Source organism: Fringilla coelebs (assembly GCF_963513975.1).
Source record: "Fringilla coelebs genome assembly, chromosome: 12".
Taxonomy (NCBI): Eukaryota; Metazoa; Chordata; class Aves; order Passeriformes; family Fringillidae; genus Fringilla; species Fringilla coelebs.
In genome coordinates, this window is record NC_140038.1 from 3,959,674 (window position 1) to 4,098,739 (window position 139,066).

Below are 139,066 nucleotides of genomic sequence, written 5' to 3' on the forward strand. Positions count from 1 at the left end.
ATTTCATCTGCTCAAAAAACCTGACTCGGGCCTGCAGCACAGGAAGGACGTCACTGGGGCAGGAGGGATGGCAGGGATGGGGAAAGGCAGAGGGACAGGGGGACAGCACCAGGCCAGCTGAGAGGCTGGCTCACAGGGAGCTCTGCTTGCAGCCAGGGCTGCAGGAAGGGCTGCAGGAAGGGCTGCACTCCCCGGGCTCTGCTCCTCCCTGGCAGCAGCAGAAGGGCTGCCCTGCTCGGGTACCGTGGCAGGGGGTTTGCTCAGAGCCCCAGATCCCCACATTGACTGCCCCACCTGCACACAGCCCTGCAGAGCTCCCTGAGGCACCCTGCTATGGGAACATGGGACCCCAACACACCCAGGGCCCGTGTCACCCCTCAGGGACACCCAGGACTCCAGGGGTGAGGTGGCACCAGCCAGAAGCAAGCACTGATGGGGCCAGAACCGTGGAGAGGAGCAGGAGAAGCTCAGGAGCCTCCCCTGAGGACATGGGGACACAGCAGGAAGGGACATGAGCAGATTGCCATGGGAGGACAGGGCCAGGCACCCCCCGGCTCTCAGGATTGTCAAAACACGGAGATGTGGGTGGGAAGAGCCCTGGTGGCCCCTGGTTCCAACAGAACCACGGTTCCAGCAGGACCAGGGTTCCAACAGAACCACGGTTCCAGCAGGACCAGGGTTCCAACAGAACCACGGTTCCAGCAGGACCAGGGTTCCAACAGAACCAGGGCTCCAGCAGGACCAGGGTTCCAGCAGGACCAGGGTTCCAGCAGGACCAGGGTTCCAGCAGGACCAGGGCTCCAGAACCAGGGTTCCAAGAGAACCAGGGCTCCAGAACCAGGGTTCCAACAGAACCAGGGCTCCAGCAGGACCAGGGCTCCAGAACCAAGATTCCAGCAGAACCAGGGCTCCAGCAGAACCAAGGCTCCAGCAGGACCAGGGCTCCAGCAGGACCAGGGCTCCAGCAGGACCAGGGCTCCAGAACCAGAGTTCCCAGCAGAACCAGAGTTCCCAGCAGAACCAGAGTTCCAGAACCAGCATTCCAGCAGAACCAGGGTTCCAGCAGAACCAGGGCTCCAGCAGAACCAAGGTTCCAGCAGAACCAAGGTTCCAGCAGAACCAGGGTTCCAGAACCAGGATTCCCAACAGGACCAGGGTTCCAGAACCAGGATTCCCAACAGGACCAGGGCTCCAGCAGGACCAGGGTTCCAGCAGGACCAGGGCTCCAGAACCAGGGTTCCAGCAGGACCAGGGCTCCAGAACCAGGGTTCCAGCAGGACCAGGGCTCCCAGGAGAACCAGGGCTCCAGCAGAACCAGGGCTCCAGCAGAACCAGGCCTCCAGAACCAGCATTCCAGCAGAACCAGGGCTCCAGGAGGACCATGGCTCCAGACCCAGAGTTCCCTGCAGAACCATGGCTCCAGGAGAACCAAGGCTCCAGAACCAGGGTTCCCAGCCCCAGTCCTGGCCCTTTCCCTGCCCTGGTGACGTCCTGGCCAGGAGCTGTGGCCCCAGAGCCATCCCTGATTGAGAAACGCCAGGTGTGCCCCCCTTCCATGGGAACACCACACACCCTGCGAGGAGGAGGAGGAGGAGGAACCAAAGAGCAAAAGGGAGGAAGGAAAGGGGTGGGGGGGAACAAAGCCAAAAAAAGGCCGGCCAAAGAGACGATGAAGGAAAACTCGCTGGCATGGAAAGGTTTCACCACCACCACCACCACCACCATCATCATCATCATCATCCTCCAGGTGCTGTGCAGCCACGAGAGCAGGTTCCTTGAGGTGAGGTATGTGTGCACTCCTGGGCAGCGCCCGTCAGAGGGACCAGCTGGTGGAGGGCTCTGCGCCGGGCGTGCCCCGCGATGAGGTAGGGCTGGGGGAGCAGTGGGAGCTGCTGGAGCTGCTGCTGGAGCTGCTGGAGCTGCTGCTGCTGCACGAGCTCTGCGTGCCCGAGCTGGCCAGGAGCTGCACCACGGGCTTCTGGGCAAACAGCACCCCTGTGGGCACAGACAGCGTCAGGGTGGGCACAGGGGAGGCTTTCCCTGCACCAGGATCCCATCCCAGCACAGACAGGGTCAGGATGGCAAAGGGGAGGCTTTCCCTGCACCAGGATCCCATCCCAGCACAGACAGGGTCAGGCTGGTAAAGGGAAGGCTTTCCCAGCCCCAGGATCCCATCCCATCCCAGACAGGGTCAGGCTGGGCACAGGGGAGGCTTTCCCAGCCCCAGGATCACATCCCATCTCAGAGAGGGTTGGGTTGGCACAGGGAAGGCTTTCCCAGCCCCAGGATCCCATCCCATCCCAGTCAGGGTCAGGATGGGCAAAGGGAAGGATTTCCCAGCCCCAGGTTCCCATCCCATCCCAGACAGGGTCAGGCTGGCACAGGGAAGGATTTCCCAGCCCCAGGATCCCATCCCATCCCAGCACTGAGAGGGTTGTAGTGGCAAAGGGGAGGCTTTCCCAGCCCCAGGACCCCATCCCATCCCAGACAGGGTCAGGCTGGGCACAGGGGAGGCTTTCCCAGCCCCAGGACCCCATCCCATCCTAGACAGGGTCAGGCTGGGCTCAGGGAAGGATTTCCCAGCCCCAGGATCACATCCAATCTCAGAGAGGGTTGGGATGGCATAGGGAAGGCTTTTCCAGGCCCAGGATCACATCCCATCTCAGAGAGGGTTGGGATGGCACAGGGAAGGCTTTTCCAGCCCCAGGATCCCATCCCATCCCATCCCAGTCAGGGTCAGGATGGGCACAGGGAAGGCTCTCCCAGCCCCAGGATCCCATCCCATCCCAGCACTGAGAGGGTTGTAGTGGCAAAGGGGAGGCTTTCCCAGCCCCAGGATCCCATCCCATCCCAGACAGGGTCAGGCTGGGCACAGGGAAGGCTTTCCCAGCCCCAGGATCCCATCCCAGACAGGGTCAGGCTGGGCACAGGGAAGGCTCTCCCAGCCCCAGGATCCCATCCCAGCACACAGAGGGTCAGGCTGGGCAAAGGGGAGGCTCTCCCAGCCCCAGGATCCCATCCCATCCCATCCCATCCCAGACAGGGTCAGGCTGGCACAGGGAAGGCTCTCCCAGCCCCAGGATCCCATCCCATCCCATCCCATCCCATCCCATCCCATCCCATCCCATCCCATCCCATCCCATCCCAGACAGGGTCAGGCTGGCACAGGGAAGGCTTTCCCAGCCCCAGGATTCCATCCCATCCCATCCCAGACAGGGTCAGGCTGGGCACAGGGGAGGCTTTCCCAGCCCCAGGATCACATCCCATCTCAGAGAGGGTTGGGTTGGCACAGGGAAGGCTCTCCCAGCCCCAGGATCCCATCCCATCCCATCCCATCCCATCCCAGACAGGGTCAGGCTGGGCACAGGGAAGGCTTTCCCAGCCCCAGGATCCCATCCCATCCCAGACAGGGTCAGGCTGGGCACAGGGAAGGCTTTCCCAGCCCCAGGATCCTATCCCAGCACAGACAGGGTCAGGCTGGGCACAGGGAAGGCTTTCCCAGCCCCAGGATCCCACCCCAGCTGGAGTGGCTGGTTTGGCTCCTGTGCTCAGCAGGGAAGGGATGCCTGGAGCTGCAGCCTGCACAGGGATGCTGACCCTAAAGAAAACAGATCCCAAATGGGTTCTGCTTTCCAGGAGAAGCAGCTCCCATTTGGGTTAGGGTCAGGCAGAGCCAGGCTTCCCACTTTGGATGTGCCCAAGGATGCACAGGCAAGGTCGGCAGAAGGGAACTGCTCCAGGGAACAATTCCTGCTGGGAGAGCTGTCCCTGGGCTGTCCCGTTCCTGGGAGGGCTGTCCCTGCGCTGTCCCGTTCCCAAGAGGGCTGTCCCGTTCCCAGGAGGGCTGTCCCTGGGCTGTCCCATTCCCGGGAGGGCTGTCCCGTTCCCAGGAGGGCTGTCCCTGGGCGGTCCCGTTCCCGGGAGGGCTGTCCCTGGGCTGTCCCGTTCCCAGGAGGGCTGTCCCTGGGCGGTCCCGTTCCCGGGAGGGCTGTCCCTGGGCTGTCCCGTTCCCAGGAGGGCTGTCCCTGGGCGGTCCCGTTCCCGGGAGGGCTGTCCCTGGGCTGTCCCCGCGCTGTCCCGTTCCAGCAGGGCTCTCACCAGCGTAGGTGGTGCCGTTGATCTCCACGGACATGTTGATGCTGCCGATGCCGTTCGGGGACAGGTTCAGCGCCGCCGAGTCGGCCTTGTCTTGTCCCAGGGAGGGAGGGAAGGAGGGGGCACAGTCAGAGAGCACCGACCCCATCCCCTGCACCCTTTATCCCTGCTTTGGGGGGGATGTCCCCACAGAATGCCCACGTTCCCGGCAGTGCCCGAGGCCAGGCTGGACGGGGCTGTGTCCCTGTCCCTGGCTTTGAGGTCCCTTCCAACCCAAACCATTCCAGGAGAAGGTGAAAGGCCTTGGTGAGGCTGGGAGCCCGCTGGCATTGGGAAATGGCTCCCCGAGGGCCATTCCTGTCCCAGGGAAGGGCTGGGAGCACAGGGATAAGCCCGGATTTAACTCCCAGCTGGATTTTGCTGTGCTCGGACTGCAGCGGCTCCAGCGGCCACTGGAGGGAGGGAAGAGCCAGGAACGCTCCATGAAAATCAGGATTTTCCCCAGCCTGGGCAAGGACGGGCAGCTGAACATGGAACTCTTCCAGCTGAGCCTGGATTTTGGGATTGCCCCTCCACGGAGGGCAGCAAGGCAAAAAAATAAAAACCCGCTAAAAAAACTGCACACTGAACTTAAATATTGTTACCAAGCCGTGCTGAGCTTATCAAAGCCAGCTCTCAGAGCAGCTCCCAAAGCTCCACCTGGTTTTTAGGGTGCAGTGGGGAAAAGGAGGGCATGGAAAACGAGAGAGGCCCTACAAAGGTGGGAATCCCTTCCCTGAATCCTCAGCCTGTTCCTGTTTGTAGGGACTGCGATGGTTCCCAGCGTTTGGACTGAGGAAGTTCAGGGTGAAAGCAGAAGTGAGGCGAGGGAATGAACACTCCTGGGTAAAATTTGTATTCTCTATCACTGGCTCTTGTGGTTTTGATGTGGAATTTGGTTGGATGCAGAGCTGCCAGGAACTGGGAGCACTGACAATCACAGAAATCAGGATGAATTGTTTAAATCCAGGCTGGGGAAGAAGCCCAGAAACAATCACATTTTTAAAAGTAATACAATCTAAAAAAGAAACAAGTTCTAAAAGAAAGAGCTGCTGCTTTGGAGGAACCCACTTTGACCTTTCCCACCCATATTTGTGGCCAAGCACCTCAAATCAGTACTGCTGGAGCAAGAACAGCTCTTCCCTTGCTTCCAAACCGTGCCACACTTGACCAGCTTGAAGCTTTGGGAATGTGACAAAGCTCACAGGATTCACAGGGTGATTGGGTTGGAAGAGACCTTCAAGATCATCGAGTCCAGCCCAGCCCCAACACCTCAACAGAACCCAGTGCCACACCCAGGCTGTGTTAAACACACCCAGGGATGGGGACTGCACCTCCTCTCTGGGCAGAACATTCCAGAACTTTATCACTCTTTCCTGATACCCAACCTAAATTTCCCTTGGTGCAGGTGAGACTGTGTGCTCTGGTTCTGTCAGTGCTGCCTGCAGAGAGAGAGCCCGACCCCAGCTGAGCACAGGCACCTTTCAGGGAGTTTAGAGAGTGATGAGAGCACCCCTGAGTCTCCTTTTCTCCTGAATCTGGGCTGGATTCGGATGAGCTGGAAATAAACCCAGCAGGAAAACCCAACACCTCAACACCTCCACGACGACAAAGGTGGAAGTGAGGCGACCCAGAGGTGACTCAGGGGTGACCCAGCCGTGTGTGTGTGACACTCCAGGCGGGGACCTCTCCCTCCCTGAGGAGCTCAGCCTCACCTTTCCCGTTGATTTTGATCTTCATGGGGAGCTGGCGGGCCATGCTGAAGAGGTTGCGCTGCAGCGCCTGCTGCACCAGCCGCTGCTCCTCCTCCGACATGCGCGGCACCTTCTTCTCCGGGGGCTCTCCCGCCTCCAGCCGCTCCCTCAGCTGCTCCAGCGTGGCCGTCCTGGCCGCCACCGCGGCCTGCTGGCCACCCAGCGCCACCGGCACGGCCACGCGGCTCGGCATGGACACCGTCAGGGGCACGCCGTCACCTGGGCACACAGGGACACTCAGACGGGGGACACTGCCTGAGGGGGCACTCAGCTGGGGGACACTGCCAGGAGGGGTCACTCACCAAGGGGACACTGCCAGGAGGGGTCACTCACCAAGGGGACACTGCCAGGAGGGGTCACTCACCAAGGGGACACTGCCAGCACCCTGCTCCCATAGTGCCAGGCCATGCAGTGTGGAATGGACACGGTCAGGAGGGGTCACTCAGCCAGAGGACACTGCCTGAGGGGTCACTCAGCCAGGGGACATTGCCTGAAGGGGTCACTCGGCCAGGGGACATTGCCAGGAGGGGTCACTCAGCCAGGGGACACTGCCAGGAGGGGTCACTCAGCCAGGGGACATTGCCAGGAGGGGTCACTCAGCCGGGGGACATTGCCTGAAGGGGTCACTCAGCCAGAGGACACTGCCAGAGGGGTCACTCACCAAGGGGATATTGCCAGGAGGGGTCACTGAGCCGGGGGACACTGCCAGGAGAGGTCACTCAGCCGGGGGACACTGCCAGGAGGGGTCACTCACCAAGGGGACACTGCCAGGAGGGGTCACTCAGCCGGGGGACACTGCCAGGAGGGGTCACTCAGCCGGGGGACACTGCCAGGAGGGGTCACTCAGGCAGGGGACACTGCCAGGAGGGGTTACTCAGCCGGGGGACATTGGCAGGAGGGGTCACTCAGCAGGGGGACACTTCCAGGAGGGGTCACTCAGGCAGGGGACACTGCCAGGAGGGGTCACTCAGCTGGGGGACACTCCCTGAGGGTGTCCCTCATCCAGGGGACACTCCCTGAGGGGGTCCCTCAGCCAGGGGACACTCCCTGAGGGGGGTCCCTCCTCCGTGGCACACTCCCTGAGGGGGTCCCTCCTCCAGGCCACACTCCCTGAGGGTGTCCCTCAGCCAGGGGACATTGGCAGGACGGTCCCTCAGCCAGGGGACACTCCCTGAAGGGTTCCCTCATCCCGGCCACACTCCCTGAGGCTGTCCCTCCTCCGGGCGCCATGCCCTCAGCCCACCGCCCGCTCCCGGCTGACCTTTCCTGAGGGCCGGCGAGAGGCGGGGGCTGCCGGGGGCGCTGCCGGGCGCCACGCCGATGACGGGGAAGCGGATCTTGGGCGGGGACAGCAGCGAGGGCGGCCCCGGCGGCGACGGCGAGTAGCTGAAGAGCGAGGAGCTGTAGCTGGGCCGCCGGCCCTCACGCCGGTTGCCGTCGATGGCGGCCTGCAGCTCGGCCGGGGAGCTCAGGGACTTCTTCTCGCACTCGTAGGCGTAGAGGTACTTCATGTACCTGGAGGGGGACACGGACAGGGTGGCATGGGGACGGGGGACACGTCCTGAGGGGCATGGTGGGTGTGGAAGTGTGGGTTGGTATGGATGGGCTGAGAGTTTGTAGGGAAATGCGCCATGAGATATTGCTGATCGCAAAAGGGGGGAGAGGCAGGCGGAACCCCCTCACAAGTAGAATATCATCTATAAACCATCCAGAATCCCCTCACAACTGGAATACTATCTATAAACCATCCAGAATTACCTCATAATTGAAATATCAGCTATAAACCATCCAGAATTCCCTCACAACTGGAATATCCTCAAAGGATCAGCCAGAATCCCCTCACAAATGAAATATCCTCTATAAACCATCCAGAATCCCCTCACAACTGGAATATCAGCTATAAACCATCCAGAATTCTCTCACACATGAAAAATCCTCAAAGGATCAGCCAGAATCCCCTCACAACTGGAATATCAGCTATAAACCATCCAGAATTACCTCACAACTGAAATACTATCTATAAACCATCCAGAATAACCTCACAATTGAAATATCAGCTATAAATCATCCAGAATTCCCTCACAATTGAAATATCAGCTATAAATCATCCAGAATTCCCTCTGGATATATTTTTTAATAGATATGAAATATTAATATATTTATAAATATAATATTCTTCATTTAAATAAAATAAAATTTAAAAATTTTTAAATAAAATATTATTTTATGTAATAAATAGAAATAGGTACTTTTATATTTATAATCTATTTATATGTATTTATATATTTATATAATTATTTATTTATATAAATTTTAAATATAAATATATTATAATATAGTATGATATATCATATTATACCATATTATACATAATATAATATAATATAATATAACATAATATTATATTATAATATAGTATAACATATTATACCATATTATATTATACATAATAAATATAATGTAATGTAATGTAATGTAATATTACATTACATTATATTACATTACATTATATTACATTACATTATATTACATTACATTATATTACATTACATTATATTACATTACATTACATTACATTACATTACATTATATTATATTATATTATATTATATTATACCATATTATATTATAGTATAGTACAATATACCATATTATATTATACATAATAAATATAATATAATGTAATGTAATGTAATATAAAAAATCTATTTATATATCTATTTATATATTATCTATATGTTTAAAATATGTATATATTATTTATATATTTATTATACATACATATTTATACAAAATATTACTGTATTTCTAGAGATATGATTAGTTTTCCATTTCAATCTGTACATATTTCCATTTATGACAGTTCCCCCCTCCTGCCCGGACTCACTGTGTGCGCAGGGTGAAGGCGGCGCTGGTGATGGAGGTGGGCAGGTTAAGGCCTTTGGTGATCTCCCTCCAGATCTTCTTGTTGATGATCTCCACCAGCCCGCCCTTCTCCGTCACCAGCTTGTAGAGCATGTACAGATCCAGGATCTGCTTGGCCATGATAGGGATCCTGTTGATGGGAGTTCCTGCAAGGAAGGAAGAACATGGACACGATGAGGGCAGGGGCAGCTCAGGGGGAAATCCAGCTCTCTGTCCTAACAGGAATAGATTCAGGATCTGCTTGGCCATGATGGGGATCCTGTTGATGGGAGTTCCTGCAAAGAAGGGACACGGACAGGATGAGGGCACGGGCAGCGCGGGGGGATCCAGCTCTGTCTGCCCCAACAGGATCTGCTTGGCCATGATGGGGATCCTGTTGATGGGAGTTCCTGCAAGGAAGGAACATGAACACGATGAGGGAACAGGCATCTTGGGGGGATCCAGCTCTGTCTGCCCTAACAGGATCTGCTTGGCCATGATGGGAGTTCCTGGAAAGAAGGAACATGGACAGGATGAGGGCAGGGGCATCTTGGGGGGATCCAGCTCTCTGTCCTAACAGGAAGAGATCCAGGATCTGCTTGGCCATGATGGGGATCCTGTTGATGGGAGTTCCTGCAAAAAGGAGCAGGGACAGCATGAGGGCACGGGCAGATTGGGTGGATCCAGCTCTCTGTCCTAACAGGAGCACATCCAGGATCTGCTTGGCCATGATGGGGATCCTGGAAAGAAGGGACACAGACAGGATGAGGGCACGGGCAGACTGGGGGAAATCCAGTTGTCTGCCCCAAGAGCAGCAGATCCAGGATCTGCTTGGCCATGATGGGGATCCTGTTGATGGGAGTTCCTACAAGGAAGGGACACAGGGAGGATGAGGGCATGGGCAGCTTGGGGGGATCCAGCTCTGTCTGCCCCAACAGGATCTGCTTGGCCATGATGGGGATCCTGTTGATGGGAGTTCCTACAAGGAAGGGACACAGGGAGGATGAGGGCATGGGCAGCTTGGGGGGATCCAGCTCTGTCTGCCCCAACAGGATCTGCTTGGCCATGATGGGGATCCTGTTGATGGGAGTTCCTGCAAAAAGGAGCAGGGACAGCATGAGGGCACGGGCTCATGGGTGGATTGGGTGGATCCAGCTCTCTGTCCTAACAGGAGCACATCCAGGATCTGCTTGGCCATGATGGGGATCCTGTTGATGGGAGTTCCTGGAAAAAGGAGCACTGAGAGGATGAGGGCACAGGAAGCTCAGGGGATCCAGCTCTCTGCCCAAACAGGAGCAGATCCAGGATCTGCTTGGCCACGATGGGAGCTCCTGGAAAAAGGAGCACAGAGAAGATGAGGGCATGGGCAGCTCAGGGGGATTCAGCTCTGTCTGTCCCAAGAGGAGCAGATCCAAGACCTGCATGGCCATGATGGGGATTCTGCTGCTAGGAGTTCCAGGAAAAAGGAGCACTGAGAGGTTGAGGATATGGGCAGCTCAGGGGGATCCAGCTCTCTGTCCTAACAGGAAGAGATCCAGGATCTGCTTGGCCATGATGGGGATCCTGCTGATGGGAGTTCCTGGAAAATGGAGCAGGAGAGGATGAGAGTATGGGCAGATTGGGGGGATCCAGCTCTCTCTGCCCTAACAGGAAGAGATCCAGGTTCTGCTTGGCTGTGATGGGAGTTCCTGGAAAAAGGAGCAGGGACCAGATGAGGGCATGGGCAGCTCAGGGGGAAATCCAGCTCTGTCTGCCCCAAGAGGAGCAGATCCAGGTTCTGCTTGGCCATGATGGGGGTTCCTGGAAAAAGGAACACTGAGAGGATGAGGGTATGGGCAGCTCAGGGGGAAATCCAGCTCTGTCTGCCCTAACAGGAAGAGATCCAGAATCTGCTTGGCCATGATGGAGATTCTCCTGATGGGGATCCTGGAAAAAGGAGCACTGAGAGGATGAGGGCACAGGAAGCTTAGGGGATGCAGCTCTGTCTGCTCCAAGAGCAGCAGATCCAGCATCTGCCTGGCCATGATGGGAGTTCCTGGAAAAAGGAGCATGGACAGGATGAGGGCAGCTCAGGGGGATCCAGCTCTCTCTGCCCTAACAGGAAATTCAGGGAATTTGCAGCCTGGCTCGTGGTCTTTCCATGGAAAACCCTTTCCTGTGGGTAAAGGGAATTAGCAGGGCAATAAAAACCTGCAGCTCCTGGAATAGAAAGAGGGGAAGTTGGGACTATTGAACGGGTTTTATGAGCTCAGGGTTAAAATCCTTGGATAAAAACACTCCCTCAGGATGTGCTGTTTGCCTGGGAAAAACAGCAGGACCAAGGGAATCAGCACTGCAAAACATCTCTCCCCCACAGAATTCCACCCTCCCTCACACGTCCAACATCTGGAACAACCTGGAGATGTCCCTGTGGTATCTTCTGAAAAATCCCTTTGCCAGGATTTCTTCTCCTGGGAGGCTGAGAAGCCTCAGAGAGGAATGAAAACAACAATTATCTGATTGCTTCTCCCTGTTTTGCCTCTTTGGAATGTGCTCTGGAGATCGTTTACCCACTGGTGGTTATTTGATTGGCTCCATGTGAATTGTTTTTAATTAATGACCAATCACAGCCAGCTGGGTCAGACTGAGGAGTCAGCCATGAGATTTTCATTATCATTCTTGTTAAACCTTCTGTCTATATCCTTTCTCTTTAGTATAGTTTCAGTATAGCATTCTTTAATATAATATATCATAAAATAATAAATCAGCCCTCTGAGAACATGGAGCCAGACTCATCTCTTCACTTCATCCTGGGGACCCCTGCAAATACCAGATGGAGAGGTAAATAAATCCTGCTCCTCCACAGGGCTTCCAGCCTCCCAAACAATTCCCTGAGGAGGCCACAGCAGCTCTGAGCATCCCAAATCCAGGTCCTGCTCCATCCTTCCCACTTGGAACTGTGAATTTTGGGTCAACATGGAAGAAAATCTGATTTTTAACCTCCCCCTTCGGCAGCTCCTGGAAGTGCCAACGCCCAGACCGAGGAGATTGAGGCAGGGAGAGGAAGAAGGAATAATAAAAAGCTCAAGTGGCCGAGCTTTTATTTGCCCTGGGGAGCTCAGTCCTGGATCAAAGGGCCGCCCAGCCCATCCTGTCCCCACAATGGGCAGCCCCAGCCTGGCAGGAAGGCTGGGAGGGGACAATTGTGGAGTCCCCAGTCCCCAGGGGAGGCTGGTGCCACTGCTGGCAGCCCTCACCCCCCCTTTATGGCCCAATAAATGACTTTATTCCGTGCCATGAAAGGAGCCCTGCAGATGTCCTTGTCAGACATCCAAGGGGGATTTTTCTTTTTCCCCCCCTCTCTTTTCTTTGGGAATCCCACGAGGCAATTCCCACAGGTTAACGAGATGCTGGATAAAACAGCCCAATTTTGCAGCAGCTCCAAAGGGCTGAAACCCCACAGATCCAAAGTGTTTTTCAATTTATATCAATCCCAGCCTGTTCCCCTGTCCAAGGAGCAGATCCCACAACCCCTCCCCACATTTCAGGGGCCACAGGGAGCACAGAGGGGATTCCAAACCCTCCAAACTCCCCCCCAAAACCCTCAATTTCCTCTGTTTTTTCCTCAATATCCATTTTGTCAATATCCCCACATTTCAGGGCCACAGGGAGCACAGAGGGGATTCCAAACCCTCCAAACTCCCCCCCAAAATCCTCAATTTCCTCTGTTTTTTCCTCAATATCCATTTTGTCAATATCCCCACATTTCAGGGCCACAGGGAGCACAGAGGGGATTCCAAACCCTCCAAACTCCCCCCCAAAACCCTCAATTTCCTCTGTTTTTTCCTCAATATCCATTTTGTCAATATCCCCACATTTCAGGGCCACAGAGAGCACAGAGGGGATTCCAAACCCTCCAAACTCCCCCCCAAAAATCCCCAATTTCCTCTGTTTTTTCCTCAATATCCATTTTGTCTGGGGGTGAGAGCAGCCCTGGGAATCGGGGTGTGATCAGGTTACCTCCTCCAGCTGTCACTGAGTCACACCCACAGGGAAAACAGGGAAATATTTCCTTCCACAGCCTCCTGGACAGCCCAAAATTCCCTTTTTTTCATTCTTCAGCCACAGCAGCACAGCCTTTGCTGGGCTGGGGGGGGATGCAGCCCCTCTCACCCCATTTTTCCCAATCCAATTAAAGGAATGGCATTGATTTGTCCAGCAGGGGATTTCATCCAGATGGAGAGTGAAAGGGAAGGGCTGTGGAGGAAGCTCTCAGCCACTCAGAAAATATTAACAAATATCTGGTCTTTAATACCCAGCCTTTCCCCAAAAAACACTTCTACCCTTCTCCAGAGTTATTTTATATAAAGGAGCTGCAATAATTCCATCACCTCAGCACCCCCTGAGCACCTTCCCTCCCTCTGCTGTACTTCAAACAGGACCAAAAATCCCAGAAATTCATTTATAAACCCAGCTAAATTGAGATTTAGATGGAAACACACATTTATAAACTCTATCACACACAGAATATGAATTTATCCACTGAGATAAAACCTCGAGTTTGGTTTCCTCTCCAAAATAAAATTTCTTTGTGAAGCTGAGAATCTTTACAGCAGGGACAGAACTGTCCCAGGAGCTGCAATAATTTCAGCACCCCCTGAGCACCTTCCCTCCCTCAGCTGTGCTTCAAACAGGAGCAAAAATCCCAAAATTTCATTTATAAATTCAGCTAAACAGGGATTTATACAGAAACACTCAGCTAAATGTGTTTACACACAGAATATAAATTCATCCACTGAGAGAAAACCTCGAGGTTGCTTCCCCTCCCAGAATAAAGCCCTCTTTAGTTGAGTTTATAAATGTGTGTTTCTGTATAAATCCCTGTTTAGCTGAATTTATAAATGAAATTTTGGGGCACTTTGGTCCTGTTTAAAGCAAAGCTGAGGGGAAGAAGTTTTCCTGGGGGAAAATTTCAGCAGCTCCTGGGAGCAGTTCTGTCCCTGCTGTAAAATTTCTCAGCTGCACAAAGGAATTTTATTTTGGGGTGAAAAAGGTTTTGATCACTGGATAAATTTATATTCTGTGTGTTGCTAAATGCGAGTTTCTGTATAAATCCCTGTTTAGCTGAATTTATAAATGAAATTTTGGGGCACTTTGGTTCTGTTTAAAGCAAAGCTGTGCTGGGGGTGCTGAGGAATTATTGCAAAAACCAGGTTTGGTTTTCCCATGCAAAATAAAATTTATTTGTGCAGCTAAGAAACTTCACAGGGACGGAACCGCTCCTGGGAGCTCGAATAATTCCATCTTCCCCTGCAATAATTCCATTTCCCCTGCAATAATTCCATTTTCCCCTGCAATAATTCCATTTTCCCTGCAGTAATCCCAGTTCCCACGTGCTCCCCCGGCACTGCCCTGCAGAGGGCGAGTCCCGGTGAATTCCCGGAGTTTTCCAGAGGGACTCGGTGTCCCCTCCTCCCCGCGGCCGGCCCGGGGAGGGTGATAAAGGAAGGGTTTTATTGGCAAAGTCGCAGCGCTGCCACAGGAAAGGCTGAAGGGCAGAGCCCAGCCGGGCAGGGCTGTCAGGGCTGTGATGGATTACTGTCATCTGGCAGCGCCAGGATTAATGAGCCCGGGGCCAGGGGGCAGAATTCCAGAGGGAAAGGTCAGAGCCGGGGCCACGGCACAAGACTTGTTGCCTTTTGATGGTAAACTCGTTTTACTGTACTTGCAAGGCTCCTGCCCCCAGACACAGGAAGATCCTCCTCTCCCAGTTTCCTCAGAAAATAACTTCTCCTGCCTCTCAGCAGAACCCCAGCTCCATCACTGGGCTCATCCCAGCTCCATCACTGGGCTCATCCCAGCCCCATCACTGGGCTCATCCCAGCTCCATCACTGGGCTCATCCCAACTCCATCCCTTGGCTCACCCCAGTTCTGTAATTTGGCTCATCCCAGCCCCACAACCTGGCTCATCCCAGCCCCATCACTGGGCTAATCCCAGCCCCATCACCTGGCTCTTCCCAGTTCTGTAATTTGGCTCATCCCAGCCCCATCACTGGGCTCATCCCAGCCCCATCACTTGGATTCCCAACTCCATAACTTGGCTCATCCCAGCCCCATCCCTGGGCTCACCCCAGCTCCATAATTTTGCTCATCTCAACCCTGTCTCTTGGCTCACCCCAGCCCCATAACTTTGCACATCCCAGCTCCATAACTTGGCTTCCCAGCCCCATCCCTTGGCTCATCTCAACTCCATATCTTGGCTCATCCCAGCCCTATCACTTGACTTCCCAACTCCATAACTTTGCTCACCCCAGCCCCATCACTGGGCTCACCCCAGCTCCATAATTTGGCTCATCTCAACCCTGTCTCTTGGCTCACCCCAGCCCCATAACCTGGCTCATCCCAGCCCCATAACCTGGCTCATCCCAGCCCCATCACTGGGCTCATCCCAGCTCCATCACTTGGCTCATCCCAACTCCATAACTTGATTCATCCCAGCTCCATCATTTGGCTCATCCCAACTCCATAACTTGGTTCATCCCAGCCCCATCACCGGGCTTGTCCCAGCTCCATAATTTAGCTCATCTCAACCCCATCCCTTGGCTCATCCCAACTCCATCCCTTGGCTCATCCCAGCCCCATATCTTGGCTTCCCAACTCCATAATTTGGCTCATCCCAACTCCATAACTTGGCTCATCCCAGCCCCATCCCTTGGCTCATCCCAGTTCTGTAATTTGGCTCATCTCAACTCCATAACCTGGCTCATCCCAGCCTCATCACTTGTTTCATCCCAGCCCCACAATTTGGCTTCCCAACACCATAACGTGGCTCATCTCAGCCCCATCCCTTGGCTCATCTCAGCCCCATCCCTTGGCTCATCCCAGATCCATCCCTTGGCTCATCCCAGCCCCATCACCGGGCTCACCCCAGCTTCATAATTTGGCTCATCTCAACCCTGTCTCTTGGCTCATCCCAGCCCCATCCCTTGGTCCATCCCAGCTCTGTAATTTGGCTCATCCCAGCCCCATCATTGGGCTCATCCCAGCTCCATAATCTGGCTTCTCAACTCCCTGTCTTGGCTCATCCCAGCTCCATCACTGGGCTCATCCCAACCCCATAACCTGGCTCATCCCAGCTCTGTAATTTGGCTCATCCCAGCTCCATCCCTTGGCTCAACCCAGCTCCATAATTTGGCTTCCCAACTCCCTATCTTGGCTCATCCCAGCTCCATCACTGGGCTCATCCCAGTCCCATCCCTTGGCTCATCCCAGCTCTGTAATTTGGCTCATCCCAGCTCCATCACGTGGTTCATGCCAGCCCCATATCTTGGCTCATCCCAGCCCCACCACTTGGCTCATCCCAGCTCCATAATCTGGCTTCTCAACTCCCTATCTTGGCTCATCCCAGCTCCATCACTGGGCTCATCCCAGCCCCATAAGCTGGCTCATCCCAGCTCTGTAATTTGGCTCATCCCAACCCCATCACTTGGTCTGTTCCAGCCCCATCCCTTGGCTCATCCCAGCTCCATAATTTGGCTTCCCAACTCCCTGTCTTGGCTCATCCCACTCCATCACTGGGCTCATCCCAGTCCCATCCCTTGGCTCATCCCAGTTCTGTAATTTGGCTCATCCCAGCTCTGTAATTTGGCTCATCCCAGCCCCATCCCTTGGCTCATCCCAGCTCTGTAATTTGGCTCATCCCAGCCCCATCACTCGGCTCATCCCAGCCAAATGAGGGGCAAAAGGAGCCTGTTCCCCTGGGAAAGGGAGGATGCAGAGTTGATAAATGTGGAAAGGGAAAGCAGAAAGGCAGCCACAATCCAGGTTTCTGGGATAAAGGGTCTCCCAGAGGAAGGCCGTAAACACCTGTGGCCTTGGAGGGAATGTCTCCCACAGGATTCACAGGATTGGGTTGGAAGAAACCTTCAAGATCATCAATCCAACCCAGCCCAACACCTCACCTAAAACCTGACACCCAGAGCCACATCCAGGCTCTGTTAAACACACCCAGGGATGGGGACTGCACCACTTCCCTGGGCAGAACATTCCAGAACTTTATCAACCTTTAAAAAACCTTTTTCCTAATATCCAACCTAAATTTCTCCTGAAAAGCTTTTTCCCCTCCCTAACCCCTCAAACTGCAGCAGATGCATCAGATTTGGTCCCTACAATGAGCAGAAATTCAGGATGTCTTTAGCAAAATAATTTTGTGTTACCCTAAAAATGACATCTAGAAACTGATGACAGTTTCTTAATTAGGCCTTATTGATTAGCAACTGTTAAGAGAGAAATGTGGGACAGAGTGGGGGTGCACCCACAGGTGCCCAGATCACCCAAAGCTTCTTTAAAACAGGAGCAACCATCAGAGGGGTTAAACAGCAACTGGGGAAATAGAAAATCTGGAAGAAAAAGGAGCTGCCTTGAAGAGAACTATAAAAATGCACAATTGCTGATTAACAGTGTGGATTTCTGGAATTAAGGGTTTCCCAGAGGAAGGCCATAAACAGCAACTGGGGAATTAGAAAATCTGGAAGAAAAAGGAGGTGCCTTGAACAGAACTTTTAAAAAAGCACAATTGGTGATGAGCTCAGTGTCATCAGTAAATCAACACAGTCTCCCTGCTCCAGGAATGGCTGGGGACACACCTGGGAATCACCTGGGTGAGGGGGTTTGGCTGAGGGATGAACTGGGACCATCCTCTCCCTCCCAGCCAGGGCTTTGTTCTCCTCCTCTCCACCCTCAGCAGACCTGGCAGCCAGAGCTCACAGGAGGTGCAGAATGAGGAAAACTGCCCCAAAAGTAGGTTTGAGGTGAATTTCAGGGGTTCCCTTGGCCTCCAAGCCACAGATTCCCTTCCACACAGGGATTTCCAGCAGCCTAAGCCACGACTTGTCCTGCACAAAGAGCATTTAATCACACCCAGCTCTGCTTTTTCATCACCTCCCACCCACCCTATCCAATTTCCTGGCACAAGTGTCCATTTTACAGCAAGGAACAAAGGAGGTGAGAATCCCCAGGGTTTGTTCAGCACAGAGATGTTGAAATCCCACCGAAATGGGATTTTTTTCACTCCCACTGCAGTGAAAAATAGGCAGGGAAAAGACATTTTTAAACCACAGGTAAATAAAAAGCTGCTCTTCCCACTCTAAATATGTTCAGGGGAGATGCTGGATCAGGCAGCCAGAAGGAACAGGTTTTTCCCCAGGAAATTGGGGAAGTCCACAGTGATTTAAAATAAACACTGAGCCAAATCTCAAGAAAAACAGAATTTCTGGTTTCATCTTCGAAGGGAGGCACAGGAATTCCGTGGGGTGTGGGAACTCCCAGCTGAACAGAGGGAAAATTCATTTTACAGCAGCAAATCAACTCCAGCCCTGAGCTGTCTCAGCTCCTGCTTTGCTCAAATCCCTCTCCAAGGAGAAATCCTGCCTGGTTCAGCCTGAGATTTATGGGGAGTGGGTCTGCAGAGCTGGCAGGAAAAGGAACAGGGAACCCATGGGAGCTGCAAACCCTGAGATGGAGATCCCATGGAGAGCTGAAAACACTGATCCCATGGGAGCTGCAATCCCTGATCCCATGGGAGCTGCAATCCCTGATCCTGGGGATCCCATGGAGAGCTGCAATCCCTGATCCTGGGGATCCATGGAGAGCTGCAATCCCTGATCCTGCCCTGATCCCATGGAGAGCTGCAATCCCTGATCCTGGGATCCCATGGGAGCTGCAATCCCTGATCCTGCCCTGATCCCATGGGAGCTGCAATCCCTGATCCTGGGGATCCCATGGACAGCTGCAATCCCTGATCCTGGGATCCCATGGGAGCTGCAATCCCTGATCCTGCCCTGATCCCATGGAGAGCTGCAATCCCTGATCCTGGGGATCCCATGAGAGCTGCAATCCCTGATCCTGGGGATCCCATGGAGAGCTGCAATCCCTGATCCCATGGGAGCTGCAATCCCTGATCCTGGGGATCCCAAGGGAGCTGCAATCCCTGATCCTGCCCTGATCCCATGGGAGCTGCAATCCCTGATCCTGGGGATCCCATGGAGAGCTGCAATCCCTGATCCTGCCCTGATCCCATGGGAGCTGCAATCCCTGATCCTGCCCTGATCCCATGGGAGCTGCAATCCCTGATCCTGGGATCCCATGGGAGCTGCAATCCCTGATCCTGGGATCCATGGAGAGCTGCAATCCCTGATCCTGGGGATCCCATGGAGAGCTGCAATCCCTGATCCTGGGGATCCATGGAGAGCTGCAATCCCTGAGATGGAGATCCCATGGAGACAGATTTGGGCTTTTTGGCAACCAGGCAGCTCTGCAGTTTGGGATTGGGATTTTAAAAACACTTTGCCCTCAGGAGAAAAGCTGGATTTGGGTTTTTTGGGAAGCAGGCAGCTCTTCAGCCCTGGATTGGGATTTTATAAACACTCTGCTCTGTGCCACTGACCCCTCAGGGGCCACCAGAGCCCCCCTGGGCCACTGACAGCCTTGGAGGGACAAGAGGGCACCCCAAACATTCAGAGGGGCTCCATGTTCCCCCAATTAAACACATTTCAATTATCCCCAGTCTGCTCTGAGAACTGAATTGGGATCCCTGGGAATTCCAGGAAAAGGTTCCTGGGCATGGACAACAGCAGCACTACATCAGAAAGTGAAGGTGAATTTAATTCAAATTAATTAATTGAAATTAATGTAATAATTTAATTTTAAAAATAAATTTAAATTAATTAAAATTTAATTTAATTTAATTTAATTTAATTTAATTTAATTTACAGGGCAGATCTTCCCTACTGCTGTCCTCAAATGCCAAGGGAAGGGCCCCAAACTGCAGGATTTGTTTCTGCAGCCTGAGGAGGGGAGAATTCTGGCCCTGGGATGCCAGGGAAGGTCACTCACCCCTCTTCTGCATGAAGATGAAGAGGTCATCCAGGAACTCCTTCCTCTCGGGGTCACTGTCCAGCTCGTACAGCTGGGGGACAGAGCACAGTGAGGGCACAGCTCCCAGCACACAGAACGTTCCAGAACCCTGGCTGCTTCCAGGGGGAGGGACACGGAGCCCCAGGGATGGGATGGGAGTGCCAGGGATGGGAAAGAAAAATGAGAATGATCCCCAGAAACTGAATGGATTCCCAGAGCTGGAAAAGATCCCCAGGAATGGAAAAGATTCACAGGAATAGAATGGATCCACAGAAGTAAAAGAAAAATGAAAATGATCCCCAGAAATGGAGAAGATTCCCAGGAATGGAATGGATCCCCAGAGCTGGAAAAGAAAAATGAAAAAGAAAAAGATCCCCAGAAACTGAATGGATTCCCAGAGCTGGAAAAGATCCCCAGGAATGGAAAGGATTCCCAGGAATGGAAGGGATCCCCAGAAACAGAATGGATTCCCAGGAATGGAGAAGATTCCCAGAGCTGGAATGGATCCCCAGGAATGGAATGGATTCAAATGGAATGGATCCCCAGAAATGGAAAAGATTCCCAGGAATGGAATGGATTCCCAGAGCTGGAAAATAAAAATTAAATGATCCCCAGAAATGGAATGGATTCCCAGAGCTGGAATGGATCCCCAGGAATGGAAAGGATCCCCAGGAATGGAAAGGATCCCCAGAGCTGGAAAAGAAAAATGAAAATGATCCCCAGAAATGGAGAAGATTTCCAGAGATGGAATGGATCCCCAGAGCTGGAAAAGATCTCCAGAAATGGAATGGATCCCCAGAAACAGAATAGATTCCCAGGAATGGAATGGATCCCCAGAGATGGGAAAGAAAAATGAAAATGAAATAGATCCCCAGAAACTGAAAGGATTCCCAGAAATGGAAAAGATCCCCAGAGCTGGAAAAGATCCCCAGAAATGGAATGGATTCCCAGAGCTGGAAAAGAAAAATGAAAATGATCCCCAGAAATGGAATGGATCCACAGGAATGGAATGGATCCCCTGAGATGAAATGGCATCCCCAGAGCTGGAATGGATCCCCAGAGCTGGAGAAGAAAAGTGAAAATGAAATAGATCCCCAGAAAGGGAATGGGTGCCCAGAGCTGGAAAATGGGATGGGATTCCCAGGGATGGAAAAGAAAAATTAAAATGAAAAAGATCCCCAGAAACTGAATAGATTCCCAGAGCTGGAAAAGAGAAATGAAAATGAAAAAGATCCCCAGAAACTGAATGGATTCCCAGAGCTGGAAAAGATCCCCAGGAATGGAATGGATTGAAATGGAATGGAAAGGATCCCCAGAAGTAAAATGGATTCCCAGAAATAGAATGGATTCCCAGAAATGGAAAAGGATGGAAAAAAAGGAAAAGAAAAATGAAAATTTTCTTTTCCAGAGATGGAAAAGAAAAATAAAAAAGATCCCCAGGAATGGAATGGATCCCCAGGAATGGAAAGGATGCCCAGAGCTGGGAAAGAAAAATGAAAATGATCCCCAGAAATGGAGAAGATTCCCAGAGCTGGAATGGATCCCCAGAGCTGGGAAAGAGAAATGAAAATGGAATAGATCCCCAGAAAGGGAATGGGTGCCCAGAAATGGAAAATGGGATGGGATTCCCAGGGATGGAAAAGAAAGATTAAAATGGAAAAGATTCCCAGGAATGGAAAAGATTCCCAGGAACGGAAAGGATTCCCAGAGCTGGAATAGATCCCCAGGAATGGAAAAGATTCCCAGGAATGGAAAGGATCCACAGAGATGGAAGGGATCCACAGAAGTAAAATGGATTCCCAGAAACAGAATGGATCCCCTGGAATGGAAAAGATCCCCAGAGCTGGAATGGATCCCCAGAGATGGAGAAGAAAAGTGAAAATGAAACAGATCCCCAGAAAGGGAATGGGTGCCCAGAAATGGAAAATGGGATGGTATTCCCAGGGATGGAAAAGAAAGACTAAAATGAAAAAGATCCCCAGAAATAGAATGGATTCCCAGAGCTGGAAAAGATCCCCAGGAATGAAAAGAATTCCCAGGAATGGAAAGGATTCCCAGAGATGGAAAAGAAAAATGAAAATGAAAAATATTGCCAGAAAGAGAATGGTTTCCCAGAAATGGAATGGATCCCCCAAAATGGAAAGGATGCCCAGGAATGGGATGGATCCCCAGAAATGGAAAAGATCCCCAGGAATGGAAAGGATTCCCAGAAGTAAAATGGATTCTCAGAAACAGAATGGATTCCCAGGAATGGAATGGCTTGAAATGGAATGGATCCCCAGAGATGGAAAAGAAAAATGAAAATGAAAAAGATGCCCAGAAACTGAATGGATCCCCAGAGCTGGAAAAGATCCCCAGGAATAGAATGGATCCACAGAGATGGAAAGAATCTCCAGAGCTGTAAAAGAAAAATGAAAATGATCCCCAGAAATGGAGAAGATTCCCAGAGATGGAAAAGAGAAATGAAAATGAAATAGATCCCCAGAAATGGAATGGGTGCCCAGAAATGGAAAATGAGATGGGATCCCCAGGGATGGAAAAGAAAAATGAAAATGAAAAAGATGCCCAGAAATGGGATGGATTCCAGACATGGAATGGGATCCCCAGAAATTGAAATGGCTCCCAGAAATGGAATGGAGAGAAGTGGAATGGATCCCAGGAAATAAAATGGATCCCCAGAGGTGCAAAAGGAAAAATGAAAAAGATGCCCAGAAATAGAATGGATCCCCAGAGCTGCAAAAGATCCCCAGGAATTGAAAACATCCCCAAAAATGGAATAAATGCCCAGAGCTGGAATGAACCAAAAGCCTTCAGAAATGCCAGAAAGCAGCCCAGGGAATAATTTTTTAATTTACTATTTATATCTTATTATTTATAAAGATTTGATATTTATATTACATAGAATAAATATTTATAAAATAGAAAAGTTTCTATTAGATTTCTAGAAATATCAATATTTATAAAATAGACATATTTATAAAACAAATTTTATATTGCAGTTCTATAAATATGAATATTTTATAAAAGCTAAATATTTATAAAATAAAACTATTTATTAATATTTATTATTTCTAATTTGGGCTTGAAACAGCCCAATCATTAAAATGAAGTTCCCTGGGCAGTGTATCCCAAAAGAGAGGAGGATTTTGGGGCTGGATTCCTGCCTTAGTTTCAAGTGAGAAATATTCTCCCAGCTGGAGAAAAAACTGGATGAAATCTTTTAAACACCCAAATTTTGATTGTTCATTCTTATTTTGATCAGAATTCAATATTTGAACCCAGCACGAGGCAACAAACCAGCCCCAAACTGCAGAACAAAGGAGATTTCCCAGGAATTCCCTGCCAGGGATCAGGGGGAGATTCCCCAAATTCCCCAAGTTCCCCAAATTCCCCAAATTGCCAAAGTTCCCCAAGCTCCCCAAATTTCCCAAGCTCCCCAAATTGCCCAAGTTCTCCAAATTCCCAAAGTTCCCCCAAATTTCCCAAATTCCCCCCAATTCCCAAATTCCCCCATATTGACCAAGTTCCCCCAAATTGCCCAAGTTGCCCAAATTTCCCAAACTGCCTAAATTCTCCAAATTTCTCAAGTCCCCCAAGTTCCCCAAATTTCCCAAACTGCCCAAATTTCCCAAGTTCCCCAAATTGCCCAAATCCCTCAAGCCCCCCAAATTCCCCAAGTTCTCCAAATTTCCCAAGTACCCCAAATTTCCCAAGTTCCCCAAATTTCCCAAGTTCTCCAAATTTCCCAAGAACCCCAAATTCTCCAAGTTCCCCCAAATTTCCCAAGTTCCCCCCAATGCCCAAAGTTCCCCCCAATGCCCAAAGTTCCCCCAAATTGCCCAAGTACCCCAAATCCCCCAAATTCCCCAAGTTCCCCAAATCCCCCAAACTGCCCAAATCCCCCAAATTCCCCAGGTTCCCCAAATTTACCAAATTTCCCAAGTTCCCCAAATTTCCCAAACTGCCCAAATCCCCCAAATCCCCCAGGTTCCCCAAATTTCCCAAACTGCCCAAGTTGCCCAAATTCCCCAAGTTCTCCAAATTTCCCAAACTGCCCAAATCCCCCAAGTTCCCCCAAATCCCCCAAGATGCCCAAATTCCCCAAGTTCCCTCAAATCCCCCAAATTGCCCAAGTTCCCCAAATTCCCTAAACTGCCCAAATCCCCCAAACTGCCCAAATTTCCCAAGTTCCCCTAAAATTCCCTAAGTTCACCAAATTGTCCAAGTTCCCCTAGTTCTCCAAATTTCCCAAATTCTCCAAATTGCCCAAGTTCCCCCAGATCCCCAAATTTCCCAAGTTCCCCAAAATCCCCCAAGTTCCCCTAAATCCTCCAAGTCCCTCAAATCCCCCAAACTCCCCAAGCTCCCCCAAATCCCCCAAATTTCCCCCAGTTCCCCGAGCTCCCCGGCCGTACCTTGGCGAAGTCCCGGGAGATTTCCCTTCCCCGGCCGCCGTCGCCTTCCTCGCTCCAGCTGCCGCCGTTCTGGGGAGGGAAAACAGCTCGGGGTGGAGGCACAGCTCCAGGGGCGAGGGGTTTAGGGGGTTTTGGGGTTTTTTAGGGGTTTTTGGGGTTTTTAGGGGTTTGAGGGGTTTTTATGGGTTTGAGGTTTGAGGGGTTTTTAGGGGTTTGAGGGGTTTTTAGAGGTTTTAGGTGTTTGAGGGTTTTTTAGGGGTTTTAGGGGTTTGAGGGGTTTTTAGGGGTTTGAGGGTTTTTAGGGGTTTGAGGGGTTTTAGGATTGTTTAGGAGTTTTAGGGTTGTTTAGGGGTTTTTAGGGGTCTTAAGGTTTTTAGGGGTTTGAGGGGTTTTAAGGGGTTTGAGGGGTTTTGGGGTTGTTTAGGGGTTTTAGGGGTTTGAGCAGTTTTTAGGGGTTTTAGGATTGTTTAGGGGTTTAGGGTTGATTAGGGGTTTTTAGGAGTCTTAGGGTTTTTAGGGGTTTGAGGGGTTTTTAGGATTTTAGGGGTTTGAGGGGTTTTAAGGGGTTTTAGGGGTCTTAGGGTTTTTAGGGTTCTTAGAGGTTTTAGGGGCTTGGTGTTTTAGGGGTTTTTAGGGGTTTGAGGGGTTTTTAGGGGTTTTAGGGGTTTTTGGGGTTTGAGGGTTTTGTAGGGGTTTTAGGGGTTTGAGGGGTTTTTAGGGGTTTTTGGGGTTTGAGGGTTTTGTAGGGGTTTGAAGGTTTTTTAGGGGTTTTAGGAGTTTTTAGGGGTTTTGGGGTTTGAGGGTTTTTTAGGGGTTTGAGGGGTTTGGGGTTTTTAGGGGTTTTAGGGGTTTGTAGGGCTTTTAGGGGTTTTAGGATTGTTTAGGAGTTTTAGGGTTGTTTAGGGGTTTTTAGGGGTTTGAGGGGTTTTAGGTTGTTTAGGGGTTTTAGGGGTCTTGGGGTTTTTAGGGGTTTTAGGGTTCTTAGAAGTTTTAGGGGCTTGGTGTTTGAGGGGTTTTTAGGGGTTTGAGGGTTTTTTAGGGGTTTTAGGGGTTTTTAGGGGTTTTAGGGGTTTTTAGGGATTTTTAGGGGTTTGAGGGTTTTGTAGGGGTTTGAGGGTTTTGTAGGGGCTTTAGGGGTTTTTAGGGGTTTTAGGGGTTTTTAGGGGTTTTAGGGGTTTGAGGGGTTTTTAGGGGTTTTTGGGGTTTGAGGGGTTTTTAGGGGTTTTAGGGGTTTGAGGATTGTTTAGGGGTTTTAGGGATGTTTAGGGGTTTTCAGGGGTCTTAGGGTTTTTAGGGGTTTGAGGGGTTTTTAGGATTTTAGGGGTTTGAGGGGTTTTGGGGTTGTTTAGGGCTTTGGGGTTGTTTTGGGGTTTTAGGGGGTTTTGGGTTGTTTAGGGGTTTTAGGGGTTTTTGGGTTGTTTAGGGGTTTTAGGGTTCTTAGAGGTTTTAGGGGCTTGGCGTTTGAGAGGTTTTTAGGGGTTTGGGGTTTGAGGGGTTTTTATGGGTTTTTAGGGGTTTGAGGGGTTTTTAGGGGTTTGAGAGGTTTTTAGGGGTTTGAGGGTTTTGTAGGGGTTTGAGGGGTTTTTAGGGGTTTTAGGATTGTTTAGGAGTTTTAGGGGTGTTTAGGGGTTTTTAGGGGTCTTAAGGTTTAAATTAAAATAAAAAGCGAAACTAAAATGAAAAAATCTTCTAAAACTTAGGGGTGAATTGGAATCTATGAGTGTGTGAAATAAAGACATATTTTATTATTTTATTGTTGAATAAAATAAAGATATAAATCCAGGCACCCTGAGAACAACAACTCCAAAAAGTCCCAATCCAGGGTGGGCTAAAGAAGGGAAAAGCCAAATCAACCTGAACAAACCCATGGAGAGAAAAGGTCCCAGCACCCCAAAAGGAACCCCTCGGAATTGTGGAGAAATAAATTCTGAATTCTGAAATAACCCAGCACCTCCAGCTGGATAGAAGGCCAGGATGACCCTGAGCTAAATCAAAGTACCCTGAGAACACCAATTCACTCTGTGAAATCCCAGTCCAGTGTGTGCTGGAAAAAGAAGAGCAAAATCCACCCAGACAAACTCATGGGGAAAAAAGGCCCCAGGACCCCAAAAGCAACCCCAGGGAATTGTGGAGAAATGAATTCTGAATTCTGAAATAAATCAGCAGCTCCAGCTGGGAAAGCCAGGATGACCCTGAGATAAATCCAGGCACCCCAAGAACAACAACTCCACCAAGTCCTGATCTATCATGTGCTGGAAAAGGGAAGAGCCAAATCCACCTGGACAAACCCATGGGGAGAAAAGGTCCCAGCACCCCAAAGCAGCCCCTGGGAATTGTGGAGGAGCTCCCAGCATCTGAAATAACCCAGCAGCTCCAGCTGGATGGAAGGCCAGGATGACCCTGAGATAAATCCAGGCACCCTGAGAACAACAACTCCACCAAGTCCTGGTCCAGGGTGGGCTGGAGAAGGGAAGAGCAAAATCCACCTGGACAAACTCATGGGGAGAAAAGGTCCCAGGACACCAAAAGCAGCCCCTGGGAATTGTGGAGAAATGAATTCTGAAGTAACCAGCAGCTCCAGCTGGATGGAAAGGCAGAATGACCCTGAGATTAATCCAGACACCCTGAGAACAACTCCACGACGTCCCGATCTAGCACGGGCTGGAAAAGGGAAGAGCCAAATCAATGTGGACAAACCCATGGACAGAAAAGGCCCCAGCACCCCAAAAGCAGCCCCTGGGAATTCTGGAGGAGCTGCAGCACCCCAAACCCCCAGCACCACCCAGCTGTGAGGCTCCCACTGAAGGAGGAGGATGCACAGCTCATGCCCAGCTCCCTAATGCCCACTGATTGGGTTTGAGGCACTAATTGCTGCTGCAGAGTCAATTACCCAGCCACCCCCAGGAGCCATTCCAGGGGGATTGCTGCCACTGCTGCTGTGTCAGCTGTTTGTGGCACAGGATCAATTCCAGGAGGATCCATCCCCATGTCCTCTCTCTGTCTCTCTCTCCAGCAGGGATTAACCCACAGATTTTTGGCTCGTTATGGAAGCATCCAGCTGCTCCTCAAACTGTTCAGTGGGATCAAACCCAGCATCAGCCAGAGCAGGCAGGAGAAAAGGATTTCCCAGGCTGGATTTGTGCAGGTTCAGCTCTCTGACCCTTCCCTGGATATAAATCCAGAGGCAGGCTTTGCTTCCAGAGGGAATTCTGTCATGCTGAGAGTTTATTCCACTCCATTTGAGGGATAAAAAGGAGAGGGATTAAAGGAGGCAATTCCCTCCCACCAGTGGGGTTGAACTTGGGATAATTCCCAGGAATAAAACTTTGGAGAAGTTCAACAGGACACATTTGGGTTGTTTTCTAGGAAATTAAAATAAAAAAGGGTGATTAGAGCAGAATGAATCCATCCCATTTTCCACAGCTCCACCCTGGGTCTGGAGGGCACCTCCAGGGAAAAGGAGCTCAGGGCAGCTGAGGGCACCAGGCTTGGGCCATATGGCCACCAAAGCAGCAGGGATGGCTGTCACTTGCTGTCACCTGCTGTCACCTGAGCTGGGCCAGCTGCTGCACCTCCTCCTGCTGCTCTGGGGAGGCTCTGGGGACATTTCCCATTGCCAGGGGACACAGAGAGGGCTCCTCAGGGAGCTCTCCCTGTGCCACCAGAGCCTTTCCTGTGCCACTGACACCTCAGAGAGCCCTTCCTGTGCCACCAGAGCCATTCCTGTGCCACCAGAGCCCTCCCTGTGCCACTGACACCTCAGAGAGCCATCCCTGTGCCACCAGAGCCATTCCTGTGCCACTGACACCTCAGGGGCCACCAGAGCCCTCCCTGTGCCACCAGAGCCCTCCCTGTGCCACTGACACCTCAGCGAGCCATCCCTGTGCCACCACAGCCATCCATGGGCCACCAACACCTCTGGGACCACCACAGCCCCTCCCTGTGGCACTGACACCTCAGAGAGCCATCCCTGTGCCACCAGAGCCATTCCTGTGCCACCAGAGCCATCCCTGTGCCACTGACACCTCAGAGAGCCTTCCCTGTGCCACCAGAGCCCTCCCTGTGCCACCAGAGCCATCCCTGTGCCACTGACACCTCAGAGAGCCCTTCCTGTGCCACCAGAGCCATCCCTGTGCCACCAGATCCATTCCTGTGCCACCAGAGCCTTTCCTGTGCCACTGACACCTTGGGGGCCACCAGGGCCCTCCCTGTGCCACCAGAGCCATTCCTGTGGCACTGACACCTCAGAGAGCCATCCCTGTGCCACCAGAGCCTTCCCTGGGCCACCAGAGCCTTCCCTGTGCCTCTGACAACTCAGAGAGCCATCCTTGTGCCACCAGAGCCATCCTTGTGCCACCAGAGCCATCCCTGTGCCACTGACACCTCAGAGAGCCATCCCTGAGCCACCAGAGCCTTCCCTGGGCCATCAGAGCCATCCCTGTGCCACTGACACCTCAGAGAGCCATCCCTGTGCCACCAGAGCCATTCCTGTGCCACCAGAGCCCCTCCCTGTGCTACCAACATCTCAGGGGCCATCAGAGCCCTCCCTGTGCCACCAGAGCCTTCCCTGCGCCACTGACACCTCAGAGAGCCATCCCTGTGCCACCAGAGCCATCCCTGTGCCACTGACACCTCAGAGAGCCATCCCTGTGCCACCAGAGCCCCCCCTGTGTCACTGACACCTCAGAGAGCCATCCCTGTGCCACCAGAGCCATCCCTGTGCCACTGACACCCCAGAGAGCCATCCCTGTGCCACCAGAGCCATTCCTGTGCCACTGACACCTCAGGGGCCACCAGAGCCCTCCCTGTGCCACCAGAGCCCTCCCTGTGCTACTGACACCTCAGAGAGCCCTTCCTGTGTCATTGACACTGCAGAGAGCCATCCCTGTGCCACCAGAGCCATCCCTGTGCCACCAGAGCCCTGCCTGTGCCACTGACACCTCAGCGAGCCATCCCTGTGCCACTACAGCCATCCATGGGCCACCAACACCTCTGGGACCACCACAGCCCCTCCCTGTGGCACTGACACCTCAGAGAGCCATCCTTGTGCCACCAGAGCCTTTCCTGTGCCACTGACACCTTGGGGGCCACCACATCCCTCCCTGTGGCACTGACACCTCAGAGAGCCCTTCCTGTGCCACCAGAGCCCCCCGTGTGGCACTGACACCTTGGGGGCCACCACAGCCCCCCCTGTGCCACCAGAGCCATCCCTGTGCCACCAGAGCCATCCCTGTGCCACTGACACCTCAGAGAGCCCTTCCTGTGCCACCACAGCCATTCCTGTGCCACTGACACCTCAGAGAGCCTTCCCTGTGCCACCAGAGCCCTCCCTGTGCCACCAGAGCCCTCCCTGTGCTACTGACACCTCAGAGAGCCCTTCCTGTGTCATTGACACTGCAGAGAGCCATCCCTGTGCCACCAGAGCCATCCCTGTGCCACCAGAGCCCTGCCTGTGCCACTGACACCTCAGCGAGCCATCCCTGTGCCACTACAGCCATCCATGGGCCACCAACACCTCTGGGACCACCACAGCCCCTCCCTGTGGCACTGACACCTCAGAGAGCCATCCTTGTGCCACCAGAGCCTTTCCTGTGCCACTGACACCTTGGGGGCCACCACATCCCTCCCTGTGGCACTGACACCTCAGAGAGCCCTTCCTGTGCCACCAGAGCCCCCCGTGTGGCACTGACACCTTGGGGGCCACCACAGCCCCCCCTGTGCCACCAGAGCCATCCCTGTGCCACCAGAGCCATCCCTGTGCCACTGACACCTCAGAGAGCCCTTCCTGTGCCACCACAGCCATTCCTGTGCCACTGACACCTCAGAGAGCCTTCCCTGTGCCACCAGATCCATTCCTGTGCCACCAGAGCCATCCCTGTGCCACTGACAACTCAGAGAGCCATCCCTGTGCCACCAGAGCCTTTCCTGTGCCACTGACACCTTGGGGGCCACCAGGGCCCTCCCTGTGCCACCAGAGCCATTCCTGTGGCACTGACACCTCAGAGAGCCATCCCTGTGCCACCAGAGCCTTCCCTGGGCCACCAGAGCCTTCCCTGTGCCTCTGACAACTCAGAGAGCCATCCCTGTGCCACCAGAGCCATCCTTGTGCCACCAGAGCCATCCCTGTGCCACCAGAGCCATCCCTGTGCCACTGACACCTCAGAGAGCCATCCCTGTGCCACCAGAGCCTTCCCTGGGCCATCAGAGCCATCCCTGTGCCACTGACACCTCAGAGAGCCATCCCTGTGCCACCAGATCCATCCCTGTGCCACCAGAGCCATCCCTGTGCCATCAACACCTCAGGGGCCACCAGAGACCCCTCTGTGCCACCAGAGCCCTCCCTGAGCCACCAACACCCCAAGCCCCCCCAGCTGCCCCCTCCCCCCTGCCAGGCACAGCCCCAACTCCAGGATCCCACCCTGGGGCCCCTCCCCAGCCCTGGAACACCTGAGCAGAGCCAAGGCCAGGTGAGCACAGCACCTCTGCCCGCCCAGAGTTAACCCCTGAGCTGCCACGGCGCCAAACACTCCCCATCCTCTGCAGGACAAAAAAGCTTCCAGAGCAGGGGAGCAAAAACTCCTCCTGGGAAAGCCAGGCTCAGCCTGCACCTCCAGGGGTTTTAAAGGGGTTTTGCAGGGTTTTTAAAGGGGTTTTAAAGAGTTTTTTTAGGTTTTTTAGCCAGGAATCTGCTGCAGCACCCACCTGGGGGATCAGCCCTCCCCTGCCCCCGTGGGTGGAGTCAATGAAAAGGGATCTGTGCAGCAATTTCAGGATTACCAGAGAACCCACAGCAATTCCTTTTGTGGGCAGAGTTAAACCTCTAGGAAGTGAAACAGATGCTCAGAGAAAGAAAACTCTTGTAGAGCAAAGGCTGATAAGATCAGGGCTGCTGCCCCCAGCTGCAAGTTCTCAGGCAGGGAGAGCCAGGGGGTAATTACTGCCCACAGCAGCTCCTGGAATGGCAACCAAGCCCTGCTAATAACAGAGCTTCAAAGCAGCCCCTGAAAACATCTGAGTGATCCCAGGAATGGCAGGCAGGATGGGGAAGGGCTGAGCTTTCACCATTAATTGCTTTTTTTTTTTTTTTTTTAAATGGAGTTCCTTTCACAAACAGGAAGGTGCTGCCTCATCCTTGAGGAAAAGCTGGGCTCTCTGAATTCCTGCTGTTCCCAAAGAGCCAGAGGAGCCAGGATTGATCTGGGGTGAGAAGAGGGATCCTCAGTGATCCTCACTGATTGATCCCAGAGTGAGAAAAGCACAAGTGCAGGGGGATGGAAGATTCCAGCTGCTGGCAGCAATCCTACAGGAAATGTGGCACTGCAGAGACCCCACAGGGATCTGTCTGCCTCCCTTCCCTGCCTCGGGATCCTCAATCACCCCTGGGCTCTGCAGGGGAGGAGCTGGGGGGCCCCTGAATTCCCATTTCCCTTTCCTTGGGAATCCTCTCAATTTCCATTTTCCTTTCCTTTCCTTGGGGATCCTCTGAATTCCCATTTCCCTTCCCTTGGAAATCCTCTGAATTTCCATTTCCCTTTCCTTGGGAATCCTCTGAATTCCCATTTGCTTTTCCTTGGGGATCCTCTCAATTTCCATTTTCCTTTTCTTTTCTTTCCTTGGGCATCCTCTGAATTCCCATTTGCCTTCCCTTTCCTTGGGAATCCTCTCAATTTCCATTTGCTTTTCCTTGGGGATCCTCTGAATTTCCATTTCCCTTTCCTTGGAAATCCTCTGAATTCCCATTTGCCTTTCCTTGGGGATCCTCTGAATTCCCATTTCCCTTTCCTTGGGGATCTTCTGAATTTTCATTTTCCTTTCCTTGGGAATTCTCTCAATTTCCATTTCCAATCCCTTCCCCTTCCTTTCCTTGGGAATCCTCTGAATTTCCATCTTCCTCTCCTTTCCTTTTCCCTTTTCTTGAGGAATCCTCTGGATTTCCTTCCTTTTTCCTTTCCTTGGAAAAGGGCAAGGAGCAGGACCTGGGCCTGAAATCTGCATTTATTGATTTATTCTCAAATTCCTCATTTCCAAGATGGAAATTTGGGATTTCTTCTCCTATTTCTGATTTCCAAACTGGAGCCTGGAAATCTGGAATTTCTTCATTCTCACATTCCTCATTTCCAAGCTGGAAATTTGGGATTTCTTCTTCTATTTCTGATTTCCAAACTGGAGCCTGGAAATCTGGAATTTCTTCATTCTCACATTCCTCATTTCCAAGCTGGAAATTTGGGATTTCTTCTTCTATTTCTGATTTCCAAACTGGAGTCTGGAAATCTGGAATTTCTTCATTCTCACATTCCTGATTTCCAAGCTGGAAATCAGGGATTTGGAGCCTGGAAATCTGGGATTTCTCCATCCCTCATTTCCTCACATTCCTTCATTTCCAAGATGGAAATTTGGGATTTCTTCTCCCATTTCTGATTTCCAAGCTGAAGCCTGGAAATCTGGGATTTATTTATTCTCACATTCCTGATGATTCCTCCTCCTGCCAACGATTTCCTGGGATGGGACTGAAGTGGTTTTGTTTTCCTGGTGGATCCCAGATTTCTCTGAGCAATCCCAGCCTCACAATTCCAAGGGATTCTTTACCCCAAAGCTTCCAGAAGAACAAGCAAGCCTTGATGGAAGGAATAAAATGATTTTTTCCTCCCCATTTCCAATGCCAGGAATGCTCCAGGAGCAGGGCACAGGACTGGTGAAAGAAGCTGAAAAATAAAAATCTAATCCAAGAATCATTTTGGAAAAAAATTGGGAGAATCTGTTTCATCCTGGATTTTCTGGATATTAAAGAGACAAAGCAAAGGAAAAAAAATGCCTGGATATTAAAGATTCCAAGGAATTAAGAACTCCCCACTCAGTTTTCTCCCTTTCCTGGTTTTATCCCCCAGCTCTGAACTGGGAATCAGCAGCTCCATCTGATCCAAATCACTCCACCTCCAAAAACCTTGGGATATCAGGGGGACCTGACCTTTTCCTGCCACTTTTTCCCATCAAAACCTTGGGATATCAGGGGGACCTGACCTTTTCCTGCCACTTTTTCCCATCAAAACCTTGGGATATCAGGGGGACCTGTCCTTTTCCTGCCACTTTTTCCCCATTCTTCTCCAGAGCTGCTCCTGCTATTCCTTTATAACTCACTCCTCAACCTGGTGTCCATGGATTCCTCCCACTCCTGCCTTTCCCTAAAATGGTTTGATTGGGATTTTTTCCTGTTTCAGGAGGTCACAGAGCAGTAAAAGTGGTTAAATTGGGATTTTTTTTTTCCTGTTTCAGGAGATCACACAGCAGCAGAAATGGTTTGATTGGGATTTTTCCTGTTTCAGGAGGTCACCAGCAGCAGAAATGGTTTGATTGGGATTTTTTCCGGTTTCAGGTCACACAGCAGCAGAAATGGTTTGACTGGGATTTTGTTCCTCTTTCAGGAGGTCACACAGCAGCAGAAATGGTTGATTGGGATTTTTTTCCTGTTTCAGGAGGTAACACAGCAGCAGAAATGGTTTGATTGGGATTTTTTCCTGTTTCAGGAGATCACACAGCAGCAGAAATGGTTTGATTGGGATTTTTCCTGCTCCAGGAGGTCTCACAGCAGCAGAAATGGTTTGATTGGGATTTTTTCCTGGGCATTTTGGGTTCCTGCATTGAAGTGGTTTCCCAAATTTCAGGAATGGGCCAAGGCACATTGTGCCAACCCCGGGGTGATGTTTTATCCCCCTTTTTTCCCCCTCTGCCTGGTTTCATGGCCAGAATGAGCAGTGAGATGTGCAGGGCTCTGCCAACAGGAGGGAGAAGCACCAGCTGGGCAAGAACAAAACCAGCCCAGAGTAAGGCAAGCAGATTTGGCTTTTTAAAGGCAGAGATCCCTGAAGACCTGAGCCCTGCTCCTTCTCCCCACCCAGAGGAAGCTGTCACACTCCCACCCAGCAAATCCTGAGGCAGTGGCCCTGAGTGACAAACCTGAGTGACATTTCAGCAACTCCCTGCCCCTTGGAGAAAAGCCAGCAGCCAGGGCTTCCCTGGGGGTTTCAGAGGCCAGAGCTGCTCCCTGAGGAGCTGGGGAGGGACAGGGAGCACTGAACCCCTCTGGCCACAAAGGAAACCCTCCCACCATCCCCTGGCTGGCTCCCAGCTCAAGGAGCAGCGATTCTGCTCTCACGGGTGGGATCAACCTCCCACGAGGCACCAACAGCGGCTCCTTGCTTCCTCTGCCCTTCCTCTCTCCTTTCCTTTGCCTTTTCTTTTTTCCTTTTCTCTCTCCTTTCCTTTGCCTTTTCTTTTTCCCTTTCCTTTCCTTTGCCTTTTCTTTTTCCCTTTCCTTTCCTTTGCCTTTTCTTTTTCCCTCTCCTCTCCTTTCCTTTCCCTTTTCTTTTTCCCTTTCCTTTCCTCTCTCCTTTCCTTTGCCTTTTCTTTTTCTCTCTCCTTTCCTTTCCCTTTTCTTTTTCCCTTTCCTTTCCTCTCTCCTTTCCTTTGCCTTTTCTTTTTCTCTCTCCTTTCCTTTGCCTTTTCTTTTTCCCTTTCCTTTTCTCTCTCCTTTCCTTTTCCCTTACCTCTTTCCTTTCTCCTTTTCCCCTTCCCTTCTCCTTTTCCCCTTCCCTTCTCCTTTTCCCTTTCCTTTTCCCCTCTCCTTTCCTTTCTTTTGCCTTTCTCCTTTTCCTTTTCCCCTTCCTCTTCTCCTTTTCTCTTTCCCCTTTTCTCTTCTCCTTTTCCTTTTCCCCTTCCTCCTTTTCCTCTTCCCCTTTCCCTTCTCCTTTTCTCTTTCCCCTTTTCTCTTCTCCTTTTCCTTTTCCCCTTCCTCCTTTTCCCCTTCCCCCTTTTCTCCTTTCCCCTTTCCTTTCTCCTTTTCCCTTCCCCTTCTCATTTTCCCCTTCCTCCTTTTCCCCTTCCCCTTTCCCTTTCCCCTTTTCTCTTCTCCTTTTCCCCTTCCCCTTTTCCCCATCCCCTTCTCCTTCTCCCCTTCCCCTTCCCGTTTTCCCCATCCCCTTCCACTTTTGCCCTTCCCCTTTCCCCTTTTCTCTTCTTTTCCCTTCCCCTTTCTCCTTTTCCCCTTCCTCCTTTTCCCCTTCCCTTCTCTCTTCTCTTTCCCCCTTTCCCTTCTCTTTTCCCTTTCCCCCTTTCCCTTCTTCTTTTCCCTTTCCCCCTTCCCCTTCTCCTTTTCCCCTTCCCCCTTCCCTTCTCTTTTCTCTTTCCCCCTTTCCCTTCTTCTTTTCCCTTTCCCCCTTCCCCTTCCCCCTACAACACAAAGTTCTCTGCCTCCCAGGATCAGGTCACACTCCCTGCACTCAAAAATCCCCAATCCCAACATCCCAAAGCTCTGACAAGCCACAACACCAGTGAGGCATTAACAGCCTGCACCTCAAATGACCAAACCACCAGATTTCCCCCCAAAATCCCACCCCACAAAGGCTCCCACAGAGCAGGGAAACCCATAAAGCCAATTTCTGCTGGGATTTCATGGCAGGAGGAAGCACAGCAGGGGAAAAAATGGGATTATTTTGGTACAAAATGGTTGGAAACAGGAGAGATTCTGCTCTAAAATAACAGAATTATGAGTGAAATTCAGATTATTTCCTGTCATTTTTGATTTAGGAGAATTTGCTGGGCTGGCCCTAAATCCAACTTTCAGCAGGGGCTGGAGGTGAGAGCAGCAATGGGGAGAAATCCTGGAAATAAACACCAAATTTGCACTTTGTGTGCCCCCAGATTGTCCAGCTTGGGGGAAAAGTGACCAAATTTGGGTCATCACACATCTCATATCCCATTTGGGGGTTTCACCCCACACCTAGCTGGGGGGAACAATGGACAGATCAACCCCAAACATGCCCTGAGCTCCTGGCACCTCCCTCATGGCACTCTGGGGGAAAAATGGGAATATTTTGGTAGAGAAATGGTTGGAAACAGGAGAGGCTCTGCAGGGACTGGGATGATTTTGGTACAAAAAGGGTTGGAAACAGGAGAGGTTCTACTGGGATGATTTTGGTAGAGAAATGGTTGGAAACAGGAGAGGTTGTGCAGGGAGTGGGATGATTTTGGTACAGAATGGTTGGAACAGGAGAGGTTCTACTGGGATGATTTTGGTACAGAATGGGTGGAAACAGGAGAGGTTCTGCAGGGAGTGGGAATATTTTGGTTAGAAATGGTTGGAAACAGGGGAGGTTGTGCAGGGACTGGGATGATTTTGGTACAGAAGGGCAGGGAACAGGAGCGGCTGTGCAGCACTGACCTGTTTGAGCTGCGGCTCGTCCAGGCGCCATCCGGGGCGCCCCGCGGGCGCTGCCGAGCGCTGGGCGGGGTCCGTGCCCGGCTCCTCCCGGCCCTGCTGGGCGCCCAGCGCGGGGCCGGCCCCGCAGCCCGCTCGGCCCTTGCCGTGGGCGCCTTTGGGAGCGCGGAAACACGGCAGGGCAGGGCAGCTCTCCCGGCCGGGCACCGCGCTGCCGTCCTCTTCATCCTCCTCCTCATCCTCCTCCTCTTCATCCTCCTCCTCCTCCTCCTCCTCAGAGTTGCTGTGCTCCAAGGCGCGGCCGGCTGCAGCGGGGGCTCTGCCCGCCGCGGGGGTGACACCGGGGGTGACAGCGGGGGACACCGCCGGGGCTCGCCCGGCTCGGGGCTGCCCGGGGAAGGGCGGCGGTGTCGGGAACGGCACCTGCGGCTCCCGGCGGCGCTCCCGGCAATCCATGAGCACCGCTGGCTGCTGCTGCTGCTGCTGTTGCTGCTGCTGCTGCTTCTGCAGCTGCTCCACCACCGCCTGCAGCTTCATCCCGCCGTGCGCATGGCTGGCGGCCCCGGCGGGAGCCGCGCAGGACGATCTGCCGGGGGGACAAACGCGGCTGGGGCAGAGCGGCCAACGCTGCCGCCGCTTGCACCTCCGGCCCGGGAACGGAGGGAGGGCACGGAGGGAGCGGGCAGCGGGAAAGGATCGGCGGGGCCGGGCCGGGATGTGCGGGGCCGCTCGGCCCGAAGGGGTCCCGGGGCTCCGCTAAAGGAGCGCTGAGCTAAAGGGGACACAGCCAGGGGAGCCTGGCCCGGCTTAGAGGGAAAAAATATAATGAAAATAATAAAAAAAAGTATTTTTCTCTGCTCTCACTTCGTGGATAAATTCCTGCCACTTCATTGAAAAAATAGAAATAAATAATAAATTGAAAAATAAATTTTTATATATATATATACACACACATCCATATATCTTTTTATCCATATAAATGATATATTTATATCTATATATATATGCGTATATGTGTATATATAGATATATATATCTATAGAGAGATGTCTGTGTGTGTGTATATATATATATCTGTAGATGTAAATCTATATCTATATGTATATATATATCTATATATGTATATCTAAATCTATCTATCTATATATATATATGTATATATATCTATCTATATCTATATCTATCTATATCTATATCTATCTATATCTATATATCTATATATCTATATCTATCTATATGTATATGTATAGACACCCATGCCAGGCTATCCCTAAATTCTTCCGTGCTCTCACTCTGTGGTTAAACCCCTGCCCCTTCACAGGAAAAAATAGAAATAAATAATAAAAAATAACTAAAAAAATAAGTTTTTTTATATATATCCATATATATTTATATCTCTCCATATACATATATTTATATCTCTGTATATCCATATATGTATTTATATCCACAGATATAAATACATATATACACAGATATATATTTATATATATTTATACATATATACACAGATATATATTTATATACATATATATTTTAAGATCCATATATATACATGTATATATATGTATATATATATATATATATATATACAGCCATGCCAGGCTATCCCTAAATTCTTCTGTGCTCTCACTCTGTGGCTAAACCCCTGTGCCTTCACAGGAAAAAATAGAAATAAATAATAAAAAATAACTTGAAAAATAAATTTTATATATATATATGTGTATGTGTATATATGTATATATATACACATATACATATATTTATATCCATATATAGCCACATATATATTTATATCCACATATATATTTATATCCATATGTATTTTTAGATCCACATGTATTTGTGTATATATATGTATATATATGTATATATAAAATATATATAAAATATAAAAATATAAATAAACAAACAAACAAATATATATATATATATATTTAGCCATGCCAGGCTATCCCTAAATTCTTCTGTCCTCTCACTCTGTGGCTAAACCCCTGCCAATTCACAGGAAAAAATAGAAATAAATAATAAAAGTAATTTAATAAATAAATTATATATCTAGATCTCCATATATATATATATATATATGTACACATCCCTATCCCTTCTTGAGGGCAAAGTGACCAAATCTGGTTCATCCCACCCCCATTTTGGGGTTTGGGGGGGTTTCACCCCACACCCAGCTGGGGGGAACAAATGACAAACCAACCCCAAACCCACCCCGAGCTCCTGGCACCTCCCTCCTGGCACTCTGGGGATAAAAAATGGGAATATTTTAGGGAAAAAAAATGGGATTGCACCTTTTGTGCCACCTTTCGTGGCCCTGCCTCACTTTCAGGGTCATTTTTGGGGATCTTTCCCCAGGTTTTGTGTCCATTTCTGACTTTCAGGGTCACTTTTGGAGTCTCTCCCTCATTTTTAGGGTTTCCCTCCCTCACTTTTTGTGTCCCTGCCTCACTCTCAGGGTCTCCCCCTGTCACTTTTGCCTTCTCTCCCTCAATTTCAGGATCTCTCCCCTGGATTTTGTGTCCCCCCCTCACTTTTTGTGTCCCTCCCTAACTTTCAGGGTCTCTTTTTGTGGCTCTGTCTCACTTTTAGTGTCATTTCTGGTGTCCCTCCCTCACTTTTATGGTTTCTCTCCCTCACTTTTTGTGTCCCTCCCTCACTCTCAGGCTCTCCCCCCGTCATTTTTGCCTTCTCTCCCTCAATTTCAGGCTCTCTCCCCTGGATTTTGCATCCCTCCCTCACTTTTAGTGTCATTTTTGGTGTCCCTCCCTCACTTTCAGGGTCACTTTTGGTCTCTTTCCCCAGGTTTTTGTGTCCCTTTTTTACATTCAGGGTCATTTTTGCTGTTCCCCCCTCATTTTTGTGCCTCTCCCTCATTTTCAGGCTCTCCCCCCCATCACTTTTGGCATCCCCCTGTCACTTTTAGGGACACTTTCGGTGTCCCTCCCCTGCTTTTTTGTCCCTGTCTCACTTCCAGGGTCTCCCCCTGTCACTTTTGCCTTCTCTCCCTCAATTCCAGGCTCTCTCCCCTGGATTTTGCATCCCTCCCTCACTTTCAGGGTCACTTTTTGTGTCCCTCCCTCACTTTCAGGGTCATTTTTGGTCTCTTTCCCCAGGTTTTTGTGTCCCTTCCTTACATTCAGGGTCATTTTTGGTGTCCCTCCCTCACTCTCAGGGTCCCTCCCTGTCATTTTTGCCTTTTCTCCCTCAATTTCAGGGTCTCTCCCCTGGATTTTGAATCCCTCCCTCACTTTCAGGGTCATTTTTGGCACCCCTGCCTCACTTTTTGTGACCCTGACTCACATTCGGGGTCATTTTTGGTGTCTTTCCCCAGGTTTTTGTGTCCCTTCCTTACATTCAGGGTCACTTTTGCCATCCTTCCCTCACTTTTTGTGTTCCTCCCTCACTTTTATGGTTTCTCTCCCTCACTTTCAGGCTCTCTCCCTGTCACTTTTGCCTTCTCTCCCTCAATTTCAGGCTCTCTCCCCTGGATTTTGCATCCCTCCCTCACTTTTAGCGTCACTTTTTGTGTCCCTCCCTCACTTTCAGGGTCATTTTTGGTCTCTTTCCCCAGGTTTTTGTGTCCCTTCCTTACATTCAGTGTCATTTTTGGTGTCCCTCCCTCACTCTCATGGTCTCCCCCTGTCACTTTTGCCTTTCCTCCCTCAATTTCAGGCTCTCCCCCCTGCATTTTGCATCCCTCCTTCACTTTTAGTGTCATTTTTGGCGTCCCTCCCTCACTTTTTGTGTCCCTCTCTCACTCTCAGGGTCTCCCCCTGTCACTTTTGCCTTCTCTCCCTCAATTTCAGGGTCTCTCCCCTGGATTTCACATCCCTCCCTCACTTTCAGGGTCACTTTTTGTGTCCCTCCCTCACTTTCAGGCTCTCTCCCCTGCATTTTGCATCCCTCCCTCACTTTTAGTGTCACTTTTTGTGCCCCCCACCCCTCACTTTCCCGTTCCCCCCCGTTTTCCCCGCACTCCGCGGGGCCCACACCGACTCTCCCACCCCCGCCGGGTTTTATTTCCTTTATCTCCCCCTTTAAAGCCGCTCCGGCGGCAAGCAGCGCTCGGGAACCGCCTGCGGAGACTCCAACCCGCACCGAGGGCCCGCTAATTAACTCATTAACGGCCTAATTAATTCACGAAGCGCCGTCCCACGGCGGGAAGCAGCGAGGGCTCCCACCCTCCCCTCAGGCGGAAATACCGAGGGGCCCGAACCGCGCCCGCCCCTCAGCACCGCGCTATCCCCGTTACCTCCCGTGGCGGGTCCCGCCGGTCCGTGCGCGGCCGCCTCAGCTCCTCCTTCCTTCCTTCCGTCCTCCCCTCCTTCTTTTCCCTTCCCTTCCTTTCCTTTCCCTTCCTTTCCTTTCCCTTCCTCCTTCCCCTCTCCCGCCCCTTCCTCGCCCGGCCGGAAGCACCGGAAGTTCCCTCACCGCTTCCGGGAACGGCCCGCGGGGAGGAGGGGAGGGAGGGAAAGTCACAGCCAATCAGAGAACGCAATGCCGGCCCGCTTCCGGTTCCGGGTGGTATAAAAAGCGCGCGCGGCGCGCGGGCCCGGCAGTCGCGGAGGAGGCGCCGCCGGGGGCTGAGGGAGCGCGTGAGGGTGAGCGGGGCGCTGCGAGCGCCCGGAGCCGGGCGGGACGGCGGGGATGGCGTTCCGGGGTCTCCCCCGTGTCTGTTTGGACCTTGAGGCGCGGCTTAGGGGTCCCTCGGTGGGAGGGTTAAGTCTCATTATGTCTGTTCGAGCTGTGAAGGTGGGTTTAGAGGGGTTCCCTGTGGCCCTTTGAGCCTTCAGCGTAGGGTTCAGGATCTCTCAGGGGGATTTAGAGGCTTCTCCGTGTGTGTTTGGGTTTTCGGGGGGGATTTTAGGGGTGTGCCTCTCGGGGAAGGACTTAGGGTCCCTTCATGTCTGTTTAGGCCCTCAGACGGTGCTTGGGGTCCCATCCGTGTCCATTGGGAGAGTTCGGGGTTCCTCAGTGTCTATTTAGGCCCTTAGGACAGGGTTAGGAGTCTCCCAATGTCTGTTTGGCCTTTCAGGGCAGGTTTAGGGGTTCCCCAATGTCTATTTGGCCTCTTAGGGTTAGGGCTCCCTCAGTGTTTATTTGGCCTCCTAGGACAGGGTTAGGGCTCCCCCTCATACCTGTTTGGGCCGTCAGGCAGAGCTGGGGCTTCCCCTCACGTCTGTCCAGGCTCTGAGTGAGGGACTTGGGATTCCCCCGTGTCTGTCTGGGCCCTGAGGGAAGGTCGGGATCCCCTGCTGTGGTCCTTGGGGTGGGATTAGGGCTTCCCCCGGGTGTGTTTGGGCTCTGGCAGGGAAGGGGGATGGTGCTCAGTGCTGGGGACCTTAATTTCCTCATGTCTGTGCTGGTGGGGAGGGGGTTCCCCTCAGATCCTTGGGAAAGGAGTGGGAATCCCAGAACGTTTTGCCTTGGAAGAACCTCAAGGATGTTTTCATTCCCACCCCCTGCCATGGACGGGGGACACCTTCCACAGCCCCTGTGCTCGTCCTCTCGGGGACCAGAGATCTTTTACCTCCCTGCCTCACCCCGCAGACCCCTCAGGGCTAAATTCCTGCAGGGAAGTGCCACCATGCTGTCTCTCTGCCCTCAGGCCGGGCGGGATGGCGGACGAGGAGATCGCTGCCCTGGTGGTGGACAACGGCTCGGGGATGTGCAAGGCGGGCTTCGCGGGGGACGACGCGCCCCGCGCCGTCTTCCCCTCCATCGTGGGGCGGCCGCGGCACCAGGGCGTCATGGTGGGCATGGGCCAGAAGGACAGCTACGTGGGCGACGAGGCGCAGAGCAAGAGGGGCATCCTCACCCTCAAGTACCCCATCGAGCACGGCATCGTCACCAACTGGGACGACATGGAGAAGATCTGGCACCACACCTTCTACAACGAGCTGCGCGTGGCGCCCGAGGAGCACCCGGTGCTGCTGACCGAGGCGCCCCTCAACCCTAAAGCCAACAGGGAGAAGATGACGCAGATCATGTTCGAGACCTTCAACACCCCGGCCATGTACGTGGCCATCCAGGCCGTGCTGTCCCTCTACGCCTCGGGCCGCACCACGGGCATCGTGATGGATTCCGGCGACGGCGTCACCCACACGGTGCCCATCTACGAGGGCTACGCCCTGCCCCACGCCATCCTGCGCCTGGACCTGGCGGGCCGCGACCTCACCGACTACCTCATGAAGATCCTCACCGAGAGGGGCTACAGCTTCACCACCACGGCCGAGCGCGAGATCGTGCGCGACATCAAGGAGAAGCTGTGCTACGTGGCGCTGGACTTCGAGCAGGAGATGGCCACGGCCGCCTCCTCCTCCTCGCTGGAGAAGAGCTACGAGCTGCCCGACGGGCAGGTCATCACCATCGGCAACGAGCGCTTCCGCTGCCCCGAGTCCATCTTCCAGCCCTCCTTCCTGGGCATGGAGTCGTGCGGCATCCACGAGACCACCTTCAACTCCATCATGAAGTGCGACGTGGACATCAGGAAGGATCTGTACGCCAACACCGTGCTCTCCGGGGGCACCACCATGTACCCCGGCATCGCCGACCGCATGCAGAAGGAGATCACCGCCCTGGCTCCCAGCACCATGAAGATCAAGGTGGGCAGGGCTCCGTGGGGGTGGTCAGGGTCACCGGGATGAGGTGGGACATGAGAGTCTGGCTGCGTGTTCTCAGAAGGCTAATTTATTATTTTATTATATTAAAAGAATGCTACACTAAAACTATGCTAAAGGAAAAGATGGGGAATCACTCCATGTTCTCAAAGGGCTGATTATATTATATATATTATTATATATTATTATATATTATATTATAAGAATGCTATACTAAAACTATACTAAAGGAAAATATGAGTAAATGCTCCATGTTCTCAGAAGGGTGATTTATTATTTTATTATCTTAAAAGAATGCTACACTAAGACTATACTAAAGGAAAAGATGGGGAATCACTCCATGTTCTCAGAGGGCTGATTTATTATTATATGATATTATAAGAATGCTATACTAAAACTATACTAAAGGAAAATATGAGTAAATGCTCCATGTTCTCAGAAGGGTGATTTATTATTTTATTATCTTAAAAGAATGCTACACTAAGACTATACTAAAGGAAAAGATGGGGAATCACTCCATGTCCTCAGAAGGCTGATTTATTATTTTATTAGATTATATTAAAAGAAAACTATGCTAAAGAAAAAGATGAGGAATCTGACTCCACATTCTCAGAAGGCTGATTTATTATTATATTGTATTGAAAGAATGCTACACTAAAACTATACTAAAGGAAAAGATGGGGAATCACTCCATGTTCTCAGAGGGCTGATTATATGATATATATTATATTATTATATATTATAAGAATGCTACACTAAAACTATACTAAAAGAAAATATGAGGAATCGCTCCATGTTCTCAGAATGCTGGTTTATTATTTTATTAGATTATATTAAAAGAATTCTACACTAAAACTATACTGAAGGAAAAGATGGGGAATCACTCCATGTTCTCAAAGGGCTGATTATATTATATATATTATTATATATTATTATATGATATTATAAGAATGCTATACTAAAACTATACTAAAGGAAAATATGAGTAAATGCTCCATGTTCTCAGAAGGGTGATTTATTATTTTATTATCTTAAAAGGATGCTACACTAAGACTATACTAAAGGAAAAGATGGGGAATCACTCCATGTTCTCAGAGGGCTGATTTATTATTATATGATATTATAAGAATGCTATACTAAAACTATACTAAAGGAAAATATGAGTAAATGCTCCATGTTCTCAGAAGGGTGATTTATTATTTTATTATCTTAAAAGAATGCTACACTAAAACTATACTAAAGGAAAAGATGGGGAATCACTCCATGTTCTCAGAAGGCTGATTTATTATTTTATGATATTATATTAAAAGAATGCTACACTAAAACTATACTAAAAGAAAATATGAGGAATCACTCCATGTTCTCAGAGGGCTGATTATATTATATATATTATATTATTATATATTATAAGGATGCTATACTAAAACTATACTAAAGGAAAAGATGGGGAAATCACTCCATGTTCTCAGAATGCTGATTTATTATTTTATTAGATTATATTAAAAGAATTCTACACTAAAATTATACTAAAGAAAAAGATGAGGAATCTAACTCCATGTTCTCAAAGGGCTGATTATATTATATATATTATTATATATTATATTATAAGAATGCTATACTAAAACTATACTAAAAGAAAATATGAGGAATCACTCCATGTTCTCAGAGGGCTGATTATATTATATATATTATATTATAAGAATGCTATACTAAAACTATACTAAAGGAAAAGATGGGGAATCACTCCATGTTCTCAGGAGGCTGATTTATTCTTTTATGATATTATATTAAAAGAAAACTATGCTAAAGAAAAAGATGAGGAATCTGACTCCACATTCTCAGAAGGCTGATTTATTACTTTATGATATTATATTAAAAGAATGCTACACTAACTATACTAAAGGAAAAGATGGGGAATCACTCCATGTTCTCAGAGGGCTGATTATATTATATATATTATTATATATTATATTAAAAGAATGCTATACTAAAACTATACTAAAAGAAAATATGAGGAATCACTCCATGTTCTCAGAGGGCTGATTATATGATATATATTATATTATTATATATTATATTATAAGAATGCTATACTAAAACTATACTACAGGAAAATATGAGGAATCATTCTGTGTTCTCAGAGGGCTGATTTATTATTTTATTAGATTATATTAAAATAATTCTACACTAAAATTATACTAAAGAAAAAGATGAGGAATCTGACTCCACATTCTCAGAATGCTGATTTATTTATATCTAATTATATTATATTAAAAGAATGCTACACTAAAACTATAATAAAGGAAAAGATGAGGAATCACTCTGTGTCCTCAGAATGCTGATTTATTATTATCTTATATTAAAAGAATGCTATACTAAAACTATACTAAAGGAAAAGATGGGGAATCACTCCATGTTCTCAGAAGGCTGATTTATTAATTAATGTAAAAGAATAGAAGAAAGGATTTCATCACAAAGCTAGCAAGGAAAAGTAAAGGAATAATAATAAAATGTTGTGACTGATGAGTCTGAGACAGCTAGACTGGGATTGGCCATTAATTAAAAACAACCACATGAAACCAACCATCAGATAATTATTGTTTCCATTTTGTTTCTGAGGCCTCTCAGCTTCTCAGGAGGAAGAATCCTAGGGAAAGGAATTTTCAGAAAATACATCTGTGACACTAATATATATCATAAAATAATAAATCAGCCTTCTGAAACATGGAGGCAAGATTCTCATCCCTTCCCTTGTCTTGGAGACCCACAAACTCCACCACACTATACTGAAGGAAAAGAAAAAACACATCAGAAGGCTTCATGAGAATGAATAATAAAAACTCGTGTCAAGGCTCTGAGGAGTCACAGCTTGGTCACTAAATCAAAACAATTCACATGCTGGCTAAACAATCTTCAAAATTGCATTCCAAAGGAGCAAGACAGGGAGAGAGGCTGAAGCTTCAAGGGATTTTTCAGAGTGCCAGGGAGGGCAGGGTGGGCACAGGGGGGCTGGAACAGCTCTGACCCCTCTGTCTCTCTCTCCTGGTGCAGATCATCGCCCCCCCTGAGCGCAAGTACTCCGTGTGGATCGGGGGCTCCATCCTGGCCTCGCTCTCCACCTTCCAGCAGATGTGGATCAGCAAGCAGGAGTACGACGAGTCCGGGCCCTCCATCGTGCACAGGAAATGCTTCTAGAGGGGCTGCTGGCAGCACCCCCTGAGCCCACCCTGCTGGCAGCACCCCCTGAGCCCACCCTGCTGGCAGCACCCCCTGAGCCCACCCTGCTGGCAGCACCCCCTGAGCCCACCCTGCTGGCAGCACCGCCAGAGCGTGTTGTTGCTCCCATCCCCTCGTCCAGGTACTAATTAGTTAATTAGTCTTTGTGTGTTTTAATGGCTTGTTAGGTTCCTGCTCTTCTTCCTTAGGCAGAGGGTTGTTCACTTTGCCTGTGTAATGCGGATAGGATGACACTAAAGTTAGGTTTGTCACCTCCTGGTTTGGTTTGTCACCTTTGTAGGAAAAGAAATAAACTTCCCAGGTTTAAACACTAAAAAAAAAAAAAAGCTGATTTTGCTTGCTTTCTTTCAGGGTTGGGTTATCTATCCTCTTTGCCACGAAGAACTACTGGGTGAAAGGTTTTGGGATTCTGGCCTGGCTTGAAGTTAATGCTTAGCCTGAATTTTGTTTTCTGAATTCTCTTTAAGTCCCATCACGGCCCCTGTGCTGCTCAGACCATTTTAAGAGCTGTTAGGCAGCAAAGCGTGCCTGGAATGTGGCTCTTGCAGCCTGACTGGACTTTCATGGTAACTTGGCTTTTTTTAGAACACAAACAGCTCTTCTTGTCAGAAAAAGTCGCTGCCTTGGCACAGGATTTGGTCACCGGAGCAGTGGCCTCTCCTTTTTTGGGAGAGGGTGAGGAGATGGAGCAGCGGATAGCGCTGAAGAGCGGGCAGCTGCCCACAGCTGAGCCCTCCGGCGTTGGTGGGGTATCGACGGGAGCTGCTCGCCCACGGGGGAGGGATGGCAGCCGCTTAATTACTGAGGAAGCGTTAATTACAGACATCCGTGGCGGGGGAGCGTCACGGGACTGCGCGCCCCTCGCCGCGCTCCTCCCTTTAAACCCTCGGCCGCCCGCCCATTGGCTGGTCGTGGCAGAGCCAGCCAATCAGCAGCGCCTTAGCCTCGAGAGGGCGTTACCGCCTGCTCTGTCGGACTCGATTTCCCAGCGCGCACCGCGTTCCCCACAGCGCTTCCGCTTCCGGTCCGGTGGGGTGAGGTAGCGCGGAGCTGTGAGGGCCTGGGGGGGCACGGCCGGGCCCCCGTGAGGTGGGGAGGGTCTGAGGGGAGAACAGCCAATGTCCTCCTGCGCTGAGGGTCTGGGGAACAGGGTCGGCATCCCCCTGAGCTGAGGGGAAAGTCTGGGGGAGCACGGCCGGGGGATCCCCCTGAGCTGAGGGGAGGCTCTGGGAGGAAAACAGCCAGGATCCCCCTGAGCGCTGGGCGGGGAGCCACGGCCGGGATCCCCCTGAGCTGAGGGGGGGATCGGGGCTGTAGGGACGGGGAGCCACGGCCGGCATCCCCCTGAGCTGAGGGGAAGGTCTGGGGGAGTACGGCCGGGGGATCCCCCTGAGGGGAGAGGAGGGTCTGGGGGGAACACGGCCGGGATCCCCCTGAGCTGAGGGTCTGGGGGGAACATGTCCCGACCCCCCTGAGCTGAGGGGAGGCTCTGTGGGGAACACGGCCGGGATCCCCCTGAGCTGAGGGGAGGCTCTGAGGGGAGCACAGCCGGGACCCCCCTGAGCTGAGGCGGGGGTTGGGGCTCTGGGGACGGGGAGCCACGGCCGGGATCCCCCTGGGGGCCGGGGTTGGGGCTGTGTCTGGCTGGGGCCGATGGTGAGGGAGGGCTCGCTGCGTGCGGGGTGTGACTCGGCCGTGTCCCCAGGCGCCATGGCCCTGCCGGAGTGGCACATCGCCGTGAAGCTGGCCGAGCAGCCGCTGGCCCCCAAAGCCATCCTGCGCCTGCCGGAGACCGAGCTGGGCGAGTGCCCGCTGGGCGGCTGCAGCATCTCGCACCTCAAGCAGCTGATCACGGGCAAGCTGCAGGAATCCATGCCGGACCCCGAGCTCATCGGTGCGTGCCCCGTCCCGCCGCTTGGGGACACCCTCGGCCCGTCCTCGCCGCGGCCGGGACGCCACATCCTGTTGCTGCTGGTGGGAGGGCTCGGTCGGTGTTCGTTCCCTTTCTCCTTGGGATCACGGCGCTCCAGCCGCGGCAGTGCCCTTGCTCGGGAATATTTGGGCTTTCCACCAGCTCTGTGTCCTTGTGAGAGCTCTCATGAGAGCTGAGAGGGAGGTCATCTCTTACGCAGGTGGTGACTCTGCCATCTCCTCTAGATCAGCTCTGTGATTTCCCTCCTGATTCTCAGCTCCACAACTTCCCTGTGTTGTTCCCTAACCATTTGGAGCAGCTACAGCTGCTCAGTAACCCCTTGGGCTCCAAGGCACACCTAGAGACGCCCAGCTGGTTCTGAGAGCACTGCTGGTGTTTATCTTCAGGTGTTTTTCCCCCAGACCTGATCTACTGTGGCCGGAAGCTGAGGGATGACCAGACCCTGGATTTTTATGGAATCCAGTCTGGCTCCACTGTCCATGTCCTGCGCAAGTCCTGGCCTGAGCCTGACCAGAAACCAGGTGAGGAGCTGTGGGCATTGCCCCTTGGATTCTCCTTGGGATCTGTTTTATCAGGGACTGAGGAACAGCTTCCCTAGGGATTCACTGCTGTGGAGGTTTCCAGGGGAATGAATCCCCGTGTTTGGGAGCTCCCCACCTCTCCCAGCAGCACCTGGGTGTTGGTTTTCCTGCTGACACAAGAGTAAAGGAATGAGCTGTGCAGCGTGGAGAGGGATCATCCCTTCCTTAATTGCCCGTGATCCATTCTAGGGTGCTGCCAAAGGATCTGGAGCGAAGCCCCGGGGATGAGCAGGCTGCTGTGTGCCTGACTGTACAAAAACAGGAGCTTGAGCTGGCATTCCTCTAATGGCACATGTGGGAGGATATTCCTGACTATTTTTATGATCTGAGGGAGCAGCAAGTCATTACTCTGCAGTGACTGCACCCGATCCAGGGATGTTAGAGGATCCCTGTCGCAGCATGGCGGTCTCAGTGGGCTGTGGAGTGGCTTTGAGGGCCGACAGAGGCCCAGCTGTGTTTTGTTGTGGTGTTTTCTCCCCTCAGAGCCCGTGGATAAGGTGGCAGCAGTCCGGGAATTCCGTGTGCTGCACACCGCCCTGCACAGCAGCCCTGCCTACAGAGATGCTGTGAGTGCTCTGCTCCCAGGGGGAATTCAGCTGTCCCCTCCCTCTGGGGACAGCCCCTCAGTGGGTGACATTCCCAACCTGCTCTGCTTTCCCTGGCAGGTCTTCAAGATGCTGGGAAACAAGGAATCCCTGGATCAGATCATTGTGGCTACTCCTGGCCTCAGCAGCGACCCTGTGGCTCTGGGTGAGTCTGGCTGTGATCCAGGATCTGAGGAAGGGTTGGATTCCTGACAGGGAGAAGGGAGAGTTCAAAAAAACTTTCATTTTTTTTGTCCCTTTGTGGAGCATGAGAGGTGGTGACTGCTGAGGTGTCAGTTGTGCTCCATTGGTGATGTTTGGGGATGGATCCTGGCTTCAGAAGGGCCAGGGAAAGGAGGGATGGAGCTCTGTCTTTGGCTTCAGAAGGGTCAGGGAAAGGAGGGATGGAGCTCTCTCCTTGGGGATGGATCCTGGCTTCAGAAGGGCCAGGGAAGGGAGGGATGGAGCTCTCTCCTTGGCTTCAGAAGGGCCACTGATGGGAGGGATGGAGCTCTCTCCTTGGGTATGGATCCTGGCTTCAGAAGGGTCAGGGAAGGGAGGGATGGAGTTCTCTCCTTGGGGATGGATCCTGGCTTCAGAAGGGCCAGGGAAAGGAGGGATGGAGCTCTGTCCTTGGCTTCAGAAGGGTCAGGGAAAGGAGGGATGGAGCTCTGTCCTTGGCTTCAAAAGGGCCAGGGAAAGGAGGGATGGAGCTCTGTCCTTGGCTTCAGAAGGGTCAGGGAAAGGAGGGATGGAGCTCTCTCCCTGCTGCAAAGTGCTCCAAAGTGGTTGATTAGATCCAGCCTGTTGTGGGATGGTGGCAGCCCGAGGCAGGTGGAATTTGGGATGTTACAGAATGGTTGATTAGATCCAGCCTGTTGTGGGATGGTGGCAGCCCGAGGCAGGTGGAATTTGGGATGCAGTCACAGCCTGGCTGCAGGGAGCTGGCGCCAGCTTCCATCCTGCCCTTGAGGTGGAGCACCCACGGGTCTGCAGGAAAAAGCCCCGTCCCTTTTGGTCCCTTTTGTCCCTTGGGTGTGTGGCCTCTCCAGGAACACAAAGGCTTCAGAGGAACAATGGAAGTATTTGTGGTGTTTACTCATGACTCATTTCCTGAAAAACAATTCCTATTTATTTGTCCCTGCAGCTTTTGTGTGACTGGCTCCTGTTTGTTGTATCCTGTCTCACTGCCTTTCCTGGTCTTTTACAGGAGTTCTGCAGGACAAGGATCTGTTCTCTGTGTTTGCAGACCCCAGCATGCTGGACACGTAAGTTCCCCAGCTGGGGCAGTGATTCAGCAGTGTCTGTGTGTCACCTGGGTGGGACAGAGCTCTGCTCCTGCCTGCCAGGCTGGGTCATTCCTCTCTCAGGAAACACAGATCCACCACTTGGGTGCATCCAGAGTTGGGAGGCAGGGCCATCATCATCTCTAGATCAGGGTTCAGACCTGGATGAACTGCTCACAGCAGAGAGCTGCTCCCATGGGAACCTTGGAAAAGTCAGCATAGGTCCAGAAGGATCCTTGGAGAGCCAAGGAATGGTCTAATGTGAATCCAGAAGGATCCTTGGTGAACCAGGGCAAGGTCCAACATGGGTCCAGAGGGATCCTTGGAGAACCAAGGAAGGGTCTAATGTGAATCCAGAAGGATCTCTGGTGAACCAAGGCAAGGTTGGGTCCAGAAGGGTCCTTGGAGAACCAAGGCCAGTCCAACGTGAACCCAGAAGGATCTCTGGTGAACCAAGGCAAGGTCCAACATGGATCCAGTAGGATCCAAGGCTGGGTCCACCATGGGTCTAGAAGAATCCTTGGTGAGCCAAGGCCGGGTCCAGAATGATCCTTGGTGAATTGAGGAAAGGTCTAATGTGAATCCAGAGGGATCCTTGGTAAACCGAGGCAAGGTTGGGTCTAGAGGGGTCCTTGGTGAACTGAGGCAATGTCCAGCGTGGCTCCAGAAGGATCCAAGGCCAGGTCCAGCATGGATACAGAAGGATCCAAGGCCAGGTCCAGCATGGATACAGAAGGATCCTTGGTGAACCAAGGCCAGGTCCAGCATGAATCCAGAAGGAACCAAGGCCAGGTCCAGCATGGCTCCAGAAGGATTTGTGGTGAACCAAGGCCGGGTCCAGCATGGCTCCAGAAGGATCCGAGGCCAGGTTCAGCATGGCTCCAGAAGGATCCGAGGCCAGGTTCAGCATGGCTCCAGAAAGATCCCTGGCTGCCTGGAGGAGTTCTTGCTGAGTCAGGGGGTTGGTGGCTGTGTCCCGGGTGCCTCAGGGCTGGTTCCTGGCCTGCCCCATGCCCTGGTTCAGCTGTGCCCCTTTGTGCCCAGGCTGATCCCGGCTCACCCCGCCCTGGTGAACGCCATCGTGCTGGTGCTGCACTCGGTGGCGGGCAGCACCCCGCTGCCAGCCCCGGACACGTCCTCGCGCGCCATGGCCCTGGGCTCCTACCGGGACATGCCAGGTAAGTCCCCGTGGAAGGGGAGCTTGGTGCTGAGCCTGTCCTGGCTGCTCAGCCATAAACTCCACAGGGATCTGCTCCTGATTCCTGCTGCTTTGCCACATGCTTTTATTCCCCTTTCTGGTGCAGGTGGCTTTCTCTTTGAGGGGCTCTCTGATGATGAAGATGACTTCCACCAGGTAAGCAGCCAAATTGGTGAGCACCTCATTTTGGGTTTAATTTGTAGCCCTGAGACTCCCAAGCTCTTCCTTTCCTGTCTGTGAGCAGCACGAGCTGCCCTGGCTCCCCAGGGGCATGTGGAGACAAACATATTGATCCTGGCTGCTTTCATGCTGCTCAGGAGAGGGTTTTCCTCACTACTGAGCACACAACAGGAAAATGGAGCAGAGGAAATGCCCTCACAGCCATAGTGGAGCGTGGGAATGTTGATCCCTGCCTTTCTGCACTCTTTCTCTCCATAGGACAAAGGGTTCTGTATGAAAAACTGGATGTGTGGGTCCAAACGTGCCTGTAACAGGGAATTGTTGTGTTCCAGGCTAACATCACTCTGGTTTGGGGCTGGTGGATGATAGATTGAAAGGTTTCCTGCCAGTTTCCACAGCTGACTCTGTGGAAAAAAGCACATCCCGCTCTGGCTTGTTTGTCTTTCAGAATTTCCACCCTTGGAACATTTGGGGATGGTAGGACAGGGATCTGTGGTTTGACTGGGACACAAACACTGGGAGAGGTCACAGCTGGGGCTTTTCTCTCTCCCCACACAGAGCACCAGGTCCACCCCTTCCAGCAGCACGTCCGGCTCGCGCCCGGCCTCGCTGGGCTACGCGGGAGCAGCAGGGCCCCGGCCCATCACCCAGAGCGAGCTGGCCACAGCCCTGGCCCTGGCCAGCACCCCCGAGAGCAGCTCCCACACACCCACCCCAGGCACACAGGTAACACCTGGGGCTGCCACACCTGCCTCTGCATTCCCTCAGGGATGGGTTCTCTTCCCTCTGATCCCACCCCGGGCACCCAGGGAACAGCCAGCACCAGCAATGCTCTGGGCTGCCACTCCTGCCTCTGCATTCCCTCAAGGAAGATTTCCCTGGGTGATCCCAGCCCTGGCACTCCTGGCTCTGCATTCCCTCAGGGCACAGTTCCCTGTGTGACCCCAGCCCTGGCGCTCCTGGCTCTGCATTCCCTGAGGGAGGAGTTCCTGTGTGATCACAGCCCTGGCACACCTGGCTCTGCACTCCCTGAGGGATGAGTTCCCTGTGTGACCCCAGCCCTGGCACTCCTGGCTCTGCATTCCCTCAGGAAGAGTTCCCTGTGTGATCCCATCCCTGGCACACCTGGCTCTGCATTCCCTCAAGGAGGAGTTCCCTGTGTGATCCTATCCCTGGCACACCTGGCTCTGCATTCCCTCAAGGAGGAGTTCCCTGTGTGACCCCATCCCTGGCACACCTGGCTCTGCATTCCCTCAAGGAGGAGTTCCCTGTGTGATCCCAGCCCTGGCACTCCTGGCTCTGCATTCCCTCAGGAAGAGTTCCCTGTGTGATCCCATCCCTGGCACACCTGGCTCTGCATTCCCTGTGTGATCCCAGCCCTGGCACACCTGGCTCTGCATTCCCTCAGGAAGAGTTCCCTGTGTGATCCCAGCCTTGGCACACCTGGCTTTGCATTCCCTCAAGGAAGAGTACCCTGTGTGATCCCAGCCCTGGCACTCCTGGCTCTGCACTCCCTGAGGGAGGAGTTCCCTGTGTGACTCCATCCCTGGCACACCTGGCTGTGCATTCCCTGTGTGATCCCAGCCCTGGCACACCTGGCTTTGCATTCCCTCAGGAAGAGTTCCCTGTGTGACCCCAGCCCTGGCACACCTGCCTCTGCATTCCCTGTGTGATCCCAGCCCTGGCACACCTACCTGTGCCTTCCCTCATGCAAATCCATGGGATCCCTATCTTCCACACAATCCCAGGGACAGCCAGCACAGCCTGGATCCGCTCTGGGACGCCTCCCCTCCCTGCTGGAGGAGCTCCCTTCCCCTTGGGATGGAGGATGAGGGGGTGCTGCAGGTGTTGCTCTGTGCTGGTTCCTTCTCCTGACCTGTCACCTCCTCCTAGGGCCACTCCTCCGGGACGTCCCCGATGTCATCCAGCGTGCAGTCGGGGACACCCATCACCAACGACCTGTTCAGCCAGGCCCTCCAGCACGCCCTGCAGGCCTCAGGGCAGCCCAGCCTCCAGGTCAGTGGCAGCCCCCTGAATCCTGCATCCCCCTGCATCTCCCAGCTGCCTCCTGTGGTGGGATATCACTGGGCTACCTAAAAACAGGGGCCAGACAACTTGAAGGGAATAAAAAGCTGTTCTGTTTATTGTAGGGCCTTCAGGGATATTTGGGGCAGATGAAGCCCCCCCAGGGGCTGTACCCAAAATGGAGCAATGATCACAGGTTTTCATACTTCTATAAATGTGGTCCATTTGCATATTGGGGGTTAATCTTCTAATTACACCTTCAGGTAATGATCTCATTTACCCCAAGTTCCTAAAAACAGAGGCCAGACAAAATAAAGAGAATAAAAAGCAGTTCTATTTATTGAAGGGCCTTCAGGTGCATTTGGGGCAGGTGAAGCTGCCCTCCTTCCCCAGGGACTACACCCAAAAATGAACAAGGGCTCATGGTTTTCATACTTCTATAAATGTGGTCCATTTGCATATTGGGGGTTAATCTTCCAGGTAATGAACTCATTTACCCCAAGTTCCTAAGAACAGAGGCCAGACAAAATTAAGGGAATAAAAAGCAGTTATATTTATTGAATGGCCTTCAGGTGCATTTTGAGCAGATAAAGCCCCACAGGGCCTACACCCAAAAATGGATGATGGCTCACAGGTTTTCACACTTCTATAAATTTGCTCCATTTTCATCTTGGGGGTTAATCTTTAATTAAACCTTTGGGTAATGAAGTAGTTTACCCAAAGTTTGTTCCTCCTGCTCACTTTTGTTTACATTTCTGGGGCCTGAGGCAGTGAAGTGTCCTTGATTGCCAGGCCTGGAGAGGAATTGTTGTGTCTGCCCAAAATGGGAAAGCAGCAGCTCACACTGTACATGGAGTTTAGGATTATACAAAGAATTGCAGGATTATTACAAATGTATGAAAATATAAAAGCTAAAGTCCTAAGGCATCATCACAGCCACTGCAGAAGTACTGGGTGGAACTGGGAGGGAGGTGTTATAAATTCATATTTTATTGCTGGCTTTTTGCAAATATGAAGATGGATACTCTAAAGAACTTTTATTTCTGCTATTAAGAAAAAACTTAGACATAGTCATAGTAGTAGCTAATATATTTTTTAAATATCCCTCAAAGACACACCCAGCCATAATCTTTACTGTCTTTATCTCCTATTGTTCTTTATTAAACTTTTACATTTTACCAAAAGAACAGACCACATTTTTCACGGGGGGTGGTGGCTTTGGGGACTTTGCAGCATGACTGAACTTTCAGGAGCTGTTTGCACAGCAGCTGAGGTGGGTGAAACACACGTTCACTCTGCTGTGAACATGTGAAAAGTTTAATAAAGGACAGTGGGAGACAAGAAGCACAGAGCAAAGGTTATTATGGCATCAGCCAAGAGCCCCCTGTTATCTTTGGGGACACCCCTTAAACACCTTTTAATTCCATCAGCCCTTGGCACATTCACAGCCCCTTGTGCACAGTCAGCTTCTCCCCAAACTGCTTTACGTGTTCCAAGAATTGTTTAGCTCATCTCTTCTTTGGATCTGCTTTTTTAGGCCATGTGGATTCCTGGGTTGTGGTTTTGGTCCCTTTTTATCCCCTCCAGCAGAGGGTGAGTGCTGCTGGCTGGCAGATGTGTGCAGGTGTGCTCATGCTGTGCTCACTGGGTGTTGTGCCGTGCCAGCAGAAATAAAAACTGGATCTTTATAACAGAGTCACTTTAGCACCACACATCTAAAATCCATTTTAATATTTGCAAAAAGCCAATATTATAACGTGTATTTATAACACTGGGCAGTGGGAAGGGTTTTCCTGCTGGGATTCTCATCCCAACCTTCTCCTGTTTGCTGTGAGCAGAGCCAGTGGCAGCCCCAGCTGCAGCAGCTGCGGGACATGGGGATCCACGACGATGAGCTGAGCCTGCGGGCCCTGCAGGCCACAGGAGGGGACATCCAGGCTGCCCTGGAGCTCATCTTTGCTGGGGGGGCCCCCTAAATCTTCCTGCAGGACTGGTGAGTTGTGCTGAGGCAGCAGCTGGGCTGGCTCTGTGCGTGGGGAGCGCCGAGGGCAGCTCCAAATCCTCTCTCCGACCTCCTCAGGACTCGGCACGGAGAAGGGAAGAGGTGGCTCGGTGCTGGGGACGTGGCCCCTCCGGCTGTGCTGTGTTTTATCTGTCACCACCCTCTGCCTGTTGTTTCAGTCCCTGCATTAAATGGGCCCTGCTCAGTTCCCTGCCTGCTGTGTGGGTCGTGCTCTGTCCTGCCTTGTGTTGCAGCTCCCAGCAGGGCAGGAAGGGGAAGCGTCGCTGGCCAGGGGTTGTGTGCAAATCACAAACAGGACAGGACTGCTGTGGAACACGTCTCAAGCTGGTTTATTTTCCAGCATCACTCTCATTACTTGGTTATGACAATGGGAAGATGCCAGCAGCAAAGAACTCAGTGTTTACAACTGACTTTAAAAGTTTTTTGACCAGTCAGACAAAGCAAAAGCACATTGGCAGTAGTTCCATCCCAGCACTATAAGCACACGTCCCTTCTGTTAAAACAATGTTTGCTTATCTCAAATACAGTACCTGCTTGTAAGCCTTAATTTGCAATGCACACAGCTCTATTATTAAGCTTAAAACTTCCTCATATCTCACTAGATATACTTTTCTGCAGCTTGAGGAGTTATTCTGGCCAAGTGTTAATACACAGACCATTGTTCTAGTTGTCCTTCTTTTCTACATCTTATATAACTTCTCTGCTGACAAATCTCATGGCTATCACTTAGGTCTAATTGCAGTTCTGCTGTCTCTGAGGCATGCTTTCTGCAGCTTTCCCAAAACCCTCCTGATTTTATGGATTCCTACCAGTGAAAGCTCTGCCTCGGTGGAATGCGGTGCTTTCAGCAGAGGGCACGGCCACCACGAGGTGACAGTGACAAAGAAATGACAAGGGCTGAGTGGGAGCTGGAGAAATGCCCGGTGTGGGTTCCACCACGTGCGGTGGCTGCAAAGCCAATTAACGGCGTTTGCCTGTAATTGCAATCAGAGGGGGCAGCCACAAGCCAGGCCTGGAGCCGGGCCCGGCATCGCTCCGACTGCGTTAACGAGGCGTGAAAACGGCAGCGGGTTCTGGGAGCAGAGAGCGCTCTCCTGCTTCACCTCCGGGCTGCTGGGCTGCCCTCTAATCCCCGGGCGAGCTCTGTGATCCTCGCTGATAGCATCTCGGTGTCACCCCGCACACGCGGGATTGTTCTCCGCGGGGAGCCCTGCGCTGATAGGCTTTAATCCTGTCGAGAGGATTAATGCCCGAGGGAAGGAAGGAGGGGCTGGTTTTGTGCTCAGTCTGGAGCAGATAAGATGTGATGGACGTAAATGGCTTTCCTGACACCCTCCCGGGTCTCTGCTCTCGGCACACACTGGGATTTTATGTGTAAGAAAACTCGTTAATCCCTTCCCATCGCTGGATCCTGCCTTTGCAGGGCAGGACAGAGCACATGCACAGCATCCTCCCTTCCCCTGCTGGCAGCCCCAATCCTCCGGGATAACCGCGGATTAGCCGGATCGCAGATGCTCCTGCCCTCAGCTGGGGAGCATTGCAGGCTCTCCTGGCCACCAGCACGTCCAGTTCGCCTTCCTGCACCACCTGGATTCTCCATTTAGGGCTGGTTGCTGTCCCAAAACTGTGTTTTTCGTGTCACTCCTGGGATATTTGATCCCTCTGTTGACCCACGTTTGGCATGAAGCCGTTTTCTCTGCTATTTCTGCTTCCCAACGCCCCCAGCGAGCCGAGAACTGCCTGGATTTTTTTGGGGTTTTTTTCTTTTGGGGCTGGAAGTGACTTTTCCCAGATTTCCTTTCCCAAACGGCAGGGCTTGGCTGGGAGCAGCAGCTCAGGCACATGCACTGGCTGCAGCAGAGGAGAAGTTGGCAGCGCTGCCGCTCACGACATCGCTTCCCTCGCCCCGGCAGAGCCGTGCCTGAGCACAGGGGGAGCTGCGGGGAGGGGGAGAGGCTCTGCTGCCTCCTGCACGGCTGGGCAGCGACGGAGCTCTGCTGCAGCAGCTCCTGCAGCAGCTCCTGCAGCAGCTCCTGCAGCAGAGAGGCAGCTCGGAGGGGGCTGGGAGCGGTTCTGCAGCCGCCCCGGGGCTGCGCGTTCCTGCTGGCAGCCTCACGTGGGAGGAATGCTCAGGGGTTTTGAAGGGCAGAACAGCAGGGAAAGGCTTGAAAGGACAGGGTTAGGTTGGGTATCAGGGAGGAATTGCTCCCTCTGAGGGTGGGCAGTGGATCCCTGGCAGCGTCCCTGCCCATGGCAGGGTGGCTTTAGGGTCCTTGTCACTCATTGTGAGTGGCTGAGCACGACAGAGACAGAGCAAAGTGATGCCTGTTCCTTGTGCTCCATCCCTGGAGGTGCCCTGGCAGCTTCCCCTGCCACGCTGGGAGCAGAGTGGATCTGCTCTGCTTGGCTCTCACTTCATCCCTCCTGCCCCTCTCACACTCCATTCTCCAGCCCAGCAGCCCCAGCTGGGCTTTACTGGGAGCAGACTGGGAAGTAGGTGTTGCCTGACCCTGGAAGAGGAGGAGGTCAGGCCACAGTTCCCCAACGTCAGCAGGGACCTTCTGTTTGTGACATCAAAGAGCTGATCTTGGTCTGCTTCCCTGCTGGTCTCACTGGGGCTGCCAGGACAAGCTGTGACAGCAGGGATGGATGGCAGCAGCTGCTTTTCCTCCCCTCTTTTCCATAATCCTGTTTTTCATCCCACTGCTGGACACCTGGAGGGGGTGGAGGTTTGGCTGGGCCCTGCACCATGTGTTTTCTGGAGCCCTTCTTTTCCTTGTCTCTCTCATTTTGGGCTGATTTGTCTCTGCTGGTTCATTTTCCAGCAAAAAGGTGGAGTGGAGGCAGAGCAGAATCTCCCAAGTGGCTTTTGCAGTGCCTCAAGCAATGCTGGCTCCTTGCTCCCCCAGCCTGAGTATTCCCAGTCACATCCTGGGGCTCCACACCTTGCCCTGAGCACATAAATTCCAGAAAACCAGTGAAGGTGACTTTCCCTGATTCTCCAGGATTTGTTGGGCAGGTACATCCAGCAGGAACAGCAGCAGGAATTTGTCTGGCACAGCCTTTGCCCATCAACTTTCTTTTTCTGCAGAGGTTTCCTGGCTGCTCCCGGCTTTGTCCTTGTAGAAAATGCCAGAACACACCAAAATTTTGAGTTTTTCTTCCTTTCCCAGCTGTGTGCTGGTTCAGTGAGCTGAGGGGTCTCAGGGAAGGGACAAAAGAAGAGGGGACAGAGGTGTCCTTGGCAATAAGGACATTTTGGGCTTGCTCTTTCTCAGGGAAACTTTGGAGAAAGGAGCAAAGTTCTGATTTGGGAATTTGGGACAGCTGATGAGGTGACAGCATGGAGACAGGGCAGGTGACACATCCCAGTGACCTGTGTCCTGTGGGGTTTGCTCCCTTCCCTCCATGAATCATTTTCCTGTTAGAAGTGACAAAAAGGGAGCTCTGATTTCAGCCCTCAAAGCTCCCTTTTAAGGTTACAGAGTTGAGAGGCCCCACGTGATCCACAATAAAAACTATTTTAATTTGGTGAAAGCAGAAATGGGCTGAAAATGTCACCCTGTGAGAATATTTCTATTTCCTTATGTTCCCTTTTATATTTATAGTGTTCTAATATTCATAAACGTGTCCCAAAATCCCTTTGAGAGGGATTTTTTTCCCCCCCCTCTATCTCTGAAATAAATGCTGATTTAAGAGCAGGGTCTGCTGGTTCAGCAGGGATGAATTAATTCAGGCCTTGAGTTGGAGCTGTGGGGTTCCACTCCAGGAGCCATAAAAGCATCAGAGGGGATCCAGAATTTCCTTTTTTTCCTTCAAGGGCCAAGAACAGAGACTGGAGCAAAACTTTGGAGCAGGGTGAGCAGAGAAAAACCCATTTCCAAGAGATTTCCCAGCACCTGGCTGTCAGAGCTCGGGGCACTTTCAGAGCTGGGTGTTGGGAACAGGCCCCACACGAGGTTTGTCCTTCAGCTGGCCAAGCTGTGGCCTCTGTGTCACCCCTGGGGGTGGCCCAGGAGGAGCTGTGGGACTGGGGCACGTCCAGTAAAGCTGTGAGGGTTCATTTTGGGGTGCACTGGGGCAGGAGGAGGTGACAAGGACAGGGCAGCCAGCAAGGACATTGTCCCTTGATGTCACTGGGGCAGGAGGAGCCAGCCCAGCAGGTCCCAGCATTTCCCTGCATGGTGCTGGATTAAAGTTCTGGAATTGTCTACCTGGGGAGGTGCTGCAGTCCCCATCCCTGGGTGTTTAACACAGCCTGGATGTGGCTCTGGGTGCCAGGGTTCAGCTGGGGAGTTGGGGCTGAGTGATGACCTCGAAGGTCTCTTCCAACTCAGTCATTCTGTGATTCTGTGAAATTCTGGGGGTTTGTGTGCTGCTCCTGAGCATCCCCTGTGTGCTGCAGGATCTGGGTGCTGCAGGATCTGTGTGCTGCTCCTGAGCATTCCCTGTGTGCTGCAGGATCTGTGTGCTGCAGGATTTGTGTGCTGCTGCTCCTGAGCATTCCCTGTGTGCTGCAGGATCTGTGTGCTGCAGGATCTGTGTGCTGCAGGATCTGTGTGCTGCTCCTGAGCATTCCCTGTGTGCTGCAGGATCTGTGTGCTGCAGGATCTGTGTGCTGCTCCTGAGCATCCCCTGTGTGCTGCAGGATCTGTGTGCTGCTCCTGAGCATTCCCTGTGTGCTGCAGGATCTGTGTGCTGCAGGATCTGTGTGCTGCTCCTGAGCATCCCCTGTGTGCTGCAGGATCTGTGTGCTGCTCCTGAGCATTCCCTGTGTGCTGCAGGATCTGTGTGCTGCAGGATCTGTGTGCTGCTCCTGAGCATCCCCTGTGTGCTGCAGGATCTGTGTGCTGCTCCTGAGCACTCCCTGTGTGCTGCAGGATCTGGGTGCTGCAGGATCTGTGTGCTGCAGGATCTGTGTGCTGCTCCTGAGCATTCCCTGTGTGCTGCAGGATCTGTGTGCTGCAGGATCTGTGTGCTGCTGCTGAGCATTCCCTGTGTGCTGCAGGATCTGTGTGCTGCAGGATCTGTGTGCTGCAGGATCTGTGTGCTGCTCCTGAGCATTCCCTGTGTGCTGCAGGATTTGTGTGCTGCTGCTCCTGAGCATTCCCTGTGTGCTGCAGGATTTGTGTGCTGCTGCTCCTGAGCATTCCCTGTGTGCTGCAGGATTTGTGTGCTGCTGCTCCTGAGCATTCCCTGTGTGCTGCAGGATCTGTGTGCTGCAGGATCTGTGTGCTGCTCCTGAGCACTCCCTGTGTGCTGCAGGATCTGTGTGCTGCAGGATCTGTGTGCTGCTCCTGAGCACTCCCTGTGTGCTGCAGGATCTGTGTGCTGCAGGATCTGTGTGCTGCTGCTCCTGAGCATTTCCCTGCATGGTGCTGGATTGAAGTTCTGGATTGGATTTGCCTGCCCAGGGAGGTGCTGCAGTCCCCATCCCTGGGTGTGTTTAACACAGCCTGGATGTGGCTCTGGGTGCCAGGGTTCAGCTGAGGTGTTGGGGCTGGGTTGGATTTGATGATCTTGAAGGTCTCTTCCCACCTGGTCATTCTGTGAATCCTGTGGGTCTGTGTGCTGTTCCTGGCCCCTCAGGATCCCTTTGTGGGCTTTTTCTGGCTGCCCAGCAGCTCTGACCCCGGAGGATTCTCAGTTACACAGCATTTAATCACCTCAGCTCCTGCCAGCTGCTGTCTGCTCAGATGAGTTCCCAGCTGTTTTAATGCCTTGTGAAGGCTGACCTAGAGCAGAGGCCAGACAGAGCTCAAGAATAAAGCAGGAATTTATTAGGAGGCCTCCATGGATCCACCTTGGGCAGCACAAGAGCCCAGCCAGGGCTTCAGCCAAGGTGAACCGAAATGGTCACAAAAATGGACAGCTGGTCGTGGGCTCTGTCACTTTTATAACTTCTGGGCCATTTGCATATTGGAGTTAATTGTCTAATTACAGCTCCAGCCCATGCAGTCCCATCCTGCTGGTTCTTCTGTCTTCAGTCAAAGATTGCAGCTCCCATGGGATCCCCAGGATCAGGGATTGCAGCTCCCATGGGATCCCCAGGATCAGGGATTGCAGCTCCCATGGGATCAGGGATTGCAGCTCCCATGGGATCAGGGCAGGATCAGGGATTGCAGCTCTCCATGGGATCCCCAGGATCAGGGATTGCAGCTCCCATGGGATCCCCAGGATCAGGGATTGCAGCTCCCATGGGATCAGGGCAGGATCAGGGATTGCAGCTCCCATGGGATCCCAGGATCAGGGATTGCAGTTCTCCATGGGATCTCAGGATCAGGGATTGCAGCTCTCCATGGGATCCCCAGGATCAGGGATTGCAGCTCTCCATGGGATCAGGGCAGGATCAGGGATTGCAGCTCCCATGGGATCAGGGCAGGATCAGGGATTGCAGCTCTCCATGGGATCAGGGCAGGATCAGGGATTGCAGCTCCCATGGGATCAGGGCAGGATCAGGGATTGCAGCTCTCCATGGGATCCCAGGATCAGGGATTGCAGCTCCCATGGGATCCCAGGATCAGGGATTGCAGCTCTCCATGGGATCAGGGCAGGATCAGGGATTGCAGCTCTCCATGGATCCCCAGGATCAGGGATTGCAGCTCTCCATGGGATCAGGGATTGCAGCTCTCCATGGATCCCAGGATCAGGGATGTTGTTTCTGCTCTGGAGCCCAAGATTTGGATCCTTTGTCCTTGGTGCCCAGCTGGAGCAGGAATTGTTTTGTCTCCCTGCTCTGTGCAGAGCTCACCATCCCCTCATATGAAGCCCAGACCCACCCACTAAATCTGAAAAATAGAAAAGCTAAACCTGAGGCATCAGCTATCCCCATTTCCCCCCTGAGCTGATCCCTGTCCCAGAGCAGGTGACAGACAGCATCAGGAAGGACAGATGGGACACGGGAGGAAAGGGAAGCTCTTCCCTGCCCAGCCCAGTGCAGAAACGAGCCAAAGGATCTCTGGGGACATGCTGCTGGAAGAGATGGAGCACTCCCTGTGTGTGCTGTCCCTGTGTCACCACAGCCACCGTCCCTCTGCGTCACCAGGCCCGGGGGTGGCTCTCAGGGGTCACACTGTGGAGGAGAAGCAGCACAGGGACCTTTCCCTCCCCTCTTTTTCCGTCTCTCCCTTCCTGTCGAGACAGATCCTGCTGCTGGAAGAGCTCCAAGGTCACAGCCAAGGAGTTTGCTTTTCCTGAGCTTGGGTTTATGAGGCCAGAGAGGGCTCTGGCACTTGGCCCAGCAGCTTCTTCAGAGCCAGGTGAGTTTGTTTGGACTCCCTGCAGAAAAATGCTGGCTGAAATTCCAGGCAGATTGCAGAGGGGTCAGACCTTAACCAGCTGTGTGCAGGAGGATTTTGTGTCTCTGCTGAGGCTGATAAGGGGTGTTATCATCTTGGGTGGGGGATGGTGGTGCTGGACCCTACCTGGGCATTCCAGAGCTGCTGGCAGATGTGGGAATCTCGTTTTGGGGAGCCTGAGACGTGGCCATCCCCACTGCAGTGCTGCCCTGGAGCACAGCACTCAGGGAAGGAAGGCTCAGGAGCTGCAGAACGCTCTGAACCTGCTGGAACCTCACAGGGAGCTGCCATGGAGCTCTCAGGGTGGGAGCCTGGTGAGCAGAGCCACCCATTCCTGTCCTCTGTGTTGTTCTAACCTTGTTCCACTGGCTGAGACTCCACGCTGGATTTTGTTAACTCTGCCTTTTTGGCACCCCTGCCTCGTTTCCTGCCCCAGCAGCGAGTCCCCTCTTGTGGGAAATGAATTTGGAGAAATTTCCCCAAGTTTGATATTTGTTTACATACAAATACATACTCTGTAAACCTACTATTTTTTGTTTACATAGTGTGTAAATATACACACTGTGTAAACATACTATTTGTTTATTATCAAATATCAAACTTGTAGAATTTTCTACAAATCCATTTCCCACGCCCTCTGAGGATGTGACACCTTCAGATGTGATGCTCCAGAGGGGGTTTGGTGACTGTGACCAGTAAATCACGTTGTGACACTGGTCTGGAAGGTCCTGGGCAAGCCCCTGGGCTTTCCTCTGGAGGCACAGGAGGAAGGGGACTCCCAGCTGGGGTTTTGTGCTGCTCTCAAAATCAGAGTGCAAATCAGCTCGGTCACGAGTTCCCTTCTGGCCAAATCTCTTGGGGGGTGAAATCTACTGGGAAACCTCATCTTGGGGGGCACATGGCTCCTCCAGCCCTTACCTGAGTGGTTTGTAAAGCCCTGGGGGTGGCTCTGAGCTCATTTGGGCTCCTTTGGTGGCACTTTGGCAGGACCCAGGGGGGAAGTTGTGCCAACTGCTCAGAGCCCCCAAACTCAATCCAGCTTGAAGAGGTGAGCCTGGAGAGCTGGGAAGTTCCCAAATTCTGTAGGGCCGTGGCCTTGGGGAGGGATGGTTGAGGATTTTTGGTTGCTGCCTGCAAGGAATGTGAGCTGTGGGAGAGAATTTGGGTGTGGAGAGCAGAAACTGCAGCAGCTGATAAAGGATCTGCTCTGCTCACTTCCCTCCTCACTCTGTCAGCACCACGAGGAGCTGTGAGGGGATTTCACTGATTGCCACTCCAAAGCCAGCCTTCTCAGGCAGCCTGTTCCCAAAATGAGGGCTGGGAGATCTGATCTTCCAAAAAATTCTGTCCCAGCCTCCTGGGCTGTCAGTCCCTCCCACAGCTTTAGTACAGGATTTTCCAGGTGCAGCATCCCAGCTTTGTCTGGGAAGAGTGATGGAGAAGGGGATGAGGAACATCCTCCATTCTGTGTCCAGTTCATCCCAATCTTATCTGGGAATGGATGATGGAAAAGGGGGATGAGGAACATCTTCATCCTGTGTCCAGCTGATCCCAACCTTGTCTGGGAAGAGTGATGGAAAAGGGGGATGAGGAACATCCTCCATCCTGTGTCCAGTTCATCCCAATCTTATCTGGGAAGGGAGGATGGAAAAGGGGGATGAGGAACATCCTCCTCCTGTGTCCAGCTGATCACAGTGGAAAAGGGGATGAGGAACATCCTCATCCTGTGTCCACCTGATCCCAACCTTGTCTGGGAAGTGCTCATGGAAAAGGGGGATGAAGAACATCCTCCTCCTTTGTCCAGTTCATCCCAATCTTGTCTGGATGATGGAAAAAGGGAGATGAGGAACATCCTCATCCTTTGTCCAGTTCATCCCAGTCTTGTCTAGATGAGGGAAAAGGGGGATGAGGAACATCCTCATCCTGTGTCCAGCTCATCCCAAGCTTGTCTGGGAAGGGAGGATGGAAAAGGGGGATGAGGAACATCCTAATCCTGTGTCCAGCTCATCCCAGTCTTGTCTGGGAAAGGAGGATGGAAGAGGGGGATGAGGAACATCCTCCTCCTGTGTCCAGCTGATCCCAATCTTATCTGGGAAGGGAGGATAGAAAAGGGGGATGAGGAACATCCTCCTCCTTTGTCCAGCTGATCCCAGTGGAAAAGGGGATGAGGAACATCCTCATCCTGTGTCCACCTGATCCCAACCTTGTCTGGGAAGTGCTCATGGAAAAGGGGGATGAAGAACATCCTCCTCCTTTGTCCAGTTCATCCCAGTCTTGTCTGGATGATGGAAAAAGGGAGATGAGGAACATCCTCATCCTTTGTCCAGTTCATCCCAGTCTTGTCTAGATGAGGGAAAAGGGGATGAGGAACATCCTCCTCCTGTGTCCACCTGATCCCAACCTTTTCTGGGAAGTGCTCATGGAAAAGGGGGATGAGGAACATCCTCCTGCTGTGTCCACCTGATCCCAACCTTTTCTGGGAAGTGCTCATGGAAAAGGGGGATGAAGAACATCCTCCTCCTTTGTCCAGTTCATCCCAATCTTGTCTGGATGATGGAAAAAGGGGGATGAGGAACATCCTCATCCTTTGTCCAGTTCATCCCAGTCTTGTCTAGATGAGGGAAAAGGGGGATGAGAAATATCCTCATCCTGTGTCCAGCTGATCCCAACCTTGTCTGGGAAGGGATGATGGAAAAGGGGGATGAGGAACATCCTCCTCCTGTGTCCAGCTGATCCCAATGGAAAAGGGTATGAGGAACATCCTCATCCTGTGCCCAGCTGATCCCATTGGAAAAGGGGATGAGCAACATCCTCAGTCCAGCTCAGCAGGGTCCCTCTGTCAGTGTCACACCTGCTTTGTGGCACAGCACAGGTCCTGCCTGGCTTAGCCAGAGCTGAGATTTCTCTTGCTGTTCCTTTTTTCCTTGGAAGATCCGCCCTGTTGGTGCTTCCAAGGGTCACATTCCTGGCCGAGGGAAGGTAACAGATCTGGTTTTGTGGATAAAATCACCACAAGCCTGCTCGGGTGCCAAGTGCAATCTGAGCTCTCTGGGTTGCCTGGGCCACAAACATGATGAATAAAACTGTTCCTCTTGGGGAAAAAAATCTGTGCTTCTGACAAGATTCCTGGGGGAGGCTGCCTCCTGATCCGTGCTGGAAGCGAGGCGCATGATCTGGGAGAAAGCTGCTCACGAGTTGTGCTGGGGAAGTTCTGATCCCAGAGTGGAGCAGATGGAAATTTCTGCAGGAAGGGGCTGAGCTGCTGCCTGGAATCTGCTGCTGCCTGCTCCTGAGCTAGCAAACTCAATCTGGGAGCTCCTTCCCTGCTTTGGGAAGGGTGTTCTTCATTCCAACGCCTCCTGCACACCGGGCCAGGCTGGAAATGGGCTCTGGGGAAGCTGTGCTGCTCTGGAGGGTTGGATTTTCCTGGGGGTTGTGTTCTCCACATCCTGCCCATATCCTGGAATCGCTTTCTCAGATAATGATCTCATGGTTCTGGGAGCCAGGCTCCCCCCTGGCTGCCTTCACCCTTCCTTGTGAGGCTGCCCAGAGCAGCTGGAAGCGCTCCAGGACAGGCTTGGAGCACCCTGGGGCAGTGGGAGGTGTTGGACACCAAAATCCCTTCCACCCCAAACACTCCTAAAATCCAGAGGGGAGCTTGAGCCTGAAAACTCCTTTTTCAGGAGTGTTTTTGGGGGAAAACCCTCCTTTTTCAGGGGTGTTTTTGGGGAAAAAAAAACCCTTTTTCAGGAAGAAAACTCTTTTTTTCCTGCTGGAAACCAAGTGATAACGGGGTCTGGCAGCTCAGGGAGCGAACAGGGATCTGCAGCTGCCCCCGGGGCAGTTCGGGCTGAGCTCAGAGCGCTTCAGGGCTGGAAATCACCACGTCCAGAAGTGAGCGTTGTGTCTTCCCCCTGTAATTACCCCTGTAATTACCCCGGCAGCTGCGTGGCCAAAGAAAGATGAACCCACACACACAAAGAAACGCCGGGAAATCCCTGTGGCTCCTTCAAATCCACCATTAGCCGGCTCATTAATTTATTTTTGCTCCTTTCAGCCTGCCCCCCTTGCCCTGCCCCTGCTCGTCCCTCCAGGAGCGGAGCGGGGCCGAGCTTCAATCGCCGCTTCTTTAAAGGGCGCAGCTGCGGCTCCTTCCCGGTGGGCTTCTCCCATTCCGGTCACGTCCCGGCTCGCTCTCCGTGCTCGGAATGCCCCGCTCCTCTCATTAAGCACAGCCACAAAGGCTCCCGGGCCTCCCCGGTGGGACCTGTGCGACAATAAAAAGGTGACCGTGCCACCCGCGGGATGTCCTTTGGGGCAGCAGCCGCGTCACCGAGCTTCGGGATGCTCGGGCAGGGCTCAGCTTCCCGCCGGCTCCCGGAGCGTGACATCCACTCGGGGATGTCGTTCCCTGCCACGTGCGCTCGGGAGAGGGGGTGTGACAGCGCGGGGGGCCCGTGGTGACACTCAGCTGTCCCTAGGAGTGGTCCTTTTCTGCTGCCCCTGCCGCATCCCGCTCCTCCTGCATCCAGCTGCCCCCATCCAGCCGTTCCCCTCCTGTCACCGCGCCTGGCTCAGGGCACAGCCCCGTGTCACACCACCGCCTCTCTACCCCTATTTCCGTTCGCTCTCACTCGTCCCAACCTCTGTTTCCCCTCCGCAGCCCCCGCGGGAAGTTCTTCGCAAACCCCGGCCCGGCTGCGACTTTTCCACGGGGCACAAAACCACCGACACCTGCATCATCCCCTCACCGCGGAGAAGACGGAAAACCCACAAAAAGCCCCCAAAGCCCCCCGGTAAACGCCGTGCCGGAGCTCAGGTGTGTAAAGGCGAGCTGCTAGAGGTTTTACTCCATCTTTCCCTGCGCAAGGCCCGCCCTCCCCGCACCATTGGCTGCGCCCGGGCGCTCGCAGCCTTTTGTACGCGGGCAGATGCAGCTGTCGGCCCGCCCGGCTGCCGATCCCGGCTCGCTCCCGGACTAGGAATGGGCCGGAGGAAGTCGCCTGTTGCCCTCCTGGTGGCCCTGTGGCTCGGCCAGCTGGGCACGTGGGCAGCGGGGCGCCCCAAGGTGAACCCCAGGATCATCGCGGCTCCCCAAGGTGAGTCCCGGGCTGCGCCCTCGGGATGCGGCTGCTCCCCGCGCCGGCTCCTTCCTACCTGGGGCTCGTCCTTTGAGCACTCGGGTTATTTTTATTTCTTTTGTGTCCTCGGGGAGGCTTTTGGCTCTCGTTGAACGCCTGTGGGCTGAGGCTGTTGGCTTTTAATTGGGTTTTTAGACCGTTCTTTCTTTCTTTTTCTTTTTTTTAATGTTTTAAAAGCATTTTACTACGAGCTGGGCACATTAAAGGCTGTCGAAAAGCGTTTTTTCCTCCCCTGTCTGCTGGGTATATTAAAGGCTGTCAAAAAGCTCTGACACATTTCCTAACTTGCAGAAAGGAGAAGTATATATTTACATAGTTAATGCACTTATTTATCTGCTTGAACTCGCCCTGTTAGCTGCAGACGAGTTTGGGGAGTAAATATTTGCCGAGGACCGCCGGTCTCGGGGGAAAATTTACAAACGGCACGTAAGGACTTTGTAACCAGATCGGATCTGGGCGAACCCGAACAAAGAAATGTTTTCAAGGCTCCGAGCCTGGTGTGTCGGCGCTGGTTTCATCCCGAGTTTTGGGATGAATCCCCTCCGGGCCGGCTGGAACAAAGACCCCGTTGGCTTTGCCGGGCGGGCTCTGCAGCACAAGGGCTCCTCTGTTGCTCCCCATTCCCTGGCAACTTCCGAGAACGCCCATTTCCCCCGCTCCGTTCCGTGCCATCTGTTCTCCTCCGCTGGCATTTGCGTGCCCTTCCCGGGGCTGGCAGCGCGGCTCGGGGGGTGCTGGCCGTGTGCGCGGCTCGGGGGTGGCCTCTGCTGTCACCTTGTCACACAAAGGGGAGAGGCACCGGCGCGCAGGGCAGCGGAGGCTGCTCCGCTATGGCGTCACCGGCGGTGGCTGCGGGAAAAGGGGACGGGAGCTGCTGCTCCGGGGACGTTCCCGCTGTTCCCTACAGCGGCGGGGTTCGGAAATCGAGGGACAGGGAGGGATGGAGCGGCCGATCCCCACCTGTGTCCCTGCACGATGCTGTCGCTCGTCGCTCACCCGAGTCTGGGTGGCACCTGTCACCGAAACCAATCAGGGCTTTCACCTGCTCTCCTTCCTGTGCTTCTCTGTGCCTGTAATTATTTCGGAGAACTCGGGAGGGCCCCGAGCCAAGCGGGATTGCACTCAGGGAGCGAGCCGTGTCCTAGTTCACATCTCCTTGGTGTCACCTCTACCCTCCCGAAGTAGGGCAGTGGGTGAGCGAGGAGGAGGAGGAGGATGAAGAGACGGGCCGGGGGCTGCTGTGGCCGCCAGCCCTCGGCGCTGAACTTCCCTGTGGCCCGGGTTCACTGAAAGCTCAGCATGTTCAGCGTTCCGGGCTCAGCACGTGGCTGCCGCAGCTGCAGCCCGCTCCCAGCCCGGCCCTCGCCGGCCGTGCGCGGGGGATGGAGCTGCAGGGCTGATTTCCAGCTCGCAGCGCTGCTTTTCGGCTCGCAGGGCTGATTTCCAGCTCGGCTCCCCGCTCCTGGGGGTGGGGAGCGGCGCTCCGGGCCCGCCGCTGCCTTTGCAGTGGTGCAGGGCTGGCCCTGGGCTCTGCCGGAGCTGGCAGCTCTCCCCTAATTAAATTTCTTCCACGCCACGGCCCCGCACAGGCAGCAGGTGATGCGGCTCGGCAAAGGCACCTCCACGTGTCCCAGCCCCGAGGAGGACGAGGGTGCGGATTTGTGGGGCTGGGCAGAGCCGGGCTCTCTGCAGGGGCCATCCCTCCCTGCCTGCAGCGCAGGAAACCGGGCAAAGCTGCAGCTGCTTTTCCATCCCTCGGCCTCGCTCCCCTCACCAGCACCGCGCACACTGAGTCTGTGACACCCAAAGGCTCGATTCCACCGCTTTGGTGACATCTGGAGCTTCCCAGGGTCCACCAAACCCTGCCTTCCCTGCAGCTCCCGCTGCTTTGGCCCCCAGTCCCAGTAAGAAATATCTGAGGGGACGTGGGGATCTGGGACAAAACACCGCCAGGCTGAGGGGGCACAACCCCGGGCTCACCCTTGCCGACAAAGGAGCACCGCGGGCCGGTCCTGCTGCTCGGAGCCGCTCCTCTAACGATTCCCACCACTTTGGAGCTCACTGTCCTGCAGCTCCGTGGCCCTGCAGCCCGCACAGGTGGCCTTGGGCAAGTGGTCACTCGTGGCTCTGCAGGGTTCCCTCCTCTCAGAGGCCGGAGCAAAGCTCAGCTCCACATCGCTGCTCGAGGCATTTTTGCCCCGTTCTCTTTGGAGGCTGACCCGGGAGTGTCCCCGGCCGCTGCTCCTTCCCCGTGTCCTGCGGAGGGCTCCGAGTGCCTCGGGGAGTGTTCCCATCATCCCTTCCCTCCTCATCCTCCCTGGATTTTCCCCTGCCCGCCTGGGCTGCGCTTTGCCAAAGGTGCGGCCGCATCCCGCACGGAGCTTTCCCCGCGTGTCCCGGGGAAGGGTGACAGCGGAGGGGACAGCCCAGCCCGGCTGTCTCCTGACCGGAAAGTCACCGAGCATCGCAAAACGCTGAGCGTGGCACGGAGCCTGGGGCGGGCTTGGGCTGCTGCAGCCCGCGGCCTTTGCAGCGCAGGCTGGGCTGGAGCTGCTGCCACGCTCAGCAATTCGTCCCTGCTCAGCCACACGTGCTGAGCGCCGAGGAAAACTCATCCCACCGCGGGGTGGGCTGGGCTCCGGCTGTTTAATTATTCCCAGCTCATTAACAGGTGAGCTGAAAGCCGCAGGCAGCAGAGATAAGGAGGGAAAGGCAGGATTACACACTTGACCCTCGGCGGGGTGAGCTGGCTCCAGCCCGCCCCGGGGTACAGCGGCCTCTTGGATTGGCACTTCTGGGAATCGGCCTGGAACAGCTCCTGGGCTTTGCTAGGCTTGGCTGCCTCCCTGACTGGGAGAGCTGTGTCAGCAGGGCTAGCGGGGAGCTCTCCGTGCCCTGGCACGGCGGGGCTGAGCCCCCCCCAGAACCTTCTGGAAAGAGCTGCAGAGGGGCTTGGGAGCGGGGATGGAGTGACGGCACGCAGGGAATGGCTCCCGCTGCCAGAGGGCAGGGGTGGACGGAAGGGGTGGACGCTGCCAGGTTGGGAAGGAATTCCTGGCTGGAATGGATTCCCAGAGCAGCTGTGGCTGCCCCTGGATCCCTGGCAGTGCCCAAAGCCAGGGGCTTGGAGCACCCTTGGACAGTGGAAAGTGTCCCTGACCGTGGCATGAGATGATCCTTCAGGTCCTCATCTCCTCCTGTTGTGGCAAACGAGGGATTTCTGGTGCCAGCAGCAGCTTTTCTCCTCGGTGACAGCATCTCTGGGGTTTTTTTGTGGTCCCGTGGTGTGAAACATCTTTGTAGGACAGTTTTCCCACCAAGCTCTCAGAGCATCACCATTTCCAGGAGAAAGCTGCTCGCTTTCCCAGCAGTGCTATTTTCTCCTTTTTCACAGGGTTGGGGGATGCTGGGAACTGAAAATGTTGGTTGGGGAAGGGAAAAAAAAAGTAAAAGGAAAAAAAAGAAATATGTTTTGCTGTGCGCAGATTGAAAAAAGAAGAAAAGCAAACCAAACAAATGGAGTGAATCACAGGCACCTCCTGTTGCAAGAGCACGACACAAAAACAACAGGCAGGGCACGACTGGTGGAAGTTGTGGCTGGAAAAAAAAAGCCAGATGCAAATTCCTGACCAAACTCCCAGCTCTGCAGCAGCCAATTTGGGGACAGAACTGCTGAAAACCGGCCTGGGAAGGTGTTCTGTGGGTGATGCAGTCGGTGCCTTAAATGGGACAGACTAAATTTAGAGCCGAGCGCTTGAGTACAAACTAAATCTAAGCTCGAGCACGGAATAAATCCAAGCCCAAGGTGCTTTTTAGGGAAAATCTCGCATCCTAAAAAGGGCTGGGAGGTGAGCGAGGAGGGGAAATGGGTTCCAGCCAGCTCCGTGGCTATTCCAGGCTGCTCCAGAAATAGGGAGGGCTGGTTCCTCCTGCCGGGCACCCTTTTGCTGCCAGCCCCTGCCCCACCCGTGTGGCACGCCGTGGGAGCAGGATGTGGAGTAATTGAGGTGTAGGGTGAGACAGCCCTTAATGACACCTCAGCTCTTGTCACCTGTCCCCTCCCCGGCTCGCTTCGCTGGGTCGGGGCACCGATGATTCCGCGTCTCGTTATGCACTGGGGGCAAATATTCCGGTCTGGCGGGTGGGAGGGACGGGCAGAGCGAGTTTCGGGAGTTTCCTTGAGGAATTCGAGGCCGGTCCCAGCCGGACCCCTGCCCTCGCACTGCCCCGGCCGCGGCTGTGCTGGGATCTCTCGGCGTTTTGGGAAGTCTGCTTTCGCATTCCTGCCCCCGGGGCTTTCCGGCTCTGGGGAACGCGGAGCTGCAGCCAGGGCTGGAGTGGGAAATCCGTGTCCCGGCTCAGCGGGCACGCAGAGGGTGCCGGGGAGGGCACAAACCCGGAATGGCCCGGGGCTGGCACTCACCTGGAGTGCAGGGCAGGTGTGGGAAGCAGCAGGAGGAGGCTGGAAGGGCACGGCGGGGCCATTCCTGATCCCTCTGGGAAGGGCACGGCGGGGTCATTCCTGATCCCTCTGGGAAGGGCACAGCAGGGCCATTCCTAATCCCACTGGGAAGGGCTTGGTGGGGCCATTCCTGTTCCCTCTGGGAAGGGCTTGGTGGGGCCATTCTTGATCCCACTGGGATTCTTCCTGATCCTACTGGGAAGGGCACAATAGGGCCATTCCTGATCCCTCTGGGATCCTTCCCAATCCCACTGAGAAGGGCAGGGCAGGGCCATTCCTGATCCTACTGGGAAGGGCACAATGGGATCATTCCCAATCTCACTGGGATCCTTCCCGATCCGACTGGGAAGGGCACGGCACAGCCATTCTTGATCCCACTGGGATCCTTCCCAATCCCACTGGGAAGGGCACAGCAGGGCCATTCCTGATCCCACTGGGATCCTTCCCAATCCCCCTAGGAAGGGCGTGGCATGGCTATTCCTGATCCCACTGGGAAGGGCACGGTGAGGGCATTCCCAATCCCACTGGGAAAGGCATGGCAGGGTCATTCCCAATCCCATTGGGATCCTTCCCAATGCTTCTGGGAAGAGCATGGCAGGGCCCTTCCTGATCCCACTGCAATCCTTCCCAGTCCCACTGGGAAGGGCATGGTTGGGCCATTCCTGATACCCCTGGGATCCTTCCCAATCCCTCTGTGAAGGGCACAGTGGGGCCATTCCTGATCCCACTGGGAAGGGCACAGTGGGGCCATTCCCATTCCCACTGGGATCCATCCTGATCCCACTGAGAAGGGCACGGCAGGGCCGTTCTTGATCCTACTGGGATCCTTCCCAATCCCATTGGGATGGGCATGGTGGGGCCCCTCCCAATCCCAGTGGCAAAGACATGGCAGGGGTATTCCCAATTCTGTTGGACTCCTTCCCAATCCCAAATGGGAAGGGCACAGTGGGGCCGTTCCCAATCCCATTGGGATCCTTCCCTATGTTTCTGGGAAGGGCATGGCAGGGCCATTCTTGATCCTACTGGGATCCTTCCCAATCCCAAATGGGAAGGGCACAGTGGGGCCTTTCCCAATCCCATTGGGATCCATCCTGATCCCACTGAGAAAGGCATGGCAGAGCCATTCTTGATCCTACTGGGATCCTTCCTGACCCCACTGGGAAGGGCATGGCAGAGCCATTCTTGATCCTCCTGGGATCCTTCCCAATCCCACTGAGAAGGGCACAGCAGGGCCGTCCCTGATCCCGCTGGGAAGGGCCTCACCTGCATTCCACAGGGATAAAACCTCTGGATCTTCCTGCTCAGAACCTCCCTGGGGACACCAAGGTGGCCCTGCCTTGCACCTGGAAGGGTTTTCCAGCTGCAGGGATCTGGGATAGGGAAGTGGATGGAGCAGGGTTGTTCTGCTGCTGGAGCTGCTCGGGCCAGCTTTTCCCCCTGGAATGCCTTTCCTGGGAAATCAGAGCCTGGATTTGACTTTCCTGGGCTGGGAGGGGCTCCCGGGATCCACCGAATCCATCCTTTGTTGCATTGACACAACACCCAGCAGCGCTTGTGCCATTGTTGGATAAAATTCCATCACCGCAGCCTGGGACCGGCCCCGCAGAGCAGAGCTTTTGGAAAGTGGCAAAACCTGGCTCTAAATTTAGCCCCGGCAGCCGTGGGGTGCAGCGGGGAAGGCCGGCCCCGCCGGATGGCAGAAATCCACCGAATCAAAGGCTCCGGCCTCGCCTTGCAGCTCCGGTGCTGCATAATTATGGGGGGAGCGAGAGTGGGGCCGCGTTAGTATTCATGGGATCGCTGCCGAGCCCGCCAGCCAGGGGTTTGATGTTTAATCAGGAGAATTCCGGCCTTCCCCCAGCGTGGGGTGAGCAGAGCCCCGGCTTTGAATCCAGGGCTCGTTCCCCGTGGGGCGCAGGTTAGGGGTCCCTTTTGTTGCTGGCTGAGTGGGTGTTTGGGAGCAATTCCAGCTCCGCCTTGGAGCGGGGATATCAGCAGCAGAGCTGCCAGAAGATCCCAAATCCCAATCCCAAACCCAGCAGCTCGGTTCCCAAACCAAAAGGGATTTTTTTTTCCCCCCCCCCCCAAGGCGCTCCCAGAAATAGCTGGGGAATGCTTGACGTGCCAGGATATTTCCTTTCGGAGAGTGCCTCTGAAAAAGCGCGTTTGTGTGCTCCGAGAGCGCTCTGCAGCGTGGCCCTGCCGGGCATCGGGATCGCCGGCTTTTGTGGGATGGATTATCCCTGCTAACGCGGGCTCCATTGTCTGCCCGGCTCGGGAAAAGCTGGGCAGGGCAGCGAGCTCCCCAGGGCAGCGCAGGGACAGGGGGGAAAAGGGGCCGGGGAAAAGCGGGATGGAGGAATTCCCGGCTGGAGAGGAAAACCCCGCTGGGTGAGGGTGGTGGTGGTGGTCGCGCAAGGCCGTGCCCTTGGCTCGGAGAGGAGCTCGGAAGGGCTGGGGAGGCAGAGATGAGATGAGATAAGATAAGAAAGGGAGAACGCCGAGCTCTGTTGGCGGGTGATGAATCGCTGCTCATCTCCAAAGCGGCTCGGGGTGGGGAATGAGAAACTCCGGATGAGCCCTGGGGCCGCGGATCTCGGGGTGAGACAGAGGTGTGATGTGGCTCAAGCTGCTTTTTCTTTTTGGGGTTTCCTGCCAGCTCCTTAGTGGGGTTTAGGGCTGTGTGTCCCTGCAGTCCCTCTCTCCCTGCCTGTGCTGGTTCCGAGTGAGCGGCTGGGGAATGGGGAGGAGAGCAGCCCGCAGCGCCAGTCCTGCTTTTGGGAACCGCAGCCTTTCCTGCAGCTTGGAGGGAACGGCAAAATTCCCGTCAGGGCTTTTTACCCAGCCCGGGCTGATGGGAAAGCGCTTTGGAAAACCTTTCAACGCTCCTTCCTGGGATGCGGCTGCGGGAAGGCATCGCTGCGAGCCCGGCCCCTGCCCTGCCCTGCCCCGGGGGCACCAGGGAGGCTGGGCTGGCTTTGGAGCACCGGGAATTCCACCAGGACTCGCTGGTCCGCGTTCCAGCCTCCGGGTGGGATGGACGCACAGCCGCGGCGGGGAGCGGCGTGTTCCCCGGCCGAGGGAAGCGGGGAATGAAAAGCTCACCTCGGCCAGAAGCTTTCTGTCTGGTTCCCCAGGAGTTTTTGGGGTTCCCTGCTCCTTTCAGGGACGGGGAGAGCAGGAAAGCAGGGACAGGCGGCCACGATCCTGTCAGCTCCGAGCTGGGCGGGAGAGGGGAGCGTGGAGGGAGGGAGAGCCGGGTCAGAGTGGGGTTTGGAACCCAAGGGAGCTCCTGAGGGATGGGACAGGAATGTGGAGGGAGCAAAAATGGGGCCAGGGTGGGGTTTGGAACCCAAGGGAGCTCCTGGGGGATGGGACAGGAAGGTGGAGGGAGCAAATTGGGGTCAGAGTGGGGTTTGAACCCCAAGGGAGCTCCTGAGGGTTGGGACAGGAACATGGAGGAGTGAGAGCTGAGTCAGAGTGGGGTTTGGACCTGGAGGAAGCTCCTGGGAGGGTTGGAACAGGAACATGGAGGGAGCAAATTGGGGTCAGGGTGGGGTTTGGAACCCAAGGGAGCTGCTGGGGGATGGGACAGGAACTTGGAGGGAGCAAAAGTGGGGCCAGAGTGGGGTTTGGAACCCAAGGGAGCTCCTGGAGGGGTTGGGACAGGAACGTGGAGGGAGGGAGAGCAGGGCCAGAGTGGGGTTTGGAATCCAGGGGAGCTCCTGGGGGATGGGACAGGAACGTGGAGGGAGCAAATTGGGGTCAGAGTGGGGTTTGGAACCCAAGGGAGCTCCTGGGGGATGGGACAGGAACCTGGAGGGAGTGAGAGCAGGACCAGAGTGGGGTTTGGACCCCAAGGAAGGTCCTGGGGGTTGATACAGGAACGTGGAGGGAGCAAATTGGGGCCAGGGTGGGGTTTAGACCCCAAGGAAGATCCTGAGGGTTGGGACAGGAATATGGAGGGAGCAAAAGTGGGGCCAGATTGGGATTTAAACCCCAAGGAAGGTCCTGGGGGTTGATACAGGAACATGGAGGGAGCAAATTTGGGCCAGGGTGGGGTTTAGACCCCAAGGAAGATCCTGAGGGTTGGGACAGGAATATGGATGGAGTGAGAGCTGGGCCAGAGTGGGATTTGGACCTGGAGGAAGCTCCTGGGGGATGGGACAGAAATGTGGAGGGAGCAAAAGTGGGGCCAGGGTGGGATCTAGACCCCAAGGAAGGTCCTGGGGGATGGGACAGGAACCTGGAGGTGTTGCTGTCACTTCTGCTCTGCTGGTTCTGCTTCCTCTGTGAAATGACTCAGGTTGGGGCCCGGGGCAAGGCGAAACACGGCAGGGCTGCCCTGGGGCGATCCCTCAGCCTGGGGGGATCCCTCACCTTTCCTTCCAGGCCCTCCTTCTCCACAGGGGTGTCCCTGGGGAGCAGGACCCTGCTCCTGGGGTGCAGCCCTGGCAGAGGCTGGGAGCAGGAGGGCCCAGCAGAGGGGAAGTGGTCTCCACACATTTCTTGCCTCTCGTGTTTCTCCTTTCGCCTCCTTCTCGGAAACCCCTCCAGAAAATGTGAAATGTGTCACTTCTCACGAGGTGTGGGATGGGGCTGCGACCTCGCAGTCACAACCCTTCCAATTTCCCCTGGCAGGTCAAAGCAAACCTGCCCAAAACTCCTGAAATGCCTCATTTACAGTCAGGCTGCTCCTATAAAAAACCCCATTGCTGCAGGCTCCATCCCGAGGCGTCCATCCCATGGGAATGGGACACTCCTGTCCCCGCTGTGCCCTCCCCCCACTCGGTGTCACACTGTTCCCTTTGAGCAAAGTCACGCTGGAAGGAAAACTTAGCACAGCAGCTCCTTGGAGACATATTTCCTCTTCCTGAAATGCCTCAATTTGGGAATTTATAGAATGTCTAAAAAAAAAGGAAAAGAGAGAAAATGCAGCTCGGCTGGAGCTCGGGGAGGAGGGAGGCAGGGGGGAATCCAGTCCTGCTCTGGGGACAGAGGGGACCCTGGGGTGTCCCTGTCCCCTCTGGGAGAGGGTGGGAAGGTGGGAGATGAAGGGATTGTCCCCCCAGCCCGGCCTGGCCTGGGGGAATGACAGAACTCCAGGTGCACTGCGGGGTTTGGGAGCTGGGATGGAGTCCTGAGTGACTCAGGGAGTGGCCCTGAATCACATTCCCAGGAAAAGGGACCTGCGCTGCTGTCACACATCCTGCGGGGACAGGGAGTGGGGCAGGGACCGGTGTCACCGCATGCAGACTGGAAATGAGACAGGGACCGGTGTCACTGCATCAGGAGTGGGGCAGGGACCGGTGTCACCTCATCGGGAACGGGACAGGGATCAGTGTCACCTCATTGGGAATGGGACAGGGATCAGTGTCACCTCATCGGGAACGGGACAGGGATCGGTGTCACCTCATCGGGAACGGGACAGGGATCGGTGTCACCTCATCGGGAACGGGACAGGGATCGGTGTCACCTCATTGGGAACAGGACAGGGATCGGTGTCACCTCATTGGGAATGGGACAGGGATCGGTGTCACTGCATTGGGAACGGGACAGGGATCGGTGTCACCACAGTGGGAACGGGACAGGGATCGGTGTCACTGCATCGGGAACGGGACAGGGATCGGTGTCACCACATCCAGACTGGCAATGGGACAGGGATCGGTGTCACCTCATTGGGAACAGGACAGGGACTGGTGTCACTGCATCGGGAACGGGACAGGGATCTGTGTCACCTCATCCAGACTGGAAATGAGACAGGGATTGGTGTCACTGCATCGGGAACAGGACAGGGACTGGTGTCACTGCATCGGGAGTGGGACAGGGATCGGTGTCACCTCATTGGGAACAGGACAGGGACCAGTGTCACCACAGTGGGAGTGGGACAGGGATCAGTGTCACCACATCCAGACTGGCAATGGGACAGGGATCAGTGCCACCACATCAGGAGTGGGACAGGGACCAGTGTCACCACATCCAGACTAGGAAAGGGACAGGGATCGGTGTCACCACAGTGGGAGAAGGACAAGGATCAGTGTCACTGCATCCAGACCTGGAGCAGGATTGGTGTCACCACATCAGGAGTGGGACAGGGATCAGTGTCACCACATCAGGAGTGGGACAGGGGTTGGTGTCACCACATCCAGACCGGGAGTGGGATTAGTGTCACCGCATCAGGAGTGGGACAGGGCCTGGTGTCACCACATCGTGAGTGGGACAGGGATTGGTGTCACCACATCCAGACTGGCAATGGGACAGGGGTTGGTGTCACCACAGTGAGAGCAGGACAAGGATCAGTGTCAATGCATCCAGACCTGGAGCAGGATTGGTGTCACCACGTCAGGAGTGGGACAGGGACCAGTGTCACCACATCCAGACTAGGAAAGGGACAGGGATCGGTGTCACCACAGTGGGAGAAGGACAAGGATCAGTGTCACTGCATCCAGACCTGGAGCAGGATTGGTGTCACCACATCAGGAGTGGGACAGGGATTGGTGTCACCTCATCAGGAGTGGGACAGGGATCGGTGTCACCTCATCAGGAGTGGGACAGGGATTGGTGTCACCTCATCGGGAGTGGGACAGGGATCGGTGTCCCTGCATCCAGACTGGCAATGGGACAGGGACCGGTGCCACCTCATCGGGAGCGGGACAGGGATCGGTGTCCCCGCATCCAGGCGGCTCCCGGCGCTATCCCAGCCGCGGGCTCGATGTGGAGCGCCCGGATTGCTCGCCCTGACTCAGAGCCGGGCTGAGCGCGCAGGTGACATCCAGGGACACTCCCACATTCCCAGCCCTCCAGTCAGCGTTCCCTGCTGCCTCCAGCGCCGGTCGCGGCCGGACGCGCTGTCACCGAGGTGGGAACGTGTCACGGCGGCGGGGAAAGCAATCCGAGCCGGGCAACGCTCGGAGGCTGCGCGGGCAGCGGAGCAGGTGGCAGTGCCATCGGGGCCACCGCGAGTGACAGCGCTGCCAGGCGTCGCGGCGACACTTTTCGGGGACCGCCTGGGTGGCTCCGCGGCGCTGCCAGCGCTCGGCACCGCGCCCGTGCCAATCCCCGCTCCCCGTGCCAATCCCGGTTTGCCCCGTGCCAGTCCCGGCTCCCCGTGCCAATCTCGGCTCCCCGTGCCAATCCCGGTCTGCCCCGTGCCAGTCCCGGCTCGCCCCGTGCCAATCCCGGTTTGCCACGTGCCGGCGGCTCGGCCGCGTGTCCCCGTGCTGCGACAGGCGACAGGAGAGAGAGCTCGGGGTGGCACCGCTCAGCCGGGGGGACGTGTGGGAACGGGCGGTGCCAGGGGAGGGCAATGCCGGGAGGGGGCGATTCCAGGGGCAGGGAATTGCAGAGAAAAGGGGCAATTCCAGAGAAAGGGAATTGCAGAGAAAGGGGCAATTCCAGGAGGGGCAATTCCAGGGAAAGGGAATTGCAGAGAAAAGGGCAATTCAAGGGAAAGGGCAATTCCAGGAGGGGGCAATTCCAGGAGGGGGCAATTCCAGGAGGGGGCAATTCCAGGTGAGGGCAATTCAAGGGAAAGGGCAATTCCAGGAGGGGGCAATTCCAGGGAAAGGGCAATTCCAGGAGGGGGCAATTCCAGGGAGAGGGAATTCAAGGGAAAGGGCAATTTCAGGAGAGGGCAATTCCAGGGGCAGGGAATTCCAGAGAAAGGGGCAATTCCAGGAGGGGGCAATTCCAGGGAAAGGGCAATTCCAGGAGGGGGCATTCAAGGGAGAGGGAATTCAAGGGAAAGGGCAATTCCAGGAGGGGGCAATTCCAGGTGAGGGCAATTCAAGGGAAAGGGCAATTCCAGGGAAGGGACAATTCCAGTGACAGGAAATCCCAGGAGAGGGCAGTTCCAGGAGAGGGCAGTTCCAGGGAAAGGGCAGTTCCAGGGAAGGGACAATTTAAGGAAGCAGGCAATTCCAGTGACAGGAAATCCCAGGAGAGGGCAATTCCAGGGAAAGGGCAGTTCCAGGGAGCCGGCAATTCCAGTGACAGGAAATCCCGGGAGAGGGCAGTTCCAGGGAAAGGGCAGTTCCAGGGAAGGGACAATTTAAGGGAGCAGGCAATTCCAGTGACAGGAAATCCCAGGAGAGGGCAATTCCAGGGAAGGGACAATTCCAGGGAAGGGACAATTCCAGGGAAGGGACAATTTAAGGGAGCCGGCAATTCCAGCGACAGGAAATCCCAGGAGAGGGCAGTTCCAGGGAAAGGGCAGTTCCAGGTGAGAGCAGTTCCAGGAGTGGACAATTCCAGGGCCAGGCAGGCTCCCTTCCCTGCTCTCCCACCTGACATCCCAAGGTTATTCCCACTCTGCAGGAATTCTGGGCAGGAAGTGAAGGATCTGCCCGGTGCCCGCCCCAGCTCCCGGGACCCGGCAGGTTCTGCTCCCGTCCCGCTTCCACTTCCTTTTATTTCAGATAAATATCTCAGATAAATGCTTTATTTCAGATCCCGATTTTAACCCCTCCACCCTCCCCTGCCCCACCACGGCATTCCCGCAGAATTCCTGTCGGGTTTAACCCTTTCCTCACCCAGAGATGGGGCAACTGAGAGGCGTTTTAAAACCTTTCATTCACTTTTCAGTCTGGTGTGAAGGGTGAGACAATATAGATTTATAACTCGCAATTAGAAGAAGTCAGAACGGGGCTTAATCCCACAAATTCCCTTTTTTTTTTTTTTTTCCGGAGCCGGGAGTGGTGCGAGCCGGTGACTCAGGAGCGTCTGGGCTGCGGGAGGCGCTGCCAGCCGGGAATGCGGGGAGAGCGAGAGGGAGAGGGAGAGGGAGAAGGAGAGGGAGAAGGAGGAGAAGGAGGAGAAGGAAAAGGAGAAGGAGGAGGAGGAGGAGAAGGAGAAGGAGGAGAAGGAGAAGGAGAAGGAGAAGGAGAAGGAGAAGGAGAAGGAGAAGGAGAAGGAGAAGGAGAAGGAGAAGGAGAAGAAGGAAAAGAAGGAGAAGGAGGAGAAGGAGGAGGCGGTGGCGGTGCTGATTCAGCCCCAGGCGGGCCGGGAGGGAGGTTTGCCGGGAGAGGCTGCAGCCCACGCTGCCCCTCTGCTCCGGGGGTGGGAACAGCCGGCTCTGGGATGCTCTGGGATGCTCCAGGATGCTCCGGGATGTTCTGGGATGTTCTGGGGTGCTCCAGGATTCTTTGGGATGCTCTGGGATGCTCCGGGATGCTCTGGGATGTTTTGGGATGCTCCCAGATGCTTTGGGATGCTCTGGGGTTTTCTGGGATGCTCCGGGATGTTCTGGGATGCTCCAGGATGCTCCGGGATGCTCCGGGATGCTCCGGGATGTTCTGGGATGCTCCCAGATGCTTTGGGATGCTCTGGGGTTTTCTGGGATGCTCTGGGATGTTCTGAGATGCTCCAGGATGTTCTGGGATGTTCTGGGATGCTCCAGGATGTTCTGGGATGATCTGGGATGCTCTGGGATGTTCCAGGATGTTCTGGGATGTTCTGGGATGCTCCCGGATGCTCCAGGATGTTCCGGGATGCTCCAGGATGCTCTGGGATGTTCTGGGATGCTCCAGGATTCTTTGGGATGCTCTGGGATGTTCTGGGATGCTCTGGGATGTTCTGGGATGCTCCAGGATTCTTTGGGATGCTCTGGGATGCTTTAGGATGTTCTGGGGTTCTCCAGGATGCTCTGGGATGCTCCAGGATGCTCTGGGATGCTTCAGGATGTTCTGGGATGCTCCAGGATGCTCTGGGATGCTTCAGGATGTTCTGGGATGCTCCAGGATGCTCTGGGATGCTTCAGGATGTTCTGGGGTGCTCCAGGGTGCTTTGGGATGTTCTGGGATGCTCCAGGATGCTCCAGGATGTTCTGGGATGCTCCAGGCTTCTTTGGGATGTTCTGGGATGCTCCAGGATGCTCCAGGATTCTTTGGGATGCTCTGGGATGCTTCAGGATGTTCTTGGATGCTCCAGGATGCTCTGGGGTGCTCTGGGATGCTCCCAGATGCTTTGGGATGCTCTGGGGTGCCCTGGGATGCTCCGAGATGCTCCCGGGTGCTTTGGGATGTTCTGGATATTCTAGGGTGTTCCAGGATGCTCTGGGATGTTCTGGGATGCTTCAGGATGCTCCCAGATGCTCTGGGATGCTCTGGGATGCTCTGGGATGCTCCAGGATGTTCCAGGATGCTCTGGGATGCTCTGGGATGCCCTGGTGCTTCTCCAGGGGCTCTCAGTCCCGCAGGGAGCCGCTTGCTCTGTCACCAAAGGCTGGATGGAAAGCGGGGCTGCTCCTGTCTCTCTGTGAAACACAAGTTCACTCTGCTGTGAGCATGTGAAAAGTTTAATAAAGGACAGTGGGAGACAAGGAGCACAGAGCAAAGGTTATTATGGCATCAGCCTGTGTTATCTTTGGGGACACCCCTTAAACACCTTTTAATTCCATCAGCCCTTGGCACATTCACAGCCCCTTGTGCACAGTCAGCTTCTCCCCAAACTGCTTTACGTGTTCCAAGAATTGTTTAGCTCGTCTCTTTTTTGGATCTGCATTTTTAGGCCATGTGGATTCCTGGGTTGTGGTTTTAGTCCCTTTTTATCCCCTCCAGCAGAGGGTGAGTGCTGCTGGCTGGCAGATGTGTGCAGGTGTGCTCATGCTGTGCTCACTGGGTGTTGTGCCGTGCCAGCAGAAATAAAAACTGGATCTTTATAACAGAGTCACTTCAGCACCACACATCTAAAATCCATTGATATGTGCAAAAAGCCAATATTATAACGTGTATTTATAACATCTGGAGCATCTCCTGGTTCCCATCCCTGCTCCCTTCCCTCCAGGATGTCCCTCTCCCCGGTTCGCTGTCCCCGCTCCTCCCCTCCGCCGGGAGCTCTGCCGAGCACAAAGCCGCCCTTTCTCCCTTTCTCCCGCTCAGGCCCCGCGGCGGGGACATTTCCAGGGACAGTGGTGCCATTGATGGCCGCCCGAGCCGCGGGGCTGGCGGCGAACGCGGGCACGGGGGCTCGGAGGGGTCAGCCAGGCTCCGGGAATGAGCCCTGTGTGCCCCGGAGCTCCGGGGGCGGATCCGGGGGCGGCGGGGCCGAGCGCTCCGAGGGCACGGGCGCTCCGTTCCAGCCTCAAAAGCAGCTTTGGAGAGATGTCCCGTTCTTTGGGGACACAATGGGACACGGCCCCGTCCTTGGCAGTGTCCGAGGCCAGGCTTGGAGCGCCCCGGGAGGTGTCCCTGCCGCCCTTGGCACAGCGGGGAACGGGATGAACTTTAGGGTCTCTGCCATTCCCAATAATTCCGTGTTTGTCTGGCGCTGAGGTGATGCCCTCTGCCTCCTCATCATCATCTCCTGACGCTGTTCAAAGCCCAGAGCTGCAGTCTGGGGTGCAGGGATGTTCAAACCCCAGACCTGAAATTTGGGGTGCAGGGATGATCAAACCCAGACCCGCAGTTTGGGGTGCAGGGGTGTTCAAACCCCAGACCTTCAGTTTGGGGTGCAGGAATGATCAAACCCAGACCTTCATTTTGGAGTACAGGGATAATCAAACCCCAGACCTTCAGTTTGGGGTGCAGGGATGTTCAAACCCCAGACCCACAATTTGGGGTGCAAGGATGATCAAACTCCAGACCTGAAATTTGGGGTGCAGGGGTGATCAAACCCCAGACCTTCAGTTTGGGGTGCAGGATGATCAAACCCCAGCCCTGCAATTTGGGTTGCAGGGATGTTCAAACCCCAGACCCACAATTTGGGGTGCAGGGGTGATCCAACCCCAGACCCGCAGTTTGGGGTGCAGGGGTGATCAAAGCCCAGACCTGAAATTTGGGGTGCAGGGATGTTCAAACCCCAGACCTTCAGTTTGGGGTGCAGGGATGATCAAACCCCAGACCCGCCGTTTGGGGTGCAGGGATGTTCAAACCCCAGACCCACAATTTGGGGTGCAGGGGTGATCAAACCCCAGACCCACAATTTGGGGTGCAGGAATGATCAAACCCCATACCTTCAATTTGGGGTGCAGGGATGATCCAACCCCAGACCCACAGTTTGGGGTTCAGGAATGATCAAACCCCAGACCTTCATTTTGGGGTGCAGGGATGTTCCCCCATCCCACCAGGATCCAACCCCCTCCCTAACCCAAACTGCTGCAGGCAGAGCCGGACTTGGAACCAGCTCTGCAAGGCTTAGGATCAGCTCTGCAGGGTTTAGGATCAGCTCTGCAGGGTTTAGGATCAGCTCTGCAGGGCCTAGGAGCAGCCCTAGCGGGCCGAGCCGGGGCTCAGGGAGCCCAGCAGCCGCTGCTGGAAGCGCTCGGCGGCTCCGTTGCCAGCTCCGAGCCCAGCCCGGCTCGCTGGATGCTGGCAGAGCCGTTTCCTCTCTCGGCTCTGATTCAGTCCCCGGGGAGCTGCAGGATAAACAACAACCTCGGCGCCGGCCAAATGATTGTTTAGGGCGGCTTTGTTTGCGGCTCGCAGCTCAGCGGGGCTCGGGGATCTCGGGAAGAGCCCCCGAAGGAGCCTCAGGGCAGCGGGAGAGGAGGGGGAGCTGAGCTTGGAGCTCCGAGTCGAAGCTTGGAGATTTGCCTGGGTTAGCAGGGATTCAGGGGCTGGGGTTTCAAAGACAGGAAAGTTTGGGGAGGTCTGGGCAGAGCCCCTCGAGGCGTGGTGGGGATGGGGTCACGGTGCTTGAACGGGGTTTTTGGGAAGGGAGAGGGTGTGGAGGGGGTTGTGTCTGTCCTGGGCAGGCTGGGACCGAGCCTGGCTGCAGGATCAGCCTGGAAGGTTCTGTGCCAGCTCCTCCAGCTCAGCGGTTTCTCAGAACCTTTGGGCACAGAGGCGGGCGGGGACCGGGATCAGTCGGGCTGAGGGTCCCAGGGGAGCCGTCCCCTCATTGTGTCCCCAAATCGCACCTGGATGGTTCTGGCATCTTCCCCAAGCCCTGCTGGGAAAATTCTGCTGGTTTTAAGGGGTGAGGGACCCCTCGAGGCGTGTTGGGGATGGGGTCACGGCGCTTGAGCGGGGTTTTTGGGAAGGGAGAGGGTGTGGAGGGGGTTGTGCCCGTCCTGGGCAGGCTGGGACCGAGCCTGGCTACAGGATCAGCCTGGAAGGTTCTGTGCCAGCTCCTCGGGCTCGCTGGTTTCTCGGAACCTTTGGGCACCGGGAAAGCTGGGCAGGGCGCAGGGACAGGAAGGGATGGTCCCGCGGGAAGAGCACAAAGAGCTGTCCCCACGCCGTGTCCCCAGCCCGAACCTGGGCGGTTCTGGCAGCTTCCCCAAGCCCTGCTGGGGAAACCCTGCTTGTTTTAAGGGATGAGGGACCCGCAGGAGATGGGAATAACCCCCCAAACCCAGCGGGAATTCAGCGCCCCGATGATCTCCGACCTTGCTGGGCAGTGCCAAGCGCCAGCCCGTGGCAATTAAGAGCCACGCGCCGCTAATTAATTGCCCGGCGGTGCCGGCTGCCAGCTCCGGCGGCGCTCCCCGCCGTTGGCCGAGCGCTGGGAGCGCTGCCCAGGGCAGAGGCGGCTGAGTTTGGGAAAGGGAAGAGCGGGAATGGAGAGCTCGGAGCGCCGGGCAGAGGGCAGCCCCGAGCCCCGGAGGGATCCCCGCACACCCCTCGGTTTGCGGGATCACGGCGGGAGCAGGGCCGGCCCCGTCCGCCCCACGGAGCGGGAACGGAGCGGGTTTGGAGGGAAGGGGGGCTGGAGGAGGTGGGATGTGAAAGAGGAAGGGCAGAGGGGCAGACGGGCGGATCTGCTGCCGGCTGGGACGTCTGGGAGCTGGCTGTCGCTTTTTGTTCCTGTCTGGGACATGGAGCCTGGGGGGGATGGTTTGGGATGGGGAAACTTTCATCTGTCAGACGTGGGCTCTGGCCTGGGATCCAACCCTTCTGGGATCCAAACCCTGTCCATCCCTCCTGGAGATCCAAACCCTGTCCATCCTCCTGGAGATCCAAACCCTGTCCATCCCTCCTGGGATCCAAACCCTGTCCATCCCTCTGGAGATCCAAACCCTGTCCATCCTCCTGGAGATCCAAATTCTGTCCATCCCTCCTGGAATAGAAACCCTGTCCATCCTTCCTGGAGATCCAAACCCTGTCCATCCCTCCTGGAGATCCAAATTCTCTCCTTCCCTCCTGAGATCCAAACCCTGTCCATCCTCCTGGAGTTCCAAACCCTGTCCATCCCTCCTGGGATCCAAACCCTGTCCATCCCTCCTGGGATCCAAACCCTGTCCGTCCCTCCTGGAGTTCCAAACCCTGTCCATCCCTCCTAGAGTTCCAAACCCTGTCCATCCATCCTGGAGATCCAAACCCTGTCCATCCCTCCTGGGATCCAAACCCTGTCCATCCCTCCTGGGATCCAAACCCTGTCCATCCTCCTGGGATCCAAACCCTGTCCATCCTTCTGGAGATCCAAACCCTGTCCATCCTCCTGGAGATCCAAACCCTGTCCATCCCTCCTGGAGATCCAAACCCTGTCTATCCCTCCTGGAGATCCAAACCCTGTCCATCCCTGCTGGGATCCAAACCCTGTCCATCCCTCCTGGGATCCAAACCCTGTCCATCCCTCCTGGAGATCCAAATTCTCTCCTTCCCTTCTGGAGATCCACACCCTGTCCATCCTCCTGGGATCCAAACCCTGTCCATCCTCCTGGGATCCAAACCCTGGCCATCCTTCTGGAGATCCAAACCCTGTCCATCCCTCCTGGGATCCAAACCCTGTCCATCCCTTCTGGGATCCAAACCCTGGCCATCCTCCAAGGGCACGGGAAGGGATGGGATCTGTAGCTGCCCCCAGAGCAGCTCCCTGAGGTGTGTGCCCTTCCCAGGTGCCAAGGAATATGTGTTCCCGCGGAGGGAGAGGTTCCCAGTGTTCTTCCACCAGGAAAACACCTCCTCCATCTACGTCGGGGGCGAGGGCAGGCTCTACTACTACGACTTTGCGACGCGTGAGAACTACACGGTGAGAGGCGCCGCCGACGGGCTCGGAGCAAGACCCCGAAAAAAGGGTCCAGGATCCATCTCCCAGCCCACATTCCAGGCCTGGATGAGCCTGGGATGAGCAAAATCCCAGCAGGAGAGAATGGTTGGGGTTGGGGTTAGGGTTAGGCTGGGGTTGGGGTTGAATCTTCCCTGTTGGCCATGGTTCTTCCTTGGGTGGGATCCCTCCAGGTTAGGGTTAGGTTTAGGGTTAGAGTTGAAGTTAGGATTAGGATTAGGTTTAAATCTCCTGTGTTGTCCATGGGCAGGTTCTACCTTGGGTGGGATCCCTCCGGGTTAGAGTTAGGTTTAGGGTTAGAGTTGGAGTTAGGATTAGGATTAGGTTTAAATCTCCTCTGTTGGCCAGGGGCAGGTGGGATCCCTCCGAGGTTCTCACTGCCCCGCAGGGCAGATGTTTCCAGCCTGGGATCGTTTCTGGATCCATCCTGGATATTCCATCCAGGGGATCCCTTCTGGATCCATCCTAGATGTTTTCTGGGGATCCTTTCTAAATGCACTCTGGATATTTCCAGCTTTAGATCCCTTCTGGATCCATCCTGGATGTTTCCAGCCTGGGATCCTTTCTGGATCCACCCTGGATGTTTCCAGCATGGGATCCTTTCTGGCTCCATCCCAAATGCTCCCATCCAGCGATCCTCTCTGGATCCATCCCAAATGTTCCCATCCAGGGATCCTTTCTGGATCCATCCCAAATGTTCCCATCCTGGGGTCCTTTCTGGATCCACCCCAAATGTTCCCATCCAGGGATCCTTTCTGGATCCATCCCAAATGTTCCCATCCAGGGATCCTTTCTGGATCCATCCCAAATGTTCCCATCCTGGGATCCCTTCTGAATCCACCCTGGCTGTTTCCAGCCCGGGATCCTTTCTGAACTGGGAGCTGCAATGCTCAGATTTCGTCCCTGGCATCCAGCCCGGCCTTCCTGCTGGATTCCAGGCGCTGGGCTGGGGGACAAGGACACCTCGAGGGTTTTGGTGACCTTGTGGCGCGCTGAGCCCACGCCTGGTGGCATTGGAAGAGCAGGAATGGAAATGTTTCCCTCTCCTTTCTCCTAGGAAGAGTTCCCAGTGAGAAATGAAGGGCAGTGCCTGTCCTCTGGGAATTCGGTAGGTCCCACCCGCGAGGGAACAACGGGATGGGGAGGATTGGGGTTGGAGAGGAATAACGGGGTGGGGAGGATTTGGGGTGAAGGAATAACGGGATGGGGAGGATTTGGGGTGAAGAGGGAACAACGGGATGGGGAGGATTGGGGTTGGAGAGGGAATAACGGGGTGGGGAGGATTGGGGTTGGAGAGGGAATAACGGGATGGGGAGGATTGGGGTTGGAGAGGGAATAACGGGGTGGGGAGGAGTTGGGGTGAAGAGGGAATAACGAGGTGGGGAGGATTTGGGGTGAAGGAATAACGGGATGGGGAGGATTGGGGTTGGAGAGGGAATAACGGGATGGGGAGGATTTGGGGTGAAGGAACAACGGGGTGGGGAGGATTGGGGTTGAAGGAATAACGGGCTGGGAAGGAGTTGGGTTGAAGAGGAATAACGGGATGGGGAGGATTTGGGTTGAAGGAGGGAATAATGGGGTGGAGAGGATTTGGGGTTGAAGAAATAACGGGGAGGATTTGGGGTTGATTTGGGGAGGATTTGGGGTTGAAGAGGAATAACGGGATGGGGAGGATTTGGGTTGAAGGAGGGAATAATGGGGTGGAGAGGATTTGGGGTTGAAGAAATAATGGGATGGGGAGGATTTGGGGTTGGAGAGGGAATAACGGGATGGGGAGGATTGGGGTTGAAGGAATAACGAGATGGGGAGGATTTGGGGTGAAGGAGGGAATAATGGGATGGGGAAGATTTGGGTTGAAGAGGGAATAACGGGGTGGGGAGGATTGGGGTTGGAGAGGGAATAACGGGATGGGGAGGATTTGGGGTGAAGGAATAATGGGATGGGGAGGATTTGGGTTGGAGAGGAATAACGAGGTGGGGAGGATTTGGGGTGAAGAGGGAATAACGGGATAGGGAGGATTTGGGTTGAAGGAATAACGGGGTGGGGAGGATTTGGGGTGAAGGAATAATGGGGTGGGGAGGATTTGGGGTGAAGAGGGAATAACGGGATAGGGAGGATTTGGGTTGAAGGAATAACGGGATGGGGAGGATTTGGGGTGAAGGAATAATGGGGTGGGGAGGATTTGGGTTAAAGAGGAATAATGGGATGGGGAGGATTTGGGGTTGGAGGAATAACGGGATGGGGAGGATTGGGGTTGTAGGAATAACGGGATGGGGAGGATTGGGGTTGAAGAGCAATAATGGGGTGGGGAGGATTTGGGGTGAAGAGGGAACAGTAGTATGGGGAGTATTTGGGTTAGAGAGGGAATAACGGGATGGGGAGGATTTGGGTTAAAGAGGGAATAATGGGACGGGGAGGATTTGGGGTGAAGGAATAACGGGGTGGGGAGGATTGGGATTGAAGGAATAACGGGGTGGGGAGGATTTGGGTTGCAGAGGGAATAGCAGGATGGAGAGGATTTGGGTTGAAGAGGGAACAGCAGGATGGGGAGGATTTGGGTTGGAGAGGGAATAATGGGATGGGCAGGATTGGGGTTGAAGAGGGAACAGCAGGATGAGGAGGGCTGGAGTATTTGGGTTGAAGGAGGGAATAACGGGATGGGGGCGCTGGAGTATTTGGGTTGAAGGAGGGAATAACGGGATGGGGGCGCTGGAGTATTTGGGTTGAAGGAGCTGCCCCTGCTCCTCATGAGCTCCCTCCGGATGAGGCGAGGCGGGACAGCCCGGGAAGTTCCTGGGAAGCGGCGCGACGCAGGGGGCTCTGTGCCACGGCCGGGCTCCTCTCCCCCCGCAGGAGGACAGCCGGAATTACCTGACCCTGGTGGAGCACTACGGGGACGGGCTCCTGGTGTGCGGCACCGGCGCCTGCGCTCCCACCTGCTGGAATGTGGTACGCGCCCTTCCCCCGCCCCGGCCGGGGAAAACCCGGCCCCAGCCCGCTCAGCAGCCCCTTCTGTCCTTCCCCAGACGCAGAGGAAGGAGAGCCTGCCCTGGGATGGGAGAGGGATCGCTCCCTTCACCCCTGACTCCAACACCCTTGTCGTTGTCGATGGTTAGTGGGATGCTTTCCCGTTTTCCTGCGGTTTTGTTGTGCTGGGACAAACAGCAGCCCCCCGAGGCTGCTCTGAGGGCTTTGTCCCCTTGGCTCTCCTCATTTTGTCTCCGTGGAAATGCACATCCCTTCAGGACAGAGGTGGGAGAGTCCCACTGGGGCGTGGGATGGGGGCTCTGCGTGGGAGGAACGTTGGGAATCGGGAATGCTTTGGGTCAGGAGGGATCTGGGAAGGAGGGATCTGAATTGGGAATGTTTGGGGTCAGGAGGGATCTGGGAAGGAGGGATCTGAATTGGGAATGTTTGGGGTCAGGAGGAACCTGGGAAGGAGGGACCTGAATCAGGAATGTTTTGGGTGGGGAGGGACCCGGGAAGGAGGGATTTGGATTGGGAATGTTTTGGGTCAGGAGGGACCTGGGAAGGACCTGAATTGGGAATGTTTTGGGTCAGGAGGGACCTGGGAAGGAGGGACTTGGATTGGGAATGTTTTGGGTGGGGAGGGACTTTGGGAGGAGGGACCTGAGTCAGGCATGTTTTAGGTTAAGAGGGACCTCGGGAGGAGGGACCTGAATCGGGAATGTTTTGGGTCAAGAGGGATCTTGGAAGGAGGGACTTGAATTGGGAATGTTTTGGGTCAGGAGGAACCTCAGAAGGAGGACTTGAATCAGGAATGTTTTGGGTCCAGAGGAACCTCAGAAGGACCTGAATTGGAATGTTTTGGGTCAGGAGGGACCTCAGAAGGACCTGAATCAGGAATGCTTTGGGTGGGGAGGGACCTTGGGAGGAGGGACCTGAGTCAGGAATGTTTTGGGTCAAGAGGGACCTGGGAAGGATTTGAAGCAGGAATGTTTTGGGTCAAGAAGGATCGTGGAAGGAAGGACTTAAATCAGGAATGTTTTGGGTCAGGAAGGATCTTGAAAGGAGGGACCTGAATCAGGAATGTTTTGGGTCAAGAGGGACCACAGAAGGAGGGACCTGAATCAGGAATGTTTTGGGTTGAGAGGGACCTGGGAAGGACCTAAATCAGGAATGTTTTAGGTGGGGAGAGACCTCAGAAGGAGGGACCTAAATTGGGAATGTTTTGGGTTAAGAGGGACCTCAGAAGGAGGGACCTGAATCAGGAATGTTTTGGATCAAGAGGACCCTCAGAAGGAGGACCTGAACCAGGAATGTTTTGGGTCGAGAGGGACCCGGGAAGGACCTGAATTGGGAATGTTTTGGGTCGAGAGGGATCGTGGAAGGAGGGACCTGAATCAGGAATGTTTTGGGTCAAGAGGGACTTTGAGAGGAGGGACCTGAATCAGGAATGTTTTGGGTAAAGAGGGACCTCAGAAGGACCTGAATTGGGAATGCTTTGGGTGGGGAGGGGCCTTGGGAGGAGGGACCTGAATCAGGAATGTTTTGGGTCAAGAGGGACCCGGGAAGGACCTGAATCAGGAATGTTTTAGGTTAAGAGGGGCCTTGGGGGGAGGGACATCAATCAGGAATGTTTTGGGTCAAGAGGGACCTGGCAAGGAGGGACCTGAATCGGGGATGTTTTGGGTCAGGGGTGACCTGGGAAGGAGAAGAAGGGCCTGCAGTGCTCCCACTGCTCCAGGCCTGGTGTGGGGACCAGTTTGAGGACCCTCCCCAGAATCTGTCCCTGCCGCCCTCCAAGGGCTGGGTGCCAGGGCTGGGATTCCCGTTCCCCATCCGCCATCCCTGCCATGCCCAGGCCGTCCTGGCTGCTTTCCCTCCTCCTCACCCTCTGCCCACAGGCCAGGACATCTACTCCACCATCAAGAAGAGCCAGCAGAACGGGAAGATCCCTCGGTTCCGCCGCGTGAGGGGCGGGGGGGAGCTCTACACCAGCGACACCGTGATGCAGAGTGAGTGGGCACATTCCCATTGGGGGGACATTCCTGGCAGGGGGACCTTCCCACCGGGGGGATCCCCACGGGACTCTGCCCCCCACCCCCAGTGCTGGCAGGAGAAGCTCCAGAGCCTCTTGTGGGGGTGTCAGATGAAGCAAAACGTCTTTGTTTTGCTTTGCTTGCTTCATGCAATGCAGATAAAACCATAAATCCGACAAAAAGGGGATGTTTGGGCTGCTTTAGCCAAGTCACCAAAGGTTTGACCAGCTGGAGCCCAGCCCTTTGTCACCTGTTTGGTGTCACAGCCAGTGCCAGCCAAGGAGTGGCCAACACCCAGCGGTGACGATTATTGGTGTGAGGCTGCCAATCCCGTCACCAATTGCTAGTTTTGGGTCCCTGATCTTCCTAAAGCACCTTCTGAACCTCAAGGACCGGAGATTCTCGGTTCTCTGGTGATGGAATTCCGTGCTGAGGCAGACCCAGCACGGCCGAATGTTGCTCCCCACCGTGCCCTGGACAGAAACTCCAGTTTGTGGTGCAGCTGTACTGCCCAGGTGCCCCCCTAAGCTCAATCTGACAGATGGGAGCCAGCTGCCCCCCAGCCCTGTCCCAAACCAGCACAAAAGTGACTTCCCTGTCCTTGGGGCACGGGGAAAGGAGGCTGGGAGGAAACTGGGTTGTGCAAAATGCGCTGGGCAACTTCCAGTGCGGGCAGGAGCCAAACCCAGGCCAGCCAGGGCCAAACCCGGGGCAGGGACAGGGAGGGGACACGGGGAAAGGAGCCTGCTCCACTTCCCTGGCCTTGAGGAAGGGTGGCTTCCCAGAGGGAGAAATGGGGGATTATTGGGATGAAAAACAGGATCTCAGCCCCAAGGGCATAAACAACATGGGCCGAAGAGAGAAAAACAAGAAGGATGTGATTTCATAACCTGAAACTGTAATTGGGCAATTAACTCCCAATATGCAAATGGAGCAGAACATTTTGGGGACCATTTTTGGTTTCATCTTATGCTGCCCGAGGTGGATTCATTGGGGAGGTCCTTTTAATAAATCCCTGCTTTATTCTTGAGCTCAGCCTAGTCTCAGTTCCAGCTCAGCCTTCCCAAGGCCTCGGCAGGGGCAGCCTGGGCTCGGAGCTGTCCTTCCCCTGGGCCCCAGCCGCGTCCCACCGCTGGCTTCCCGGATGAAATCAGCTCCAAGCTCTGTCCCTTGCCCCCCCAGACCCTCAGTTTGTCAAGGCCACCACGCTGAGGCACGAGGAGCCTCACCAGGACAAGATTTATTACTTCTTCCGCGAGGACAACCCGGACAAGAGCCCCGAGGCGCCCCGGAACATCTCCCGGGTGGCCCAGCTGTGTAAGGTACCTTGGGGACAGGATGGGCTGGCAGCCAGGACAGCTCTGGTGGGGGGGACAGGGCAGGTGCCAACCCCATGGGCACACCCAAGCTTGGTTTGGCCCCTCTGAGCGGGCACAGCCTCGTCCTTCAGCCTGGCAGGGGAGAGAATTCCCCGCTCCGCCCGGCCGGGATTGCGGCGGCGCCCCGCGGTTCCCCCTCGGGACGGGCCCTGACTCCCTCCCCGCTGTCCCTGTCCCCCAGGAGGACAGGGGAGGAACCAGCTCCCTCTCAGCCTCCAAGTGGACCACCTTCCTCAAGGCCACCCTGATCTGCGTGGACCCCGTCACCAAGGGCAACTTCAACTGGCTCCAGGACGTCTTCTTCGTCCCCGCGGGCGACTGGCGGCGCTCCAAGGTCTACGGGCTCTTCACCAACACCTGGTGAGGGGCCCTGGCCCAAACCCTCCCTTCCAGCCCTCTTTTCCCTCGGGAAAACAGCTGGAGCAGTGGTGGTGGGCGCTGTGTCCCCCCTCAGCCTGCCCTTGTCCCCTCAGGGGAAGTTCTGCCGTCTGTGTCTACTCCTTCGGGGACATCGACAACGTCTTCAGGACATCGCGGCTCAAAGGTTACAACGGCCCCGCCCCCGAGGTCAAACCCGGCCAGGTGAGGGAGGGGAGGGGCAGGAGCCGCCCCGCGGGAGGCCGGGGGATCCCGGGACACGGAGGGAGGCTGGAACGGCTCCGATCATGGAAAGCACGAGGAGAGGATGGCAGAGGGCACCTGGCACGGGCACAGTGGCAACACTCCCGGGCACAGCTGTCCCCTCTCTCTGCCATCCTCAGCACCCTGCCCGCCTCTGGTGCGGTGCCTTTGTCCCCTTCTGTGCCCTCTGCCTGCAGTGCATCCCCTCGGGGCAGCACCCCCTGACTCCTATCCCTTCTGTCCCCTTGGGGCAGCATCCTCTGACTCCTGTCCCTTTTGTCCCCTTCTGTCCCCTCGGGCAGCACCCTCTGACTCTGGTCCCTTTTGTCCCTTTTGTCCCCTTTTGTCCCCTTGGGGCACCACCCTCTGACTCCGGTCCCTTTTGTCCCTTTTGTCCCCTTTTGTCCCCTTGGGGCAGCACCCTCTGACTCCGGTCCCTTTTGTCCCCTTCTGTCCCCTCTGCCACAGTGCATCCCCTCGGGGCAGCACCCTCTGACTCCGGTCCCTCTTGTCCCCTCGGTCCCTTTTGTCCCTCGGGGCAGCACCCTCTGACTCCGGTCCCTTTTGTCCCCTTGGTCCCTTTTGTCCCCTCGGGGCAGCACCCTCTGACTCCGCTCCCTTGTGTCCCCTCCTGTCCCCTGTCCCGCAGTGCATCCCCTCGGGGCAGCACCCTCTGACTCCGGTCCCTTTTGTCCCCTCCTGTCCCCTGTCCCGCAGTGCGTCCCCTCGGGGCAGCACACGCCGAGCGAGACCTTCAAGATCGCCGACAGCCACCCCGAGGTGGAGGAGCGGGTGGAGCCGCTGTCGCCGTCCCGGAGCCCCCTGTTCCACAACAAGCACCGCTACCAGAAGATCGGCGTGCACGAGGTGGCCGCGGCCGACGGGCAGCGCCACAACGTCCTCTACCTGGCCACAGGTGCGGCGACACCGCCCGGGGGACGCTCCCCGCGGGCAGGGCTGCGTGCCCAGCCGGCCGTGCGCTCGCCGAGCCGCCGAACCTCGGGCACAGCCGGGCTCCGGGCGGGGGAGGCGGGCGCGGTCGGTGAGATCCGTCCCCAAGGAGCGGCTCCGTCGCTTTCTGGGGCTGCCCGAGCCGTCCCGGTGCCTCCCGTCTGGGGGATGTGGAGGGACCCGCAGGGGTTTAAATTGCTGATTTTGTGGTGGAGAAAGAGCGCTTGGTGGGTTGGACTGGGGCTCATGCGTGGTGGATTTGGGATTTTACAGTTGGAAACAGGGAAATAGAGAGAAATAGCCAAACAAAGCTAGAGAGGTAGACACAGAGAAATAGAGACAGAGAGAAATAGAGAAAGAGAGAAATTAAAAAATGGAGCAACAGAGTTAGAGAGAGACAGAGTTAAAGAGAGAAGGAGAAAGAGAGACAGAGAGAAACAGAGAGAGAGAAATAGGGAAACAGAACAAGAGAGGTAGAACAAGAGAGAAACAAAAAAATAGAGCAACAGAGAGAGAGAAACAGAGTTAAAGAGAGAACGAGAAATAGAGACAGTTAGAGAGAAACAGAGAAATAGAGAGAAATAAAGAAATAGAGCAACAGAGTTAGAGAGAGAGAGAGAGTTAAAGAGAGAACGAGAAATAGAGAAACAGGAATAAACAGAGAAACAAATTGAGAAACAGAAATACAGGAACAGAGAGAAAAAGAAATACAGGAACAGAGAAAGAGTTAAAGAGAAATAGAGAGAAATAGAGAAACAGAGCAATAGAGTTGAAATAGAGAGAAACAGGGACAGAGTAATGGAGAATTTGCAGAATTTGGGTCTAAACACAGCCAGTGCCCTGCAGGGTCCCCCTGGGCAGCTTGATCCAGCAGGAAGGGCTGTGGGATGGACAGGAGTCACCTGGGGGTCCTGAGGGGAGAAGGGATCCCTTTGGGAAGGGGGAACCCCGAGGATCCCAGCCCTGTTCCCTCGGGGTGCTGCTCCTGCCCTCTCTGGGTGTCAGGCCCTCTCAGGGTGCCTCAGCAGGGCTGTGCCCTCTCTCTCCCCAGACAAGGGGTCCATCCACAAGGTGGTGGAGCTGCCAGACGGGGTGCAGAACATCGTGGAGATCCAGGTGTTCCCCAACAAGGATCCCATCCAGTCCATGATCCTGGACCACGCCAGGGTGGGTCCCTGCTGCGGGCTGGGACGGGCAAGGGTGGGTCAGTGCCAGCCCCGGGCTCTGGGAGTGAAACCGTGGAACTATCTGGGTTGGAAGGGACCTTTAGTGATCACCCTATGATGACCTTTAATGATCATCCAGTCCCACCTTCCACCGTGCCAGGTGGCTCCAAGTCCCAATGCCCACCCTGGCCTCGGGCACTTCCAGGGATCCAACCACATCCCAGCCCCTCCCCACCCTCCCAGGGAACAATTCCTTCCCACTATCCCATCCAGTGGAAGCCATCATTCCCTGTGTCCTGCCACTCCAAATTCCCTCTCCCCCTGGCAGGGGCTCTGAGCCTTCTCCTGTCCCGGTGAGCACCCCCAGCTCTCCCAGCCTGGCTCCAGGGCAGCTCCACCCTCGGAGCACCTCCTTGGCCTCCTTCCAGCACCTCCAGCTCCTCGCTGACCTTCCCTGGCCCTGTGCTCTCTCTCCTCCCGCAGGCCGTGCTCTACGTGGGCTCCAGCAGCCGCGTCCTGGAGCTGCCCATGGACATGTGCGGGGCCTACCGCAACAACTGCCACAGCTGCGTGCTGGCCAGGGACCCCTACTGCGGCTGGGCCAACGGCTCCTGCCTCTCGCTGGCCCTCAGCAGGTGTGGGGGGCCATTCCCACCCCAGTCCCGCCAGGAAAACGCCCACAGCCCCAGCACTCCTCTCCCGGGCCGGGCGCGCGCGTGGGTTTGGGGTGGGTGCGCTGTCCCCAAAGGTTTGGGGTGCTCTGTGCGGGTCCATCCCTCCCTTGAAGGGTTTTGGGCACCCAACGCCTGTCCCCAAGAGTTTGGGGTGCTCTGTGTGAATCCATCCCTCCCTGGAAGGGTTTTGGGAGCCCAATGCCTCTCCCCAAAGTTTTTGGGTGCTCTGTGCAAATCCATCCCTCCCTTGAAAGGTTTTGGGCACCCAACGCCTGTCCCCAAAACTTTGAGGTGCTCTGTGTGGATCCATCCCTCCCTAGAAGGGTTTTGGGCGCCCAACCCCTGTCCCCAAGAGTTTGGGGTTCTCTTCATGGATCCATCCTTTCCTTGAAGGGTTTTGGGCACCCAATCCCTCTCCCAAGAGTTCGGGGTTCTCTGTGCGGTTCCATCCCTCCCTTGAAGGGTTTTGGGCACCCAAACACCTTTTCCCAAAACTTTGGAGTGGTCTGTGCGAATCCATCCCTCCATTGAAGGGTTTTGGGCACCCAAGCCCTCTCCCCAAGAGTTTGGGGTTCTCTTCATGGATCCATCCCTCCCTTGAAGAGTTTTGGACTCCCAACCCCTCTCCCCAAGAGTTTGGGGTTCTCTTCATGGATCCATCCCTCCATTGAAGGGTTTTGGGCACCCAAACACATTTTCCCAAAACTTTGGAGTGCTCTGTGTGAATCCATCCATCCCTTGAAGGGTTTTGGGCACCCAATCCCTGTCCCCAAGAGTTTGGGGTTCTATGCATATGGGGTTCTATTCTCTGTCCCTTGAGGAGTTTTGGGTACCCAACCCTCTCCCCAAGAGTTTGGAGTGCTCTGTATGGATCCATCCCTCCCTTGAAGGGTTTTGAACACCCAAACACCTTTTCCCAAAACTTTGGGGTGCTCTGTGCAAATCCATCCATCCCTTTAAGGGTTTTGGGCACCCAACCCCTCTCCTTGCTGCTGGGTCTCATGTTGGTCACTTCCAACCTTTGGAAACTGGAATGGGAGGGGGAGATTCCCGCTCACCCCACAGATGTAGGGGATTCCCATCCCTGAGCCGCCGCTTCCCGAAGTTCTGTTGGTGCTTATTCCCGTTCCCATCCCCCAGGGAGGCGCTCCAGAACCTGAACTTGGACTCGTGGCGAGGAAGCTGCCAGAGGGGCGACGTCAAGGAAGGTACGCGGAGATGCTGTGGCTGGGGAAGGAATTGTTGGGTTCTGCAGGCTTTGGGTGGGTTTGGGTGGGTTTGGATGAGTTTGGGTGGGTTTGGATGAGTTTGGATGGGTTTGGGTGGGTTTGGATGAGTTTGGGTGGGTTTGGGTGGGTTTGGGTGGGTTTGGATGAGTTTGGATGAGTTTGGGTGGGTTTGGGTGAGTTTGGATGAGTTTGGGTGGGTTTGGATGGGTTTGGGCAGGTTTGGGTGGGTTTGGATGGGTTTGGATGGGTTTGGGCAGGTTTGGGTGGGTTTGGATGAGTTTGGGTGGGTTTGGATGAGTTTGGGCGGGTTTGGGTGAGTTTGGGTGGGTTTGGATGGGTTTGGGTGAGTGGGTGGGTTTGGGCAGGTTTGGATGGTTTTGGATGGGTTTGGGTGGGTTTGGATGAGTTTGGGTTGGTTTGGGTGGGTTTGGATGAGTTTGGGTGGGTTTGGTTTGGTTTGGGCAGGTTTGGGTGGGTTTGGTTGGGTTTGATACAGTTTGGGTGGGTTTGGATGAGTTTGGGCAGGTTTGGGTGGGTTTGGATGGGTTTGGGTGGGTTTGGATGAGTTTGGATGAGTTTGGGTGGGTTTGGATGAGTTTGGTTTGGATGGGTTTGGGTGGGTTTGGATGGGTTTGGGTGGGTTTGGATGAGTTTGGGCAGGTTTGGGTGGGTTTGGATGGGTTTGGGTGGGTTTGGATGAGTTTGGGCAGGTTTGGGTGAGTTTGGATGGGTTTGGGTGGGTTTGGATGAGTTTGGGCAGGTTTGGGTGAGTCTGGATGGGTCTGGATGGGTTTGGGCGGGTTTGGATGAGTTTGGACAGGTCATCTGTCTCGGTTTGAGGAAGGCAGGCGCCCCCCTGAAACAGAAAATGCAAACCCCCTCCCTCCGAATCCATCCTTTTGAAATCAAGGGGCGCTCGGGCAGGGACGTGGCAGCAGGAACAGCAGTCCAGAGCAGAAATTCCGAGCAGCTCTCTCTCAGAAGCCCCTCTGAGGCTCCCTCCACCCCCCTAAACCCCACCCTGCGCCCAGCTCACCCCCCTCACCCCCGTGTCCCCGCAGACGACTTCCGGAACATCTCGGTGATGCCCCTCTCCCGCTACTACCTCAACTGCTCCATCGAGTCCCACTACGCCACCTACAACTGGTACCACGAGGACGTGCTCATCAAGAGCTGCAACACCTCCCACCCGCAGCACGACTGCTTCCACTTCATCCCCAGCGTGCGCCGCGAGCACTACGGACACTACGTCTGTGTGTCCGAGGAGGACGGCTTCCGCCAGGCGCTGGTCAAGGAGCGCCTGCTGGACCGCCAGCGCTTCCTGTGGCAGCGCGGCCGCGCCCCGGCCCCGCTGGCCTCCTGGCTCCAGCTGCTGCTCGTGGTGGCCCTGGCCGAGCTCTTCCACTGACGCCGTCCCGCTCGCCCTGCCCGCGCTCCGCGGGACTTTGAGCCTCGCTCCCCGCCGGCCTCGCTGGCGGAGCCGCGGGAGGAGGCTGCGACACGCGGTGGCGGCCCCGCCGGCCGGCCGTGCATGCGCTGATGCTCAGGGCGCGGCCGCTCCTTGCATGTGATGATGATGAAGATGAGGAGGAGGAGGAGGAGGAGCCGGCCCTCGGCCTCCTCCGGACTGCGGGGCGCCCGCTGCCTCCCGAGGTTTTGGGGGGACGCGCCCCCGGCGAGTCGCCTCCCGCTCGAGGGGCGCTCGGGTCGTTGTTTTTTGTTTGCAGCCGGCTTTGGTGTGGGAGGGAGGTCGGGAACGGGCGCGGCCGCGGTGGGAATTTGCATGGAAAAGCCTCGGAAGGTGGCTGGATTGGGGGTGCGGGGATGGGAAGGGAAGGGGAGGCGGGAGCGGAGCCCGGAGCGGAGCGGGAGGCGCTGGGAAGGCGCTGGAGACGCACAAAAGCTCCGCGGGCGGCCGAGGGGCAGCGCGGCGGGGCCGGGCCCGCTCCCACCGGGGCCCCGGCGTCCTCAGGGAAAGCGGCCGCGGATCTCAGGGCACCGCTGTCCCCGCCTCTGTCCCTGTCCCCCGGGGCAGCCCCGGGCTCCGCTTCCCCCGCGCTCTCGGAGGTCTCGGAGCGAGACTAAACTGTGAAAATCGGGATTTTCCCCCTGCCCAGGGGGGTCCCGCTCCTTGTCCCAACCTCGCCCGGCCCGGAGCGGCCCTGCCCTGGGCGGGGACACCCAGGGGACACCCTGGCCGTGCTTCCAATGCCTGTCCCGGCTCCCGCTCACTCAGGAGAGCCCGAGGGGCCGCGGGGCAGAGCTTCCTACTGCACTACATCCCCGAGATGTTCCCCATCCCCAGTCCAGGACAGAGCTTCTCACAGCCCTTCTCAAAGCACTTTAACTTTGTGGACTAACAGATATTTATTATGTCGACTGCTCGTTTCTGTCTTGTAGGATTTTATAATATTACAGCAGGCGGGGGCGGATCACAGGAGAGGAAAATTAAAAAAATAAAAAGCAAAAACACCGGAACAGCTACCAAAAAAAAAAAAAAAAATTCCCCCAACCCTTTCAGACCTGTAACCAAAGCGGATGGTTGGAATAAAGAGTGGAAAAAAGCAGGAGGGCGCCGTGGTTCTCACTGGGAATGATGGGGGGTGGGATCTCCCCTGGCCTTTTCCCGTGTCCTGCTCTCTCCAGCCCCTCTTTTGGGGCTCCTGTTTTGATCCAGCAGCGAATTCCCGCTGGAAATCCCAAAGGAGGGAGCGAGCAGCAGCCCTGGGAAGGGAGGGGTGGGAGCAGCGGCGGGGTCCGTGGTGTGGAGCCATCCCCCTCCTCCTGCCTGGGATGCTCCGGATTTTTGGGAAAAGTGAACGGGAATTGGGGATTTCGGAAGGTGCTGGAAAAGGCGGGAGCGACCGAAGCCTCCATCAAATCGGCCCCGGCACAAAGGCAGGGCCGGCCCGGGGCTCGTCCCGGTCCGTTCCCGGTGCTCTCGGCCCGCAGGGAAATATTTCGGGGCTGCAGCGGTGACACACAGCCGGGTGGCGCTGAGGGGACCCGGGGGTGGTGGCACTGAGGGGACGCGGCGGTCCCCGCTCCTCACCGGGGCGAGGTTCGGCAGCCGAAAAGCGAAACCTTTCCCTGCCTCCATCCCTCTTTCGGCACGGAATTCCCGTGCGGGAGGAAGGGAGGAGGCAGGAGCCGGGAGCGGGCGGAGACCCCCAGCCCCATAGATACCCCTATAGGGACCTGCGGAGGGATCCCCCTGCCCCATAGATACCCCTATAGGGACCTGCCGAGGGATCCCCAGTGTCCCTCAGTGTCCCCCAGTGTCCCTCCATGTCCCCCAGTGTCCCTCAGTGTCCCCCAGTGTCCCTCCATGTCCCCCAGTGTCCCCCGGTGTCCCCCAGTGTCCCTCAGTGTCCCCCAGTGTCCCTCCATGTCCCCCACTGTTCCTCTGTGTCCCTCCGTGTCCCTCCATGTCCCTCAGTGTCCCCCAGTGTCCCTCGGTGTCCCTCCATGTCCCTCCATGTCCCTCTGTGTCCCTCTGTGTCCCTCTGTGTCCCTCTGTGTCCCTCAGTGTCCCTCAGTGTCTCTCCATGTCCCTCAGTGTCCCCTGGTGTCCCCCCGTGTCCCTTGGTGTCCCTCAGTGTCCCCCAGTGTCCCTCCATGTCCCTCCATGTCCTTCAGTGTCCCTCAGTGTCCCCCAGTGTCCCTCAGTGTCCCTCCATGTCCCCCAGTGTCCCTCCCTGTCCCTCAGTGTCCCTCAGTGTCCCTCTGTGTCCCTCCGTGTCCCTCGGTGTCCCTCCATGTCCTTCCATGTCCCTCTATGTCCCTCCATGTCCCTCAGTGTCCCTCTGTGTCCCTCTGTGTCCCTCTGTGTCCCTCAGTGTCCCTCCATGTCCTTCTGTGTCCCTTGGTGTCCCTCCTGTGTCCCTCAGTGTCCCCCAGTGTCCCTCGGTGTCCCCCAGTGTCCCTCCGTGTCCCTCGGTGTCCCTCAGTGTCCCCCAGTGTCCCTCCGTGTCCCCCAGTGTCCCTCGGTGTCCCTCGGTGTCCCCTGGGCCCTGCCCCCGTGTCCATGGCAGGAGGGGACACAGCGGGTCCCACCCAGGACGGTGGCAGCCCAGGGGGACAGGAGGGGGTGGCCCTGTGTCACCATGTCCCCAAGGCGCGGGGCTTGGGGACAACAATGGAGACAGAGACAGGAGGGGACAGACCGTGGGCATGGGAGGGGACAGGAAGGGACAGGGACCTGGGGGGACGAGGGGACAGTGCCTGTGGCCTGGCAGGGGACAGCTCGGCGCTCCGCGGAGGGCGGGGACGAGGCGCTGTCCCCGCGCGGTGGCACTGACGGGCCCGGCGCGCCCCCCGGTGCCTGTCGCCGATGTCGCATCCGCCGCCAGCCCCGCTGCTCGTCCCTGTCCCGGGGACACCCCAAAGAGGGGACCCCCATGTCCCCATCCCGATTGTGCCCCGCCCCCAGCGCTGGCTGCTGCCGTCGGGCCTGGGGACAGGGGACAAGGGACAGGGGACATCGGACATGGGACATGGGACATGGACATGGACATGGACATGGGAATGGGACAGGGGACAGGGGACATGGGACATGGGACATGGGACATGGGACATGGGACAGGGGACATGGACATGGACATGGACATGGGACATGGGACATCGGACATGGGACAGGGGACAGGGGACAAGGGACAAGGGACACGGGACATGGGACATGGGACATCGGACATGGGACATGGGACATGGGACAGGGCACAGGGGACAAGGGACATGGGACAGGGGACATGGGACATGGGACAGGGGACAGGGGACAAGGGACATCGGACATGGGACAGGGGACATGGGACAAGGGACATGGGACATGGGACAAGGGACAAGGGACATCGGACATGGGACATGGGACATGGGACAAGGGACAGGGGACATGGGACAGGGGACAGGGGACAGGGGACAAGGGACAAGGAACAAGGGACAGGGGACAGGGGACATGGGACAGGGGACAAGGGACAAGCTTCATCCCCAGCTTGGGCCATCCCAAAAGCCGTTCCCAAAAACTCGCAGGGGGAGTTTGGGATTTGGGGTTTGGGATCTGGGGTTTTTGGGGGTTAGGGGTTTTGGGGTTTGGGGGTTTTGGGGTTTGGGGGTTTTGGGGTTTGGGATTTAGGATTTGGGATTTGGGAATTGGGGTTTGGGATCTGGGGTTTGGGATTTGGAGTTTGGGGTTTGGGATTTTTGGGGTTTTTGGGATTTGGGGTTTGGGATCTGGGGTTTTGGGGGTTTTTGGGGTTTTGGGGGTTTGGAGTTTAGGATTTGGGGTTTGGGATTTGGGGGTTTTTGGGGTTTGGGGTTTTGGGTTTGGGGTTTTGGGGGTTTTTGGGGTTTGGAGTTTGGGACTTGGAGTTTGGAGTTTGGGGTTTTGGGGGTTTTGGGGGTTTGGGGTTTTGGGTTTGGGGTTTTGGGGGTTTTGGGGGTTTGGGGGTTTGGGGTTTTGAGGGTTTTGGGGGTTTGGGTTTCGGGTTTTGGATGTTTTTGGAGTTTGGGGTTTGGAGTTTGGGGTGTTTTTGGGGTTTGGGACTTGGAGTTTGGGGTTTGGGGTTTTGGGGGTTTTTGGGGTTTTGGATGTTTTTGGAGTTTGGAGTTTGGGTTTGGGATGGAGCCCGGGAATGCCGGGCCCGCCCCCATCCCGCGGCCCGCGAGGCGCCCCCAGCAGTGGCACCGAGTCCCCAAGGCCACCCCCCGCCGGGTGACCCTGGCTGGCGGCCCCCAAGGCTGTCCCCGCCCGGGGTGGCCCGACCCGTCCTTGTTATCGCTCCGGGGCACATCCCGCCCTTCTCCCGAGGCCACCGTGTCACCTGGCGGCGGCGGGGGCTGTCCCCGGCGGGAGCGGCTCCGGGGCTCGCCATAAGAGCGAGGCCACCGCGTCCCTCCGGGCCACCCTCCCCATGCTCGCCCGCGTTGTCACCAAGGCCCTGCGGGGATGTCCCCGAGCCGCAGCCGCGCGCTGTCGCCGGCTCGGCGGGGCTGCCGGCGCTGTCCCCCCGGCTGTCCCCTCGGCCGTCCCCTCGGCTGTCCCCTCGGCTGTCCCCTCGGCTGTCCCCCCGGCTGTCCCCTCGGCTGTCCCCTCGGCTGTCCCCTCGGCTGTCCCCCGGCCCTTTAACCAGGTGCCGGGCGAGTGGCGGGCGGGCTGGCTCAACCTGTACCGCTTCTGGCGGGAGGGCGGCCTCAGCAACCTGCACCTCAGCATGGCCGCCAAGTTCCGCCGCTTCGGGCCCATCTACAGGTCAGCCCGCCCTGTCCCCTCCTCCCCGTGTCCCCTCCCCGTGTCCCCTCCCCTTGTCCCCTGCCCCTTGTCCCCTCCCGTGTCGCATCCCCTTGTCCCCTCCCGTGTCCCATCCCCTTGTTCCTTCCCGGCGTCCCCTGCCCGGTCCTCTGCCCCTGCCCTCTCCCCGTGTCCCCTCCCCGTGTCATCTCCCGTGTCCCCTCCCGTGTCCCCTCCCCGTGTCCCCTGCCCGGTTCTCTGCCCCTGTCCTCTCCCCGTGTCCCCTCCCTGTGTCCCCTCCTCTTGTCCCCTCCCCGTATCACCCCCCTGCGTCCCCTGCCCAGTCCTCTGCCCCTGTCCCCTCCCCGTGTCCCCTCCCTGTGTCCCTTCCCTGTGTCACCTCCCGTGTCCCCTCCCCGTATCACATCCCTGTGTCCCCTGCCCCGTCCTCTGCCCCTCTCCCCTCCCCGTGTCCCCTCCCGTGTCCCCTCCCGGCGTCCCCTCCCCGTGTCCCCTGCCCGTATCACCCCCCTGTGTGCCCTGCCCAGTCGTCTGCCCCTGTCCCCTCCCGTGTCGCCTCCCTGTATCACATCCCCGTGTCCCCTGCCCAGTCCTCTGCCCGTGTCCCCTCCCCGTGTCCCCTCCCGGCGTCCCCTGCCCAGTCCTCTGCCCCTGTCCCCTCCCTGAATCCTCTCCCTGTGTCCCCTCCCCGTGTCCCCTGCTCGTGTCCCCTCCCCGTGTCCCCTCCCCGTGTCCCCTGCCCTGTCCCCAGCCCAGCCGCGTTCCCAGTCCGGGGCTGAGCTGCTGGAGGAGCCTGGCCCGGCTTGGGGACACCGTGAGGGACAAGAGGGGAGGGGACAGGGACCGCGGGCTGAGAGGGGACAGGTCCTGTGCCCTGGGAGGGGACAGGGGCTGTGGGTAAGGGGGACACCCCCCGTGCCCTGGGAGGGGACAGGGGCTGTGGGTAAGGGGGACACCCCCCTACCCTGGGAGGGGACAGGGACTGTGGCACAGGGCCGTGTGGGTGCGGGATTTGGGGATAACGGGGACAAGACATTGCCAGGGGGGACAGGAGAGGACACTGCCATGGGGACAGGACACTGCCATGGGGACAGGACAGGACCCTGCCATGGGGACAGGACAGGACACTGCCATGGGGACAGGACACTGCCATGGGGACAGGACAGGACACTGCCATGGGGACAGGACAGGACAGGACACTGCCATGGGACAGGACAGGACACTGCCATGGGACAGGACACTGCCATGGGGACAGGAGAGGACAGGACAGGACACTGCCATGGGACAGGACACTGCCATGGGGACAGGAGAGGACAGGACAGGACACTGCCATGGGACAGGACAGGACAGGACACTGCCATGGGGACAGGACAGGACACTGCCATGGGGACAGGACACTGCCATGGGGACAGGAGAGGACACTGCCATGGGGACAGGACACTGCCATGGGGACAGGACACTGCCATGGGGACAGGAGAGGACAGGACAGGACCCTGCCATGGAGACAGGACACTGCCATGGGGACAGGACAGGACACTGCCATGGGGACAGGACACTGCCATGGGGACAGGACAGGACATTGCCATGGGGACAGGACACTGCCACGGGGACAGGACAGGACATTGCCATGGGGACAGGACAGGACACTGCCATGGGGACAGGACAGGACACTGCCATGGGGACAGGACACTGCCACGGGGACAGGACAGGACACTGCCATGGGACAGGACAGGACACTGCCATGGGACAGGACACTGCCATGGGGACAGGACAGGCCCCACCCATGGGGCAGGCCAGGCCGGTTCCCCGCCGTGGGGCCGGGCCCCGGGCCGGGTGGCGATGTCCCCGTGTCCCCAGGGAGAAGCTGGGTGCCTACGAGAGCGTCAACATCGTGAGTCCCGCGGACGCGGCCGCGCTGTTCCAGGCCGAGGGGGCCCTGCCCGAGCGCTTCCGCGTCCCCCCCTGGGTGGCCTACAGGGACTTCCGCAACAAACCCTACGGCGTGCTGCTCAAGTGAGGGGACACAACACCGGGGGGACACCGGCACGGGGGGGACACCGGCATGGGGGGACACCGGCATGGGGGGACCCCAAACACGGGGGGAGACCCCAAACCCAGGGGTCCCGAGGGGGACTCCAAACACGGATGGGAGCCCAAACACGGGCTGCTCAAGGGAGTGGGGACCCCAAAAACGGGGGGCGACCCCAAATCCGGGCTGCTCAAGTGAGGGCACCCCAAAATCGGAGGGGGACCCCAAACACGGGGGGGACACCGGCATGGGGGGAGCCCAAATCCGGGCTGCTCAAGGGAGGGGGGACCCCAAAAACACGGGAGGACCCCAAACACGGGGGGGACACCGGCATGGGGGGAGCCCAAACCCAGGCTGCTCAAGGGAGGGGGGACCCAAAACGGGGGGATCCCAAACACGGGGCGGGACCCCAAAACACGATGGGAACCCCAAATCGGGGCTGCTCAAGGGAGTGGGGACACAGACACGGGGGAACCCCAAAAAGGGAGTGGGGACCCCAAACCCCAGGCGTGGGGACCCCAAATCCCTAGGAGTGGGGACCCCAAGTCCGGGCTCCTCAAGTGAGTGGGGACCCCAAATCCGAGCCCCTCGAGTGAGTGGGGGGACCCCAAATCCGCGCTCCCGCCCCCGCAGTCCCGCCGGGGCTGTGACCGGGGGGCTCTCGGGGCCATCGCGGTGTCCCCGGGGGTGACGGGGCGCGTCCCCGCAGGACGGGCGAGGCGTGGCGCTCGGAGCGGCGGCTGCTGAACCGGGAGGCGCTGGCGCCCGCCGCCCTGCCCGCCCTGGTGCCGCTGCTCAGCGCCGTGGGCGAGGACTTCGTGCGGCGGGCGCGGGCCCAGGCGCGGCCGGGCGGCTGCTGGAGCGGCGACTTCAGCCAGGAGCTGTTCCGCTTCGCCCTCGAGTGTGAGTGACGGGGGAAACCCCAAAAAAAAACCCCAAAAACCCTGAAAGGATCGCCCAAAAAAAACCCCAAAGAAACCCCAAAAGAATCGCCCCCCCAAAAAAACCCCAAAATCCCAAAAGAAACCCCAAAAGAATCACCCCCCAAAAAAACCCCCAAAACCCCAAAAGAATTGCCCAAAAAAAACCCCAAAGAAACCTCAAAAGAAACCCCAAAAGAATCACCACCAAAATCCCAAAAGAATCACCCCAAAAAACCTCCAAAAGTCCCAAAAGAATCACCCCAAAACCCCCAAAACTCCCAAAAGAATCACCCAAAAGAAACCCCAAAATCCCAAAAGAAACCCCAAAAGAATCACCCCCAAAAACCCCAAAAGAATCACCCCCAAAAAAACCCAAAATCCCAAAAGAAACCCCAAAAGAATCACCCCCAAAAAACCCCAAAAGAATCACCCCAAAAAGACCCCCAAAAACCCCAAAATAATCACCCCAAAACCCCCCCCAAAAATCCCAAAAGAAACCCCAAAAGAATCACCCCAAAAAAACCCCAAAACCCTAAAAGAATCACCCCCAAAAAAACCCCAAAGAAACCCCAAAAGAATCACCCCCAAAATCCCAAAAGAATCACCCCCAAAAAACCCCCCAAAAAACCCCAAAAGGATCACCCCCCAAAAAACCCCAAACCACACAAAAAACCCAAAAGAAGCCCAAAAGAATCCCCCCAAAAGAACCCCCCAAAAAAACCCCAAAAATTCAAAAAAACCTAAAACCCCCCAAAAAACCCAAAAACCCCCAAAACCACCAGCCAAAGCCTCAGGGATTGGTGAAAGGACAGAGAAGGAGGATGTCACTGTCCCTGTCCCTGTCCCTGTCCCCAGCGGTGTGCCACGTGCTGTACAGGGAGGTCTGTGTGGCCATGGGGACAATGACAATGACAATGACAATGACAATGACAATGACAATGGCAATGGCAATGACAATGACAATGGCTGTCCCCAGCGGTGTACCACATGCTCTACAGGGAGGTCCCTGTGGCCATGGGGACAATGACAATGACACTGCCAATTGTCCCATCCCCAGGGGTGTGCCACGTGCTGTACAGGGCTGGTCCCTGTGGCCATGGGGACAATGACAATGACAATGACATGTTGCTGTCCCCAGCGCTGTGCCACGTGCTGTACGGCGAGCGCCTGGGGCTGGTCCCTGTGGCCATGGGGACAATGACAATGACAATGACACTGCCCATTGTCCCCAGCGGTGTGCCACATGCTGTACGGTGAGCGCCTGGGGCTGGTCCCTGTGGCCATGGGGACAATAACAATGACAATGAGACTAATTGTCCCCAGCGGTGTGCCACGTGCTGTACAGGCTGGTCCCTGTGGCCATGGGGATGGGGACAATGACAATGACAATGACAATGACAATGACAATGACATGTTGCTGTCCCCAGCGGTGTGCCACGTGCTGTACGGCGAGCGCCTGGGGCTGCTGCAGGATTTCGTGCAGCCCGAGGCGCAGCGCTTCATCGAGGCGGTGTCGCGCATGTTCCACACCACGGCGCCCATGCTGTACCTGCCGCCCGCGCTGCTGCGGCGCCTGCGCAGCCACACCTGGCGCCAGCACGTGCAGGCCTGGGACGACATCTTCTACCAGGGTCAGTGCCACCGCGGGGACAGCGCGGGGACAGCGCGGGGACAGCGCGGGGACACCTCTGGGGACAGCACAGGGACACCGCGGGGACACCGCGGGGACAGCCCTGGGACACCTCAGGGGACACCGCGGGGACACCGCGGGGACACCTCTGGGGACACCTCGCCCTGCCACCTCGCCCTGCCACCACCTCTGACACCTCTGGGGACACCTCTGGGGACACCGCGGGGACAGCCCTGGGACACTGTGGGGACACCTCTGGGGACACCTCTGGGGACACCTCAGGGACACTGCAGGGACACTGCAGGGACAGCCCTAGGACACCTCTGGGACACCTCTGGGGACACTGCGGGGACACTGCAGGGACACCTCGGGGACACCTCTGGGACACCTCTGGGGACACCTCTGGGACACCTCTGGGGACACCTCGGGGACACCGTGGGGACACCTCTGGGGCACCTCTGGGACACCTCTGGGACACTTCTGGGGATACCACGGGGACACCGCAGGGACAGCCCTGGGACACCGCAGGGACACCTCGGGGACACCTCAGGGACACCGCGGGGACACCGCGGGGACACGCCTGGGACACCTCTGGGACACCTCGGGGACACCTCTGGGACACCGCGGGGACACCGCGGGGACACCTCAGGGGACACCTCAGGGACACCTCTGGGGACACCTCGGGGACATCTCTGGGGACACCTTGGGGGATACCTCGCCCTGCCACCTCACCCTGCCACCTCTGGGGACTCCTCTGGGGACACCTCTGGGGACACCTCACCCTGTCACATCTGGGGACACCTTGCCTTGTCACTTCTGGGGATACCTCACCCTGTCACCTCACCTGTCACCTCTGGGGACACCTTGCCTTGTCACTTCTGGGAATACCTCACCCTGTCACCTCTCCCTGCCACCTCTGGGGACACCTCCGGGGACACCTCACCCTGTCAGCTCACCCTGTCACCTCGCCCTGCCACCTTGCCCTGTCACCTCTCCCTGCCACCTCAGGGGACACCTCTCGGACACCCCGCCCTGCCACCCCACCCTGCCACCGCCCCTGACACCTCTGGGGACACCTCTGGGGACACCTCACCCTGTCACCTCACCCTATCACTTTGCCCTGCCACCTCTGGGGACACCTCCGGGGACACCTCACCCTGCCACCTTGCCCTGCCACTTCTGGGGACACCTCTGGGGACACCTCACCTTGTCACCTCTGGAGATACCTCACCCTGTCACCTTCCCCTGCCACCTCACCTGTCACCTCTGGGGACACCTTGCCCTGTCACCTCTGGGGATACCATGCCCTGTCACCTCACCCTCTCAGCTCATCCTGTCACCTTGCCCTGTCACCTCTGGAAACACCTCTGGGGACACCTCACCCTGCCACCTCTGGGGATGCCTCACCTTGTCACCTCTGGGGACACCTCGCCCTGCCACCTCTGAGGACACTTCCTCTGGGGACACCTCTCTGGGGACACCTCACCCTGCCACCTCTGGGGATGCCTCACCTTGTCACCTCTGGGGATACCTCGCCCTGCCACCTCTGGGGACACCTCTCTGGGGACACCTCGCCCTGCCACTTCCGAGGACACTTCCTCTGAGGACACGCTCCACCCCATTCCCAAATCAACGTTTCTCACCCCAAAACTCACACGCAAACCTTAAACCCTCCCCCAAACCCTTCTCCCCACGGCCGAGCGCCCCGAGGCCCGGTGACGCTGACGTCCCCGCGGTGTCCCCACGGTGTCCCCGCGGTGTCCCCTCAGCCGACAAGTGCATCCAGAGCGTGTACCGGGAGCTGCGGCTGCGGCGCCAGGGCCGCCAGGAGCACCTGGGCATCCTGGGCAACCTCATCCTGCGCGACGCGCTGCCCCTGGACGACATCCGCGCCAGCGTCACCGAGATGATGGCCGGCGGCGTGGACACGGTAAGGGGACAAGGGACAAGGGGACAAGGGACCCGCTGGGGCGGGGAGAAGGGACGGGTGGGGCAGGGCGGGACAGGCACGGAGAAGAGACTGGTGGGGATGGGTGGGGCAGGGAGAAGGTCCTGGGTGGTGATGGGTGGGACAGGGAGAAGAGCTGGGGTGGTGTTGGGACAGGCAGGGGCAAGGTCCTGGTTGGTGCTGGTTGGGGCTGGGAGAAGGTCCTTGGCTGGACAGGGAGAAGGTCCTGGTTGGTGCTGGGAGAAGGTCCTGGTTGGTGCTGGTTGGAGCTGGGAGAAGGTCCTGGTTGGGTCAGGGAGAAGGTACTGGGTGGTGCTAGGACAGCCATGGAGAAGGTCCTGGGTGGGGCTGGGAGAAAGTCCTGGGCTGGACAGGGATAAGGTCCTGGTTGGTGATGGGTGGGATAGGCAGAAGGTCCTGGTTGGGTCAGGGAGGAGGTCCTGGGTGGGACAGACAGGGAGAAGGTCCTGGTTGGTGTTGGGACAGCCGTGGAGAAGGACCTGGTTGGTGTTGGGTGGGAGAGGGATAAGGTCCTGGTTGGTGCTGGGTGGGGTAGGCAGAAGGTCCTGGATGGGGCAGGGGGAAGGTCCTGGTTGGGACAGGGTCGGACAGCCATGGAGAAGGTCCTGGGTGGGGGATGGATGAGACAGGGAGAAGGTCCTGGTTGGGTCAGGGAGAAGGTCCTGGTTGGGGCAGGGGGAAGGTCCTGAGTGAGGCTGGATGGAACAGGCAGGGAGAAGGTCCTGGTTGGTGATAGGACAGGCAGGGATAAGGTCCTGAGTTGGTCAGGAAGGTCCTGGTTGGGGCAGGGAGAAAGTCCTGGTTGGTGCTGGGTGGGGCAGGGAGAAGGTCCTGGTGGGTGATGGATGGGACAGGGAAAAGGTCCTGGGTGGTGCTAGGACAGGCAGGGGGAAGGTCCTGGTTGGTGATGGGTGCTTCGGGGAGAAGTTCCTGGTTGGGTCAGGGAGAAGGTCCTGGTTGGTGCTGAGTGGGACAGCCATGGAGAAGGTCCTGGTGGGTGATGGATGGGGCAGGGGGAAGGTCCTGGTTGGGTGATGGATGGGGCAGCACCAAGCCAGCAGGAAAAGGTCCTGGTCCCACTGAGCAAGTCCTGGCAGCCCTGAGCATGTCCTGGCAGCTGTGGGCCAGGCAAGAGCAGGTCCTGGCAGCACTGAGCAAGTCCTGGCAGCACTGAGCAGGTCCTGGCAGGGCTGAGCAGGTCCTGGCTGCATGGAGCAGGTCCCGGCAGGGCTGAGCAGGTCCTGGCAGGGCTGAGCAGGTCCTGGCAGTCTGAGCAGGTCCTGGCAGGGCTGAGCAGGTCCTGGCACGGCTGAGCAGGTCCTGGCTGCTCTGGGCCAGGCAGGAGCAGGTCCTGGCAGCTCTGGTCAGGTCCTGCCAGCACTGAGCAGGTCCTGGCAGCACTGAGCAGGTCCTGGCAGGGCTGAGCAGGTCCTGGCAGCACTCAGCAGGTCCTGGCTGCATGGAGCAGGTCCCAGCAGGGCTGAGCAGGTCCTGGCAGGACTGAGCAGGTCCTGGCAGCACTGAGCAGGTCCTGGCAGGGCCGAGCAGGTCCTGGCAGCTGTGGGCTAGGCAGGAGCGGGTCCTGGCAGGGCTGAGCAGGTCCTGGCAGGGCTGAGCAGGTCCTGGCTGCATGGAGCAGGTCCTGGCAGGGCTGGGCAGGTCCTGGCAGGCTGTGTCTGTCTCCAGACGTCCATGACCCTGCAGTGGGCCATGCTGGAGCTGGCGCGGGCCCCGGGCGTGCAGGAGCAGCTGCGGGCCGAGGTCCTGGCAGGGCTGAGCAGGTCCTGGCAGGGCTGGGCAGGTCCTGGCAGGGCTGAGCAGGTCCTGGCAGCACTCAGCAGGTCCCGGCAGGGTCGGGCAGGTCCTGGCAGGCTGTGTCTGTCCCCAGACGTCCATGACCCTGCAGTGGGCCATGCTGGAGCTGGCGCGGGCCCCGGGCGTGCAGGAGCAGCTGCGGGCCGAGGTCCTGGCAGCCAAACGGGAGGCGGGCGGAGACCGCGAGAAGATGCTGAAATCCACCCGGCTGCTGAAGGCCGCCATCAAGGAGACACTCAGGTGAGGGGGGGGCTCAGGTGAGGGGGGGGGCTCAGGTGAGGGGGAGGGGCTCAGGTGAGGAGGAGGAGGAGCCCAGGTGAAGAGGAGGAAGGGCTCAGGTGAGAAGGAGGAGGAGCCCAGGTGAGGAGGAGGGCTGCTCAGGTGAGGAGGAGGGGCTGAGGTGAGGAGAGGAGCTTAGGTGAGGAGAAGGAGTGGCTCAGGTAAGGAGAAGGAGTGGCTCAGGTGAGGAGGAGGAGGGGCTGAGGTGAGGAGGAGGAGGAGCTCAGGTGAGGAGGAGGAGGAGGAAGGGCTCAGGTGAGGAGGAGGGGCTCAGGTGAGGAGGAGGAGGAGCTCAGGTGAGGAGGAGGAGGAGGAAGGGCTCAGGTGAGGAGGAGCCCAGTTGAGGAGGAGGAGCTCAGGTGAGCAGGAAGAGGAGGAGGATGAAGGGCTCAGGGGAGGAGGGGCTGAGGTGAGGAGGAGGGGCTCAGGTGATGAGGAGGAGGAGCTCAGGTGAGGAGGAGGAGCCCAGGTGAGGAGGACACGCCCTTCCTGCCGGAGTGTCCCCACGCCCCGGTGGCACGTGTCGCGTGTGGTGTCGCGCAGGCTGCACCCGGTGGCCGTGACCCTGCAGAGGTACATCACGCACGAGGTCATCCTGCAGGACTACCGCATCCCGCCCGGGGTGAGCACGGACAGACGGACAGACGGACAGACGGACAGACGGACAGCGGGACAGCGGGACAGCGGGACAGGGGGATGGGGGACAGCGGGACAGAGGGACATGGGGACAGCGGGACAGCGGGACAGCGGGACAGTGGGACAGAGGGACAGCGGGAAAGGGGGATAGGGGGACAGCCGGACAGCTGGACAGCGGGACACGGGGGACAGGGGGACAGACGGACAGCGGGACAGTGGGACACAGGGACACGGGGACAGCGGGACAGTGGGACATGGGGACATGGGGACAGCGGGACACAGGGACAGCGGGACACAGGGACAGCCGGACAGCTGGATGGCGGGACAGTGGGAAAGGGGGATGGGGGACAGCGGGACAGAGGGACAGTGGGACAGAAGGACAGCGGGAAAAGGGGATAGGGGGACAGCCGGACTGCCAGACAGCGGGAAAGGGGGATAGGGGGATAGGGGGACAGAGGGACAGCAGGACAGTGGGACAGTGGGACATGGGGACATGGGGACAGCGGGACATGGGGACAGCCGGACAGCTGGACGGCGGGACAGTGGGAAAGGGGGATGGGGGGATAGGGGGACAGTGGGATAGGGGGACAGCCGGACAGAGGGACAGAGGGATAGGGGGACAGCAGGACAGAGGGAGGGACAGTGGGACATGGGCCCAGTGGGACAGCGGGACATGGGGACAGTGGGACAGCAGGACAGCCGGACAGCCGGATGGCGGGACAGCGGGAAAGGGGGATAGAGGGACACAGGGACAGTGGGAAAGCGGGACACAGGGACACAGGGACAGCGGGACAGTGGGACAGTGGGATAGGGGGACAGCGGGACATGGGGACAGTGGGACAGCGGGACATGGGGACAGTGGGACAGCGGGACAGTGGGACACGGGGACAGCGGTACAGCGGGGACAGCGGGACAGTGGGACATGGGGACAGCGGGACACGGGGGGACAGTGGGACAGCGGGACACGGGGACAGTGGGATACGGGGACGGGGGGACAGCAGGACAGCGGGACATCAGGACATGGGGGTGTGGGGATGCGGTGACACAGGGATGTGGCGATGTAGGGACATGGGGGGACATGAGGACACAGGGACACCAGGACACAGGGACACCAGGACGTGGTAACATGATGACACAGCGCCGCGGTGACACGGTGGCCCTGTGCCGCGGTGACACGGTGACACGGTGGCCCTGTGCCGCGGTGACACGGTGACACGGTGGCCCTGTGCGGCGGGCGCAGACGCTGGTGCAGGTGGGGCTGTACGCCATGGGCCGTGACCCGTCCGTGTTCGCGCGGCCCGAGCGGTTCCGCCCGCAGCGCTGGCTGGAGGCCGGCCCCAAACCCTTCCTGGGGCTGGGCTTCGGCTTCGGGCCCCGCCAGTGCCTGGGCCGCCGCATCGCCGAGACCGAGATGCAGCTCTTCCTCATGCACGTGAGTGGCCCTGTCCCCAGCCCCGGGGGGACACGGGGGGACTGGGGTCAGGGGACAGCGTGGTGGCCGCAGGGGGTGGCACACGGGGGGACTGGGGTCAGGGGACAGTGCGGGGGCAGTGGGGGTGGCACACGGGGTGACTGGGGTCAGGGGACAGCGCAGTGGCTGTGGGATCTGTCATAGGGGGTCCCTGACACGAGGGGACAGCGTGGTGGCCATGGGGTCTGGCACACGGGGTGACTGATGTCAGGGGACAGCACGGTGGCCGCAGGAGGTGGCACACAGGGTGACTGATGTCAGGGGACAGCATGGTGGCCACAGGGGGTGGCACACTGGGGCCCCAATGTCAGGGGACAGCGCGGTGGCCGCAGGGGGTGGCACACAGGGTGCCTGATGCCAGGGGACAGCGCAGTGGCCGTGGGGTTCATCCCACAGGGTCCCTCAATGTCAGGGGACAGCGCGGTGGCCACGGGGGGTGGCACACAGGGTTCCCAACTTGAGGGGACAGCGTGGTGGCCGTGGGGTCTGTCACACAGGGTCCCCGACCTGAGGGGACAGCGTGGTGGCCATGGTGTTAATCCCGCAGTGTCCCCAGTGCCAGGGGACAGCGCGGTGGCCATGGGGTGTGGCACACGGGGTGACTGATGTGAGGGGACAGCGCAGTGGCCGTGGGGGGTGGCACACGGGGTGACTGATGTCAGGGGACAGCGTGGTGGCCGCAGGGGGTGGCACACAGAGTGACTGATGTCAGGGGACAGCGTGGTCGCCGTGGGGTCTGTCACACGGGGTCCCCAACTTGAGGGGACAGCATGTGGCCATGGGGTCTGTCACACAGGGTGCCTGATGTGAGGGGACAGCGTGATGGCCGCAGGGGGTGGCACACGGGGTGACTGATGTCAGGGGACAGTGTGGTGGCCATGGGGTCTGTCACACAGGGTCCCCAATGCCAGGTGACAATGTGGTGGCACTGGGGTCTGTGCTGGGGGCGAGGGGACAGTGTGGTGGCCATGGGGTCTGTCACACAGGGTCCCCAATGCCAGGTGACAATGTGGTGGCACTGGGGTCTGTGCTGGGGGCGAGGGGACAGTGTGGTGGCCATGGGGTCTGTCACACAGGGTCCCCAATGCCAGGTGACAATGTGGTGGCACTGGGGTCTGTGCTGGGGGCGAGGGGACAGTGTGGTGGCCATGGGGTCTGTCACACAGGGTCCCCAGCATGAGGGGACAGTGCGGTGGCCGTGGGGTCTGTCACACAGGGTCCCCAGCATGAGGGGACAGTGCGGTGGCCACGGGGTTCATCCCACAGGGTCCCCAATGTCCATGGGGTCTGTCACACAGGGTGCCCGACCTGAGGGGACAGCGTGGTGGCCGTGGGGTTCATCCTGCAGGGTCCCCAATGCCAGGGGACAGCACGGTGGCACTGGGGTCTGTCACACAGGGTCCCCAACACCAGGGGACATGGTGGCTATGGGGTCTGTCACACAGGGTCCCCAACACGAGGGGACAGCATGGTGGCCATGGTGTTAATCCCGCAGGGTCCCCAGTGCCAGGGGACAGCGTGGTGGCCGTGGGGTCTGTCACACGGGGTGACTGATGTGAGGGGACAGCGTGGTGGCCATGGGGTTCATCCCACAGAGTCCCCAATACCAGGGGACAACGTGGTGGCAGTGGGGTGTGTCACACAGGGTCCCCGATGTCAGGGGACAGCGTGGTGGCCGTGGGATCTGTCACACAGGGTGCCTGATGTCAGGGGACAGCGTGGTGGCACTGGGGTTCATCCCACAGGGTCCCCAATGTCAGGGGACAGTGTGGAGGCCATGGGGTCTGTCACACAGGGTCCCCAACATGAGGGGACAGCGCGGTGGCCATGGGGTTAATCCCACAGGGTCCCCAGTGCCAGGGGACAGCGCGGTGGCCGTGGGGGGTGGCACACGGGGTCCCCAACTTGAGGGGACAGCATGTGGCCATGGGGTCTGTCACACAGGGTGCCTGATGTGAGGGGACAGCGTGGTGGCCGCGGGGGGTGGCACACAGGGTCCCCAATGTCAGGGGACAGCATGGTGGCTGTGGGGTCTGTCCCCACGGGGTCCCCAATGCCAGGGGACAGTGTGGTGGCCATGGGGTCTGTGCTGGGGGCAAGGGGACAGTGTGGTGGCCATGGGGTCTGTCACACAGGGTCCCCAACATGAGGGGACAGCACAATGGCCGTGGGGTCTGTCACACAGGGTCCCCAATGTCAGGGGACGGCGCGGTGGCCGCGGGGTCTGTCACACAGGGTGACTGATGTCAGGGGACAGTGCGGTGTCCGTGGGGTCTGTCACACAGGGTCCCCAATGTCAGGGGACAGCGCGGTGGCCGCGGGGTCTGTCACACAGGGTCCCCAATGTCAGGGGACGGCGCGGTGGCCGCGGGGTCTGTCCCCGTGGGGTCCCCGACCCCAGGGGACAGCGTGGTGGCCGCAGGGTCCATCCTGTGTAATCCTGGTTTGTCTCGGCTCAGAGTGGCCTCGAAGGTCACCCGGGGCCGTGCTCCAGTGTCCCCAACGCGCCCCACGGCCGTGTCCCCTCCCCGCCAGATCCTGGAGAACTTCAAGATCGAGACCATGCGGGCCGTGGAGATCGGCACCAAGTTCGACCTCATCCTGATCCCGGACCGGCCCATCCAGCTGACCCTGCGGCCCCTCGAGGGCCAGCCCTGAGCAGGGGACACCCCGGGGACACCCCGCCTCCCCCGACGTGGCCTTTGGGGACAGCGGGGACGCCCCCGGGGACGCGGCCGCGGCTCCAGGCTGCGCCGTGCGGGGCGGACAAAGCGGGGCCGCCCCGCGGGGAGGGGGATTTGGGGGGGTCCCCTCTGGCTGCCGGGGGTCCCATCGGGCTCCCCCCGAACCTCTGGAATGTCCTGGAGCCTCTGGAATGTTCTGGAATGTTCTGCCTGGCCTCTGCTCCATGGGAAAGGCGCCCGCCTGTGGGGGCGGGGCAGGGGGGGCAGTGCCCGGGGGGGCTCGGGAAGGGCCCGAAGGGTCTGGGGGCACAGGGAGGGCACCCGGGGGGGGGAACAGCACCCTCGGGGGTGGGCAGGGACACCGGGGACACTGGGGACAGCGGGGATGTTGGGGACATTGGGGATATTGGGGACACTGGGGATACTGGGGGACACTGGGGTGAGTGGGGACACTGGGGACATTGGGGATGTTGGGGACACTGGGGACACTGGGGATGTTGGGACACTGGGGACATTGAGGATGTTGGGGACACTGGGGACACTGGGGACATTGGCGTTAGTGGGGACACTGGGGACATTGGGGACACTGGGGACATTGGGAACACTGGGGACACTGGGGACATTGGGGATACTGGGGACATTGGGGACACTGGGGTCAGTGGGGACAATGGGGACATTGGGAACACTGGGGACATTGGGGACATTGGGGATACTGGGGACATTGGGGACATTGGGGACACTGAGGACACTGGGGACACTGGGGACATTGGGGGAATTGGGGACACTGGGGACATTGGGGACACTGGGAACACTGGGGACAATGGGGACATTGGTGATATTGGGGGACACTGGGGACATTGGGGACACTGGGGACACTGGGGATACTGGGGACACTGGGGACACTGGGGGACACTGGGGACACTGGGGCACTGGGGACATTGGGGACATTGGCGGCATTGGGGATATTGGGGACACCGGGGACATTGGGGACATTGAGGATGGTGGGGACACTGGGGACACTGGGGACGCTGGGGACATCGGGGACATTGGGGATAGTGGGGATACTGGGGACATTGGGGACATTGGGGACATTGGGGAGACTGGGGACACTGGGGACATTGGGGATACTGGGGACAGCAGGGATACTGGGGATACTGGGGACATTGGGAACACTGGGGACATTGGGGACATTGGCGATATTGGGGGACACTGGGGACACTGGGCATACTGGGGGACACTGGGGTAACTGGTGACACTGGGGACACTGGGGGCACTGGGGACACTGGGGCACTGGGGACATTGGGGACATTGGCGGCATTGGGGATATTGGGGACACCGGGGACATTGGGGACATTGAGGATGGTGGGGACACTGGGGACACTGGGGACGCTGGGGACATCGGGGACATTGGGGATACTGGGGATACTGGGGACATTGGGGACATTGGGATACTGGGGACATTGGGGAGACTGGGGAGACTGGGGACACTGGGGACATTGGGAACACTGGGGACACTGGGGATACTGGGGACACTGGGGTTACTGGGGACATTGGGGACATTGTAGGTCACTGTATGACACTGGGGACACTGGGGACATTGGGGTCATTGGGGTCATTGGGGGACCACTGGGGACACTGAGGGACATGGTGGGGTCCCCGTCGGTCGGCAGTGTCACCAGTGTCACCGTTGTCCCCGTGTCCCCGCGCTCGGCAGGGCCAGGCCGTGCTCCCGCTCCCGCAGGCGCGTCCCCAACTGCTGCTGGCCCCGGGCCCAGCTCCGGGCGGCCTCCTGCAGCTGGGACAGACCCCAAAACAGGATGGGGGACCCCAAAAACGGGGTGGGACCCCAAAATGGGATGGGATAGACCCCAAAAAGGGATGGGACCCCAAAAACGGGCTGGGACGCCAAAATTGGGATGGGGACCCCAAAAACGGGCTGGGACAGACCCCAAAACGGGATGGGACAGACCCCAAAACGGGATGGGACCCCAAAAACGGGATGGGACAGACCCCAAACCGGGCTGGGACCCCAAAACGGGATGGGATCCCAAAAACGGGCTGGGACAGACCCCAAAAACGGGATGGGACAGACCCCAAAACGGGATGGGGGACCCCAAAATGGGCTGGGATAGACCCCAAAAACGGGCTGGGACAGACCCCAAAACGGGCTGGGACCCCAAAAACGGGCTGGGACCCCAAAAATGGGATGGGACAGACCCCAAAACGGGATGGGACCCCAAAAACGGGCTGGGACAGGCCCCAAAAACGGGCTGGGACCCCAAAAATGGGATGGGACAGACCCCAAAACGGGATGGGACCCCAAAACGGGCTGGGACCCCAAAACGGGATGGGACAGAGCCCAAACCCGGTGGGTGCCCCCAAACCGGGCTGGGACCCCAAATCGGGATGGGACAGACCCCAAAAACGAGATGGGACCTCAAAAATAGGATGGGACACCAAAAACGGGATGGGACAGACCCCCAAAACGGGCTGGGACCCCAAAAACGGGATGGGACAGACTCCAAACCGGGATGGGACCCCAAAAATGGGATGCGACAGACCCCAAAACCGGGATGGGACCCCAAAACCGGGATGGGACAGACCCCACACCACCATGGGGACCCCAGACCTCACTGGGGGACCCACCCCACTCTGGGTGACCCCAAAACACGATGGATGACCCCAAAAGGCTCTGGGTGACCCCAAACCCGGGGGGTGACCCCAAACCCGGGGGGTGACCCCAAACCCGGGGTGCCCCACCTGCCGCTCCAGCGCCCGGGCCCGGCCCTGCGCCCGCTCCAGCCGCGCCAGCAGCTCCAGCTTCTCACCGGCCCCGCGCAGCCCCTGCGGCACGGCCCGTGTCCCCTCTGTCCCCCGTGTCCCCCTGTCCCCGCTGCCACCCCCATGTCCCCTCTGTCCCCTCTGTCCCCGCTGCCACCCCCGTGCGGTGTCCCCTCTGTTCCCTTTCCCACCCCCGTGTCCCCTCTGTCCCCGCTGCCACCCCCGGTGCCATGTCCCCGGTGCCAGCCCCGTGTCCCCTCTGCCACCCCCGTGTCTCCTCTGTCCCCGCTGCCACCCCCGTGTCCCCTGTCCCCACTGCCAGCCCCGTGTCCCCTCTGTCTCCTTTGCCCCCCCACCGTGTCCCCTCTGTCGCCTTTGCCAGCCCCGTGTCCCCTCTGTCCCCTCTGCCACCCCTGGCGCCGTGTCCTCTCTGTCCCCGCTGCCCCCCCCGTGTCCCCTCTGCCCCCCGTGCCACCCTCATGCCGTGTCCCCTCTGTCCCCGCTGCCACCCCCGGTGTCATGTCCCCGGTGCTAGCCCCGTGCCGTGTCCTCTCTGTCCCCGGCGCCACCCCCGTGTCCCCTCTGTCCCCTTTGCCCCCCCCCCGTGTCCCCTCTGTCCCCTTTGCCCCCCCGTGTCCCCTCTGTCCCCTTTGCCCCCCCTCGTGTCCCCTCTGCCCCTTTGCCCCCCCCCCGTGTCCCCTTTGTCCCCGGTGCCCCCCCCGTGTCCCCTCTGTCCCGGTGCCCCCCCCGTGTCCCCTCTGTCGCGGTGCCACCCCCGTGTCCCCTCTGTCGCGGTGCCACCCCCGTGTCCCCTCCCGCTCTCACCGCGGCCGGGGCGGGTCCGGCCGGCTCCTCCCTCAGCCGCTTCTGGGCCAGCAGCGCCGCCAGGGTGGCACCTGTGGGGGGGCACCTGTGAGGTGGCACCTGAGCGGTGGCACCTGAGCGGTGGCACCTCTGGGTGGACAGCGGGCCGTGTCCCGTGTCCCTCCCCGCGCGGGGACAGGGGGACAGTGAGCCCCGGCCTCTGCCGTGCCCGGGGGCTCGGGAATGAGGGATCCCCTGCCGGGGGGGGACAGGGAGGGTTGGGGACATCCCTGAGGGTTGGCGACATCCCTGAGTGTCCCTGTGTCCCCATCCATGGGTCCCTCCTGCCCACCATGGACCGTTCCAGGGAGGGTTGGGGACATCCCTGAGGGTTGGGGACATCCCCGAGTGTCCCTGTCCCCTTCGCACCCCCCCTGCACCACCCCAGTCCCCAGAGGGTTGGGGACATCCCAGGGAGGGTTGGGGACATCCCTGAGTGTCCCTGTCCCTTCCGCAAGGGGGACCCACCCGTGTCCCCTCCTGCCCATCCCAGGGACAGCTGGGGACATCCCTGAGTGTCGCTGTCCCCTCCTGCCCACCCCGGACCATCCCGGGGACACTTGGGGACCCCCCGAGTGTCGCTGTCCCCTCCTGCCCACTCCGGACCATCCCGGGGACAGCTGGGGACATCCCTGAGTGTCGCTGTCCCCTCCTGCCCACTCCGGACCATCCCGGGGACATCCCCGAGTGTCGCTGTCCCCTTTTGCCCACCCCGGACGCCCCCGGGGACACTTGGGGACATCCCCGAGTGTCGCTGTCCCCCGCACCCACCCGCGGCTCTCTCGGCGCTCCTGTCCCGCAGCAGCAGCTGCTCCATGGCCTCGATCACCTGCGCACAGGGCACCGTGTCCCCGCAATCCGCTCCGTGCCGTGCCGTGGGGGCTCGCGGTGTCCCCAAACCTTGTCACCCGAGCCGTGTCACCTTGTCCTGCTGCCGCAGCGCCCGCTCCAGCACCCCGGCCTCGGCCGCCCGGTCCCGGCGCCGCCGCAGCTGCCGCTGGAGCAGCACCAGCTCCTTCTCGCGGTCGTTCTTCTGCGGGAGAAGCCCCGGGAGTGCCGGGCACGGCCCCGAGCCCCGGGCGGCCCCGCCGTGCCCGCCGTGCCCGCCGCGCCGTACCCGGATCAGCTCGTTCTGCAGCCGCTGCACCCGGTCCCGCAGCGCCCGCAGCTCCGCCGCGCCCGCCGCCAGCTCCCGGGACAGGGTGGCTGCGGGGACAGCCGTGTCACCACCCCGGGGGGCAGTGGGGACAGCCCTGTCACCACCCCGGGTGGCTACGGGGACAGCCCTGTCACCACCCCAGGGTGGCTGCGGGGACAGCCCTGTCACCATCCCGGGGTGGCTGCGGGGACAGCCGTGTCACCACCCCGGGTGGCAGTGCCCAGCATGGCCCTGCCCAGCCCCACGGTGACATGTCACATCTCGGTCACCCACCCCAGGTGGCAGTGTCCAGCTCAAACCCCATGGTGGCTATAAGGAAGCACCATGTCCCTGTCACCCTGTCACTGTCACCCACTCGGGGTGGCAGTGGCCAGCGTGTCCTTCCCGTGCCCAGGGGGACATGCCACACCATGTGGTGGCAGTGTCCTGCACACCCCTGCCCATGCCCAGGGTGACATGCCACGTCCCTGTCACCGAGCAGGGTGGCAGTGCCCTACATGCCCTGCCCCAGGGTGACACGCCACGTCCCTGTCCCCACACAGGGTGGCAGTGCCCCGTGTCCCCTGCCCCAGGGTGACACGCCCCGTCCATGTCCCCACGCAGGGTGGCAGTGTCCCACGTGCCCTGCCCCAGGGTGACATGCCACATCCCTGTCACTGAGCAGGGTGGCAGTGCCCCACATGCCTTGCCCCAGGGTGACACACTATGTCCCTGTCACCACACAGGGTGGCAGTGTCCCATGTGCCCTGCCCTGCCCCAGGGTGACACGCCCCGTCCCTGTCCCCACGCAGGGTGGCAGTGCCTCGTGTGTCCTGCCCGAGGGTGACACACCATGTCCCTGTCACCACGCAGGGTGGCAGTGCCCCACGTGCCCTGTCCCAGGGTGACACGCCCCGTCCCTGTCACCACGCAGGGCGGCGGTGTCCCATGTGCCCTGAGTGTCCCAGGGTGACACGCCCTGTCCCTGTCCCCACGCCGGGTGGCAGTGCCCCCTGTCCCCTGCCCGTGCCCGCGCGCACCCAGCCGGTCCAGCAGCTCGTCCCGGGTCAGCACGTCCAGCTCGGTGCCGCGGAGCGGGGCCGGCTCCCGCAGGCGGGCCAGGCTCTGCCGCAGATGCCCGTTCTCGGCCTCCAGGCTGGCGACGCGGCGGCGCAGGGACAGCAGGTCACCTGCCATCCTCTGCAGCGCCAGGCGGTGACTGTCACAGCCCTGGGGAGCAGGGCACGTCATCCATCCATCCATCATCCATCCATCCATCCATCATCCATCCATCCATCCATCCATCCATCCATCATCCATCCATCCATCCATCATCCATCCATCCATCCATCCATCCATCCATCCATCCATCCATCCATCATCCATCATCCATCCATCCATCCATCATCCATCCATCATCCATCCATCCATCCATCATCCATCCATCCATCATTCATCCATCCATCCATCCATCCATCCATCCATCATCCATCCATCATCCATCCATCCATCATCCATCCATCCATCCATCATCCATCCATCCATCCATCCATCCATCATCCATCATCCATCCATCCATCATTCATCCATCCATCCATCCATCCATCCATCCATCCATCCATCATCCATCCATCATCCATCCATCATCCATCCATCCATCATCCATCCATCATCCATCCATCCATCCATCCATCCATCATCCATCATCCATCCATCCATCATTCATCCATCCATCCATCCATCCATCCATCATTCCCGGGATGAACAGCAGCCAGGCCCGGGTCTGTCCCCTCCCGGGCCACCCTGGTGACATGGCTCTGTGTGTCCCCGGTGTCACTCACCGTGCTCTCCTGGCCGTGTCCCGGGACAGCCGGCAGGGCTGGGGCAGGCCGGCGTTCCAAGGGGCATTCCAGCCTCGGGATGTTCCCGAGCCTCTGGAATGGCTCCTGCCGGGGCAGGGCCCGGCCCGGGGCTGGCAGGGACATCCCGGGGGGGGACACAGCTGGCGGGGACAGCGGGGACAGCGGGGACACGGTGGGGACAGGGATCGGGGCCAGCAGGGTCAGGGTGTCCCAGTCCTGTTCCTGGCTCTCCCATTCCTGATCCTGCCATGTCCCCTTCCCAATCCCACCCTGCCCCCTTCCCAATCCCACCCTGTCCCCTTCCCAATCCCACCCTGTCCCATTCCCAATCCCACCCTGTCCCATTTCCATTTCCACACTGTCCCATTGCTGTTCCTCCCATGTCCTATTCCCATTCCCATTTCCAATCCCAATTTCCATCTCCATCCCAACCCCCATCCTGATCCCGATCCTGCTGTGTCCCATCTCCCATCCCCATTCCCCATTCCCATTCCCCATCTCCCATCCCCATTCCCCATTCCCATCCCCATCCCCATCCCCATCCCCATCCCCATCCCCATCCCCATCCCCATCCCCATCCCCATTCCCATCCCATTCCCATTCCCATTCCCATCCCCATTCCCCATTCCCCATTCCCCATTCCCATCCCCATTCCCATCCCCATTCCCCATTCCCATCCCCATTCCCCATTCCCCATTCCCCATTCCCCATTCCCCATTCCCCATTCCCCATTCCCATCCCCATTCCCCATTCCCCATTCCCCATTCCCATCCCCATTCCCATCCCCATTCCCCATTCCCATCCCCATTCCCCATTCCCCATTCCCCATTCCCCATTCCCCATTCCCCATCCCCATTCCCCATCCCCATTCCCATCTCCATCCCCATCCCCATCCCCATCCCCATCCCCATCCCCATCCCCATCCCCATCCCCATCCCCATTCCCATTCCCATCCCCATTCCCCATTCCCCATTCCCCATTCCCCATTCCCCATTCCCATTCCCCATTCCCCATTCCCCATTCCCATCCCCATTCCCATCCCCATCCCCATCCCCATCCCCATCCCCATCCCCATCCCCATCCCCATCCCCATTCCCCATCCCCATTCCCATTCCCATCCCCATTCCCCATTCCCCATTCCCCATTCCCCATTCCCATTCCCATTCCCATCCCATTCCCCATTCCCATTCCCCATTCCCCATTCCCATTCCCATTCCCATCCCCATTCCCCATCCCCATTCCCATTCCCATTCCCATTCCCCATTCCCCATTCCCCATTCCCCATTCCCATCCCCATCCCCATCCCCATCCCCATGTCCCATTCCCGATCCCATTCCCGAACCCAAACCCTTCTCAAACAATTCCCAGGAATCCCTGGAATCCCGGGGATCGCAGGCACTCACGGGACGGTGCCGGGGGTGCAGCGGGACCAGCCCCCGCCGTGCCCAGGATGTTTTCCCGCAGCCGCCGCCGTTCCCGGGATGTTTTCCCGGAATTGCCGTTCCCGGGATGTTTTTCCCAGATCCGCCGTTCCCGGGATGTTTTTCCCGGATCCGCCGCCGTTCCCGGGATGTTTTTCCCGGATTTGCCGTTCCCGGGATGTTTTTCCCGGAGTCGCCGTTCCCGGGATGTTTTCCCGTTGCTGCCGTTCCCGGGATGTTTTTCCCGGAGCTGCCGTTCCCGGGATGTTTTCCCGGATCCGCCGCCGTTCCCGGTGCCGTTGCCACAACAGAGCGGAGCCGGCCCTCGGCAGCCCCGCCCCGGAGCGGCTCCGGCTCCGGTCCCGGCCCCGCGGGGATCCCGAATCACGGCGGGGATCCCAAAAAAACATCCCGGGGATCCCCAAATCCGCACCGGGAATTCTGGGGGGGATCCCGAAATCCACACGGGGGAGTTCCAGGGGGGATCCCAAAATCCACATGGATGAATTCCAGGGACACCCCGGGGATCCCCAAATCCACATGAGGGAAATTCCCGGTGACCTCAAAATCCATATGGGGGGATTCCATGTGACCCCAAAAATCTACATGGAGGGATTCCAGGGGTGATCCCCAAATCCACATGGGATGAATTCCAGGGACGCCCCAAAATCCACACAGGGCAATTCCAGGGGCGATCCTAAAATCCACACAGGGGAATTCCCAGGAGATCCCAAAATCCACACGGGGAAATTCCAGGTGACCCCAAAAATCTACATGGGGGGATTCCAGGTGTGATCCCAAAATCCATATGGGGGGATTCCATGTGACCCCAAAATCCACATGGAGGAATTCCAGGGGTGGTCCCCAAATCCACATGGGATGAATTCCAGGGACGCCCCAAAATCCACACAAGGGAATTCCAGGTGACCCCAAAATCTTAAATGGGGGGATTCCCGGGGTGATCCCAAAATCTACATGGGGGAATTCCAGGTGATCCCAAAATCCACACAGAGGAATTCCCAGGAAATCCCCAAAATCTGCACGAGGGAATTCCAGGTGACCCCAAAAACCTACACGGGGGGATTCCAGGGGTGATCCCAAAATCCATATGGGGGGATTCCATGTGACCCCAAAAATCCACATGGAGGAATTCCAGGGGTGATCCCCAAATCCACATGGGATGAATTCCAGGGACACCCTAAACTCCACATGGGGCAATTCCAGGTGTGACCCCAAAATCCACATGAGGGAATTCTAGGTGACCCCAAAAACCTACATGGGGGAATTCCAGGTGATCCCAAAATCCACACAGGGGAATTCCCAGGAGATCCCAAAATCTATACGGGGGGATTCCAGGTGATCCCCAAATCCACATGGATGAATTCCAGGGACGCCCCAAAATCCACACAAGGGAATTCCAGGGGTGATCCTAAAATCCATATGGGGGAATTTCCAGGAGATCCCAAAATCCACGCCAGGGAATTCCAGGTGACCCCAAAATCTTAAATGGGGGGATTCCAGGGGTGATCCCAAAATCCACACGAGGGAATTCCAGGTGACCCCAAAATCCATATGGGGGAATTCCAGGTGATCCCAAAATCCACACAGACGAATTCCCAGGAAATCCCCAAAATCCACACGGATGAATTCCAGGTGACCCCAAAATCCACACGAGGGAATTCCAGGTGTGACCCCAAACCCCCCCTGGCCCAATCCCAGCCGCACCCCGACCCCTCCCCACCCCCGCCCGCTTTGGGGTCGATTTCCCGGCAGTTTTTTGGGATTTTTCCCGCCTTTCCCGCCCCATCTTTGCCCGAATTCCCGCCGGATCTCCCGGCGCCGCCGCTTCCCGCGGATGAAAGGCAGGGAAGGCGCCTTTGAAATTCCACTTTTGAATATTTATCCCTTTTTTTTTTCCCTCTCTGAAGCTTTGGGATCCTTTCATCCCTTCCCCGCATTTGCTAATCCCCAATATTTATTTATTTTATTTTATTTTATTTATTTAGGTTTTTTTTAATTTTTTCCCTAATATTTGTTTAACAAATCGCTCTGTGGGATTTCCGCCGATCCCTCTGGGAAATCGACCTCAAAACCACCCCAGGAGGCCCCAAAACCGGAGGATTTTGGGAAATTTTAGGGATAAGGGGGAAAAAAGCAACGTTCTCCTGTTTTTCTGCATTTCCCCCCAATTTTTCCCATATTTCCCCCACATTTTCCCCACACTTTCCCCAATTTCCCCCCATTTTTCCACATTTCTCCCCATTTTTCCTGGATTTCCTCCTATTTTCCCCACTTCTTCCCCACATTTCCCACATTTTTCTGGGATTTTCTCCATGTTTTTCCCCACACTCTCTCCCCCTCCCCCCACTTTTGCCGAATTTCCCCCCATTTTTCCACATTTCTCCCCATTTTTTCCTGTATTTCCTCACTTTTCCCCCCACATTTTCCTGCGTTTCCTCCCTATTTTCCCAGGATTTTCCCAGGATTTTCCCCATTTCCCCCAAATTTTTCCCAAATTTCCCCCTCCCCCCCTTATTTTTCCCAGATATTTCCCCATTTCCCTCCACATTTTTCTGCATTTCCTTCTTATTTTTCCAGGATTTTCCACACATTTCCCCCCTCTTTTTTCCCCACATTTTTCCCCAAATTTCCTCCCATTTCCCCCACCATTTTTCCACATTTCCCCCAGATTCCCCCCAAATTTTTCCACATTTCCTCCCTATTTTTCCAGGATTTTCCACACATTTCCCCTCTCTTTTTTCCCCACATTTCTCCCTGGATTTCCTCCCACTTTTCCCTACATTTCCCCCAAATTTTTCCCAGATTTTCCCCCCATTTCCCCCAAACTTCCCCCCACATTTTCCCACATTTTTCCCAGATTTTTCCACACTTCCTCCCTATTTTCCCAGGATTTTCCACACATTTCCCCCCTCCTTTTCCCCTCGTTTCTCCCACATTTTTCCTGCATTTCCTCCCATTTTCCCCCACATTTTTCCACATTTCCCCCAAACCTTCCCCCACATTTTCCCCCATTTTTCCCACATTTTCCCCTCTCGATCCCACGGGAATATCCGAGCAAACGGAGCCATCCCAAATTCCCCAGGGCCTCGTGAGCTGCTGTGACAGGTGAAAAAAAAAAGGGAAAAAAATGGAATTTTAAAAAAATGTTTTTAACTGTTTTTCCCTCTCTCTGATCTCCTTTAATCCTCATTTTCCCAACAATTGGGGAATTAGGGATTATCCCGGGATTATCCCGGGATTATCCCGGGTTTATCCCTCTCAGCCAGGAAATCCCAGCGGGGATCCCCGGAGAGAGGGAGGAATGGGGGGAAAAATGGGGGAAATTCCGGGAAAAATGGGGAAAAATGTGAGAAAAATTGTGGGGGAAATTTTGGGGAAATCTGGGGAAAATGGAGAAGGAAATATGGGAAAAATGTGGGGAAAATGTGGGGAAAATGTGGGGAAAATGAGGGGGAAATGTGGGGGAAATGGAGGAAATGGAGGGAAAATCCGGGGAAAATGAGGGGGGGAAATTTGGGGAAAAATAGGGGTGGAAATTGAGAAAAATGGGGGGAAATATGGGGAAAATGGGGAAGGAATGAGGGGGGAATGAGGGGGGGAAAATTCGGGGAAAATTGGGGTGGAAATGAGGGAAAATGGGAAAAAAATGGGGGAAATGGGGAAGGAATGAGGGGGGAAATGAGGGAAAAATTCGGGGGAAATGGGAAAATCCGGGGGGAATGGGAGAGAAATGTGGGGCGAAAATGGGGAGGGGGGAATTGGGGGGAAATCTGGGGGAAATTGAGGAAAATTAGGGAAAAATGTGAGAAAATTGTGGGGGAAATGGGGAAAATGTGGGGAAAATGGAGAGGGAAATGGGGAAAAATGTGGGGAAAATAGGGGGGGAAATTTGGGGAAAATCCGGGGAAAATGGGGGTGGGAAAAATTCGGGAAAATTTTGGGGCGGAAATGAGGGGAAATGGGGAAAGAATGAGGGGAAAATGGGGGAAATGAGGGGAAATGGGGGAAAATGAGGGGAAAAATGGGGAAGGAAATGGGGGGAAATGGGGAAGGAATGAGGGAAAAATGGGGGGAAATGAGGGGAAATGGGGAAGGAATGAGGGGGAGAATGAGGGGAAAATGGGGGAAATGAGGCAAAAATGGGGGAAATGAGGGGAAAATGGGGGGGAAATGAGGGAAAATGGAGAGGAATGAGGGGGAAAATGAGGGGGAAATGAGGGGGAAATGAGGGGGAAATGGGAAAATGGGGGAAAATGGGGGAAAAATGGGGGAAATTAGGGAAAATGGGGGAAATGAGGGGAAATGGGAAAATGAGGGGAAAATGGGGGGAAGTGGGGGGAAATGGGGGGAAATGGGGGGAAAATGGGGGGAAATGGGCAGAAATGGGGGAAAAATGGGGGGAAATGAGGGGAAAATGGGGGAAAAGGAGAGGAAATGGGGGAAATGAGGGGAAAATGGGGGAAATGAGGGGAAAAGGGGGGAAATGAGGGAAATGGGGGAAAAATGGGGGGAAATGTGGGAAAATGAGGGGAAATGGGGGAAATGGAGAAAAATGGGTGGAAATGAGGGGAAATGGGGGGAAACAAGGGAAAAATGAGGGGAAGTGAGGGGAAAAATGGGGAAAAATGGGGAAAAATGAGGGGAAATGGGGGAAATTATGGAAAATTGGGGGAAATGAGGGGAAAAGGGGGAAAAGGAAAGAAAATGGGGGGAAATGGGGTAAATGAGGGAAAATGAGGGGGAAATGGGGGGGAAATGAGGGAAAAATGGGGGGAAATGAGGGAAAATGGGAAAATGAGGGAAAATGGGGAAAAGGAGAGGAAATGGGGGAAATGGGGGAAAAATGGGGGGAAATGTGGGGAAAATGAGGGAAAATGGGGAAAATGAGGGGAAAATGAGGGGAAAATGGGGGGAAAGGAGAGGAAATGGGGGAAAATGGGGGAAATTAGAGGAAAAATGGGGGGAAACAAGGGAAAAATGAGGGGAAGTGAGGGGAAAATGGGGGAAAATGAGGGGAAATGGGGGGAAATGATGAAAAAATGGGGAGAAATGAGGGGAAATGGGGGAAAATGAGGGGAAATGCGTGGAAATGGGGGAAAACGGGGGAAAATGAGGGAAAAATGGGGGGAAATGAGCGGAATCCGGGGAAATGAGGGGGAAATGCAGAAATGGGGGGAAAACAGGGGGAAAATCCAGAAACAACAGGGGAAAAACACAAAATCCCACGGGGAAAACGCTGTTTGTTCCCTCCTGCTCCTGAAATCCTGCGGAATTCCAATTCCTGGGGGGTAAAAAGGAATTTTTGGGGCGGTTTATCCGATGGAAGACGGGGTGGAGTTGCTCGTGGCGGTTCCAGGAGGGGGTTAATTGGGTCGGGAGTTAATTAATTGGGTCGGGGGTTAATTGGGAGCGGCCTCGGAGCTGATAGGGGAGGATCGCGGGGTGTGAGAGGAGCTGGAGCTGCGAGATAAGGCTCGGGAGGAGGGCGGCTCAAAGGGAGCGGGGAAATGAAAGGAAATGAGGGAAAAAGGAAAAAAGGAAAAAAGGAAAATAAATGGAAATGAGGGGGGAAAGGGAAAAAGAAAGATGAAAGAAAAAAGAAAGAAGAAAGGAGAAAAAATGGGGAGGGGAAAAAGGAAAGTAAATGAAAAGAAGGAAAAAAAGGAGGGGAAGGGAAAAAGAAAGAAGGAAGAAAGAAAGAAAGAAGAAGAAAGAAGAAAAAAAAGAAAAATAATAAAAAAGAAAAAAGAAAGGAGAAAAAAGATGAAAGGAAAGGAGAAAAAAGGGAGGGGAAAATGGAAAAGGAAAGGAAGGAAGGAGGAAAAAGAGGGGGGAAAAGGAGAAAAAAAGAAAAGAGGAAAGGAGACAAAAAAGAGGAAAAAAAGGGGAGGGAAAAAGGGAAAAATAAAAAAAAAGGAAATAAAAAGAAAAAAAGAAAAGGAGAAAAAAAGGAAAAAGAGGGAAGGAAAAAAAGGAGAAGAAAGGAAATGAAAATGAAAGGAAAAAAGGAAAGAAGCAAAAACGGAAAGGAGAAAAAAAGAGGGACAAAAGGGAAGAAAAAAAGAGGAAAGAAGGAAAAAATAAAGGAAAAGAGAAAGAAAAAAAGGAGGGAAAAAAGGAGAAGGAAAGGAGAGAAGGAAAAAAAAGCGAGAGGAAAAAAAGGAAGAAAAAGGAAAGAAAAAAAAAAAAAAAGGAAAGGAGAGAAAAAAAGGGAAAGAACAAAAGGAGAGGATCACCCCAAATCCCAAATCGGGGGTTCCCGGGTCACCCCAAATGCCAAACTGGAGCTCCTGGGTCACCCCAAATGCCCCCCAAATCCCAAACCGGGGTTCCCGAGTCACCCCGAATCCCAAACCGGGGCTCGGGGGTCACCCCAAATCCCGGACCGGGGCTCCTGGGTCACCCCAAATCCCAAACTGGAGCTCCTGGGTCACCCCAAATCCCAAACCGAGGGTTCCTGGGTCACCCCAAATCCCTGCTGGGATCACACTGAGGCTCCGGGGTCACCCCAAATCTCAAACCGTGGTTCTTGTGTCACCCCAAATCTCTCCCAAATCCCTGCCGGGGGTTCGGGGTCACCCCAAATCCCAAACCGGGGTTCGGGGTCACCCCAAATCCCCACTGGGATCAAACCGGGGCTCCTGGGTCACCCCAAATCCCTCCCGGGACGGCGCCGCGGCTCCGGGGCCGTTCCCAGCCCCGCTGTCCCCCTGTCCCCCTGTCCCCCTGTCCCTCTGTCCCCGGGGACCCCGCGCGCCGTTTGGGGTTGGCTGTGAGCCCGCGTGACGTCACTCATTAACGGGAGCCGTTAATTAATCGGGGCTCCCGTCCCGAGCGCAAAGCGGCGCTGCGGCCGTGCACGGCCGCTAGATGGCGCCGGAGGCTCAGCCTGCTCTTCATCCTTTACTCTTCATCTTCATCCTCATCCTCATCTTCATCCTCATCTTCAGCCTCATCTTCAGCCTCATCCTCATCTTCAGCCTCATCCTCATCTTCAGCCTCATCCTCGTCTTCATCCTTTACTCTTCATCTTCACCCTTCATCCTCATCCTCATCCTCATCTTCATCCTTCATCCCTCATCTTCATCTTCATCCTCATCCTCATCTTCATCCTCATCTTCAGCCTTTATTCTTCATCTTCACCTTCATCCTCATCTTCATCCTTCGTCTTTATCTTCATCTTCACCCTTCATCCTCATCCTTTACTCTTCATCCTCATCCTCATCTTCATCCTCATCTTCATCCTTTACTCTTCATCTTCACCCTTCATCGTCATCTTTATCCTTCATCTTTATCTTCATCTTCATCCTCATCCTTCACTCATCATCATCTTCACCCTTCATCCTCATCCTCATATTCACCTTCATTTTCACCCTTCATCCTTCAGCTTCATCTTCATCCTCATCCTCATCCTTTACTCATCATCATCATCTTCACCCTTCATCCTCATCTTTATCCTTCATCTTCATCCTCACCCTCCTATTCACCTTCATCTTCACCCTTCATCCTTCATCTTCATCCTACATCTTCATCTTCATCCTTCATCTTCACCCTCATCCTCCTTCACCTTCATCCTCATCCTCATCTTTATTCGCATCCCCATCCTCATCCTCACCCTCATCTTCATCCTCATTCTCATCCTTTACTCTTCATCTTCATCCTCATCTTCATCCTCATCTTCATCCTACATCCCCATCCTCACCCTCATCCCCATCCTCACCTTCATCCTCATCTTCATCCTCACCCTCGTCTGCCTCCTCATCTTCATCCTCATCCTCATGCTCATCTTCATCTTCATCCTCACCCTCACCCTCATCTTCATCCTCATCTTCATCCTCATCCTTTACTCTTCATCTTCACCCCTCATCTTCATCCTTCATCTTTATCTTCATCCTCATCTTCACCTTCATCCTCACCCTCATCTTCATCGTCATGCTCATCCTCACTGTCATCTTCATCCTCATCTTTATCCTCATCTTCACCTTCATCCTCACCCTAAATCTCCCTCTCACCTTCATCCCCATCCTCATCCTCATCTTCATCCCCATCCTCATCTTCATCCTCACCCTTCATCCTTCATCTTCATCCTAAATCTTCACCCTCACCCTCACCTTAACCTTCACCTTCATCCTCATCCTCATCCTCACCTTCATCATCATCCTTTACTCTTCATCTTCACCTTCATCCTTCATCCTCACCCTCACCCTCGTGCTCATCCCCATCCTCATCCTCATCTGCATCCTCACGCTCATCTTCATCTTCACCTTCATCCTTCATCTTCATCCTAAATCTTCATCCTCATCCTCACCCTCATCTTCATCTTCACCCTCATCCTTATCCTCATCCTCATCTTCATCCTCACCCTCTTCTTCATCCTCACCTTGATCCTTATCCTTTACTCTTCATCTTCACCTTCATCCTTCATCTTCATCCTAAATCTTCACCCTCACCCTCATCTTCATCATCATGCTCACCCTCACCCTCATCCTCATCCTCATCTTCATCCTCACCCTTCATCCTTAACCTTCATCCTCACCCTCCTCCTCATCCTCACACTCATCCTCACTCTTCATCCTCACCCTCACCTTCATCCTCGTCCTTTACTCTTCATCTTCATCCTTCATCCTCACCTTTATCCTCATCCTCACCCTCATCCTCACGCTCATCTTCATCTTCACCGTCATCCTTCATCTTCATCCTAAATCTTCACTCTCATCCTCGCCTTCATCCTCATCTTCATCCCCACCCTCACCTTCATCCTCATCTTTTACTCTTCATCTTCACCCTTCATCCTTCATCTTCATCCTAAATCTTCACCCTCACCCTCATCTTCATCATCATGCTCACCCTCATCATCATCCTCATCTTCATCCTCATCCTCATCGTCATCTTCATCTTCACCTTCATCCTCATCCTAAATCTCCCTCTCATCCCCATCCTCATCCCCATCCTCATCCCCATCCTCATCTTCATCCTCACCCTTCATCCTTCATCTTCATCCTAAATCTTCACCCTCACCCTCACCTTAACCTTCACCTTCATCCTCATCCTCACCTTCATCATCATCCTTTACTCTTCATCTTCTCCTTCATCCTTATCCTAAATCTCCCTCTCACCTTCATCCTCATCTTCATCTTCATCCTCATCCTCACCCTCACCTTCATGCTCATCCTCATCCTCATCTGCATCCTCACGCTCATCTTCGTCTTCACCTTCATCCTAAATCTTCATCCTTCATCTTCATCCTAAATCTTCACCCTCACCCTCATCTTCATCATCATACTCATCCTCATCCTCATCTTCACCCTCATCTTCATCCTAAATCTCCCTCTCATCCCCGTCCTCATCCTCGTCCTCATCTTCATCCTCACGCTCATCTTCATCCTCACCCTTCATCCTTAATCTTCATCCTAAATCTTCATCCTCATCTTCATCTTCATCTTCATCTTCATCCCCACCCTCTTCATCCTCACCTTGAACCTCATCCTTTACTCTTCATCTTCACCTTCATCCTTCATCTTCATCCTAAATCTTCACCCTCATCCTCATCTTCATGTTCATCCTCATCCTCATCTTCACCCTCATCCTCATGCTCATCCTCATCTTCATCTTCATCCTCATCCTTTACTCTTCCTCTTCATCCTCACCTTCATCCTACATCTTCATCTTCACCCCCATCTTCACCCTCACCCTCATCCCCATCCTCACCCTCATCCTCATCTTCATCATCATGCTCACCCGCCTCCTCATCTTCATCCTCACCCTCATCTGCCTCCTCATCTTCATCCTCACCCTCACCTTCATCTTCATCCTCACCTTCATCCTCATCCTTCTTCCTTCATCTTCATCCTAAAACTTCACACTCGCCCTCATCCTCATCCTCATCCTCATCCTCATCCTCATCCTCATCCTCACCTTCACTCTTTGTCCTCACCCTCATCTTCATCCTCATCTTCATCCTCATCCTTTACTCTTCATCTTCACCCCTCATCCTTCATCTTTATCTTCATCCTCACCCTCACCCTCATCTTCATCGTCATGCTCATCCTCACTGTCATCTTCATCCTCATCTTTATCCTCATCTTCACCTTCATCCCCATCCTCATCCTCATCCCCATCCTCATCTTCATCCTCACCCTTCATCCTTCATCTTCATCCTAAATCTTCATCCTCACCCTCCTCCTCATCCTCACCCTCACCTTCATCTTCATTGTCATGCTCACTCTCCTCCTCATCCTCATCTTCATCCTCATCCTCATCCTCACCATCATCCTCATCTTCACCCTCATCTTCATCCTCATCCTCACCCTCACCCTCTTCTTCATCCTCACCTTCATCCTCATCCTTTACTCTTCATCCTCACCCTTCATCCTCATCTTCATCCTCACCCTCCTCCTCCTCCTCCTCCCCTCCCCTCCCCCTCTCTCTCCCTCCCCTCCCCCTCCCCTGCGCGGATTTTTGGGCCGATTTCCGGCATTTTCCGCCCTCCCTCCCCTTCTCCTTTTCTCTTCACAAAACCACGGGAGAAAGGCAAAAAAAAAAAAAAACCCAAATAAATCAATTCAAAACAAAAACAAAATAAAAATTTTAAAAAATTAAAAAATTAAAAAAATTAAAAATTAAAAAATTTAAAAAATTTAAAAAAATTAAAATTAAAAAATTCAATTTAAAAATTAAAAATATTCCAAAATTCTTTTTTTTTTTTGCCGTAAATCCCGGCAGGTTTGGGGGTGGGGGGAAGGGCGGGGTGGGAGGGGGGAGGAAGGCTCGGAGGAGGAGGAGGAGGAGGAGAACAAATGTTTGAAGAGGCTGCAGGAAAAAAAGAAAATTCCGCCCCCTCGATCGTTAAGTGCTGCTGTAAATTATTCATCGGGAGAGGCCGCGGAAAAGGGGAAATTTGGGATCGGGGAGGAGGAAAAAACACCAAAAAAAATCCCAAAAATGGGAGCGGGGAGATGCGATTTTCTCTTTTTTTTGGGTTTTTTTTTAATATATATTGTATTTATTTTTATTTTTTAAGGAGAGGATTTATCCCAGGAAAACACAGGAAAAAAAAAGGGAAATTTGGGATAAAGGTGGAAATTTGGGATTGGGGGAAAAGATCCCAAATCGGGGTGCGGGAGGGCGATTTTGGGGTTTTATTTCAATTTTATTTTTAATTTTTTTGTGGTTTTTTTTGGGGTTTTTTTCTCGTGTTTTAAGGAGCGGATCCCGAGGATTTATTCCCCTGGAGAAGCCGGGAAAACACGAGGTGGGGAAAAAAAAGGGAGAAATTGGGATGGGGGGTGGGGGAGGAAAGGATTTGGGGGGAAAAATCCCAAATCGGGATGGGGGAGGGCGATTTTCCCTTTTTTTTAAGGTTTATTTTTAAGGGTTTTTATATTTAATTATTAAATTATTTTTTAATGAAGCCATTAAGGGGAGGATCCCGAGGGATTGTTGGCAGGAAAACACGGGCAGGGGAAAAAAAAAAAAAAAGGGAATTTGGGGGAAAAAAATCCTAAAATGGGATGGGGGAGCAGCGATTTCCTAATTTTTTTATAATTTTAAATTTTTTTCTTTTTTTTAGCGTATTTTTGTCATTTTTAATGAAGCCATCAAGGAGAGGATCCCGAGGATTTATCCCAGGAAAACGGGGAAAAAAAGGGGAAATTTGGGATGGGGGGGTGGTAAAGGATTGGGGGAGAAATCCTAAAAGCAGTAATTTCCCATTTTTAATGTGATTTTTTAAATTTTTTAAGGTATTTTTAAATTTTTATGTATTTTTGTCATTTTTAATGAAGCCATCAAGGAGAGGATCCCGAGGATTTATCCCAGAAAAACGGGATAAAAAGGCGGAATTTGGGACGGGGGACAGGGGACACCAAGGATTTGGGGACAATCCCCAGTGGGATTTCCCCTTTTATTCCTTTTTATTTCATTTTTAACCATTTTCCAGCATTTCTGACATTTTTTTATCATTATTTTTTCCCCCGCAGCCGCGGGCAGCGCCGGGAGCGGGGCTTGATCAGGAGCGGCCGCCAGGGGAGAAGTGACAGCGCTGTGATCCCCGAGTGTCCCCGCGGTGTCACCAGGGTGTCATCCCCCCGAGCTGTCCCCGGGGTGTCCCCGCGGTGTCCCCGAGCTGTCCCCGAGCTGTCCCCGGGCTGTGATCCCCCCGTGCTGTCCCCCCGAGCTGTCCCCAGGGTGTCCCCGAGCTGTCGCCGGGGTGTCCCCGGTCTGTCCCCGAGCTGTGATCCCCCGGAGCTGCCCCCAGGGTGTCCCCGAGCTGTCCCCAAGGTGTCCCCGAGGAGTCCCCGAGCTGTCGCCGGGGTGTCCCCGAGCTGTGATCCCCCCGCGGTGTCCCCGGGTTGTCCCCAGGGTGTCCCGGAGCTGTCCCCGAGCTGTGATCACTGGGAGCTGTCCCCGAGGTGTCCCCGCTCTGTCCCCGGGGTGTCCCCG

General features: G+C 55.8%; 5 protein-coding genes across 10 annotated transcripts; 4 read left to right on the top strand and 1 right to left on the bottom strand.

Annotated features, from left to right (window-relative positions):
• Positions 1-1,489: 1,489 nt before the first annotated feature.
• ARID3B (AT-rich interaction domain 3B) lies at positions 1,490-40,691 on the bottom strand. The gene is made up of 9 exons (XM_084213848.1): positions 40,574-40,691; positions 36,316-36,898; positions 24,102-24,170; positions 19,666-19,738; positions 8,776-8,959; positions 7,150-7,403; positions 5,850-6,107; positions 4,099-4,188; positions 1,490-1,995 (listed from the first exon to the last, which is right to left on the bottom strand). The coding sequence occupies exons 2-9, from the start codon at positions 36,847-36,849 to the stop codon at positions 1,814-1,816; spliced, it is 1,644 nt and encodes a 547-aa protein (XP_084069974.1). The 5' UTR covers positions 36,850-36,898; positions 40,574-40,691; the 3' UTR covers positions 1,490-1,813.
• A 146-nt stretch (positions 40,692-40,837) lies between these two features.
• On the top strand, positions 40,838-46,395 carry LOC311158228 (actin, cytoplasmic type 5). The gene is made up of 3 exons (XM_084213495.1): positions 40,838-40,922; positions 41,930-42,926; positions 45,993-46,395. The coding sequence occupies exons 2-3, from the start codon at positions 41,940-41,942 to the stop codon at positions 46,134-46,136; spliced, it is 1,131 nt and encodes a 376-aa protein (XP_084069621.1). The 5' UTR covers positions 40,838-40,922; positions 41,930-41,939; the 3' UTR covers positions 46,137-46,395.
• Positions 46,396-47,195: 800 nt separating this feature from the next.
• Positions 47,196-68,078, top strand: UBL7 (ubiquitin like 7). 5 transcript variants are annotated; one of them, XM_084213693.1, is made up of 12 exons: positions 47,196-47,217; positions 47,884-48,072; positions 48,498-48,632; positions 49,176-49,258; positions 49,358-49,442; positions 50,487-50,544; positions 51,607-51,740; positions 51,867-51,916; positions 52,499-52,666; positions 53,834-53,956; positions 55,804-55,958; positions 56,046-56,225. In XM_084213693.1, exons 2-11 carry the CDS (start codon positions 47,889-47,891, stop codon positions 55,939-55,941), a joined length of 1,158 nt encoding a protein of 385 aa, XP_084069819.1. In that variant the 5' UTR covers positions 47,196-47,217; positions 47,884-47,888; the 3' UTR covers positions 55,942-55,958; positions 56,046-56,225. The 5 variants fall into 5 exon arrangements, with proteins under 5 accessions (XP_084069819.1, XP_084069821.1, XP_084069820.1 ...); XM_084213695.1 differs by having other exon boundaries at positions 47,199-47,212; positions 56,046-56,226; XM_084213694.1 differs by lacking the exon at positions 56,046-56,225 and adding an exon at positions 67,950-68,078 and having other exon boundaries at positions 47,200-47,267.
• Positions 68,079-68,232: 154 nt separating this feature from the next.
• Positions 68,233-101,566, top strand: SEMA7A (semaphorin 7A (JohnMiltonHagen blood group)). Of its 2 annotated transcripts, none has more exons than XM_084213690.1 (14): positions 68,233-68,385; positions 87,666-87,799; positions 88,893-88,943; positions 90,689-90,784; positions 90,862-90,946; positions 92,704-92,814; positions 94,021-94,160; positions 94,399-94,577; positions 94,691-94,761; positions 95,556-95,754; positions 96,841-96,956; positions 97,439-97,590; positions 98,770-98,837; positions 99,920-101,566. In XM_084213690.1, the coding sequence occupies exons 1-14, from the start codon at positions 68,271-68,273 to the stop codon at positions 100,305-100,307; spliced, it is 1,905 nt and encodes a 634-aa protein (XP_084069816.1). In that variant the 5' UTR covers positions 68,233-68,270; the 3' UTR covers positions 100,308-101,566. The 2 variants fall into 2 exon arrangements, with proteins under 2 accessions (XP_084069816.1, XP_084069817.1); XM_084213691.1 differs by having other exon boundaries at positions 94,691-94,799; positions 99,920-101,561.
• A 3,094-nt stretch (positions 101,567-104,660) lies between these two features.
• Positions 104,661-118,690, top strand: CYP11A1 (cytochrome P450 family 11 subfamily A member 1). Its single transcript, XM_084213850.1, has 9 exons — positions 104,661-105,102; positions 106,960-107,115; positions 107,841-108,034; positions 109,482-109,685; positions 111,454-111,614; positions 113,542-113,708; positions 114,291-114,369; positions 115,624-115,815; positions 118,390-118,690. Exons 1-9 carry the CDS (start codon positions 104,765-104,767, stop codon positions 118,510-118,512), a joined length of 1,614 nt encoding a protein of 537 aa, XP_084069976.1. The 5' UTR covers positions 104,661-104,764; the 3' UTR covers positions 118,513-118,690.
• Positions 118,691-139,066: the final 20,376 nt, after the last annotated feature.

Excerpts from the sequence above, each read along its gene's own strand:
- ARID3B (XM_084213848.1), bottom strand. The coding sequence starts at position 36,849 with ATGAAGCTGCAGGCGGTGGTGGAGCAGCTGCAGAAGCAGCAGCAGCAG. Across the intron at positions 8,960-19,665 it reads CATCTTCATGCAGAAGAGGG|GAACTCCCATCAACAGGATC; the intron begins GTGAGTGACCTT and ends CCTTCCTTGCAG. Across the intron at positions 4,189-5,849 it reads GATCAAAATCAACGGGAAAG|ACAAGGCCGACTCGGCGGCG; the intron begins GTGAGGCTGAGC and ends CCCTGGGACAAG.
- CYP11A1 (XM_084213850.1), top strand. The coding sequence starts at position 104,765 with ATGCTCGCCCGCGTTGTCACCAAGGCCCTGCGGGGATGTCCCCGAGCC. Across the intron at positions 107,116-107,840 it reads CCCTACGGCGTGCTGCTCAA|GACGGGCGAGGCGTGGCGCT; the intron begins GTGAGGGGACAC and ends GCGTCCCCGCAG. Across the intron at positions 115,816-118,389 it reads TGCAGCTCTTCCTCATGCAC|ATCCTGGAGAACTTCAAGAT; the intron begins GTGAGTGGCCCT and ends CCTCCCCGCCAG.
- LOC311158228 (XM_084213495.1), top strand. The coding sequence starts at position 41,940 with ATGGCGGACGAGGAGATCGCTGCCCTGGTGGTGGACAACGGCTCGGGG. Across the intron at positions 42,927-45,992 it reads CCAGCACCATGAAGATCAAG|ATCATCGCCCCCCCTGAGCG; the intron begins GTGGGCAGGGCT and ends CTCCTGGTGCAG.
- UBL7 (XM_084213693.1), top strand. The coding sequence starts at position 47,889 with ATGGCCCTGCCGGAGTGGCACATCGCCGTGAAGCTGGCCGAGCAGCCG. Across the intron at positions 48,073-48,497 it reads GCCGGACCCCGAGCTCATCG|GTGTTTTTCCCCCAGACCTG; the intron begins GTGCGTGCCCCG and ends GTTTATCTTCAG. Across the intron at positions 50,545-51,606 it reads GACCCCAGCATGCTGGACAC|GCTGATCCCGGCTCACCCCG; the intron begins GTAAGTTCCCCA and ends CTTTGTGCCCAG.
- SEMA7A (XM_084213690.1), top strand. The coding sequence starts at position 68,271 with ATGGGCCGGAGGAAGTCGCCTGTTGCCCTCCTGGTGGCCCTGTGGCTC. Across the intron at positions 95,755-96,840 it reads CGTCCTCTACCTGGCCACAG|ACAAGGGGTCCATCCACAAG; the intron begins GTGCGGCGACAC and ends CTCTCTCCCCAG. Across the intron at positions 96,957-97,438 it reads TGATCCTGGACCACGCCAGG|GCCGTGCTCTACGTGGGCTC; the intron begins GTGGGTCCCTGC and ends CTCCTCCCGCAG.